This window comes from Peromyscus eremicus, chromosome 12, assembly GCF_949786415.1.
Source record: "Peromyscus eremicus chromosome 12, PerEre_H2_v1, whole genome shotgun sequence".
NCBI classification, from domain to species: Eukaryota; Metazoa; Chordata; class Mammalia; order Rodentia; family Cricetidae; genus Peromyscus; species Peromyscus eremicus.
In genome coordinates, this window is record NC_081428.1 from 48,392,274 (window position 1) to 48,536,452 (window position 144,179).

General features: G+C 39.5%; 1 protein-coding gene across 1 annotated transcript; it reads left to right on the plus strand.

Annotated features, from left to right (window-relative positions):
• Positions 1–2,894: 2,894 nt before the first annotated feature.
• On the plus strand, positions 2,895–113,741 carry Nectin3 (nectin cell adhesion molecule 3). Its single transcript, XM_059277123.1, has 9 exons — positions 2,895–3,094; positions 34,612–34,953; positions 38,986–39,282; positions 40,787–40,904; positions 44,400–44,551; positions 60,918–61,056; positions 63,309–63,393; positions 111,413–111,475; positions 112,293–113,741. Exons 1-9 carry the CDS (start codon positions 2,929–2,931, stop codon positions 112,467–112,469), a joined length of 1,539 nt encoding a protein of 512 aa, XP_059133106.1. The 5' UTR covers positions 2,895–2,928; the 3' UTR covers positions 112,470–113,741.
• Positions 113,742–144,179: the final 30,438 nt, after the last annotated feature.

Consider the following 144,179-nt stretch of genomic DNA (forward strand, 5'->3'; position numbering starts at 1 on the left):
TTGGGGGATATAAAGTTTTACTATGAAATGTAAAATCTTTGTGTGTGTGTGTGTGTGTGTGTGTGTCTAGTAATAATTTCCATCAGGAAAACTAGAGCTTGGTAAGGAGAATATAATCTCAGACTGGACATTTAGAAAGCAGAAAATCATATTGCCTAAGTGCATTTTTTACTTAAAAGGGTATCCTGAGGACTCAGTGGTGCCCATTGGAGGGCAAGAAGGCAGTTCTGGCAGAAATAGACCTGCACATGTCTGGCAGGGTTTGCAGAGCACTTAACCTCTGCCTAGGTTCCTCTAGCTGTCAAGTCGGGATAATAGTAATTGCCACCTTCCATGTGATATGAGCATGAGCTTTGACATCTCTGGCTGAAGATGCCACAGCAACACAAATTATTATTATTAGAACATAATGCATGTATTCACATAAAACACCAGCACAATGTTCTTTTTACTCATTATATCACATCTATAAGTACTGTTCTTCCACATTCTTGCTTCATTTTAGGTGAGAGAATATGGTCACAGCAAGCCACTGTTCACTGTCTCCATATATGGAGGAAATAGTTTAGAAGTTCCAGATCATCCTTTTGAGATATCCTCAACCTGTTAATTTCTTATGGTCTTTGCAGCGAATTGCACAATAGCCCCTGAATTAAGCCTTTGGCACCTTTAAAAATGTTAGCTAAATTACTTTTCCTGGAATCTGGAACCATCAGGGAAAGTCTGGGGAATGAAATTGGCTAACGATATTAAAATTTTGGTTGTTTAACATTTAACTGAATCGCAACAACGTGTTAAAGTGCTATCTAAACAGATAATTAGCTAGTAGTTGCAGCAGTGGGCTCGTCTAAATTTAGCAGTGAAATTAGATTTAGGGAATGTGAAAATAGGGAAGAAATGTTCTCAAGGGAAACAGTGGTGTCAGCACAGCTGAGGAATGTCACAATAGCTACATTTTGTCAATTATGAGCATCATCAGGGGAACTCCCCAGCAATGCGGGGCAAGGTTTATTCATAAGTGACCTTGAGGATAGGCGATAGAAAGCAAAGGCTGGGGCAGACAGATGGGAGGAGAAAGAAGGGGGAAGGGGTGGTGGTAATGAATAGAAGTAGTCCCAGTACTGGGAGACAGGACAGGAGACAGGTGAGGAGAAAGATGAGAGGGGAGAGAAAGAGAAGAAGACACACTGAGAGACCGACTGGGTAGGAGCTGTGTGGTCTTGGAGGTGAGTAAAACATCATAAATCAGTGTGTGAAGGTGGAGAGATCCCGGCGATTCAAAGTCTGAGCACAGCGTGCTCTTGGGCACAAGGCAAGCTTTAGTTTAGCTGCCACAGGCTCATCTCTGGGTGGCTGATCTTATTCTTATTAGAGCACATCTGTAGCTATCTGATGGAGACTGCAGGATCTACATAAAATTAATGGTGTCAGGCCTTAGGACGGTGTCCTCCTCTTCACTGCCCCCGCAGTAAGCCCAAACTGTCCATCCTCCCCCTTCCCCCTACAGAGCTACAGTGGCTGGGGCTTCAAGGTCAAGTCACTTTGGCTGTGTGTGGTGGACGGATGAGGAGAGCAGGCAGACAACCATTTGGGGTTGAGGGAGGGCTGTGATGAATCACAGACGCTCCTCTTAGGGGCAAATGTGTAATACTTCCCGAGGTCACTTTTCTGCGAAGAGCTCGAAGAGAAACAAGCAAGAAATAAAATCACACGTGCGAACATGCAAACGATCAAAGAAAAAAAAAAAAACACGACCGCACTCGAAGCCTTCGGATGGGAGAAATCCATGGCCTCCTGTTGCCGGTTGCCTAGCGCAGAAAGTGGACAACCCGTCGGCCCGAGAGAAGCAAAAGCTAAAGAGCAAACCTTCCGGGGGTGGGGTGGGCCTAGTGTCCTCCGCCAGCTCCGCTGACCCTTCCACCAAACCGCCCTCCCCAAGAAAGGAGCAGGCTAAATGCCTGGGCTAACGCAGGCCCGGGACAGCAGAGAGCCGGGATGCCCCGGGGGAGGAGGAAGGAGTGGAGAGAGAGAGTGTCTCCTTTCAGTCCCCGTGCCCGGGTGAAGAAGGGAGAGAGAAGGCTGGTCCAGCGGGCAGCATCCAGCTTCCCAAACAGGCACCTCCCGCTCCGGGCGCCGGAAAGAGAGCGGGCATCCGAATAACTGCCTTCCCCGCACACCCCCTGGTTCGTCCCCGGTCCCTTTGAGGGACCGCACCACTCGGGAGAAGAAGAGAGCCAGGACTGGGAGTCCCGAAAGCCCTGCGCCTGGGTGAGCCTCGGTGCGCCCCGGCGGCCCCGGCCCCCGCGAGGGGCGGAGTGGGCGAGACCATCTCAAGCGCCGCGAAGGGGGGAGACGAGGCGGGGCCGAGGGGCGGGGCCGCCTACCCTGGTCCAGATCGCGCTGCCTCGGGAGAAGCCCGGTTTTCCAAGTGGATGAAGTTTCGTTTTTTTTTTTTTTTTTTCTTTTTGCAAGGGGAGGAGCGTGAGGGGAGGAGGGTGGGTGGGAGGGGACTCGGCGAGCGGCTGGGCGTCCCGGCAGCGGGGCGGCGGGGAGAGCGGGCTCGTCCCGGCGGCCGGCGGTGAGGGTCGGCGGCTCCCCCCCCCCTCCCCGCAGGGCGGGGTGGTGCGTTCCGAGTTCCCAGGAGTTCGCGGCGGGCGGGGACCGCGGGGAGGGGAGTGGCGGCGGCGGCGGGCGGCGGGCGGCGGGCGGCTCCCGCTTCAAGCCTCGGCAGTGGCGTCGGCGACGACGGCGGAGTCGAGGCAGCCGCGAGCGCTCGGCCGAGTGGCGGCGGGCGGCGACGGCGCAGGAGCCGGGGGTTGAGGACACGCGCGCTGGCCCTTCCGCGCCGCGGCCGCCGCCGCCGCCGCCGCCACCCAGAGCCGAAGGCGCCGGGGCGCGGGCGAGCGGGTGGGCCGGGGCAGGGCGGGCATGGCGCGGACCCCGGGCCCGGCCCCGTTGTGTCCCGGAGGCGGCAAAGCACAACTTTCCTCGGCTTCTCCTCCCGCGGCCGGGCTGCTGCTGCTGCTGCCGGCCCCGACGCCGCCGCCGCTGCTGCTGCTGCTCATTCCCCTGCTGCTCTTCTCCCGGCTCTGTGGTAGGTGAAGCGGGTGGGCGCGGGGCAGGGGGAGACGGACGCGGCGGGCCGGGCGCGGGCCGCTCGTCCCGGCGGCGAGGCCAGGCGAGGCGAGGCGAGGCGAGGCGAGGCGAGGCGAGGCCAGGCGGTTGTGCCGGGCGGTTTGGCTGCGCGAGCGAGCGGCCGCCGCGGACTTTGCCTGGAAACTTTTCGCCGCGCCCCCGGGCGAGGCCCGGGAAAGGCAGGGAGAGCGAACGAGGGCGCCGGCCGCTGGCTTCCCGCGCCCCCCGAGGCCCGCGCGGGTCGTGGCGCTGGGCGCCTCCACCCCCCCCTACCCCCGCCGCCACCCGGGGCGGGCGGTGGAAGCTCGGGGCGCGCAGACCCGCGCTCCCCGGGAACCGTTACTTCCGAGCTGGTGCGCCCCGCCGAGGAAGCGGAGAGCGCGGACTTGTCTGGGCTGAGGTTAGGATGCCGGGATGCACGTTGCCGCCGCCTCCTTTCTCCCTGATGAAACTTGAGCTGCGAGTCCGGAAACCCTTCGGACACTAGCCCGGGAGCACTGTGAAGCCTTCGGGTCCACGCCTCCCGGCCTCCCGGAGAAGGCACCATCTTAAAACCCACCCTGCGGCAGCATCCCCCTCCAGCCACATTTGTACCCTGGCGACCTTTGGATCTTGGGGTTGAGCCCAAGACACACGCTGCCTTCCAGTTGTTGGACGTCCTTCGCGCTACCCCTGCTTATTTTAGAAAACCTTGTTCTCGGGGACCCAAGATTTACCTTGTAAACTCGTATTTAATCTGCTGTTCCCCCGGCTGTTGAAACAAGTAGCCCGGGTTTCTTCCGTGTGTCTTTTTTTTTTTTTTTTTACTCCAGGTTTAGGAGCTAATCTCTTTGTAAGTTCTGATCCTGGGATCTGAGACTAGTTTAGAGACCTACTTTTTAAGGATGGTGAATAAAAAATGGATAAATTCACTTTTCATGCAAGGGAAGTGGACGTGATAATCAGTGGATGGCACTGATTGGTGAAAGAAAGCCACCAGGTTTAGGAGATTAAGTGTCTGGGTTTATCAGAATACTGCAAGATGTCGTTCATTGAAGGATTGCTGATGGGAAAGGTGGAGGAATAAAACTTAGATTGCTCAGACACCGGTTCTCAGTGCATCATTAAATCCTACAGCTGATGTTCTACCAGTATTTATTAAAAAGGAGAGATAGTACCCATTTCCTTAGATACATACACATTTCTGTACTGTGATGCAGAGGAAAGAAAATCCTGTTATTGGTAGGTGAGTCAGGGTGGTTGGTTCTGAGGGAGACGAGATTATGTTGAGATTGAGTGCCACTTACAGACTGAGAATCTCAGTGCATTTCCAGTGCTGTAAGGCAAGTTTTCTGATCTACATGGAATGCAGTGTGATACATGGTATGCTATCTGATCCACAGTTTGCATAGCCCTACTTTCCAGATGTTTGGTTCTAAGCCACAGTTCTTAGCCCTGTTACCTCCTCTTATGTTAATGTGAGAGTCTAGATTAAATTTGTATGTTGTGTTATGAGCCGTTAAGGGGGGCTGTAGATGGTGCTTACGATTTCACTTCCAAGATACCTGGAAGTGGGAGGTGATATAAGCATTTTACTGTCAGGACTTCCTTGTGTAAGTACTGAAGGAGTATTGGTAGATCTAGAGGGCTTTTTGTCTACACAAAACCCAATGGGATTCTGAAACTATGTAAAAAGTTGATACCGAAAATAGAGTTCATGTTGGTAATTTCATAGTGGCAGTGGGTTGTTGATTAGTTTGGGAACAAACATTAGTTTTTTACCCAGAAGAAGGAAATAAGTTTTAAGGAGATCTTGTATAGTGTTCTACTGGAGAAGGATGATCAGTTGTTTTAGAGCCCAGTAAACTAAGCAGTGTAGGGAAGTGTCCTGTAATATAGAGGAGGTGTAAATTGGAGTTTTTAGTGTCAGCTCTGCTTGCTGCTGTGGACATAGACAATAGCTATGTTAGTTTGTGCCATTGATTTAAAGGGCTGACTTTTGGGGCTTGTGTTATAATACCCTAATTTGTGAGCCCCTATGACACTTAAAAAAACCAACCTCTATTTTAGAATACAGTCTTTGAATAGGGCACAGATGTCTTGACTTAGGGATGCTAATGAGTATAGAAACAGGATTTTCTTCATGTAAGCATCCCCCCTTCCACAACCTGTTGATCCGTGAATGATAGTAATACTGACATTCCATAGTGCTTACAAGGTTTGGCTCATACTTGCTCTTTGATTGAGTTGACTCAGTTTTAGAAGATTTTTAGACTTTCAAAAGATGACCCTACCTGATTGTTAATCAGAATGCTGTGCTTGTTTTATTGTTTTGCAGTTTTGTTTTTTCTTTTTATAAATTTGTTTTGATCAGTTGTTTACATTTGGCACTGCATTAACTGTTCTGGTTAGCATCATCATGTTAATTTGACTGTTGAAAATATCCCTCATCACTGGTAGACCTTATATTTATATATATATATACCTGAGGAGTTGCTATGTGTTTAGGCACTGTACACTATCTTATTTGAATTTGAAGAATTAAACTTTCTCTCTCCAGGGGTGGAGAGCCAGGGTCTCCTGTGTAGTTGAGATTGACCTCAATTCCTGAGCCGCCTCTTTTACCCTCCTAAATTCTGAGATTATAAGTATGCAAACCCATTTCTGATTTGAGAGCTGAATGTTTAAAATGAGAGTTTCAGAGGTGGAGAAACTGCCAGTTTTTTTAAAGTCCAAGACCTTTCTAATTATAAGGTCTAAGGGACCAAGTTTATATGATATTTGATTCAACAAGCCTAATTTCTTTAATTCTGAAATTCCGTATTCCTTTGTTATGATAATTACCAATTGATAAATTATGTACCTCCCTTTTTCTTCCTACATTTTTCCTGAGAGGTTGAGAATATTGGATTAGTAGGAAGGTGACATTGAAGAATTAGAAGATGGGAATTTTGACCCTTCTAGGGCCCTGTTTGTCTTTGGGATTCGGCCACAATGCCTCTGCCTTGAGACCAAGACTTTATCTTATGATAAATGTTTAGACGATGGTTGAAAACAAGCTATCATATAATGCAAATTTGTAAAAACACTTGGAATAGTTTTAGGTGCTTTGTAAACACTTGGGAACACACACTTGGCAGTGTCTTGTCCTCAATATGCTTGCAGGGTTCTGACAGACAGAGAGGAAGGAGATGATTACAGGACAGTTTAGTGTTTCTGTAGAATGGATGTGCTATCCCATGAGTTTCTTGGGATAGGAGAACATAATTCATTAGATAAACAGACATAAATGAGGAAAAAATTCACTCTGTGTAAGTGTGAATGGGTGTATGTTTATGGGTGTGTGCATATTTGTCTAACTTTAAAAATCCTTACTTTAAAAATAACTTAAAAATCAATTGAGTCAGATCTTCTTGAGATTAGACAGTTTAATGATATAAGAGTCTGTTTCTCTCTCTTTTTCTCACTCTCTCACTGCAATTTATGGTTTAATCACTAAAAAGTCAGTCTGGTTCGGAATGAAGACTGCCACTTAGTCAAAGTGAATCACTGGCAGGGTACTTATATCATCTTACTAATAGGGTTCTTAGGCTATTAAATGAAAGAATAAACTAAAACGCTTAGAGTACATGGGTGTGGTAGCTCCTGCGTGCAAACTTTTATTACAGTGTACATTATAAACTGTCGATCCTGGCGTAGGTGACTCTTAATCCTAAATAGTTGAGTTTTCTAGTTAATTGACACTTGCATGTTCATGACTGGGTAACATAATCAGTACTCCAGAAATATTTATTAGATATACTTTCTATAAAGAGTTAGCTATTTCAGCACATAGCCAAATTAAATGTGTGTTAGTTAGTGTGGAAACTACTTGAATCCTCTATCAGCGATGTTGAGTATGTTTTTAAGATTTGGGAGTTTTTCATAGAGTCACTTAGAAGATTAGTGATTATATTGAACACGTGGGACTGGAGAACGAAAGGGAGACAGAATTTGGACTCTACTTTTTCTCCATACCATCATGTTAGGGTTTTATGAGATTGTAAATATGAATTATTGGAACATCGACCAAATTTAGAAGCAAATGAAAGAAAAACTTGCTTCTATCTATAGCATCCGAAAGAGGCATAGCTGTAGAGTTGTCTGCTTGTGCTTTTATAATGTATATTTATTGGCATGCCTTGTTTATGTATGAGAATCTCTTTTTTGAAATGCTTGGGATCAGGCATGTTTCAGATTTAAGATAAGAAAATTCGATTTTATCTTAGATGTATGAATGATTTGCCTGCTTGTCTTCATGAATGCCACATGTGTGCCTGGAGCTCATGGAGGTCAGAAGAGGGTGTCAGATGCCCTGGCACTGGAGATAAAGATAGTTGTGGATTTTCCTGTGGGCGCTGAGGACTGATATTAACTACTTGAGAGTTGAGTATTGGGTTATACATACAGGTAACGTGGATAAATATCATCATGATAGGACTGAGGTTCTAAAAGTGGAATGTGCTCAAGTTTCATATATGCCTTATACACTTAGCTTTAAGGTAATTTTATATAATATTTTCAGTAATTTTGTACATAGTATGGGATTTTATACTTGAGGCATCATGTGCAAAGAATTTTCTTTTTCTTTTTTTTTTGAGCATTTTGAATTGTAGCATTTTGGTTAATGGATAGGCTCAACCCATTCACATATTTACACACACACACACACACACACACACACACACACTCTTGTAGCTTACTCTGGTATGCATCTTGGATCTGTATAGTTAGAGAGATAAAACTTTCCAGTTATCGTTAGTCATTAAAAACTAATTGAAGAGAAGCTAGCTATGATAGTCTTATTTAAAAAACAAAACAAAACAGTATTTTGACATTCTGTAATTTATTAAAAGTAGTAAGTGTATTTCTGTAAATTGTTGTGTTAACTATTAATGTCTTCATAAAAATTGACAGTAAGGGCTATATAATTTTCAACAGGAAAGACATTTAATTAATTACTGTTAGTATGTAAATTGGGATAAAATTAAATGACATTAAGACAATAATGGAATTTTAAACATTCTTTGTAGCAAGCATTCAGAAAGCACTTAACTATCCAAACACCTTTAATTTGTCATACTTTCAGTTTTTAAATATATCTTTGCTTAAAATCGCCTTTTAATTCTTAAATGCATAAACTTTCTTGAATTTCATTAAATTTGTGATTTTAATTTTTTAAAATTACTTATTTTCTTTGTTTTAGACGTAGTCTCACTGTGTAGCTGTGGCTAGCTTAGAACTCACTGTGTAGACCAGGTTGGCCTTGAACTCAAGAGAGCTCTAATGTATATTTGCCTCACAGGTGCTGGGATTGAAGGCATGTGTCACCACACCCAGCTTATGTACTTTTTCGTGTTTATGTGTAGTATGCATGTATGTGTATGCAGGAATATATGCAGATGGGTGTGTATATGGAGGCCAGAGATAGAGATTGGCAACCTTCGTCTGTTCTCTACGTTACTCATTGAGGTATCTCACTTGAACCCAGAACTGGGAGATAGGGCTGGTATGGCTAGCGGAGATCCCCTTGCCTTTTCCTCCCAAGGCTAGAATTAGAACCTCCCATTATTTATGTGGGTGTGGGGATCTGAACTCCAGTACTCTTTCTTACTTGGACATAAGCACTTTAACAACTGAGCCTTCTCCCAAGCCCTCTACAACTTTTTATTTTTAAATAGTAGATTCTGACAGTGTAGTCATTAATTTAGGTTTGTTGGGAAATTATTAAGGGTGGATTTGAAGTTTTTTCCTAAATGGCTCTCTTAGAGGCTGTCAACTTAAAATTTTAGTGAGTAGTGCCTCACATTTGTCTTGATTCATCTATGTTGCACTTTCTGTGGTTACCTTAGAAAGGATGATAATTTATGCTTATATTGTGAATACATATATTGTGTAAACACTTCATGTGTTTAAATGTCAGAGGTTATCCTTCTTGTAGACTTATTGATTGATTCTACTAACTGGGTAAGTAGGGAAGAGCTGTTGTATTGTGTAGGTCCTAAAATGGAATAAGAGACATGTATAAAACATACCAGCTTTATAATTGAATAGCTAAGAAATGGAAGTATAGCTTTGAATACTTTGTGATTCTGTAGGCTTAAAATATTTTATGCATGTGATTTTATAGACTAAAAAGATGACAGTTGTTTTTATAATGTTATTTGGTTTCCTTTAATAATGCTTAAGAAAAACATTTTAAATAGGTTGGCTATTTAGGTTCTTCCCAGAAGAAATGGAATTAAGGAGAGAAGGCCAGTGTGAATTGCTCTCCTCAGATGGCCAGGGTCAGCGAGAGTGGGGTGTATGGGTGGTTTCAAATCTGTTACCAGGGAGTCTTTCTAAATCCTACTGCACTAGGCTCCACTGTGGACACGAGGTCAGCAGTTTGCAGGAGGCTTGGAGAGCCTGGGATTCTGAGCTATTTCCAGAGATAGCTTCAGATTCTTCTCCCAGATGACTTCTACTTGTTGCAGCCATTTTGTTTACAACTTGACCAGATGTGAATACTTTCTGAAAGGAATACACTACCATCTTGTTCACTGTTTTGTACTCTTGTGTGCTTGTCATGCAGACACTCAAGTTTACTTCAAAAGTTTAGCAACAAGATCAAGTTTAGTTCTAAGTGAGCATGTGTACAATAGAATATAATAGGACCCACATAATTTTGTTTTCCTAATATTACATTAAAAGGCTTAAAAAGTAAACATGCCATGAGATAACCAGATACCGTTTCAGCATATAATTGATAGTAAAATTGTAGATATTTTGCTTTATGTTACAGCTTTTGAAGTCTTGTTGGCATTTTATGCTTACAGATTGTTTCAATTTGGATACCACACTTAATGCACTTAGTAGTTAGTTAGATGCAGTGTGACTGGTGACTACCACTTCAGACATTGAAGCACTAAACTATAAATTGTCTCTGAGGTAGGTTATGTGCTTTGGGTTTAGAATCATATTGTTCTACCAACTTACAGCCTAAAGTGCTTGCTGTAAGAATGGCTTTCCTCATTAAGGCCTCCTTCACCACTGCTTACATACAGTGAGAATATAAATCCATTTTCCAATGGTTTTATGTTTAGAATAGTGTTGATAGGAGTTTTTGATGGAACATTCGTCTTTGGAAGAAAATACCATGATGAATGTATTTGGGAATGGGAAAAGGTATATGCTATATAATTAATACCTGTCACACAAAAAGTCACAGTGTAATTATTATTAGTGGTCTAAGAAATTGTTTCATGAAGTATTCTACTTTAACTCTTTTGTGAAATGCTAATTATTATGTTGTAAAAGCTAAGCTATACAAAACATATTATGGGAGATAAGAAACTATTGAGATACATGTTAAATTTGAGGTACAAACTTTGTTAACTGGAATACTTTCCCATTGTGGTTTGTTTTGTTTTATGTGTTGATTTCTCATTGGTATTCCTATTTGAATTTGAAGAGGTTCAGAATTGACCTTTTGGAGAAATGTAAATTTTATTCAGTGATATTGTAAACAGCTGTGTATTATTTAGCTGGTGTGGATATAGCTTAAACAGCTTCTAGTGGAGGCATACCTTATGATGTGCCACGAAGTGGGTAAACTTACAATTGATAGCATGTTATCTTGTAGTAGAAATATACCAGAGCCACTGTTGAGAAGATATGGTAGTACCAAGTGAAAAATGTAAGAACAGGTTCATAGAGCTAGCTCTTCAACTCAGTAACTGAGAAAATTACAATTAAGAGTGAGCTACACTCTTCAGAGAAAATGTATTAATGAATGCAGTATTGGAAAACCGTGACAAGATCAACTTTATACATGAATTATTTCTGTGAATTGGGCATGATAGAAATGATTGTCTTTCAAAAATATTTTGGACCTTTGTTTTTGAAGACAATAAAATTTCTTAGGTATAGCTTGAGTTTAGTTAAAATTCATTTCATAATGGTCTTGTCATTGTGGATTCAGTTTGATTTAAATTAGAGATAATTGTTTATAGCTCTAAGTTTAACTGGTTTAGAAATCTGTTAGACCCTTTATTTAGAAAAATTGGTTTTTAAATACCTTTTACTTAATTGCTTTTGAAGAGATTATGACTTGGGGTGGGGTGGGGATAATGGACACGGAACACTTGAACCTTGGTTTAAGTATGCTACAACATCAGCAGCATTTTTTCACTGACTTGGAAATCTGCTTATATTAATAGCTGGCATAGCTACTCTTGAGTTTTTGCAATTCTTGTAAACCTTGAAAGAGATAAACAAATAACCAGCACAAGACTCTAGAAACATGTCAGTTATGCATTTGTATTCAATACCACTTTCCATATTAGCTTCCTCCTTCTTATAATCAATACTCAAATGGAATGAAGTTTCACATAGAAATGGCAGCAGACTGGCAGTTCTCTTACAAGTTCTCTTGTGTTTGTTGTATGTTAGTATAATGTCAAAGGTTTCACTTTTTGTTTAAGCTGCTGTGGACCCTATAGTTGACTAGTTTTGAAATTTAAAAGGTATATCAAGTCTAGGATTGGCAATAGTAATAAACACATCTTTCTTAGAAAAATAAGGCTGTCTGGTTAAACTATGTTTTTTTTCTATATTCAAGAAGATAGTTCAGAAGTAAAAATATATTATTTTCATAGTTTTAGTGAGAAAACTGGAAGTAATTAGTAATTATTGTACTTATTTTGAGGCCATGCATTGTTTATCAAATTTATTTATGTATGTATATACACAATACATGGATCTGGATGTATATGAAAACATTAACATAAATAATCTGCTAATTTTTTTATAACATTCTAAAAGTCTGTTGTCTTCCAGAGCTTTAATTTTGATGATGTATTTTAAGATGCAGGTTTTCTTTGAGGACACTTCTGTTGCTTTGCTGCCCTCTACCGTCATCTGGAGCAGTGGCTGTGTTTGTATTCATAGCTGTTTCCCTGGGACATAGTTAGAGAGAGTCCTTGTTGATTTGTTTCAAGAGTGGGTTGAATAATGCTTACTGTTTAAATATAATACGGCTTAGGTAATTATAACACTTGATCTTGTTATGCAAAAATTAAAGGGCTTAGAAATAGAAGCTGGAGGTAAATGCTGGTTACTATTAATCAAATCATGAGAGACCATAGAATTCATGCATGTGCTTTGGTAGATTCATGATAGCTACTCTTAGGCTTATAAACTCAGTGGTAAGACTGATACAAACTTCTTGCATATATATATATATATATATATATATATATATATATATATATATTCTACATCTGTAGAAACATACCAGGTATAGCTGAAAATATGATCAATAAGGCCTGAAAGAGACATAAGTAGAGTTCAGCTGGGTAAAACTGCTATTTCAAGTAGAGAAAGGACTTTTTCTCCCTTTCATTGAACATTGAGCATCCCTTTGTAATACTGGCCCTTACAGCATGCACAGTTTGTTGCTTTACTTTTTGCAGTGCCAGGGGTCAAACTTCAGGCGTTGAACATGCTAGGCAAATACTCTCCCACTGAGCTATATACCCTTCACCTGAGAAATAGGAAGTGTCAGGAGATCTTCATAGAAGGGAAGAGAGAGAGAAGGAGGAGAGGGGAGGAGGGAGGTGGGAGAGAGGAGAGAGAAGGGGATGGTGGGCGTTAGTTACTTTATACCTGTTTCAAAATCTGTAAAATTGACTAAATTATACTTCATTTACAAAATTGCTGTGAAAATCAAGTTCCACTCTAAATCTACAACAAAACCAGTGTAAAGTGTTGTGTGGCAGGACCGGGTGGTGCAGGTCTGCAATGTCAGCCACCCAGGAGGCTGAGACGAGGATTTCAATTGCAAGTTCAAGACCACCAGCCTAGCAGCCTAGTGAGACCTTGTCTCTAAGTAAAAAGTGAAAACAGATTTGAGCATATAGCTCAGTGGTTGAACAGATGTCTAGCTTGCATGAGACTTTTACTTCTGTCTCCAGCACCATAAAAATAAATGAAAGTTAAGTTTGTGGGATTATAGAAATAAGTTTTTTTTATTTTTATTTATTTATTTTTTTTTTACTGGTGATAGAGGCAGACTTGAAGAGGATCTAACATTTTTAGCTGAATTGTGAAGGAAACATTTACATTTCCCTTTATGAGGGAATCTAGTGAAATGGAAGATAGTACGTTGAAAAACTCACTGGCATGAGGATTCCAGAAGGAATCAGTATTACTGTGCCTTTCAGACATGAACTTTATGAAGGCAAGTGATTATTTTTCTTGGCTGAGATTAGCATGGTGTAGACAATTAGGAACTATGGTGGTTTGAATTAGAAATGTCGCCCATGGGCTCATGTATTTGAAAATTTGATCTCTGGTAGTTGTTGTTTAGGGAAGTTATGGCAACTCTAGGAGTTGAGGCCTTGCTGAAGGTAGTACACCACTTCCTGTTCCCTGTTCCTTCTTTCATTTATAGATGGAAATGTCATCAGTTGGCTTCCTGCTTCTGCTACTTACGCCATTCCTTCCCTGCCATTATGGATTCTTATACCCTGGAACCGTAAGCCCTAATAAATTAATTTCTTCCTTAAGCTGCTTTTAGTCAGTGCTTTTTCACAGCAACAGAAAAGTGACTAAGAAGGACATTGGTACCAGAGGAAGAGGAATGTTGTATGTTGGTACCAGAGGAAGAGAAATGTTGTATGAAGAACTTGACAACATGGTTTTTTGAAGGAACTTGGAAAACTTTGAAAGTTTGGACTAGCAAAGCTATTGAATGCTCTAAACAAAGCTCAAAGAGCTGTTGTTATAGGAACCTGCAAGACATTAGTGCTGGGAGTAATGTGGACAGGGGAGACCTAGCTTGTGAGGTTTCAGGGGAGGAACAAAGACTCTTGTTAGTAATTGAGTTACAGGTTATTTGTGTGATATTTTGGCAAATAATCTGGTTGCATTATGCCTTTGTCCTGAGAACTTGCCTGAAGCCAAATTAAAAAGTAACAAACTAATTTCTTTGGCAGAGAAGATTTGGGGATAGTTGATGTTTGATGTTGAGTCTGTGGCATGGTTATTACTCTTGGGCAAATCTATAATAAAAAAAACAGATGGGAAAAACAAGAATTGGTTTGAAGAAGAACAGAACACTGGGAAGTTTACGATTGCAGTAAAGTCATGTGCTGAAAAGGCAGTGCTGTAATTGTTAGGAGATTAGGGCCTTAAAGATAAATCTTCTCTGCATTGGAGTAAGAGGGAAGGTTTCCTGGGGGCAGGACCCTACTCAGCTAAGCCTCCAACTTGTAAAAAAGATCCAAGGGGTTTCTTGCTCCTAGAAAACCATTGCGTATGGAAACTTTTGTTCATCTTTACAGAAACTGCTGAAATGTTGTCCATGTGGGGCAGGGTCCATCCCAAGCTGGCATCAGAAGTTGGCAGTGTCATCTAAATCCTGCTGTTTTTAGAAACAAGAACCATAAAAGACTGAGAGAGTAGTGAATTCTTTCTCCAAAGTTTCAGAGAGCCATTGAGTCCCAAAATGTATGACGGGTTGATTTTCTTTGTGAAGATATGAAGGTGAAGCCTGGGTTGTGGTGGAAACCACATCTCCAAGATGTTGGAGATGCCAGAGAAGTGAGACATGGCAAGGAGAGCTTCATATAGGGAGTAAGCCATCCCAAGAGAAATATGCATGTTGCAGACAGCAAAGCTGGATGGGTAGAACCATCTAGGCTCTTGGATGCTGAAGCCCCAAATACTGGACATAAAAGTTAGAGAGATTTAGTGTTTGCCCTGTTAGGTCTTCAGGCATGTTTTGGTCCAGTTTTTCCTTACTATGCTTCTATCCTTCCTTTTTGAAACAATAATGTGTATCCTGTGCCATTGTGTGTTGAAAGTACATAATTTATTTTTGATTTAATGGAGTCATGGGTAAGAGATTGCCTTAAGTCTCAGAAGAGACTTTGGACATTGGATTATTGAACAGTATTGAGACTTAAAGACTTTGGGGACTGTTGCAGAATATTATTTCAAGGTGTGTTATTTTTGTTTATTCTCTGGAATGTTTATTTAATGATGCAAAGATGTGTTTGATTAAATAAAATTCGCCTGCGGTCAGGAGGCTGCGTCAGCAATTATCTGACAGGAAGTGGTAGGGAGGAGCCAGGTGAAGAAGCATTTATAGGAGGGGCGAGGAGAAGTATAAGGGCTTTTTGGAGGATGCGAGCAAGGAGAGGAGGTGAGCTAATTGACATTCAGCCTCTCTGAAGAGCAGAATTCCACCTTAGCCTTTGACTCTTGAGTTCTTTAGAGGGACAGAGGTTAAGTTCCCTTCTGGCCTAACCACGGCTGGTAGTGGTGGAGTTGAAGTTGCTGATTTGGACAGCTGTGGCTTAAAAGGCAGAAACAATTTAAATAAGGACAAGAGGAGATCTTTGAAGTTGGACTAAATGTATTGTGTATTATAATATGACTATGAGCCTGTCGGGGGACAGGGACTGAAAGTGGTAGTTTTTGGTGAGAAATATACCCCATCCCAACTCTTATTTGAACAATTGATCCCAAGTTATTGGTGCTGGTTGGGGAGGCTATGGAACCTTTAGGAGATAGATCCTTCCTTCCTTAGGGGTTGCCTCCTCTCACTTCCTGTTTCTTCTCTCCGCTTCCTGTTAATGGATGGAAATGTGATTAGCTAGTCCTGCTTCTGCTGCCATGTCATGCTTCCCTGGCATTCTGGACTCTCTGGAACTGTAAGCCTGTTCTTAAGTTGTTTTGATTAGACCGTTTTATCACAGCAGTAGAAAAATAAGGATTTTAAAGGAAAGTAGCTATAGACTCAATTGTGTGGTTGAGTGTACATTAGTAGACTCTATTAGTGCTATGTCAGTGCTGTGAGAGGCCAAAGTGGTCCTTGGGAAGCCAGGAGTCCAAGATAAAGGACAGTGTGTTAGGACTTGAATGAATCTGAGAAGTAGAAGTATTTTTATATCATTGTGACTCAGAGAAGAACTTGAATTTCCTCTGAAATGACTAGGAAATGACTAGTGATGGCATTGATCAATTAATTCATTAATTATTGTGCCTATGGAGTATATTCTTTCCATGTACTTGGAAATGACCTATAGGAGATAGGATGTGACGTTGAGAAGGTTAAGATTAAGATACTGTATTTGGTGAGCTGTCTGAGAGATAGTAGGGCACAGTAGAAGAAGAAAGAGATCAAGAGGAAAAGCAGAAAGGAAACCTAGAAAACGAGAGTGGCTCAGACTTTAAACGTCGAAGTTATTTTTATTGGGTAAACTGTAAGAGGGAGGAAGAGAAAAAGGATAATTTGGAGGGGCTACATCCTGTCATAACTAGGGCTTCTCTCAACGAGACAACAGTACCCATGGGTCAGTAAAGGGTGTGGAGGTAAGCCATTTTGGAAGCAGTTTCAGGCAACAGTGTTGTTTTATTGCATGTGAGCAATCACTTGTATACTGGAAGCCCATCAACTGTGATTAGCACATCACCTCAGATTGGATAGTGAGCACTACTATCACCAGGGTCTCTATGCAGAAAGAAGCACATTGAAGCTTCGAGACATGGAGAGTACAGACGCTTCAGCAGGCCAGCTCTGTTATACACACTACTTCAGAATTCAGTGTTCTGAATGAGGGGCTTGATGTGCCATGCCTCTTATTTAGAAGTACAGTGTGCCAGGAAGGCTGGCTGCCAGGTAATGCCTGCATTTTCTCCTACAGTTGGAGAAGAGGGTTCAGCTGGTAGAATGCTTGCTTAGCATACATGGGCATTGGGCAGTGTCCCCATCATCACAGAAGCAACATGTTGTGACTCACACCTGTAATCCTACCACTTGGAAGGGTGGAGACAGGAGGATCAGAAGCTCAGAGTCATTCTTTGAGGCCGGTCTGGAATACATGAGACCCTGACTTAATGGGGCAGAAAGGAAGGAAGGAGAAGGAAGGAAGAAGAAGGAAGGAAGGAAGGAAGGAAGAAAGGAGGAGGAGGAGGATGACGACGACGAGGAGGAGAGAAGAAAAGCTTTTAATAAGTATGCAAGTAGATTTACTAGTTAGGAAGAAACCATTGAAGCATCAAAAACTCTATTTTATTAGATTATTTGTGTTTGTCCATGTCTATGGCCATGGAGTACAGAAACAGGCATCAGATCCCCCTGAATATCCTGGATCAGGAATTACAAGTGGTTGTAAGCTGCTCAACGTGAGTGCTAGGAACCAAACTCAGGACCTTTCTAAGAGCAGTGAATGCTCTTAACCTCGGAGCTGTCTAAGTCCCAGAACAAGTGGTTGGGGAAAAATACCAAATACTAATGAATCATTTAGTAAGGGGCTAGTGAAGATATAGGCTAGGACCCACTCTTGGGAAAGATAAAATTGAGAGAAAAGATGAATCAGCTCATTAGAAACTGAATATATGTATGTCTCATTTATATGTTGACTTTTAATCCCCACTGTGACAGTGTTAGATGATGAGTTCTTCATATGATTGAGTTTGAACAGGGTGGAAGGGTAGGTAGCACAGCAAGAAAATAATAACAAGACGTGAAGATCTGTTAGCAGGACTGAATGAAGCTGGCACCCTAATCACAGACTTTCATCCCTCCAGTGTTTACGTGTTAAGTGTTTAAGGTTCAAGCCACCCAGTCTGGTATTGTCATAGCAGCCCAGGATAAAACATGAAGTTCTCAGTTAACAAGTGCCAGGAACTTGACTGGCTAAAGTAAATGATTGAAGGATATTAAGTAGTGCAGATACGGAAATGAAGAACAGAAGGAGGCTACTGGGGCATCTAGAAGAATATGCCAGATACCATTGTGGAGGCAGTCTGCCCAGGACTTTACTTGCTGCCTCTTAAAAACACTGAATTATTTTAGCTTTGCCTCTGACACCGACTTTGATGAAATTGAATGTTGGATTTGGTGGCACAGGCCTATAAAATAGTTATTAGGGAGGCTAAGGCAGGAGGATCATATATTTCAAGACCTTCTAGGATAACTTAGACTCTGAAAAAGTCCAAAAATGGTTTAGAGATAGGGCTGATTGTAGAGTACTTGGGTAATATGCACAAGGCTGTAGGTTCAGTTGCTAGAACCATCAAACCCCTGACCCCAGACCTTGATGTTTTTGCCATAGCTCAGAAAAGTACATTGCCTGTAGTTGTCCATGTATAGACAATGATAGAAGATCCTTTTCTCGTCCAGTTAATTTTTATGACTTCTAAATGTGGGGGAAAGACATGGGAGGTGCACACTGGCTATATAGCAAGGTTGAGGAAAAGAAAACAGGGAGAGGCTGGTCTTTAGGAGACCTTAGTAAAAACACCTTCTAAATTGAGGAAACTAAACCACAGGGAGAGAAGAAAGTTATAGGGAGGGTTTGATCTTTAATGCTTTTAGTGATATATTTTGAGGATAAATCAGTATGAGTGATAGCTGGAGGAAAGTGAAGTAAAACATAATGAAGAATAAATTATGAATCCGCTTTGAAGAAACAAATTGACAGAAGCTGAACTTGTACAGTGTAAATGATGGTATGGTAATAATAGTTTTATATTGGTGGATACAAATATTTGAGGACTGAGTTTCTCAGAGATTTTGGGTACCATGAAAAAAATACATTAGCTAGCTAATAAGGAATAAAATAGATTTATTGGAACTTACTGTATTTTTGAAGGAAGTAGGATATCGTGCCCAGATACTGCATACTTTTTGGCTATCATGTAACTGAATGTCTGACAGTTTAAGACAAATAATATAAGAAAAATAATATTTGACACTTAAGAAAGAGAGGAATTATATAGGGAAAGTAATATGATTTATTGTAAACAGTATGTTCTAGGTTAGAATTAGAATTATAATGATAGAAATAGAAGGGAAGGGTTTAAAATAAGAGATTATTAGAAGAAAAAAAATAATGTCTTGATGATCCCAGGATATGAAAAATGCAGAGAAATGAGTGGATTTGAATTTTTGTATTGTATAAGTAAGAGAGTAATATAATAATTGCTGAACGGGAGGTTGAAGTGAGAATCAGAAATTATATGGAAGGATTCATTAGCTTGCTATGGATGCCACAGTAAGCACTGCAAGCCAAGTTACTTAAACCACATACATGTATTCCCTTAGTTCTAGAATCTACAAGTCAAAAGTCACGTTCTAAGACAAAATAGACTCCTCCCTTGCAAACTAGTTCCTGTGGCCATTGTTAGTTTTGCTGTTTACAGCTTTGTCGCTGGAGTAACTGCCTCTGTCATCACACACCGCTCTCTGAACATACGGCCTAGGATTTTTGGACAAGAGTCTATTGTACTAAAGGCATACCCTACTTCAGTGGGACCACATCTTCAGTTACATGTTACTTACATGTGTGGATCATTCTATTTCCAAATAAGGTCACATTTACAGCATATCATTTTCTATGACAAAATTGAACCCATAATAAAAGCGTGATGATTTTTATTTTGGTAGTCCAAACTGGGATTTGGGGTTTGATTGAAGTCAAAGTGCCAGATAAATACAGTATTTTGAAGATACTTAGTGTGAGCTGGCTTGGACAAAATTCCACACAGATGAATGAAGTGTTAAAACTTACATATGTAAGCGTGCCGTTGGATGGATTATAATAGAGTTAATATATCCTTGAAACCACAACTCTGGCCAGGAAGTAAAGCATTGGCAGTATTCCAAAGGTTTCTCTAACTCTTTTTCAACCGTAAGTCTCCAGAGAATAACCACAATTCTGTTAACACTAAATTGCATCTAAACTTGCAAAATACTTTTATACTGATATGAGTGGGTTGGACCACATTATTATGTAGAACATTTTTTTAAAATCATTGCATATTATTCTTTGTCCTGACTGTTGCAAAATTTATTAGGGTTCTGATGTTACTTTGAGTTGTTTTCACTTTTAAGGCTTTTACTGCTATGAGCATCCATATCACCTGTCTTGGTAGTGGAATTTCTGAGCACTGTTAAGCATGATTTGCTTTGAAAAGGCTTATACTAGTTTATACTCTTACCAGTAGAGTATAAGTTTTCTTTATAATAGCAGATTTTTCCTTTAGCCATTCTAATTGTTGAGTAATATTAAAACATGAGTTTTATTTGTATTTCCCTGATGGCTGGGGTCTCAGGATTTCTCAGGATGGCTGGGGTCACAGTAAGCATGTGAATACTTACTTTGTGAAACATATGTTCATTTTCTTCTTGTTTTATTAGATTGGGTTGTCTTTTAGATTTGTAGGAGTCTTTTACATGTGCTGGATTTGAGTGCTCTATCTGCATGTACACTTTATGCCAGGAGAGGGCATCAGATCCCACTATAGATGGTTGTGAGTCACCATGTGGTTGCTGGGAATTGAACTCAGGACCTCTGGAAGAGCAGCCAGTGCTCTTAACTGCTGAGCCATCTCTCCAGCCCTGATACTTGTTTTCTTGAAAGGTATGTTAGAAAGTTTCTTAGGAATTTGGGATGCAGCATACTTTCATACTAAAGACTGATTTATTACAGCAAAACAGTACAAGCGTTATTAGCAATGAGTCATAGGGCAGCATGGGGAAAACCAGGTACAAGCTTCCAGAGTTCTTTCCTATAGTCCCAGAGGGTGCACTTAATTCTCCCAGGAAAAACTGTGATGGCAAATATGAACTGTCTAACCATTGTAGCTTGTTTCACCAGAGTTGATTCTTTCCTCAATAGATATCCAAATTCTGGTGTGCTTCCTTGCTCAATAGATGCCCAAATTCCAGGATCTGAAGGAAAGTGGGTTGGTGCACTGTAGGATCCAGCTAGTTTTATCTGAACCTCAAATAAATGTATTTACTAATTCTTCCTGGTGCTTAGTTAGTACTTGCTCTTGTGTTTTGAGTGGTTGCTTTTGTTTTTGTTTTTTAAATTTTGCTGAGGATTTGCTAGTTAGGTGGTGACATTGACATCTTTTAAGTGGTAAGATAAATTTTTGCATCCAGAGTGTTACTAGTATAATTTGGAGAATCTGTGTGTTCTTGAATACAGTTTAGTTTGGCTCAAAGTTATGTTTTTGAATTTTCACTTTCTTATTTACTAACACTTTAAATCTTTATTTATTTATGCAGGAAGTGTGTGTGTGTGTGTGTGTGTGTGTGTGTGTGTGTGTGTGTGTTTGGTATGTTTGTGTCCATCCATGTGCTATGGCAGGCGTATGTGGAGGTCAGAAGATAACTTTGTGGAGTTGGTTCCCTTCTCCAACATGTGGCCTCTGAAGTTCAGCTCAGGCCATTAGGCTTGGTGGCAAGTACTGTTACCCACTTGGACTCATCTTGCTGATCAGCATCAGTAGTTTTATGTCTCAGTTTTATATCTGAAAAGTATACCACTAAACTGTAAGCTCTGAGTATTTGGAGATTCTGCCCTTAATATTGAATGTTTTTGAGATTGTTCATTCATGTTAACTTGTATACAAAATTTTGTATTTAATCATTATAGAAATCTAATATTTATGAAATTTGAAAGTAGATTAGTGTCTTGAAAGCAGTAGTTCTTTATAGTGTTTGGTGCTTCTGAAATGAAAATTGCCTATTTATGGGCTCCTGCTTTCCTTTACCTATTGTACATTTAAGATCAGAAATACAGAACCAAAAGGAAAGGGTTAGAGTGAATTCCTAAGTGTGGTTTAAAAATAATTCATTTGGTTGAAAATTGCCTCCTGTTGTTCATTATGATCACTAAAATATTGTGAGTTACACATTTTGTTAGAAGTAAAACTTGAAATTTTTAACTCATTTCATTATTTAAAAATATAACAGTACTGAGACAAAATATCTTGACAAGCAATTTAAGGAAGGAAGGACTTATTTTGGCTCTGAGTCCCATCGTGGTAGGGAAGTCATGGCAGCAGGACCTCAAGGAAGCTCCATCACATTGCAGAGTGGGAAGCAGAGGAGATGATGGTGTTCTCAGCTAATGTTCTCCTTGCACAATGAGAGATCACAGCCCCTTTGATGGAATGGTACTACTGATGTTTAGGGTGGGTCTTCCCCTTTCAGCTAACCCAATTTGGATGATCCCTCATAGACATACCCATGGACTTGTTTCCATGGTGTTTCTATAGCCTGTCAAATTGACAGTAGCATTAACCATCTCAAATCAAAAGGACAGAGTCTTGGTAATTACTATGAAAATCCTTACACGTTTGCTTGTGGTGGAAGTAATGTTTACTCATGAAACACAATCCAACCCTTCTCCGCCATTGTGTTTTGAAAGTCATCAAAGTTTGGAAAGACTAGATATGTAATCCAGTTTCTCTTTGTGCAACTTTCCAATTTTTCTCATATATACTGTGCACAACACTATGAGGGTGGGAAAATGTCCTTTCAAATCTAGGAAGCTGCTTCCTGACTCTGTTTTTTTTTTTTTTTTTTTTTCCATAAACTGGCCATATGGAAAGAACACCTTACTACACTGTAAAATAAGTTAGATTATATAACATGGAAAATGTCCTTTTTGAGACAAACATTTACTTTTTAGAAACTGAGTTTTATTTAGGCATTTCATGACCTATTCCAAATTTTGTGAGAAATATTTATGCAGTAGGAAAATATAGAAATGTCCTCAGTGGTAAATGAAGAGTTTTCTGTAGTTCAGAGGCATAGGGTGAAATAATTTAGTAGTTCTAAATACATTTGGTAATTGCTTTTCAATTTTTCTGTGAAAGTGAAGTGAAAGCCTTAAGTGTTAGGTTATGACTAAAGATATTTTAACTCTGAAGGGTTTATTATATGGGAATGATAAGGCATTATACTTTTATTTTGCTAAATAATTTTAAATTTAGCATAGGAAGAAATGGATGTCATTATACTTTATTCATATACAACTCCCTTCCTATGGGGGACCCACCCCTCCCTACCTTTTCTCCCAGGATACTCTTGAGGAGTGAGGGATAAGAGATTTAGATAGAAATATATATGTGAGAGAGACAGATAGAAACACAGGATAGCCTCAGGAGGGCCTGCATCCTAGTCCACCAGCTCCTGTATCTTCTAAAGGGCTTTTTATAAGGATGCCAAGGGGTGGAGCAAAAGACGTCCCCTTAGCACAGCCAAGTGCAGACCCTTCCAAACACCTGGTAACCATGCATGTGGTCAATCCACCTCCTTATGCAGCCCTGCTGGGTAAAGCAAGCTCAGATCTCACTAGGAAACCTGTGAGCTCCCACAGATCCTTCCTCTTAATTTTTTAAAGAACCCCTCAGGCCCCTCAGCTCGACTTGGTCTGTCTTAGGTCATCCTTGATTATTCTTCCATTATGCTTTCCATCAAGGTCATCCTTGATTATTCTTCCATGATGCTTTTCATCAAGCATACTCTGGCTTAGGTTGGAAGCTATCAAGAAGAAAGTTGCCTGTCTCTGACCACCAGCCTCTGGCAGGAGGGGGTACATAGCTTAACTCAACTCTGACTCAGGAGCTTGCAAGTAGTTTGAACAGCCTAGTGATTGCTAGGTTGCCACACCTGCAGTAAAGGAGTAGATGATTACCAAGACTGGAATGTTCTTTTTTGAGTGGGTCTTAAGATGTCTGTAATAGTCTTAGCTGTGCCAAGCCCTTTTTTAAATCAATAAACTCTTGATGCAAACCACATCAGATAAACTGCATCAAACTTAGATTCCCTTAGCTTCACCGAACTCTGGTTCATTAATATTTACATAATTCTAGTATGAATATTATTATACATATTTACAACTAGCATGACTATTTACTATACATATTTACAATTTTTACAAACTTACATTCTGCAGGGCTACTTTATAAACCTTAGCAAACATCTGGAAGAGATCTCTTAAATGAATTATTATCACTATACATATTTACACTTTTTCCAAACTTACATTAAACATTTATACTTACATTCAACATTTACACTTTTTACAAACTTACATTCAACATATACTTACTTACAAACATATTCAAAAGAATACTATTTTACAAACTTTATATCTAGAAGAGATTTCTTAGAACTATTTATCAAACATATTCAAGAGGAAACTATAGAACTATTTTAAAGATCTCTTAACAAAATTAACTTACACTAGAAAGAATCTCTTAACAGAACTAACATAATTTCTTTCAACAAGATAGAGTACACAAATCATAAGTTACCATAGTAAAAAATTATAAGTGAACTCAACACTGCTTTATTTCTAAGTTCGGAGTTCATGGTAAGCTTTGATATGAGACTCCTGTGGGTACAATTTTTCCCCCTTCTTAAATTTTTAAAGCTGCTTTCTAAGATTACCATGAGTTCTTTTAATGATGACAATGCTTCCCTCTTGTATTTTTAAGCACAACACAATACCATAAAGTTTTTTCATACCTGAAGCAATTTCCCAGTGTGAGGACCGCTTTTCCTTGTTTTCTAAAATATTTTAAAGTTGACAATCAGTATTAGCACTTTTAATTATCTTCTGAGAGGCAAGCTGCTCACCTGTTCCTAATTCTAAAGAGGTAAGACTAAGTTTTCTGCATTTGGAGCTGGAAAAAAAAAAGTTTTAGGGCCCTATTGCCATTTTGAGCTGATACATTTCTACCTTTCTTTGTATCTTCCTGCAGTTACTAATAACATTGTGGACTAGGTTTCCCAATGTGCCTTTCCGTCCGCCACATTCCTATTTCTGTTTACATGGTTTGTTTTCATACTGAAAATCAAGAGCAAATGAATTTTTTTTTTTTTTTTTGCCACGGGAGGTTTCTGTTCTCCTTAAGCTTGCTTTAGGACACCTGCATTACCGTTTGACAGGTGTACCTTTCTAATCAGAATTTTTACCTGACACTGTTCCCAGACTGGGTCACATCTGTCTGCGTGCACTCAGACAGATGTTTTGGTACCTGAAGCAAAAACCCCTCAGTGCTTGCTCTTCCACCTTATCAGGTCAGTGAAAGAAAATGAAAGTACTTAAAAGCCTTTTCAGAGAGATTTTTAGGAACTCAAGCCCTGTCTCCCTCATTGCAGGGAGGATTTCAAAGCCTCCACTGCTTCCTCCATGCCAACAGCCCCTCACCGCCGCTGTTGCTGCTTCATTTGGGGCAAGCTGTCCCTGCTTCAGCTTTCTGCCTGCACTTTTCTGCTAGGCTCTAGCTGCAGGGAACTCTGGCTACTAGAGTTCCCTAGCTTGAAAGAGAAACAGGACTAGCAGAGAGGATTTTTTTTTTTTCCCCAGAGAGGATTTTCTATATTCCAAGAAGTTTTTTCTTTTTTCTTAGAGCAATTAGAGATGATTTTCCCATATGATAGATGTTGTTTTGAGGTGAGTTAAATTTTTGCCCTTACAGAAAGAGAAAAAATCTGAGAAAAGTCTGAAAAGCTCTTAGTTTTTTAGAGAGAGATTTTACTATGTTTTTCCCAGGTAAGCTTTCAGTTTTTGAGAGAAAAATTATTAAGTTTTCCCCAAAACTTCTGTTCTCTAAACTTTTGACTTCATGGCCAAATGAAGACTAATTCTTTATGATGTTTTCATACAGTGGCAGCATCAGCAGAGTGAAAGGTTTTATTTTATCCACATCTACCTCAGGGAAAATTCTTTCGTCTGCCTCTCAGGGCTTGATTCTAAGCTGTCTCCAGGCCAAAAGCTTCCATAGGAATCTTTTTCCACCCATTTTTTTCCTCATCTTTGATAGATTTTTCTGATTCTTCCCCAGGATTTTGTGTTTGTAACCCCATAGTTGGAAAATCAAGGACATGGTTTCTCTGTCTTGTTGCTTATCTTTTTTTCTTAAACTATATTCCTAACCCAATATTTCTATATTCTACCTTACTCTAAATTTCTTCCTGCACTATATTCCTATATTCTACTTAATTTTTATAGAAGGAAATTAAGAGACAGAGAGAAAGAAAGAAATCTAGATAGAAATACACGCTGCATCTTCACTTTTCAACTTCAGCATTCCACTGCCTAACGACTCTTGAGAATAAAATGCCATCCCCTTTATCAATTCCTTATTGGCATGCCTTACACCCGCAACACCCACTAACACCTCTTTTGCCAAGTCCCTGGGTCCCTGTTCCTGGTGCAATTTATGGGGGACCCGCCCCTGCCTTTTCCCCCAGGATACTCTTGAGGAGTGAGGATTAAGAGATTTAGATAGAAGGATAGAAAGGAGAGAAACAGAAACACAGGATAGCCTCGGGAGGGCCAGAATCCTTATCTTTTGCCCCCTTCTGTCTCTTCTAAGGGGCTTTTTATAGGGATGCCAAGGGGTGGAGCAAAAGACCTCCCCCTAGCACAGCCAAGTGTAGACCCTTCCAGTCACCTAGTAACTATGCATGTGGTCAGTCTATCCCCTTATGCAGCTCTGCTGGGTAAAGCAAGCTCAGATCTCACTAGGATACCTCTATGGGCTCCCATACTTCCTCAGCCATCCTCCCCTTCTGATTGGTCCTCTTCCTTTCTCTATTAGTCCCCTTCTCTTTCATGTCACAAGTATCCCATTGCTGTCTCATTTCTTCCTCTCCAGTCAGTCTCTAGTCTTCTTTAGACTTAACTGTGCGCACAAGCAAGGTTATAGGTGGGTTAGTTTATTTATGGGTCCTACTGTTTTACCCCACTGGTTTAAGTGTGTACATTTGTGCCACTGTCTTGCTATTTTTGTTACTGTGTGTCTTTGAGACAATCTGATGTTAGCTATTTTGATACCCCCAGAGATGCTCTTACTACTTAGGATTTCTTTGCCTATTTGGAGTCTTTTGTTTTTCCATGGGGATTTTAGGATTGTTTTTGTAGTTGTGTATAAAGACTGTCACTGGAATTTTAATAGAGATAGCATTGGAGATAGTTTTTGGTAACATAGACATTTTACAATATTAATTCTGCTAATCTATGAGCATGGAAGTCTTCCTTTAAGTACCTGTTTATTCAGTATTACGAAAATTTCATTGTAGAGATCCTTCATTCCTTTGTTAGGATTGTTCTAGGTATTTTATGTTTTTGGAAGCTGTCTTTAATTAGATCATTTGCCTTTGTAAGTAATTTGACCTTTTTCTCTTAAGAAATAGATGTTTTTGGACATTTTCAATACACTGTGTTATAGATGGTTCTTCTATGGTTATGTCTATTTGGGGTTCTAAGTATCTTGTAAGGGGTGTCAATTCTTTAGATTTGGGAAATTTTCTACTGTAATTTTATTTAATAGATTCTGTGTCTCTACTTTTTTTTTTATCAATATTTCTACTCCTGTTTACTTAAGTTTAGGCTCTTGCTAGGTCTGGTCTTGTGTATTTTCATTTGTAAATGACTGACTGATGTTGTCTTGACTTCATTTTTTTCTTAATCTTGCATGTTGATGATTTCCTTGTTTATTATTTGTTTTTTGTTCTCAGCATCTCATTGTCCTTGCTGAATTTTTCTTTCATGGTTTTAAATTTTTCCTTCACATTGATGATCTTTTAATCTCCTTTGTTAATTTTCATGATAAGGCTGTGAATTTATTTTTCCCTTCATCTACTGTAGTCTTCTGTGTGGTCATTAATACTTTTTTATTATTCTAATTTAATTTGTTCTCTGGCAGTTTCTTCTCTCTCTCTCTCTCTCTCTCTCTCTCTCTCTCTCTCTCTCTCTCTCTCTCACACACACACACACACACACACACACACACAGCAGTCCGATTACTCTTATTCCCCATTCCCCCACCTTTTTTTTTATCGCTCTCATCAAACCCATACTAGTTTCTTTCCCAGACTCATGTTTTGTTGTTATTGTTTTGTTAACTGAGTTTAACTAGAGCCATTATGTGTGATCATGGGCTAGAAACTATCCAAATATGTACACAACTGAAGATGATAGCTCCTTCTCCCGGCATCTATCAGTAACCAATATTTTAGCAATGAAGGGGATAGGGGCCTGTTTTTGCTTGAATGTTCACCGGCCAATTCTTGTGCGGGCCCAGAGGAGGTAGCCCTTTGTTGCTGTTGAGTTCATGATGACAAAGACTGTTACTGCCCAGAAGATGGCATTTTTCAGTCCTTCTCACTATCTTACATTCATTCCACCCTCTTTCCATTGCTGTTACCTAAACATTCAATGGAGTGATCCAAATTTTCTGTTTAGGGATGAGCACTCAGTTGCCACTTATTCCCAACACCTTTAGCAGCAATGAGTTTCACTGCCATTCACTGGAAAGAGACTAATAGTAGCATTTGACTATGGGTATAAAAACATGAGTTTTTAAAAGGCAGCTTGATGCTGTGCCAGTTTAGCTCAACAATAGCAGTCAGTTCCCACCAAGGATCTTTGACTTCCCATTCATGGGGTTTTTACCAGGTTTATAGTGCCATGCATGGATTTCCTTTTGGGGGGCATATGTCAAATCCAGAGGTGTTGGCTATTCCTAGGCATGCTACTGCTGCACAAGTAGGCTCATCCAGTTTGGGTAGTTGGTATTGCATTTGTAGGATCCATAGCCAGATAGGACCATTGGTGCCTCTTCTCTACCAGCAGCCTGTATAACATCTTGAACATTATAAAAGCTGCCAGAAAGAAGGGAGTATTCAATGCCGTTCCTGCTTAATTTTGTTGTATCTTACATCCAAGGTATTTTGTGTCATCAGAAATTGGATCTTATCATTGAATTCTGGTGGGAAATTGAGAGAAATGCCAAGTGCATTGTTTTGGGTGCACATAGGACCTTCCTACAGTTGTCACATGGAGGTATGCTACAGTTGGCACTGGAATTTTTTAGTATTAACCCACAGCTCCTAGGAACAATATTATCAAGCTATGCATTTTATCCTTCAAATGCTTTTGTTAAAATTGCATTTTTATAAACTGGGTTACAATGAACATGTGGAATCTGTTTTCTGAGAAGAGAAAGAAATAAGGCATAGAGTTGAATGAGTGGGGAGTTGGCATAGGGGAAACCCGATCAGAATATACTGTGTGAAGAAAAATTATTTTCCATAGAAAAAGGTAGCATTTACATGAACATCTCTAAAATGAAATGTTCATATAAGAATCTAATAAAGCTTTCATGTACATAACCTACATGCAGAAAACTACTAAAATCCTGATAAAAGCAAAAACTAAATAAATGAGGAGATTTCCTACGTTCATGGATAGAAAGACATGATATTGTCAAGATATTCATCTTTGCAAATTGACATACATATTCAATGCAATTCCAGTGCAACACTTCAAGTTTTATTGCAGGTATTGATTGACAAATGGGTTCCAAGTTTATATGGTTTTTTTTTTTTTTTGGTAGCTGTCCATTCTCAAGTTGAGGAAGTTCCTGCTTATTCTAAATTGAATGTTCCTCTTTCATTGCTGAGTGATATTTCACTCAGTAATATATCACAGTTTGTTTACTTGTTGATGAACAAGAGGGCTATTTCTCGTTTGGGGCTGTTTGGATTAAGTTGTTGTGTACATTTATGTGGAAGTTCTGGTGTGTGGACAGAAGCTATCTGATGCTTCCAGTGTGTTTATATAATTTTGTAGTCAGCCAGCATTTCGTGAGGGATTCAGTTTGTCCCCATTCTCTCCAGCATGTGGAGTTGTTGTTCTTTTCAATTTTGTAACAGTGGTGAGTATAGAGTGATCATCTTATTGTATCTCAACTTGCATTTTTCTATTGATGTTAAATATCACTCTGTGTACTTTGGTGCTATTTCTTTTCAGCTGCACCTTTAAAAGTATTGTCTTTTAAATTGTGGAGTAACTGTTGAGTATTCATCTATTTTGGTTCTCATCAGATATCCCTTTTAGATATCTGTATATTTGTAAAGATCTTCACTTAGTTGGTGGCTTGTCCAAGAGTGTCATAAGGAACAGAAATTTATTGGTGGTGTTCACTGAATATTCTTGTAGTGGCATAACGAAGAGATTATTGCCTAACCAAGATCACTTTTGTATTTCCATGTGACTTTTATAAACATCTTTTCCATTGCTCCTAAAATTTGAATAGGATTTTGATTGCATTGAGTGTACAGATCAATTTAGAAAGACATGTCTTACTCTTCAGTTTCTGACTCATGGATAGAGTCCATCTCTCTACTTCGGTCTCTATATTTCTCTTAACACTTGTTTTTAGTTTCAGGTGGTACAGTCCTCTTCACATTTCTGGTTAGATTTATCCCCATTTCTTTTTTGTTGCAACCACTGGCAGTAGTATTTAAAATGTTTATTTTATTTTTTTTTTACTTTTCATTGTTAGTTTGTAGAAATTCAGTCATTTATTTTATTCTATAGTCTTCATAAAGATGGCCGTGGCCCTTGTTAAACAGTCTCAGTGTTGCTTGTTTGTGATAGTAAAACTGCGCTGGTTGGTGTTGCTGGTTACAGGTGGAAATGTCACGGGCCACGGCAGACCCCAGTATTAGTTTTTAGAGCTTTATTAGGAGGGAAAAGGGGTAGAGAGAGCCAGGCCTGGGGGGGGGAGGGAGCAGAGCGGGAACAGAGAGCAGAGAGAAAACGGAGTGGCGGTCCATGTCTGGCTTTTTAAGGGCAAGTACTTAGTTGCCTGCATCCACTGATGACGTAAGATGGCCAGACCCCAATGAGTAAGAGCAGAATCCCAGCAGTTTGGGTAGATTTTTATCAGATTATCCATACAGATTGTGTGTGTGTGTGTGTGTGTGTGTGAGAAGTAGTTTTATTTCTTTCCAATGTGGATGCCTTTTATTTGTTTTTTTTTGTTCCATTGTTCTAGCTAGAACCTTCAGAACTATTTTGGTTGTAAAGGAAGACTGCCTTGACTCAGTTTAGGTTTTCTCTTCTGGTGTTGTGGGCTTGAAATCATTTCCATGTTGCAAATTAATGCCAGACACAATGCTCACTGTGTTTGTTGTCTCTCAGATGGAGCCTTGGTATCCTCAAAGGATTGGTTCTGGGACAGCTTACTTTTCCCAGGAGACTTCCAAATTCTAAGATACCCAAGTTTGAGATGCATATTTCCATATAATTGAAATTATTTTAATTGTATTTACTGCTAATACAATGTGTGCTATGTAAATAGTTATGATATTGTATTGCTTAGAGAAAATACCTTGTGCATGTTCAGTACAACCACATAAGTTAAGTACATAGCATTTGAGTGAGATAGAAGCGAACAGTGATTGGAGAATGAATTCTGAGGAGATAGTGAGAACCTGTGAAGTGGAGGAAGAACCATAGCAGAGTATCCCTCCATACCGTCATGGACTTAGCATAGTGCTTGGTGCACAGCAAGGTCAGTATTTGCTTTGGGGATCTTTAAGGAATTTTTTTTCCTCTCTGAATATTTCTATCCACAGATAATCCATAGATATACAAAAGGCCTATTAGACTTTAATGTTGACTACTCTCTGAAATGGTGGTTTCACACAGGAGGGTGAATCACGTTACTTTTTTGTGTATGAAAACACAAGTCTCTGGCTCTGTTTTAAAGGTATCCCAATCAGAGTTTTATGTTCATCGTAGTTGCTGAAACAGTAGTTACGTTATCAGTCCTCCTTTCGATGTGTTAGTGGCATTTAGAATATTTAGCACTCATCTTTGGTTGATACTTAAATTGGTCTACAGAGTGCTTGACTCTTTGTTCTCTCCATCCAGTCTTCTGTTATCTTTGCAGAATTCTCTTCTTTCACACCTTTCTGTGCTGTAGTGGACCACCAGTACTGGTCTTCATATCTCCTCTTTGTTCTTATTAACTTACAAATGATTTCATGTAGTCACATGTCTTCACAATCCTAGCTCTTTGTAAATTGATACTAGGAATTTGCATGAAATCTGTCAGTTTTTCCAGAACAGCATTTTGTTAGAGATCTAGCTGCTTTTCCAACATGTCCCTCTGGTTATGAAGTAGGCACCTCAAATACAAAAAGTCTAAAACTGTGCTTCAGAACTGTCTTTTCCTTGCTTTTCAAAGAATTACACTTGCTAGTCCTGTTTGATAGATGGATCTCTCATTCCACATGCGCTGACCAGAAGTCATGGAGTAATTTTACCTTATCTGCTGCTTTTACACTCTTGCTCATTTTATCTGCAGTGCTTTTCAGAATGTCGTTCATCCCACCTTCTATATTCACCTGATTAATAACTTGTGTGTTTGATGTTTGCTTTGTTTCCAATGAGAAAATTATGTCAGCTTTCAGTATTATTAGTCAAAGTATCTTTTCATTCATGGAATAATTCATCTGGGTATCATATATTTTTATGTGTAAAATGTAGAGCTTAATGTGTCATCATATGTGCATTTATTTACTGTAAGAGCAACTTTTTATTGAAAATAATTTTAGTACAATATATTCTGATTATGATTTCCCCTTCCCCATATCCTCCCCACTTCCCCACCCACCCAGATCCTTACCCTTTCTTTCCCTCATTAAGATACAAACAGACATCTTAAAACAAATAATAATAAAATGAAATTAGATAAAATAAAACAGACCAGAATAGGACAAAATAAACAAACCAAAAGAAAAAGAGCCAAAGAAAAAGCTCAGGAAACACATATAGACATAGAGACACATGTTCATTCACACAGGAATTCCATAGAAACACAAAACTGGAAACCATAATATCTATGAAAAGGACCTGTAAAGAAAAGTTAAAAAAATAAGAAAAAAAAAACTGTGACAAAGCATCATGAGACAAAGAGTTTTTAGAAATGCCATTGAATTTGTTCTGTGTTAGCCATGTACTGCGGGCCATGGGGCTTGGCGTTAAGAGTGGTTTGTTTCCCCAGTGAGACTCTGTTGGAGAAAACTAATTTTTTCATTTGTGAGTAGTTAACAGTTGGAGGTAGCTTCTGGGTTAGGGATGAGGGCCTGTCCACTTCCCTCTCAGTGTTGGAACCCCATCAGACCCAAACCTATGGAAATCCTGTGCGTGCTGCCACAGTCTCTGAGTTCATATGTGCATCGGTCATCTGTATTTAGAAGGGCTTTTTTCCTTGGTGTCCTCCATCTCCTCTGGCTCTTAGAATCGTTCCATCTTCTCTTCCTTAGGGTTCCCTGAGCACTGAGGGAAAGAAATTGATGGAGATCCATTTAGGACTGAGTATTCAAGGTGCCTTCCTCTCTATTCACTATTGTCCAGTAGTGGCTCTCTGTATTTGTTCCCATTTCCTGCAGGAGGAAGCTTCTCTGATGATGGCTGAGTGAGACCTTGGTCTATGAGTATAGTAGAATGTCGTTAGGAGTCATTTTATGGCTGTGTTCCTTAGCAGAACAGTATTATTTGATTTTTCCCTTAGTTTCTTGGCCACCCAAGCATTGCTGGGGAAGGGTTTCATCTCGTGGAGTAGGCCTTAAATCCAATCAGATATTGGCTGGCTAGTTCTACTGTTACACTTGTGCATCTTACAGACAGGACATCATTGTAGATTGAAGGATTTGTGGTTGGGTTGGTGTTTACCTCCCTTTGGTAGCATGCAGAGTCCCTTCCAGTGCCATGGACATTAGTTCATAGGGGTGAAGGCTCTAAGGTAAGTACCAGCTCTCCTTCTCTAGTGAATGAGTTGAGTAGCTCTTATCTTCAGCAGGGGAGCTATACTATTAGTTTGTGGAAAGGAACCAGTGGACTTAGTGGTAGCTTGGGTTGTTTGGCCAGCAACTTGATTAGATGTGACCATTCCCAGAACTGGAGGCTTCATTTGGTAATGAGAGACGTCCAGTTGGGGCTTGTCTCCCTGTTAACTAGCAGGTTACTTAGATCACCTTCAATTATGTAGATATTTTAGGAAACCACTGTATTAGACTTCCATGCTTCTCAAATGGCCCTTAGTTTTAGCTCTCCTTCCCTGTATTCGCTCCCTCACCCACCTCTTGCCTCCCTTTTCCATCTGATTGTCCTGTTCCTGTCCCCTAATAAAAATCAGTATTCACGAGACTTTTTTCATGAGTTTTCTTTAAAAAATACCTTAAAGCTTGGTAACTTTGAAATAACATCCACTCATCTTAGGTTCAGTGGGAAGGGGATCTAGACATGGTTCAATTGCACCCTGCTTTAGAATCTCACAGTGCTGCAGTCAAGGTGGCAGCTAGGTCTGAAATCTCATGTGAAGTCTGATGTGGGGAGAACCTGCTTCCAAGCTTACCTCCAGTGGACCCCCCTTTCTACTGAGCTCACTGTTGAATGATTTGACAGTCATTTGGAGTCTGACTTCCAGCTGAACCCAGATCCCAGCTCTTTTCAGTCTCTTACTGTTGGTGTGTGTTTGAGTGGGATGGGCAGGTGGAATATGTGTTTGTGTGTAGAGAAATGGACAGTGACTATATGTTAGCATACGTTTTCCATTATTATTATTATTATTATTATTATTATTATTATTATTATTATTTTTGGTTTTTCGAGACAGGGTTTCTCTGTGTAGCTTTGCGCCTTTCCTGGAACTCACTTGGTAGCCCAGTCTGGCCTCGAACTCACAGAGATCCGCCTGGCTCTGCCTCCCGAGTGCTGGGATTAAAGGCATGCGCCACCACCACCCGGCCATGTTTTCCATTATTAAAACTATATTGCGTGTGTTTCTTTACAGGTGCCTTAGCTGGATCAATTATCGTGGAGCCACATGTCACAGCAGTGTGGGGAAAGAATGTTTCATTGAAGTGTCTAATTGAAGTGAATGAAACTATAACACAGATTTCCTGGGAGAAGATACATGGCAAAAGTACACAGACTGTTGCAGTTCATCATCCTCAGTACGGGTTCTCTGTTCAAGGAGACTATCAGGGAAGGATCTTGTTTAAAAACTATTCACTTCATGATGCAACGATTACTCTGCATAACATAGGCTTCTCAGATTCTGGGAAATACATATGCAAAGCTGTTACATTCCCACTTGGAAATGCTCAGTCCTCTACAACTGTGACTGTGTTAGGTAGGTGCTTGAGTTGGGTTTGATTACTGTGATAAATAGCATATTAAAAATGTTTTCAAGAATATAAAATGAGGATATCTGTAAATGTGATTTAAATTGAAAACATTCGGATATACATTCTCAAATTCTGTCTTAAAGTTGTGTATTTCTAGGCTCTCTCAATGTAAGCAAAGTCTGTGTGTACCCGTCTGTAATGCTGCATAGTTTTAGCTCTTTTTATAATGGGTGGCACTTTAATTATAGTGACGATGTGATTTTAAGCTGGGCCTGGCGACTCACACCTGTCATTCCAGCTCTTGAGAGGTGAGGAGGATTATTGCCATAAAGTCCAGGTTAGCTGGGGCTACCGAATGAAATCCTTTTCTTAAAATCGGAACTCTTAAAACATTTTGTTACTTCCTTCAATATTAAAACCTTAGTTACATTTTTGTTAAGTTTTTCCTATTTTTTGTTTGCTTCTTTTTCTCTAATGACTTGCATTGGACCTCTTAGAGTCTTTTGCCACCTTGTATTTCAGTTTTTCACAATGATTTTTGTTTCTGCCATTGAAGAATTTTATGTCTATTTTAATCACATACTATTTTCCATAATAAACTTTATTTCTCTGTTTCCTCCCTGAGTTGTTAGAGTTTATGGTAAAACTTTGAATAAACCTGTTAGCATTGTAGTAGTTCCCTGAAGTGGAGTATAAAGCAATCTGGAAATGCAGATGAGTACTGTAGTAGTCATAGATCGAGGATGGAGGAGCAGCAACAATCTGTAACGGAAGTGGAGAGCGAGACACTGCTCAGCTCCTCCTGCAGAAAGCCTCATTGCTAAGATAGAGGAGCCAACACTTTCCCTAAGGCCAGGAAGATTCCCTTAGTAAGATACAGGGTGAATTGGTGGATACAGAAGTCAAACATTTTCTAAAAGGACTGGCTGGTAGTCTTTAAGTAATGGGTGGTTTGAGGTTGGCACATGGAAGGAAATTTAGGGAAACTTGCTACTGGGCTTGACAGAGAGCTAAGTCTGAGAGGTACTCAGAGCAAAGTTTCCTTAATACTCAGTTGTTGAATGTGAGAGCTAGAATTCTTTTTGTTGAGGATTCTGTCCTATTCTTCAGAGAATGCTTTGAAGATCCATGGACTCCCACCCATCAAATGCCAGTCACTTCCTCATTGTGATGAAAATCTCTCACCATGCAAGTGTCCTTTGGGAAAGTATAGGATAGAAGGAATTAAAATGGTTGGAAATGGACCACTGAAAAAGGAATTTGTCAGTTGAGCAAAGAATTTGTATGAAGTATAAGACATTTTAAATCTGGAGCATATGAAAATAACTTGAATGGAAAAATTGGTATTTCTGCTCTAAGTGTGAGCTTGTGCCCCTGCCTCATCTGCTCTCAAGCCTGTGGTGCTTGAAATTTAGTTTATAGGTCGACAGCCTTGGTCTCACTTGGAGGTGTGTTAGACACAGCATTTGAGGCCCATTTTGTAGTTTATTGAACAGTGTTCTCTAAGTTTAGCAAAGTCGTAAGGGGTCCAAGGAGACAAAGCAGGAAGATTGCTTAGCGCAGAGGGCATCTGTACAGAGAAGCCAACTGAAGTGATAAAACTACTTTACCTGGAAATTTTTACCAAGAAAAAATAACAAACAATATCATTCATAATTGGCTTTAGATATACATGTTCCTCAAGGAAAATAAATCTTTAATGATTCTATAATTTTTTCAGGCCAGCTTTTCAGCTGGGTGTTTGGAATCCCAGAGTATATAGTGAGGAGTATGACTGCATTAATACTGGGAAAAGATGAAGGTATAGAAATTAAGCTTGCTCTGAAAGCTGATTGATCCTGGAGAAACATTGTGATGGTCTGATGAGATTTGGGGCTGATGGAAGGGAGAGATGGCTTCTCAGCCTTTGGGCTAAGATAAGTGAAGCAAGAGGCAGTCTGAAGTGAAATTCTGTCCAGTATGGAGTGTCTTACCTAAAATTTGATTTGTATTTCAAAGATTTGCACTCTCAGTAGTAGTGAACTCAAATCGTGTTTGAAGCGTCGTAGACCTGGGACGAATTACTTAAGTAGGCTGAACTTGAGAAAATTCTGGCCTAGTTAGTTTATAGGGAGTTTGGCATAAAGAAAGATTTTTTTTTTCTTTTGAAGGGAATATCTTTAGTGTCAGAGTATTTCTCCATTAATAATTCAGATATAGGTCTGCCCTCTACTTGAGGACCACCAGTCTTACAAGTAAGGAAGGTCGATCTGATCTTCAACTCCCTGTACAAATAAGACAACAGAAATAAACTCATGTCTGGGGTATGGCTCAGTTGGTAGAGTGCCTAGCACATGTGAAGACTGAGTTTTAACCCTCCAACTCAACATAAATTGGCCTTGGGATGGGGTGGGTGATGGACGGACGGACAGAGACGACAAGACTATGGCCACACATTCTTGTAATTCCTGCATTCTGCAGGTGGAAGCAGACAAAAGAGAAGGTCAGTCACAGCAGGCTGCAGAGTGAGTTTGAGTTTGAACGTAGCCTGGGATGCACAAGACTGCCTTAAAAAACACCCAAATGGATCTACACAGACATAGGATGCTAGAATTACCAGAGACTTTTAAACAATATTGTTTGTTCCATTTGAGGAAATTCATCAATCTGTAAATTTATGGAAAAAACTAGAAATAAATAAAAATCACATAGTAGTTGGCCTCGGATAGGAGAAATAGGATATTTCTTGGTACATAGTCAACCATCAAAGTAATTAAAAACATAATACATTTGAATTAACTTTTTCAAAAAGGACTGGGGACATAACTCAATGACAGAACATGTGTCTAGCATCCACAGGGTCTTGGTTCAGTTCCTGAGCATCTCAAAAACAAAACACAGAACAGTAGAATGGCAAGTTTGAAACTGATAGAAAATAATCTGTGCTACGTATAATTTAGAAGAAACTATTTTTTAAGATTTATGTACAACCTCCACATACCAGTTTAAAAAAACAAAAAAAACCCTCGCCTCAATATACATTTGGCAGAAAAAGTTGAAAATGACCCTAAAACATGTGATACTATCTACCCTCATTCATAACTTGAGAAATTTAAACCTTAATGATACGTCATGTCATATGAGATTGGAATACTGAATCGTTTAATAAGATTAGCTGGTGAATATATGGATCCATATCTTGAAGATTGCAAGTTAATTGGCACCTCGAGTAAGTTTAGGTGAAACTGAAAATAAACATGATAGAAGCAGTTCTAGTATCTGGGACAAACCAGAGAAAGTTGTGTATAAAAATACCAAGATATGGATATGTACTCCAGGTACAGGTAAAGTAAGGCTGTCTGGTTTGGATTTGCCTTATTGATTCTAATGAGAAGATATTTAAAAATTCATTTACCAAGTTAGAGTTGTGGTTCCACATTAAAGTAGATAGGGTAAGACAAGAAGAGACTAGAAACTTGTGAGATGCTCAAAATCCTAGTTCAGATGGTGGGAGATACATGGATATTTGCTAGAAGTTTATTCATTATGTATATATTTTTTCTTTCCCTTTGTTTCCCAGAGGAAAGGTACAGAAGGTAATATTAATAGCCTTTAAAGTAAAATATAGAGCAAATAGGAAGATAGGTACAAATTAGAGATAGAGCAAAACTAGTAACTTATTTAAAGGTTATTTACTTTAAACTTTTTGCTTAGGATGTACATATAATGTACATACTTAAAGTATAAAACTTTATTTCAGAAGTAATGACTTTAATATCATAAGGGAAATTATGATTGACTCTTTTTAATTGGGTTATATTCCATTCATCTCAGAAGGTGAAGCTTTATCAGGGACAGCCATCTTTGTGATGATAATTTAAAATTTAACTTATTGTTCCAGGAATGCAGTTGATATTGGCATTACTTAAAAAATACTTGTGTGATTTTATTTGTGTTTGTCCCTAAGATTATGAACTGTTTCTAGATTTTGCTAGAACAAATTGTAAATACTTTATTAATTGAAGTACAACTTTTTTTTTTTTTTTTAATTTAAACAGTGGAACCTACGGTGAGCCTGATCAAAGGGCCAGATTCTTTAATTGATGGAGGAAATGAAACAGTAGCAGCCATTTGTATAGCAGCCACTGGCAAGCCAGTCGCACATATTGACTGGGAAGGTGATCTTGGTGAAATGGAATCTACCACAACCTCCTTTCCCAATGAAACAGCAACGATTGTCAGCCAGTACAAGCTGTTTCCCACGAGATTTGCTAGAGGAAGGCGAATTACTTGTGTCGTAAAACATCCAGCCTTAGAAAAGGACATCCGATACTCTTTCATACTAGACATACAGTGTAAGTACACGCCAGGGTCTGCTTACTCGATGTACGTAAGGGTGTGCCAACATCTACTTGCAGCTTAAGCTGCACACCATATTTTCTCCTGTTGTCAGAGTTCTTCATCAAATTGCCTTTGGTTTGAGTACTGAGTATGCAGATACTCCTATAGCAGAAATGCTCAACTTAAACGTGTTTAATTGTGTCCTTTTGAGACTTTAAAGTACGCTAGCCTTAAGGAAGCTGTGGAAACTTGTACCTCAGGTGTGCACTACTTAAAAGATAAACAACTGCGTTGTGAGCTGCTGACCCTGCCCTGGGTCTTACTGTTTTCAATAAGAATCTTTTACTTGGATGGTGGTGGCACACACCTTTAATCACAGCACTCCATAGACAGAGGCAGGAGGATCTCTGGGTTCCAGGACAGCCTGGTCTACAGAGCAAGTTCCAGGACAGCCAGGGTTAGCTACACAGAGAATCCCTGTCTTGAAAAACAAAATAAAGTGTTTTTTACTTTCCAGATACATTTCAGCTAGTTTGAAAATCTGTCTTCAGTATTGTTCCAAAGTGTTCTTACTGATAATATCATACAATTTTTATGTAGTTGAGATATTTTAAAGCTGTCATTTGGGATAGTAAAAAATATATACAAGAATCAAATCTGCCTACTTTGTACTTAAAAGTTTTGAGGAGTTCTCACGTGTGTTTATATTTTCATGTGTACCTACATTTCACTTTTCAGCAGTTTCTGGTTTTGATGCATTGTGATTTGTTTGGAATTTTAAATTTTTGAGTAAAAATAGTAGTAGCTTTTCTTTCAGCAAGGGTGACTAACATTAGGTGGATTGAAGATAATACTAGCAAGTGTTTAAGTCTGCTGTCATTGCCATATATGCAGATTGAAGTCATCTGTATTGGGGTTTTGAAGTTGTGCTTAGGAGTTTAGATTACACTACTCATTACACTTGAATAAAATTGATTATGCTATGCATATGGTAAAGACCATTTGGCTTCAGTGAATACATAGTTTGTTTTATCACTGTTGAAGCCGTAGATATTTATTGTGCTTGTATATATTCTTGAAAGTGTGTGCCACAGCTCTACATGTGCACTGAATATTACCTAATTATGATGTATGAATCTTATTTCTCTTAGATTAAACACCCTTTTCAAGACAGGTATATAAGGTATTTGGTACTAAGGTAGTACCTAAATGCCAGTCTCCTTATTTAAGTACAATAATGTAATTGTTTTGTTTGAGTCTACAGTGGGACTTATGAAGTCTTACATTTAGCATCCCTGCTAAATAAAGCCATGGGAGGTTTTGTTTATGTGGTATCTGAATTCCATTCATCCATTCATTCATTATCTTTGTTAACTACTGTTTACTGAATATTGTCTGCCTGGGTGATTATTTTAAAAGTAAGGAAAAAAAATTATCCCTTGCATTGATGTTTTTTCATTGTGTAGTGTTTTCACTCCTAACAAAGGATGATTGTGTCTGCATTCATTGAATTTATAGATGCTCCTGAAGTTTCAGTTACAGGATATGATGGAAATTGGTTTGTGGGAAGAAAAGGTGTTAACCTCAAGTGCAATGCTGATGCCAATCCTCCGCCCTTCAAGTCCGTGTGGAGCAGGTAAAAAGAGTTAAATCCACAGTGGCTGATTGTTTAAAGGAGAAAGGTATTCTTCAATGCATTAAGATTGATTTTAATCAGGACAGTACATAATTAATAGTTGTGAAGAAATTAAACAAAAGTTTTCTCAGTATTTTTCTACACTCTTGCTGTCTCTTACCATCCTGTCCTCGAATTTCTGATCCTTACTGGCAACAGTGTTAGAGAGTTTAGCTTTTTTCTTTTTCCCCTGTAATTGCTATCATAGGTCTGATGAAAGCTAGCCAGCAGAGAGTAAGCTTCCAGCACAGTGTCAGCTGGATGTCTCTGTACCCTGCAGTTAGGGTGTGTGATATCTTAGGCAATAGTGTCTTACCTAATTCTGGTAGACAGCCAAGAGAAATGGCAAGAGGTTATATTGTTTGGGGCCTCTAGTGCCTAGCTAACTAGGAGCTTATAAAGAGGCAACTCAGATCTAGCACTGGGATTGTTGTTTAATGATCTATGACTTTTAGGAGCATCACTCTCCAAATCTTGAAGAAGGTCTCTCTTCTACTCTCACTCTTGTTTTTGGCCTACATTTAAATTAGCGAGGCTCCATATGGCCTTTTCATGTATACTTCATAGAAATGACCCCTTCCTGTCATTAAGATTACCCCCTTCCTGTTGCCTCCCTACCTCCCCTACCCCTAACCTTCTTTAACTTTCCATCTCCAGTATTCCTTCTGTCCACTTATGTCCATATCAGCATGTTCTGCTACATCCCTGTTAAGGCCCACCCAACCCAAGTGGCCCTTTCTGACTTCCTGAGATTCTGCAAGTACTCCAAATTGAACACAAATCTAAAGTTTCAGTGCTAGGGTCTATATGTGAGACAGAGCATGGAGTGCTTTGGTTCTGGACCTCACTCCTAACTTTTTCTAGTTCCATTTACTTGTAAGTCTTATTTTCTTTACAACTGAATAAAATTAATTGTATCTATCTGCTACATTTTTATTATCCATTCATCAGTTGATGAACATCTGAGCTGATTCCATGTCTTAGCTGTTGTAAAGAGAGCAGCATTAAACATTGTTGAACAGAAGTCTCTATAGTAGGATATAGAGTCCTTTGAGTATATCCCTAGCGGTGGTATATCTGGGTGATAAGATAGTTCTAGTTCTAGCCTTTGAAGAACTGATTTCCATAGTGGCTTCCTTGCTTTACACTCCCACTAACAGTCACTAAATGCTCTTCTTTGCTTTGCCTACGTCCTTGACAGCATACGTTGTCTATTGCTTTCTTTTACATTTTATTAATTTTTATGTGTATGTGCTTGCATAAGTATCTCATGTTCATATAGGAGCACATGGAGGCCAGTAAAAGGCATTACAATCTTGTAATTAGATCTGTAATTAGACAGTTATGACAGGCTAGATGGGTGCTAGGAACCTAGCAAAAGTCTTCTGCAAGAGCCACAAGTACTCTTAACTGCTGAGCCATTTCTCGGGCCTTCATTAGATTTCTTGATGATATAGCCATTCCAGTGGGTAAAATAGACTTTCAAGGTAGCTTTAGTTTCCCTGATGACTAACGTCTAACTTTTACAAATGTTTATTATTAGCCATTTGTATTTTTTCCTTTGAGAATTATGTTTAGATTGTTAGTTTCATCTCTGTTGCTATGACAAAACACTCTGACCAAAAGTAAATTAGGGGAGGAAATGGTTTATTCCCCACTGAGGAAAGTTGGGGCAGGAATTGAAGCAGAAAACTAACTTTCATGTACAGCCCAGGACCATCTACCTAAGGATGGTGGTGCCCACAGTGGGCTGAGCCTTCCTATATCCATTAACACTTAATTAAATGCAAAATCATTTCCCCAGTCATGCCCATAGACCCACTCTGATCTATCAGAGTAGTGTAGCTAGAGTTTTCCTGCCTGGCCCACAGTCAGGACAAATCTCTCTCACCTGCCAGTCCCACAGCCCCTCAGACCTGACCAAGTAAACACAGAGACTTATATTGGTTACAAACTGTATGGCCGTGGCAGGCTTCTTGCTAACTGTTCCTACAGCTCAAATTAATCCATTTCCATTAATCTATACCTTGCCACATGGCTCGTGGCTTACCGGCATCTTCACATGCTGTTTGTCATCATGGCGGCTGGCAGTGTCTCTCTCAGCCTTCCACTTCCCAGCTTTATTCTCCTTCTTGTCCTGCCTATCCTTTCTGCCTAGCCACTGGCCAATCAGTGATTTATTTATTGACCAATCAGCAACACGCTTGACATACAGACCATCCCACAGCAGAGTAGTCCTTCAATTGTGATTCGCTTCTTATGTGACTCAAAGCTTTATCAGACTGACAGTGAAAGCAAACTAGGACTTAACTCCATAGCCTATTTTTAGATGAGAGTCTTTTCTTGATGTTTGTTTTAATTTCTTGTGTGTGTATTGTGTATATTAACTTTGCAGATATGTAGCTGGCAAAAACTTTTCTTTCATTGTATGGGCTTTTCTTTGCTGTACACAAGCTATTTAATTTCATGAGGTCCAATTCAATTCGTCAGTTGTTGGCTTTGTTTTCTAAGAGACTCAAGTTCTGTTTAAGAAGCCTTTGCCTATGACTTGTAGCCCATCACCTTCCTTTTTCCTCTAACAATTTCAGAGTTAATGGTTTTCTGCTGCGGTCTTTCATCTACTTAGAGTTGGTTTGTATCAGGAGAGATCTACTAATGTATTTTCCCTCTGCAGTAAATGGTGTTGAATACAGAGCCCCATGACTGCTCAAGATGCTGAGACCAAGTGATTATACCCTGAATAGGACATTTATAGCACCCCATCAAAGGCTCGGGGAATATTTTGAAGAGTGGGTGGGAAATAAAAAGCAGGAAGATGAGGAGAAGAGCTGTGAAGTATTGTCTTCTGTGCCTGACAAAATGAGTGCAGGCTGTGGCAGCCTGTACTGACCCTGCACATGACCAGTCAATGATTTATCAAGAAGGGACTTACAGGCGCCAATCCCTGCTTACTGAACTATTGGCTGTCCTGCATTCTGGGGAAAGGGATGAAATGTGCTGTCTTCAGTTAGGTCCCCACAGATGAGCCCACTAGGCTCCAGTAGATCGTCACACCAATAGCTTTGGTTAAACTCATTGTGCCACAAAAAGACATGAATGGAAAAAGCAACTCTTGAGGGTGGGGCAGAAGGGGTTTGGAGCTTCAGATATGGTAGAGGATGACAGTCATCAGAATGTAGTATATATGTAATTGGTGAAATTGTGGAAGAAATTTAATAAAGGCTGTGAAAATCTTCCCTCTCATTATGTTGACCTATCTAACATACACAGATTAATTTCTTGAAGAAATGGGTGTACTTATTGTACTTGGATAGTTCATCTTTATTGAATTGAAATTTATGTGTGCTTATAACTAATTATATCCAAAAGATAGAGAGTTTTATTGGCATCTTAAATAGTTGTTAGTGTTTGCTAATTTAAACTATTTAAAATAATGTCATGCTTTTAAACATCTAGGTTGGATGGACAGTGGCCTGATGGTTTATTGGCTTCTGATAATACTCTTCATTTTGTCCATCCACTGACTTTCAATTATTCTGGCGTTTATGTCTGTAAAGTGACAAATTCCCTTGGTCAAAGAAGTGATCAAAAGATCATCTACATTTCAGGTAAGCTACTGCCGCCTTTCAAGATGAGTTAAAGTAGTATTATCATAATAATTATAATGTAATACTGTGTAGTAATTTATACTCCTAACAGCTTAGCCATTGATAGTTTTAAAAATAATACAAGGGATATGGTAAAGTAATAGCATCTAAAATATGTATATAAAGTGGTAGTTCTTTAAACAAATATCAAATGAGTATGTAACAAGTTCTGCATATTTCTTTGACTGGTAGCATGCCTTTCTATTGTTTGGTATTTAAATAATGAACAGTGTTGCATATTTCTTTGACTGGTAGCATGCCTTTCTAAATTCTTTGGTGTTTAAATACTGAACAGTGTTTTTGTTTTTTGTTTTTCGTTTTCTTCATTTGCTGCTCTGCATGTAATTGTTGAAAAAATAAAATGGGATATTAACTTTGTTAATTTGGCTTCAGAAATAACATTGCTTGCCATTGGAGATAAGACGGCCATTTTAGGTTAAGGAGAGGTGAAGTAAGAATGCTACTGTAAGTGTTGTAATGAAGTCAAATTTGGTATTTTTGGTCAGTTTTTATGCCCTGAAAATATTGATTTTTTTCATATACTGTTTCACTATGAAAGTTTTGTTAATTTCGTTCAGCATAAATTTGAACATTCACAAAATATAAGAACAGAATCCACATTTTTTTATTAATAGCTATAAATTACCCATGAGGTACTAATGTAGGAAAAATACATTAAATATTTGAGTAATTCTTAATGATTACTCAAATGAAGGATATAGCAGTCTTCACATCTAACACATGGAAAATGAGGATGGTCAAAAAGAGGACTTTGAAAAGGTTTGTATTATAGAATGGATAGTTATGGTGCTCAGTCTCTTCAAAGGTATGAATAAGTTACAGATTTTAGAAAGCATTATCTTTGTGTTTTCAGTGATGTGTGACCCTGTGCTTGTCCCCAGTGTCACTGCAGGCTAGTGGTGTGCTTATGTTGATGCTCACCTGTCCTCAGGACAATCAGTAGATGAGTGCCTAGCACACAGCAGAGCTCCTGTTTTTTGTATTATGCTTGCAAAGAACATAAAGCTATGTACAGCCACATACAGCTCTTTAGTAACAACACTTCAATGGGAAGTTGATTGAAGTATATGTCACTTTTTTCCCCTTAAAGAACAAGTCATAGTCAGTGTATATTTAAATTACATTAAAAACTTAAATTTTAGTTTCCTGAAGAGTATTGAATTTACCATTTGTTGCTTTTCCACAGCTTCCTATGGGGTATTTGATCTTAGCTCCAAATGTTACTATTGTATCTTTATGAATCAGGTTCACGTTGGTCTTTTACAGATGTTTACTGAGTCCATTGGTGACCAAACCTAGACTTCTTGGATTCCGGGGTTATTATTTCTTTCTTTCAGTATTCTTCACCTTTGTTTCAGTTGCCTATGCAGAGTCATTAAATATATGCAGAAATTGAGCAGGCATTTACAACTCACCAGGTTCAAACCAAGGTCTGTCCTGACTTTTCTTTTGCCCCTTGATCCAAACCTGTTTCTCTTGTCGGTCCCTCCTTTCAGTTGCTTGTGAGTTCTGTCATATTCACTCAGGATACAGCCCTTCTTAGCAACCTCCTTTCCTCTTTCTCCTTTGCGCCACTCAGTCCGACAACAAACCTGTATCAGCTCTCCTCCGCAGTATGAAGTATTATCCACGCTACACCTCTTCTGCTGTTGCTGCTGTGATCAGAACGACGAGAGCTTTTCTCCTCTAAGCTGTTAATCTCCCTCTTTGGACCTGTCCCCCTTCAGTCTGTAATCAGATAAGCAGCCAGTCATCCTTTTAAAGAGTGCATTAGATTATGTCACTCCTCCTTAAGTCTTCCTGGAACTTTACTTACCTATGGTCAAAACCAGATCTTCACAGCAAATACCGGCTCTGTGTGCGCTCTTTAACATCATGTCTGTGTTCCTTGTTCCGTGGTTCATCCACACTGGCCTCCTTTCTCATTGAACGTAATAGAAAATTGCATTTTCTATTCCTGTAGCCTGGAGTAGCTCTCCATAGGTGTCGTATAGCTCTTCCCTCAGTTGTTTTTCCAAACTGTCATGTTTTCCAACAAAATCTCTCTTCTTTCTATGATTCTCCGTACCCTTTTACTGCCTCCTCTCCTCTACTTATCCTTCTCTTTGGTGCTTGTCAATATGGCATACTCTTTATTTTTATTCATATGCTTATCTATTTTTATCTCCACTAGAAGTTAACTCTTAAGAGGGCAGGGATGTGTATCCATTTTAATCATGGCTATATTGCTGTCATGTCCAATAATCTATCACATACAATAGGTTTTTCAGTACATTTTTGTTGCATGAGTGAAAAATAGATTTAAGAAAGAAATAAACTTATTTTCTTTGTTTGGGGAACTGATGAAAATCCTTGTTTAAAATTAAAAATCTAATAAGTGTTATAAACTGGGAGAAAACTTTAAGTAAATATAAAAAGTCAGTTTAATTACCTCAAACAACTGCTGAAGAACACAAGATAACATTGTGTGAGGTAGTGTTTCTCAAGTAATCAAGAATTAGAGTTTACCTTTCTATGCAGAGTCTATGGCACCGTTTTCTGTGCCAAGCATATTACCTTCTCTGTTGCTGCTTGTGCTGTGTTAAGCAACCTAGATGTGCTGGTGCTTTTACAGAGGCGTTTTCTCATCAATCTGCTGGGTTTTTATCAGGGTAAGAGGCTGTATTTGACACAGTAAGATTTCATCTCACTGTTAAATGAACTTTTAAAAATATATAATCTTACGTCAAGAGTCAAAATTTTGCTTAGAAAAATAGAATTGGCAACTCTGAAATTGTGAAATTGTTTTTAATATCTTTATGTTTTCTCACATGAATGGCCATCAGGCTTTGGACAGAAGCTGTGGGCTCATGTTTGCAGTATTCAGCTTAGGTAGTTGCACTGTATTCTAGCACAGTGTCACTGTCATGGCTCTCAGGTGGCTCTGAGTCCAAGACTAGCTAAGTGCTGGAAATTTATTTTTCTGCTTTGCTGTTTGCTTGTACTTTCCCATAACTGATTTATTACTTCTCTGAAAGTAGAAGGGCAAATTAAGACATTTCACATCATCACCTCATGCCCTTCATTCTTACTCCTCTGTAAAGTTGAATTTCATATTATTGATTTTAGGATCCAGGCATAAATTTAAGAATCTACAAATGACATTTTCTGACTTTAAGATATGTTTTTTTTTTAAATTTAAACAACCTACATATAGTATAAAGAAATGAAAGTCAATATATGTAATTTTTAACACAATTATCAGTAAACTGAATTGTACCTTATGGCTGCAAGGACATTCCTGAATGTACTATATGCTGTACTGTTTGGCAGAACTAATTAATTAGTTGGTGAAACAGACTTAAAAGGCTTTTCTTTTGGGAGCAATTACAGAGTCAACTGAAATTCTTTTTATCTATCTCAGAATCAACTGAAATTCTTTATATCTATCATCTTCTCATATGTCAAACATTTAGCAAAGAACCTAAAAATGGCTGATTGAAACAATAAAGAATTTTGATGTGATTTTTTACATCACTATCAATAAGTAGCTGTTGATGATTATTAGAACCTTTGACTTCATGCATGAAATATGATTCAGTCTAGATTAAAATAAAAAAGATAGGTCTGCTATACATTGCCATATGCCCATTGCTTAGAATGTGCAATGAAGTGTTAACTCCCTGGACTCCTGACGTTATGGCTGTTATCTTTAATACTGGTTAAGGAGAATAGTGAATGCAAAATTTCCTAGGGCCACTAATAAGGCTACTGAAGTTTTAAGTATTTTTGTTAGATTTTTCTGAAATCTTTGTTTTGTTAAATATGAGAAAAAAGAACAGACAGCTATTGGTGTACATTTAAAGAACTTTATAAGTTGAAATAAAAATGTCAAATTTTTATCAATATATTGTAACACCATTGAGTTTCGTATTTTCTACCTGGTTGGAGCTCAGGTGTATGCATTGCTTAAGATAAACTAGGGCATGAGGAGCTGTCATAAGCCTTGAAGTCTCCATGTATACAGATGGATACAGATGTGTAAGTTTTAAATAATTAATGTAAGCAATTTGTATTTTTATTTTGATGTGCTGGTACATTCTCTTTTGCAGTCATTACGTAGGTACCATTCAGTAGCTCGGCTGGCCGATACTCCCCTAAACAGATAACTTGTCTCAGGAAGGAGTGTAGGTGTTTGTCTTATTTCTCTAGTCCTCAACTCATCGAAGCTGGATCATAGGAAGCTTTACTGCTTTACACCAAACAGAATCCTTCAGTTTCACAATTGCTTCTTTCAGAATGAACTTGCTCAGCTCGAGAAGACTCTTATAATTGTCCTAGCTTCACATACATATAGCACTTGATAGCATCCAGCAGTAGCTTACAGCCATAGGAAAAAGACGTCTATGATATTTGGTGATTTTTTTTTTAAATTACTGTACTTGCTAAATTTTTACTACATTCTATACATATGGCATTCCGTGATGAAACCTGTTTCAGTAAGTATATTTCTTTAGCTTGTGATGTTAGAATAACTTACCCCATGTAGATTTAGTATTTTTCTAACAATCATTTTAAAAAGCTGTTAGACCCACTCACATAAAAATTAATTTTAGGAGATTACCATTTGGGTCATTTATTTTTATATATGAAAAAAAACTCCACATTTTAAAACTCATCTTCTCTTTAAACTCTAGAACTTTATATAACATGACCTACAGATACTACTTAATGGACAATTAACAATCTTTAATTTTTATTATTTATGTTTAGTTGCTTTTTAATATTAATGGCTACTCTGTAATATGTCAATAAATGGTCCATTTGCATCTAATATTTAAATTTTATTAGAATGTTCTCTCTAAAATATTAGCTATTCTCTTTTGACAGTCTCTCTTAAAACAATGGCATGGAATTATGCAAATGTAGTTGAAATTCCTTCATTTTACAAATGTTCATATATACTACCTATTGATTATTTGAGGCGATTACTACATTAATTTTTATTTTATGTCTGTTAGTCTCATTTGATAATAGCTCATTTGATTGACACAGTTTTAAATATATGCTTTTTGATTTTTAAAATTACCAAATAATTTTACTATTATATATCTTTACTATTATATATCTTTCATAAGAAAAATATTTTTGAGAGAATTATTAAACCAACAACTTATATAGTATGCTCATTTAACAAGATTCTATGGTTTTTCATTCTTTTAAAAGATAAGTTCTGATCTTACACATTAAGTAAAGATGTATATTAAGAAAACATTTCATTTTTATTGTCATTTTATTTCCTTTTGCTATTGGCTAAGAAGATACATTTGAATACTTGATTTAATTGAATTTTTGTCTGATTGTTCTTAAGCCGTCCATGTATAGATCACTTAAGTAATACTCTACATTGAAACAATAACCCATCCTTAGAGCACGGTATTACTCAGCTGTGGATTGAATGACCTTGTACTCACACTATTGGTTTCATTCTTCTCATCTCATTGGTAACTGACTAAGAGTCAGTTCTTTTGGTTTGCTTTGTTTTGTTTTATTTTTTAATATTTGTAAGTAACACTACTTTCTAATCTTAAATTAAGAATGAAAAACTATTGTTAGTGTGAATATGTATTCATTAACTGTTCTGCCTTTTCAACTGCTACTGAATCAGACTCATTGACATTCTCTGCCTTTCTGTGTCTTGTCTATCTTACTGTTTCCATTAGATCCTCCTACCACCACCACCCTTCAGCCTACAGCTCAGTGGCATCCCTCAACTGCCGACATCGAGGATCTAGCAACAGAACCTAAAAAATTGCCTTTTCCATTGTCAACTTTGGCAACAATTAAGGATGACACAATTGGCACCATCATTGCTAGTGTAGTGGGTGGGGCTCTCTTCATAGTGCTTGTGAGTGTTTTGGCTGGAATATTCTGCTATAGGAGACGACGGACGTTTCGTGGAGACTACTTTGCCAAAAACTACATTCCACCATCAGACATGCAAAAAGAATCGCAAATCGATGTTCTTCAACAAGATGAGCTTGATGCTTACCCAGACAGTGTAAAGAAAGAGAACAAAAATCCAGTGAACAATCTAATACGTAAAGACTACTTAGAAGAGCCTGAAAAAACTCAGTGGAATAATGTAGAAACTCTCACTAGGTTTGAAAGACCAATGGATTATTACGAAGATCTAAAAATGGGAATGAAGTTCGTCAGTGATGAGCACTACGATGACAATGAAGATGATTTAGTTTCCCATGTAGATGGGTCCGTAATTTCCAGGAGGGAGTGGTATGTTTAACAGCCACTAATGTGACTTCACTCTGTACAATGTCTCATTCATACTAGTTGATCATTTTCAGATTGTTCATACTTTTTCTTGAGGAAGAATAAGCTTTTTCAAGTTGATTTCAAGCTTACTTTTTATATTCTGATCTGACAAATGAAAATGTAAAATCTGGGTTCAATGTATCTGAGCTGCTTTACAATTTTTTTCACTGCTGTACTACTGTCTCAAGATTTAAATTCTAATGCAGAGTACTTTATTGGTCTGAGGCACACAGGTAAGAAGAAATGTCAACGTTAAATGTATGACTTTTTGGTACAAAAATTAAAAACAGAAAAAAAAATGAAACTACCTTGGCATTGTGTATTAAATGTTTACCTAAGACTATAATCTCAAGTATAGTGTTTGTGTAACATAATACCTCTCAAAACTGATCACCACTATGTGTACTCCATCAAAATTGACAGTAAATCTAATTCAGAAATGCTTATATATTTTTAGTATACTAAAATTATTCATCCTGATGGAGTATCTTTCATTTTCAAACATTATTTTCTAAGTTTCTATATAGATAGAATCTTTACCTCTGCATTTTAATGAGCCTTGCCATAATTTCTGTAGAGTGGCTTTTCAAAGATATTTTGTTGCACTAAAACCGTGGCCATAAACTCAGTGAATATGATGTGTGGAAGAGCATAATTAGCTGATCAATATTTTTGTCCAAAATACATGCAAGAATAATAAAATATATGCCTCCTAACATAATAATTATTAATTTTTTTCCATCTCTGGAAGAACGTTCTTGTTTTGTGAACATGGTTTTGGTATATGAAGCATTGACCTTATTTTAATGCTTTATTTGCTAAGTGTGTGAATAGTGATGAAAATAAGGTACACAGCTAAGTTCAGAGAGGATATTTGAGTATATGCGTGTGCCAGAGTTAGACAGGAGCTGTTTCAGCCAGAAATACAAAGAATTTTCTAGATCATCTTGTTTTAGTTATTTAATGTTGGTGTTTTTCAAACGGGTAATGTAAAAAACAATTAAAATAAACTTTGAAGCTTGAGATTTAATTAGAGAAATTGAATTCCAAAGCCAGTTGTTGATAACACTTGCTGATGAATATTGGCAATCCATCTCTTTTTCCTTCATGTCCTCCTAAATGTATGTATATGTTTCAAGCTTTTTTGTTTTCATTTTTTGTTTTTGTTTTTTTCAAATTAAAACTGGAAACATATCATGAGATTTTTTTGGGTTTTTTTGTTCATTTGTTTCACATAGCTCATTAACTATATTCTTTCCAGTATCATGTAACTTCTGAGAGATGTTATATAAAACTTCAAATGTTAATCTTCTTTGTATGGTAAATTAGTTCTGTAGTAGAGTTCTAAAAATTGTGATAATGGCAACTGTTTTAAGGCCCAACGAATGTTTTTCTAATGATTGATTAGGAAAAAGGACTGTGTAGAACAAGTGTCCTGCCAGGACAGTGAAGATGTTATTAAATGAATCATAACAGATAAATTATTTTTAATAAAAAGTAAATTAGGTGCTCCACCTACTCCCAATCATCATTCATTCATATGTATATGTGAATTTTATATATATAATAGAATGTCATTCTATATGTTTCATATAGAAGACAGATTGTGGCATACTGCTAAAATATCACAAGTAGCAAAAGCTTTATTCTGAATGACTAGATACCTTTTTCTTTAGCACTGTTGTGGAAATTAGAGGCTCTTCCCTAACATGTATTTTAAGGCAATAATATCAGATTGAAAGTACAGTTAGTTCACCAATCTCTCTTTGAAAATATGTTTTTAATATATTTAATCACTTAATAGACAAACAGTAAGACATATTACTTCCAAGTCATTGGAAGTACACAGTTCATTAGTAATAATACACTGTGACAAAACTAACTGTATTTTCATTTAAGTAAGAGTAGTGATATGAGCCACAAGAAAGATAGGCCTAAAATTTCTTTCCATGAAAGATAAGAATTTATTGCTCCTTTGATCGAAAATTTTATTTTGAGATGTAAGGTTTTGATATGCTGTATGATTCCAAGCAGAATGATCACATTTAGGATTCTATATAAATTTCAACTTGAATATATAACCTAAAAAATATTAGTACTTAAGAACTGTGTTTCTAAAGTACAGATAACCTACTGATGGTAAACTTCCTTTCCCGTTGTGTCTATTATGTGGCTAATATTAGGGATTTTGTTTGGTTTTGTGGGCAAAAGGCAATCTGGAAATCTGTGGAGTATTTAATATAGTCTGTATCCATAATCTGGATAATTTGGCGTCCTGGGGGCTTGGCAGGTTCTAGGAATCTTACACTGGTGCTTAAGGCTTTTTGGAAGCATTGCACTGTTCATAAAGCTTTATGTATGTACACTGTACATAGGGAAGTTGTCTGTGAACATGAGTATTCACATGAATACCAGTGATGTGCACAACTGATTGTCAGGTATATAAAAATCGTATCTCCTTGGAAATTTTGAAAGATTATTTTTACCCTATAGAGACCATGTTTACTTTTGTTACTTTGATGTGTTTTGAACTGTTTTTACATTTTTATATTTACTTCATGGTTTCTTTTCTACTTGTTAAAATATTTCAATAATACAAATTTTTTTCCTGTAAGTTTTATTAAAATATGAAAGTTTCCATAAGCTAGAAGTTAACTATAAACTAGTATTTGACTGTATTTGAACATTTAGTATTTAACCATGTGCCTAATAAGAGACATGTGTGGCTGTGCCCATTCTCTGCCACACATACACACATACACACAGACACACACACACATACACACACACACACACACACACACACACACAAGCATGCACGCACGCACACGCACGCACAGCTATAGATAAAGAAATTGTTAAGATTTTTTTAGTAGTAACTACTGCTCTGATAGTCATCCATGTGTGAAAAAGTTCTAGGAAGAAGCTGTAGCTACATGTCTTACATTAAGGGATTATAGGAATTAGAATGAGTGGAAATTTTGACAAAAATGTAGCCATTTCATATGCAAAAATATTTGATGTGATTTTGATGGACTGTTAAAGTATATAAGTATAATAGGTTATTTATACATGGAAGTAGTCAACATAAAATATGAGAAACGAAAGAATGACACACAGTGAATTTTTAATCTTACAGGGTCTAGAATATAAATAGATTTTCCCCTCCCTACTTGTTAATTGGAAATGACCTGTCAAAAAAGAGTGAGAAGTATTTCTCAGCTTTTTTTGACATTCTGGGTTTGGGTTCCATTTTCCAGTTTTTTGTTTTTAACCAATAATTTATTCATTTTTTATTCTCTCCCTCCCCTCCCTCCTTCCCTCCTTGCCTCCCTTCCTCTCTCTCCCTCCTTCCCTCTCTCCTTCTTTCTTTCATCAAGTTACTTTTTTTTAGGTGTTAGCTCTCATAGCCATGTAGTCAATCATGAAATAAAGTTTAAAAAAAGCGTTTTCAGTGGTATATTTCTAAAGTGAGATGAAATTCTGTATTTTCTTCGTCTTCATATTTGCTACTGTGCCTGTTTTTATGTTCATGTATGTATAACCCATTTTCATTTCAATTAACAATTAAAATGTAATTAATAATCATAAGAATTAGGATCTACTTCATTTGTCCTCCCAGACAACTAATAATCAGGTTAAAGATAGAGTTAAGTCAACTCTAACAGTGCCTATACGTGGATATGTTAGCCACATTGACAGTTTGCTTTTACCATGTATTCAGTAGCTGTTTTGTGTATTTGTCATCAGTGATACTCAGAAATACTGAAAAAGTTCATCTGCACCAAAACACGTGCAACCTGTTTGTCTCACCTTTTCTTAAATGCTCCTTACAACTGTTACACAGAATTTACAAATTATAAGGCATTTTAAATGATTTGAAGATAAATTGTATTTCGGAGGATATATACAGATTATGTTTACCTAGTAGTTTGCTAGGGATTTGAACATCACTGTATTTTGTCATCTTTGGGTTCCTGGAACCCTTGTGTATAGATACCCAGTTTGTTTTCATTTTGAGATCAGCTCATTTTAAAAGATGCTTAGCTTGTCTTTTAGTGGTGTTTACTTACTGCTTATGAATTGTTTTGAGTAGAAATCACACTTTATAATCAATTTCCTGCTTACAATTTATTATTTTTAATAATGGTATATATTTTTCTAAACTATTTTTGAACAAGCAGCCATTTCTTAAAAGTGACATACACTTTGGATTGTTTTGTTCACCCATGGTATACCAATAAAAACTGATTGATGCTAGCATCTCTAGAATAGTGTCAACAGTATCCCAACTTCTAAAGTTTTAAACATGTCTCTGTTTACATGTCTGTTTTCTTCTGTTAGTATATGTCCACATCTTTAAGATGAGTAGTGAAAGTAAGGCTACTGTTACAAAAGGTCGTGCTGTATATGTCTATGTAGGGGTCATTTATTGAAGCCTGGCAGTAGTTATTTCTGTTTGACTTTGGAAGAGTAAGGCTTCTTTGTGGGGAGAAAGTACATGTCACTGTTGTAGATGCACACTCTGACAACAGCAGTGACGACATCAGAATGGTAACATCACAGCAGAAACAATCCATAATGCTTGAGAACAATCCAAAGACTCATTTTTTGCACGCATATTATTTCTATATAGATACATCCGTACAGAAATTATTCCATTTCAGTTAACAGAAGTGTCTCAGGGAAAACCTACTTGTGGAGAATTTTTTTTCTTTTCAATCCACCTACTCCAGTTCCTACTGGTTCACTGTCACTAATGTGGAATTTAAGCCCATCGCCCCTCCTGCTGTGAACTCAATGACAGTGGATCAGAGTTCTAAAGATAAAGATTCTAAAAACCGGCCATTATCTTTTAAAAAACTTCTCATAGTATCTTTATTATACCAAAAATGAATATCTCTATAATTTCAAGCAGTAAGTATTCACATTTTAGTCATGTTTTAGCAGTTTTAATCAGGACCCAAGTATGATCTGTATATTGTAATTTTAGAAATACCTTCTTGTGTGTTCTGGCCCAAAAGGCAGAAGTTTCTTCCATCCTTCCCTTCGTTTGTTTTCTGAAAATGGCTTTTTCCTACAGTTTCCCTGTGTAGATTGTCTCATTGCATCCCGAATGCATCCTCTGCATTTTTATAAGTTGTGAGGTCTAGAGCCTTGCTTCACTCAAGTTTCATTGTGTGAGCAAGGTTACTTCATAGGAAATGATGCATTCTTCCACCAGGAGGTTCATAATACTTGCTTTTCTGCTTGGACACTAGCAACCATTTGGTCCTCAATGCTGAGACACATTAAAGAGGCCCTACACATGTCCAGATATATTAACCGTGCATTTACCTTGTGGTGTGCCTGATACATGAATAATCCTGTCCATGCTTCCCCTTTATTGAAAACTTCCTTTTCCCCCTTTCCACATTGCGAGGCCAGTCCATATAAGTGTATCTCAAATGATAGATTTATGATGCTTCAACACAATTAACAAATGCCAACCATGGTCCTTTCTGTCATCTTGTATGTTTACATTTTATTATTTTTGGCTGTCTTTTGTAGATCAGTGAAAACTCTTGATTGTAACATGAGCTAAAAAAATGAGTGTGTATTCCAAGTATATTTGTGCTACTAGAGCAACTCAGTTGTATGTATTTTAAAGTAGTCCGAAATGGACATTTTAACTCTGACAAAATACTTTTCAATGCTCGTGTCATTGTCACTATTTGGGATGCATAATGTGCTTCATTTTTAAAGTTAACCTCTTTTCTCACAAACTGATATTTAAAAATAATTAAATGTGCTTCATTTTAAAAATCTTGGTTTTTAGACTTTTTGATTCAATAATTTAAAAAGATCTTATTCATTCTATGGTACATATCTTTTGATACTTGGCTTAATGTGGGGTGCTCTCAAAGACAACTTGATTCACATGGAATGGGAGAGCATTGTTGAGAACGTGAAAGATTTTTGTCACAACTACTGCATTTGAGAGCTTATCTTTATGTACAAGGTGTTTATTTTTCAGTGTCTTGCCAGTTGCAGTAAATTCACATACTTTGTGCTTTCGACCCTCTGTAGGTTTATTGTGAGTGTAATTGGTACGGAGAAAATCTAAGTATTTTAATTGGTCTCTTGGTACACCTGAATTATTTTAGCTGATTTATCACAGCTCACTTAGGTTGTCATGGTTTTACTTTCATACTATAACTAATGGGGAAGTTTATGTATTGAGTAAGATGTTGGCACTGCTTTTCTCTGAGTTACGTGATACCTTCATTTTGCCACAGCTTTTGCAGGATAGCATATACTGGGCATAATGCTTCCCTAGTGTATATCACAGATGAGCTTTGGTAATGTCATTTGGTTAGGTGCTCACCTGACACTTGGGATACATTAGTGTTAAAGATGAATACTGAGTCAGCCGGCTGAACTCCCGTGTGTCGTACGTGTTGATTATACTGAGAAGGTACGTAAGCAAAGGCCTTGGAGAAGTTCCTCAGTTCACATTGGTTGTGGAACTGTTACACTCCATCCTCCTATGTGCAGCCCTAAGTGGCGAGTGAGCAACTGACACTCGGATCATCTAAGGCTGGCAGTGCCAATTCATATAGTTCATGCTCGCTGCCATTTGCTTTTGTTTTTAATCTCTGTTGCTTGTTTTTGCTTTTCCTTGGAGGAGGTAACTGTTAATAATTGAGTATAACTCCTCATTCTAGACAAGCTCTACCAATGAATCATTAAATGTCTTTTAAATATTAGTTCTGTTTCTATACTTGATTAGACTGCATATTTTATGAATTTGTAACCTCATCTTGAGACTGTTTCTCCTTTGTCAGGACCAGTATGATGTCTGATTCACCCTTGTGTTCCTAGATCTAAGTGCTTGGCACTTAGATACCTTGTAATTTATTGAATGAACAGCTGAATATGACCTGAGCTAAAAATGGTACTTAGGGAAAAAATGGTGAGATAAACTTTGCATAGATAAAAGCTTAACTGTCGTGTTGAAAACATAAAAGCTGTTGAAAATGAACACTGGAAGGCTGACAGTATACCTCAAAAGTAGATCACATGCTTGTCATGTGCGAGGTGTGGATCCTCACACTGAAAACTGAAGGGTTATTTATGGAAAAAATGGTAATAACAGTTCTGTATAGTATGAGAGTAAATATAAGATTAATAATACAAACAAAACTACTTGTATTTGATAGCTATAATATTTGCTATGTGCATGTTTTCCAGAAAGTTTAGTATGTATTGGTTGGTTGGTTGCTAACTGGTTTTTGAACATTTTTCTTAGAAGATGTACACTTGGTATCTGTAAATAATTACAGATGATACATTTTTGATGTATGGGAGATTGTCATTTTTCTTTTTTGTGTGGGAGGGTGAGTTTCCAGTGAATGTGAGGTAATGTAACTGCAGTAGCAGCAATCTGTTGTTCTTAGAGATTCATATACCATCTTTTCATGGTAAAATGTTAACACTTATTTTCTGTCACTTTAAACCTTGTAGAACATGGCATGTTTCTTAAGTCACTGGCTTAGGTTTAAAAATGCCAAGTTTCACTTCTGCACTTGTGTGGTATGGAGAGTTGATGTAGTGTCAGTGTGTTTATCTGAGACTACGGTATTATTGTTGGATCAAATTCTCAAATTTCCATCAAAATACTTAAATGCAAAAGATTTTACATCTTCCTTTGTATTTCATTCTGACACTCAAAAATTTATATCTTTAATGCCTTGGACTATCCTTAACTATCCTGTGTCCTTTTCTTTAATTAGTAGAAGAATCAGGACAGGAAATGTGAAACATACATATGCATTTAGCATCAACTTACCTATGTGAAGTGAACCTATTGTGATGATCTGTGGGTTGAAAATTTTACTTTGCACTCACACTCAAGAGTAACCTGAGCTTTTGAAAAACAGTTTGGAAGTACTACTGTTCTATCCTGTGAACATCATTATAAATTAAAACACAGAAATTTAAATTCTGTGTACTTGGGCAAAATGGGACATTTTACCCTTATCAGATGAGAGATTCAATTAAAGACATTTAAAAGAGCTCGTGTGTAATAAATAGCAAATTTGATAATTGGGACTTTTATTTCTGCCACTGCCTTTAGGTGGTTGACCTTGGTTAGTCAAGTCCTTAAAATGGATTTCAGTTGGCCGATCATTAAAGACAGAGTGGACTCATCTCATCTACCTTGTAGTTTGGTGGAAAATAGAATATATATTCTGAAGAAGTGAGTGATTAGGTTGAATGATTCCAAATCCCAGGTTTACAAGCACTAAATTCTCTTGACTGCGCTGACAGATGAGAGAGCCGATAATTAGACTGATAAACCGAAGCTGATAATCTCAGTTGTGTGAAAATTGAAAGTTGTAGTTTGAGCATAATTGCATGCTATGCCCACTCTGTCTAGATTGTATTCATTGATTGACAGTTTATTCAAATGGATGACTTGCACTGAAGGGTAAGAGTTGGAGTTTAAAATGAAGCTAATGAAATGACCCACTAATAAACTGTCTTGTTAGTTTGTTAAAGAAAACTTTAGAAGGTAAAAACCTTTCAACCATGTAAAACCCCACGAGCACAAAACTTGTCTTGAACTCGTAGACATACGTCTGCCTCTGCCTCCCAAGTGTTACGATTAAAAATACATGCCACCATGCCCAGCCACAAGCCACATTTTAATAAAAATACTTTGATAGGTAAAAAATATTTTAAACATTCTGTAGTGCTTCAATTTCATTTCAGGTAGCCATGTCCGGTCTGAAAACTAATTACAAGGATTTAAGACATATGACTAAACCATTTTAATGAAAACAGCTTTTGGTTTCCCATAGGGAGCAAAAGGGCAAGGCTGTGTTAGCTGTGGCATTTCTCACTGTCTGCCTTATTGGTTAGAAGAGTAAAAAAAATATCACGTTCAGGGGGTGAGAGTGTAGTTTGTTCGGTGGAGTATACATACACAAAACTGGCTTGGTTCCCCAGTAGCTCTTAAACTGGGCATCATGGCAAATGCCTATAACCCCCACTTACAAGGCCCCACAGTTAGAATCATGAGTTCGTGGTGACCCTTTGCTACACAGCAAGTGCCAGAATAGCTGGGGATACATGGCACCTTGTCTCAAAAAAAAAAAAAAAAAAAGGTATGAGCAAACAAGTTACTTAACAAAATTGGGCTGCTGGATTTCATATGGCTAGAATGAAAACATTTAGTAATGATAATTACTTAATCCATTTGAATTGCAGTGGTTCCAGTTTTTGTGTTTATGAATGATAGTGTCTTTTAAAATTTGTGTGAGAATGTTGCTATATTAGCTCCTTAACAAAATGTGTCCTTTAGTCTGAGAAATGAATTAGTATTCAGAACTTGTATACTGATGTATAAGTGTGTATTGAAATGTAGCCTTTAGCTATGTAGAAAAGAACTGCTATTGCTGACATGTCTGTTTTTTAAATATTCTATTTTAAAACATTTTTAAAAGTTTTTAAAGTATGCTCTATAACTTTTTATACTATATCTGTAGTATGCTTTTTTGTTTTTTTTTGTTGTTGTTTTTTAGTCCTTGAATATTATTACATTATTTAATAGTGTTTATCTTTCATTTTAATAGAGTAAAATGGTAAGTGTATGTATTACTAGTCAACTAATTTTTTTATCACCTGTTTGAATGAGAACTTAAAATTATCTTTGTCTTTTTATTTATCTTCTCTTTAGACATTATTTGACTGTAGAAAATAGATTTATTCAATAATGACTGATTAGAGATATTCTTTCCAAAATTTGAGTAAAGCAAAGTTGGTAGTCTTAAGGAAAATAGAATTGTATTAACATAATTCTTCTAAAATGGATGGATTAAATTTGAGGTCCTCTAAACTAATTGTTGGGTAAATACTTCAAATAGCCATTGAGCACTGTAGAAGTTAAAGCATGCAACTCGTAAGAACTCTTTCAAGTTGTTTGAAAAGTCTGATTTTTTATTAACAGACATCCCACTTAAGCAGACCTCATCCATAGCAGTGGCTGGAGCTGTGATTGGAGCTGTCTTGGCGCTCTTCATCATTGCTGTCTTTGTGACTGTGCTGCTAACACCGCGGAAGAAGAGACCATCATATCTTGACAAAGTGTAGGTAACGGTTTTGCTTGTGTTCAGCTGTGAACATCCTTTTTCCACTAGCCTTAGTGTCCACCTTTATGTTACTTACATTCAGTGTTCAACAGGTGGAAATAAGGATAGTGTTGGACCTTTGTTAGTTAACTGGGATTTCATCAGAACATCTTAAACTGCATCCTAGTAAATGAGAATCTTCACAAGGTTGCTGAAAGCAAAGATGTTAGGCAGCTCCTTATCCACAGGCATTAGACATCTTTCCAAATGCATCATATTGATAGCTTATGTTGTCCAACCTGAATAGAATTCAGGCCTTTACTAAGTACTGGTTTCAGTATTAGAGACTTCTTAGGCTTAATTGATTATATGTCTGTCTTATATATAGATATAACTAAACTACCAAGAATTATATTTTAAGACTCTCATTTTAAAGCTTTTTTCTTAAGAAAATAAATGTTTTGTTTCATTTAATTATAAAATAAACATCTTTTCATTTAAGCAATAATTTTTTCCTAATCACCGAGATTGAATTATAAGAGAAGTATTGTACCTGTATGATACTTTCCATATTTCACATGGTTGTGTTGGGAACAGAGTAAGATGATTGGATTTTGAGAACTGAGTAGCGGAGCTTCCTGTGGCCTGAGGGCATGAGGCTGGTATTCAAATGATACATTCTTATGTTTCTTTGGAGTGCTTTGGGGTAGGGCTCCACTCCTTCCACCTGACACAGTCACTGACTGGTCTCTCTGGACCCTGTCATAATGTCGTCACCACTGTCACCATGCGCAGCTCACTGCTCCCATCAGCTTTGGCTTTCTTCCTTAATTGGAGCTATAAATTTGTTTCTATTTTCATTAGAGAAAAGTTACTGCTTGTGAATAAAAGATGGACAAATGCTGCTTTAATTTGATAATTGTAAGATGGGAGTTCTTTTATAATAAACTTTTTATGTACTTACTGAATTATTTTCAGAAGAAAATACCACTTTATGCCCATATTGAGAAATGAGTAGATCATGCACATTTATTATTTTAGCATCTAAAGATGTCATTTATTTTATCTTTTAATATAGATAACTTTTTATTTCATTTGCTAATCAAAAGTACTGAAAATACATCTTTAGTCTTTAAATCATTGAAAACTATATATGTGTATATATGAGAGATTAATTTCTATAATACAACTATAGACTCATAAATGTGTTTTTAAATATCTAACTGACATTTAAAATATGTGTGAATATTAGGAAATTTTAAGGATGAGGTCATCAAAAATACATTCTTTAAGGAAATCTTGGATCCTTCAGATAGCATGATTTATAATGAATTGTAGCTGAAAAAAATCTTAATTTATGAGATAAATGTTCTAAAAATGAATAAACTCCTTTTAAAAGATTTATTGATTTTTGATTTATGTGCATGCTTGTTTTGTTTGCATGTATGTCTCTGTACCATGTGCATCCCTGATGTCCATAGAGGTCAGACAAGGTATCAAATTTCCTGGAACTAGAGTTTCAGATGATTGTGAGCGCCGTGTGGGTCCTGGAAACTTAACCTGGGACCTCTGGGAGAACAAGCACTCTAAACTGCTGAGCAGTCTCTCTAATCCCAAGGCAGCCCTTTTGAAAATACATCTTGGAAAGCTGTTACAAACTATAATGTGAGCTTTTGTCAATCTTCTGAGTCACTCCTATGACCATTCGGAGAAACATAATAATACACACATTGGGGCTGGAGAGATTGGCTTAGCGACTTAAGAGTGCATGCTGCTCCAGCAGAGGTTCCGAGTTTGGTTCCCAGCACCCACATCTGGAAGTTCACAACCACCTGTACCTTTGGCTGAATGGATCTGACCTCTCTTCTGGTCTCTGGGCATCCACATACATGTGACAGACATATGCACATATACATAAATCAAATCTTTTAAAAATACTGTCTTTAAAATGTTTGTCAGCATAATCAAAGGTGAGAATATACCAAACTTGAGAAGAAGGATCATGCACAAGATACTTGTTTAATAATAATTTTCAGTGTTTCTATTTGAATTGCTTCTTTAATGTAAGTTAGTTTGGTGTTAAGTATTAGAAGTAGTGATGACTTTTTATTTCCTGACGGATTAACAGAATATAACTTAATTAAACATGTAGAGTAGAATAATTATGCATTATTATAGTATGAAGAAACTATCTTTCAGATTTGTGAGAACCTTGTTTTCTTTGTTTTTCCTCCTGGAACCCCCCACACTGTTTACTGTTTTGAACACAGAATCGACCTTCCACCTACACAGAAGCCACCCCCTGTGTATGAAGAACGAGTTCCTCCTCTGCCTCAGAAAGGCCTTCTGTGTCAGGTAAGTGTTTGTGAAGACATCTAACATCACCCGAACTGTCTCCTAAAAGTCTGCCTAGCTGTTGTGGTGCACATCTGCAACCCCTGCACTGGAAAGGCAGGAGCAGGAGGACCAGAAGTTTAAAGTCATCCTTGGCTACACAGTGAGTTCGAGGCCAGCCTGGGCTACAGGAAACCCCATTGCAAAAATTGAAGTGAATAAACATTTTAAAAAAATCTATTCCATTTGTTTTATTTTTTTAAAACATTGTCATTATCTATTTTGTAATGACACATAATTCTTAACATGTTCAAGTATTATTCTGAAATATATGAGTGATCAGTCAGACTTTGTGTACGAGTTAGTAGGAAAAGTGATAAAGTGATGGCTAGTGTGAGAAGGGAAGTCAGTACTGCACTGGCCTTCCACTAGAAGCTGCGCCTAGAGACTGGTTGTGAATGCAGTTGTATTGATTGATTACAAAAACAGGCATTTTTATGTGAACAGAAAGTAGAGGCCTTGCGTTTCTTTGGGAGATTGTTGTGGACATCTGCTCTTCTCTGAGCACCGCATTTTACTCGTTTCTTTTCAGTATGTGGTATCCAGAGTTGGTTCTGAGAATTTTGTTTAGGATATTATTATTATTATTATTATTATTATTATTATTATTATTATTATTATTTAGAACAAGCTTAATTGAATATAATTGAAGTGTGGTCAGGAAAATTAGTTTGTATGTAATTTATTCTTTATATTTTCAAGATGTGTATAGAAGCTTAACTTAGAAAAAGTTATTTGGTTCAAATCATATGCATTGGGTTTTAGTTATGAAAGTATAACTGTTACACATGTATTATAAGACACTGCATAAAAACAAAAGGAAGGTGTTATATCTTGCATGACTCGAGCTGACAGAGAAGCAGAGGGCTTCCAGGATGGCTCAGCTTGGGAGGTACAAAATAAATTACTCAGATAATAATTATAGCAATTTGATTGTAGTAAGTTTAGTAACAGGAGTAATTCTGGGCAGAAATGAAGAATGACATTGAAAAGTAGTCAAGAACTTTTGTCAAAGGAAGCTTGATGGGAAAATACCTTGTAAACAGATGAGCATTGTTGGCCCTTAAGAAGTAAGCAACCAATTAGTGTTATGATTTTTTTTTCTCATTCAAATCAAGAAGTGAAAAGTATTAGTCACCAATGTTTTCTTCTAAATATAAAACCAATTCTATAGGCCAGGCGGTGGTGGCACACACCTTTAATCCCACCACTTGGGTAGGCAGAGCCAAGCAGATCTCTGAGTTCGAAACCAGCCTGGTCTACAGAGCGAGATCCAGGACAGGCACTAAAACTATACAAAGAAACCCTGTCTTGAAAAAAACAAACAAACAAACAAAAAATCTATAAAATATAGGAGAATCAGAACTTGAGTTGGACATGAAATTGATCATATTTTTCATTCTTTAAAAAATGCATTTAGAAATAGAGTTAAAGCTTTAGTAAGATAATTTATTATGACTCTCCCATTATACTATCATACAGTAATTATATGGGTATTTGTTTTGAGTTTATCTTATATCAAAATGCAAAGCATATAACTGTTTCTTGGTTACTAAGGAGTCTGTGCCTCAAAAGATAACTTATCGACTTTAAATTCATTAATTTCTACTTGAAATCATTACTTAGCTCTAACAACCAGGTCTGATGACACAGTTCTCATGTTCCCAGAAGGTCAGCCGGGCTTTAAGGAAGAGCCTGTTGTCAACATTAAACACCACTCTCGCCTCAAAGGTGATAAGAGACAGTTTATTCTCAAGCCAATTTCCACAGCCCGGGAACAGGGTAGCCTCAAATGACATGCTCTAGTGTAGACACAAGATGTAGAACAAAAGAAAGTCTTAAATTGAGGTTCATTTTCAAATACATTGGTGGAAACATAAAGTAGGCAGGCTATACCAGACATCCCTAATGTAGCTGCCACATGCTATGTGATGGTGTTCATACCTATTGAGTTGGTGGAAGCTGGTGACCTGTTTGTTATGTTAATACATTCTAAGAACTTGGACCAGATGAACACAAGAATGCAGGAATGTTAGGTCTAATACAGAAGTGGTAGTGAATGTCTGTTAAGGGGACTAAAGATAGCCTGTGGTAAGTTGGCTTTCGATCTGCAGCGTTCCAACAATCAAATTCTGATCCATCATCAGTCAGTGTTGTTGAATCTTTATAATGAGTATGACTCTTTCTCTGAGAGTTTCAGTTTGTGTTGGCCTTTTTATTGGTGGTTTTCCTTGAGAAACTATAGAAAGAGGTGATTTCTCCCACATGTGCTAGTTCACAGTGATGAGCAATTCCTTTGGTGGTATTGTCTGCGTTAATCCCTGAGAGCTTTCACCCCGATACAAGGTATTCAGTAGAATGAAGCCTGCTATTGTGAAGAGACACTTTTCTAGAGTGAGAGCTGTTTTCCTACAGAGAAGCTGTCCAAAGTGGCATTACACATTTTCAGGAAATCAGAAGCGATGTTTTGTCTGAAGGCAGAGGGCTCTTAAATCCACCAGTGTGTCCTCTTCATAGATGAACACCTGCCAAAGTGATCTTTATTTATGAAACATACAAGGTTGCAACACTAAACTGTATCTTACCATTTTATGATGGTTTATTTTCCTTGTATTTTTCATACATAAGTATACTCATTGTATAAAATATAAAATACAATCTTACAGAAATTTAGAAGATCAACTGTGCAAATCTTTTTTTCATTCCACTATCCTCAAAGATCCCAGTCCCTTTCCCTAGACAACAGTGCTGTTGAAGATTTAAACTTCTCACCACACTTCTCTCCATGACTTTACTTCATACATGTTCCTATTTTATCTGTGAATGGTTATTTTTAAAATATAGGTGGGGCTTGTTTGAAAATTTTTTGTTTTATTTACTATGTCTTCCCTGATAATGTATTTTTCAGAATGGGCAGTACAGTTACCTTTATCAAGATCCTCTGGGTTATTAAATGAGTATTCACAAACAGTTTCAGTTACTTTGGATTGCACTCTTTGGATTGTTAACAGTTGACATGCCCCTGCCAACTAGGTGCGTTTTAATGGCATTCAAGTCTAAGTTCTGTTTACGTATCTCTGTCCCACTCTGGACAACTGTCAAAATATTCCATTTCATTGATACATAAAATTCATCCAATGAGATCTTTATTTTGTTGCAGAATTGTAGTGGAAATATTTGATGCATTTTGTTGTGCTTGTGTATTTATTATGTGATTTATGCCAAGAAGTAGAATCTGTATATTTTTTACAGAAGGTGTCATAGTATTAGCCACAGTATCAACATATATTCTTACAGATGGCATACAATACCTGTTTCTTTCTCCATCCTGTAGTATGAGGTGTTCTGTGGATGGTATAACTAAACAATCCGTGGATTCTTGGCTGAAGTGGGCCCTGCGTACCAGTTACGGAGCTGCCTGTTTGCATTGTTTCCCCCAATTTTTTAGTTGTGTTTTGAGCTTTGATTGTTCTTTATTTAGGAATTCTGATGTAAATGTAGTCATTTGTCTTACATCATTTCCTAATTTTTAACTTCATGGTGTCATGTAGGGTACTAAAATTTTTAAGCAATCAGTTCCATTTCTTGTGTTTTGAGGAAGTAGTTTTAGTCTGAAACTGTTTCCATTCTGTCTCTTATGGCCATTATTTTTTTTTACTCTTATAAATCTCTAATGGTTTTATGTTTTACTTTAAAACTGAGATTTTGTGTGTGTGATTTCAAGTAGTGACCTGTTTAACCAGTGAGATCACCAGTTGTTCAAATTTCTGAGGTCTAATTACATTATATTTTTGTGTTCTCTTACTAAACCATAAGTTGGTGATATGATTTACTATTCACTGGAACAAATTCCTTTAGTAATTTTTCCTTGCCAAGATATTCTTGTTTTTTTTTTTTCTTTCGACTTTATGAGTGACTTCTCAGATTTCATAAAACTATATATATTGAACTTAAGGATTGCTTCAATGCATACTGACAACCGTGGTAATACTGATATGAGAAATCATGTAGGCTTTCACTTTGGTGTTTCTTTATGTATTGGGATAAAATTTCTTCTTTGGAGCACATGTTTTCTCTTTAGGTTTATTGTACACAGGATAGGCATTTTGATCGCCAGTGGTGCTCCGTGCCCCTGCCTCTACTTCTTGGCTTCTTCTAGGGGCTTGTTACTGACGTGTACAAAGACTCACACTAAAACCACCTAGGGCTTTTGCTATTGCTCCTTGTTAGTATACATTACATAGAAAACTGTCATCTGTCAGATGACTTTAGTAACTGCAAAACTTTTAATAGTATTGAAAATAATGTATGAATGGTACTTCTATTTTAAAACTATACAGAACAGTTTTTGAGATTCAGTGGTGTGTGTGTGTGTGTGTGTGTGTGTGTGTGTGTGTGTGTGTGTGTGTGTGTCTGGTGTCTGTGTAGTATATTTGGTGCATGTGTATAAGTGTTCTATACTTTCAGGAAACAGAATATGGAGTTTACTGATGAGTCTTCAGATTCTGTACAGCAAATAACCTTAATAAACTAGATATACAGTTTGGGTGTAGTACTGCAGATGTTTTCTACTTACCTCAAAAGACTATTGAAATAGGCCTCCCTTTTCCAACTTATCTGTGTGCTGTGGATTTTCCTTCATGCTGCTCAACTAAAGAGCATATTAAACAGAGTAAGCACTGTAGCTAATAGTAGTATCTAGTTTTCTTCTTGGTTTTGTTGTCTTTTTTTGGCCTGGATATTTTTTTCTTTTTCTTTGCTAATGAATATGTATGTATGTAGATGTTTTAATCTGTGAAGGTGCACATGCAGTAGAAGCCCAAGGTTAATGTGGGCAATCTTCTTTCACTGATGGCTCTTCTACCTTATTCTTTGAGGCAAGGATTCTTAGTCAAGCTCAGAGCTCTCTGATTTGGCTGGCTTCACTAGCCAGCTTGTGCCAGACTCAAATTACAGTTGAGCCTTCACAACTACCTAGCATTTATGTGGCTGCCGAGTTTTGTGAGTTGCCACTTTGCTGAAATTGTTGGTTGTTTTTTTAGAAGTTTTCTGGTGGAATCTTGGGTATCATTTATATGTACTATCACATTCATCTGCAACTATGGATGATTTGTATCCTTTTAATTTTCTTCTCTTCTCTTATCGCTCTGGCTAGTGTTTCCAGTGCTGTGTTGAAAAGGAGTAGGGATGGTGGGCAGCCTGGGCTCATTCCTCATTATAATGAGATTGCTTCAGTTTTTCACCATTTAAGATAATGGAATTTTCATATGTGGCCTTTATTACGTTGAGGTATGTTCCCTCCAGTCCAACTCCCTGTAAGACATTTATTATGAAAACATGTTGGATTTTGTTAAAGGCTTTCCTGTATCTATTGAGATGATCATGTGAGTTTTGTCTTTAAGTCTATCTATGTGGTTTAATTACATTTATTGAACCAATCATCATGGAATATCAAGGATAAAGCCACCGTTTTCATAGTGCATGTTCTTCTTGATATGTGCCTATATTTGGTTTGATAGTATTTTATCGAATATTTTTGCATCTATGAACAATATCAGAGATACTGGCTGTAGTTTTATTTTTTATGTGTCTTTACCTGCTTTGGGTGTTAGAGTAAGACTGGTTTCATAGAATGAGTTTTGGTGTGATCCTTCTAATTCCAATTTTTTTGTTTTTGAATAGTTTAAGAAGTATTGGGTGTAGTTCTTTGAAAGTATAGTAGATTTCTGCTGTGATTGTTACTGTTTAAATCCCCTCTTTTGTTTGAGTCTGTTTAGGTGGTTTATCTCTTTTTCGTTTAACTTTGGTAGTTTAGATAAATCAAGAAGTTCATCCATTTCCTTTAGCTTTTCCAACATAATGGAGGACAGGTTTTTAACGTATTCCCTTGGAATATTCCGAATTACTCTGGTATCTGTGTGATAGTTGTCTGTTCATTCCTGATTCTAGTAATTTGGGGTCCTCTCTTTCTTTTGACTAATTGGCCCTAGAATCTGTTGATCTTGTTTATCTTCTCAGAGAAACAGCTCTTAGATTCAAGATTCACTGATTCTTTGTGTTGTTTTCTTTGTTTCTATTTCATTAATTTCTCCTTTGATTTTTATTATTTCTTGCCTTCCACTGGGTTTGTTTTTTGTTGTTGTTGTTGTTTTTCTAAATACTTGACTTGTGTCATTAAGTTATATATTTGAGCTCTTTCTGGTTTTGGTTGTTGTTGTGTTGTGTGTGTCTTGTTGTGTTCTCACAGAATATATCCTGAATACTGTTTCCCTTCCCTCTATTCCTCCCAGTTCCTCTTCACCTCCCATCTGGATCCACTCCCTTTCTACACTTAGTGCTATAAATGTTCCTGTTAGGGCTGCTTTTAATGTGTCCCAGAGTTTTATTTTCATTTAGTTCCAGGAACATTTGTATTTTTTCTTCTTTGACCCATTCATCAATCTGTAATGAGTTGTTTTTTTTCTTTTTTTAAATTTTATTTTATAATTTAATTTAATTTTACATATCAGCCACGGATTCCCTTGTTCTCCCCCTCCTGCCTCCCCACCTCCCCCCCCCATTCCCATCTCCTCCAGGGCAAAGAGTCCCCTGGGGATTGAGATCAACCTGGTAGATTCAGTCCAGGCAGGTCCAGTCCCCTCCTCCCACACTGAGCCAAGTGTCCCTGTATAAGCCCCAGGTTCCAAACAGCCAGTTCATGTACTGAGGACAGGTCCTGGTCCCACTGCCTGGATGTCTCCCAAACAGATCAAGCTAATCAACTGTCTCACTTATCTAGAGGGCTTGATCCAGTTGGGGCTCCATAGCTCAGGGGTTAGAGCAATGGTCTTGTAATGAGTTGTTTAATCTCTGAATTTATACACTTACTCTATTTTTGTTTGCTGTTGATTTTAAGTTCTATTGCATAATATTTGGATAGTATACATGGGATTATTATTTTAGAAAGGCTTCCATGTGCTATTGAGTAGAATGCATGCTAGTTGGTGTTTAGGTAGAACATTCTATTTGTAAGGTCCATTTGGTGTTAGATGTCACTTAATTCTAAGGTTTCTCTGTTTACCCTTTGTCCAGAAGACCAATGTACTGGAGAGTTTTGGTGTTGAAAGCATCTACTATTATGGGATTTGTTTTAATCTGGGTCTTTAATTCCATTTGTGTGCTTCTTATGAAATGGAGTTTAGTGCTGTAACATTTTCTCTATTAATCCCTTGATTAGAATGACAAGCCCTTCTCTGTCTCTTCTGACTAGTTTCAATTTGGCATCTGTTTTCTCAGATGTTAGGAATTGCAGCACCTGGTTGCCTCCTGATCCTATTTTCTGGGAATACTTTTTCCATCCTTTCATTTTAAGGTGGTGTCTGCCTTTAAAGCAAAGATGGGTTTCTTGTGAACAGTAGAAAGGTGGGTTTTTGTTTCTTAATCAGTTTAGCTACCCTATGTCTTTTGAGTAGAGACTTGAGACCCCGGATAATTAAGGTTATTATTGAAAGATATATGCAAATTGGAGTCATTTCGTTCATTTTTTGCTGTTTATGTTCTCAGTTGTGCTCTGTATTTCATTAATTATAACAGTTTATTTTCTTTCTAGAGTCTCTTGGCTGTGCTTATTCCTCTCTTCAATTTCAAACATTGATTCCGGTATTCTGTTTAGCATTTGTTTCTGAATATACATGTTTTCAGGCTGTTTGGATCATGGAAAGGTTTTCTTCTTCTCTTGCAACTATGTTAGATAGTTTTTCTGCATACAGTAGTCTAGATTGGTTGTCATAGTTCTTTAGAACTTGAGGTAGTGCATTGCACCAGGCATTTCTGGCTTTCAGAGTTTCCATTGAAAACCAGCTGGTATTCTGATGGGGTTTTCTTTATATGTGACTTGAGTTTTTTCCCTTGAAGCTCTCAATACTCTTTCTTCATTCTGTGTAATTAGTGTATTATCTATACATGTCATGGTATGTTTCTTTTCTAATCTTAACTAGTTGGTGTTCTGTGTGCTTTTTATGATAGTATGTGTGTGTCTTTATTTAGTTTAGGGAAAGTTCTCATCTGTATGATCTTGGTAAAGATCAGATCTATTTCATTGACCTGGAATTCATCTCTCTTACCTATTACTATAGTTTGAGGATTTGGTCTTTTGTAGTGACTCACATTTCTTACATAGTCATTTCCTATGTTTTAATTGTTTTCATATTCTTTGCTTATTTGATCTAGATCTCTGCTTTACCTTCTGCTTAACTCATTCTCTTTATAAGGCTTTTCCACGCATTTTCTCATTAGCATATTGAGTTTTAAAACTGTCTTCATTTCAGCTTGTATTCTCTTAGTGAATTCAGTTTTCAAATCCTGAATGAACTTTGTCATTTTATTCATCTGTGTGGTTTTCTTTTCTTGGATACCACTTAAGCATTTATTATCCTCTTGGAGTTCAGCAAAGCATTTATCTTCTTTAAATTTCTTTAATTCTATGATAAACTTTATGATTGTTTTTTTAAAATCTTTGTCCTTCTCTACAGTTCTCATTGGAGACCACATCTGTAGGACTAGTGGGATTGATGGGAGACCTGCTCTCATGGCTATTTAGGTTTTTGATTTTACTATTTGTCCTAGCCATGTGGACTTCCTTTCTTTGGTTGCATGTCTGGTGTGAGAATTTGTCCTGCTCTAGAGTGTACCAGTGCAGGAGCTATGTGACTAGAGTTAGGCCAGGTAAAGCTGGTGGGTGAGCTGTTTAATAGGACCAGTCAAAGATGGCTCCCAAACCTTGGGTCTCAAGCTTGGCCTCCAGGTGCATAGATGGCAAAGGACAGCAGGAAGGGTGGAAAAGAAAAGGAGCATGTCACTAGTCAAAGGGGGCTCACAAGCAAAGCAGGCTCAAAGCCATGTCTGTGGGTATGGAGAGGGCAACAGTAGGGTGAAGAATGGGAAAGGGAAGACATGACTGACCAGTCACAGGCAGCTCACAGATAGACCAGAAGACATGCCTGACCAGTCACAGGCAGCTCACAGATAGACCGGAAGACATGACTGACAGTCACAGGCAGCTCACAGAGAGACCAGAAGACATGCCTGACAGTCACAGGCAGCTCACAGATAGACCAGAAGACATGCCTGACAGTCACAGGCAGCTCACAGATAGACCAGAAGACATGACTGACAGTCACAGGCAGCTCACAGATAGACCAGAAGACATGACTGACAGTCACAGGCAGCTCACAGAGAGACCTGGTTCTTAGATGCAGGATGGACGTAGGCATATGGGCGTGGAGTTGTGGGGAAAGAATCAAGGGAGAAATTGGAAAGGGAAGAAGCCACTTACCCTGCAAAGGTGGCTCACAAACAGAAAGGATTGCAGGCAGATCTAGGGCCAGGCTTATGTATGCAGATGCCAAAAGGCAAGGGAGCAAAGAGTATTCTAATTTGACATAAATAACTTGCATTATTTATGATTTAAACTGATGATTTGATGTATGCATGGTTTGTGAAACAACTAAATCAAGATAGTTAATGAATGCACTTTGATATAAAATTTTGATAAAAATTTTTGAATAATTAAAAGCATCAAACCCTTCCTTACATTCTCTCTACTTCTTCACTATTCTATGATAGCTCTGTGAAATATATATATATATACATACACACATATATAAGTATATATATATATAGGTATACATATCAGTATATATGTATATATGTGTGTGTGTGCGCGCGCGCGTGTGCGCGTGCGTCTATATATATATCAGTACCTAATATCTGTATAGCTCATGTTGTATACCAGTGTATTATATACTGGATATAGTAGGAAATGTTTTCTGCTTTACTAATCCTGATTTACTAGAAATAGCATGCATATATATATATATATATATATATATATAAAATAATTGTAGCTTCAGTATTTTCAGTGATAGCATCTTTTCAAGTGTTTTAAATGCTGTTTTTCCTACAGACTGTCACTTTTTCATCTTTATTCATTTGATAAGATTATTGTGAGCATTTATGCATTCTGTAGCAGCTATGAATGGCATTTATCTTAACCTTAACATGAACACTATATACCCTACTTCTTCATATCAAAATTCATAGTAAGGAAACTTCAGTAAGATGAGTGTTCTTGGGGCTGGAGAGATGGTTCAGTGGTTATGGGCACATATTGCTCTTACAAAGAGCCGAGGTCTTGTTCCCACCACCCGCATGTCAGCTCCTACCCATCTGTAACTCCAGTTCCAGAGAATCTGATGCCATCTTCGGGCCTCTGCAGGAATGGAGAATGCACATGCTATATAACACACACACACACACACACACACACACACACACACACACACACAAGTGCCCGTGCGCTGGCAAACACTCATAAAATACATAAAAATAAATCTTTTTCAAATGGTCTTCCCTAGGAAGAACCCTCAATGGGTTATCTAATATCAATGCCCTGAAATTATATACATAAAAGTAACATCTACAGACAGAGCAGGTTGTATTTATATCTTTAGGAATATATGTATACACACACATCTGTAACAATTAAAAGAGGCATGAATTAGAGAGGGGTTACATGGGGCAAGATGGGAGAGGAAAAAGGGAAAGTTGAGAAATGATGAACAAAGAGCGAATCCACTTCATAAGGCATGGCTGTGGGGATGCGCAAGGTAATATGTGCAGCATGCTGAAAGCCCAGTGTACTTGTATCTGCATGGGTAAGTCTTTCCTTACTTTGGAAAAGACATCTTCAAGATCTTTTTTGTAAAATACTAAAGACCAAAGCAATGAAATTACTTGAGTAAAAGTGAAAGTACTGTCTCTTTGACTCATTTAGATTTGGGGTATTTCTTTTGGAAATTTTTGATGCTTTATTTTAATTTTATTAGTGCTTGAAATTAAAATAATATCTATTTTATATTTATAACATCTTGTTTTTCTAATTAATCATTATATGTCATAGAATTCTTTCATTTTTGCTTCCTTTTTTAAGTTTTTTTCTTTTCAAGATTTCATGTAATTATATCTTTTCTCCCTTCCCTTTCCTCCTTCTAACCCTCCCAATGATCTATATTTCAGCCTGAATCTTTAGTGTTTGTGTCTCCTTATCGAATTCTATTCTCCAGTCCTGGGTTGTCGTATCATTGCAGTCAGCAATGTTTTCTTTGTGTTTTCTTGGGCTTCGGGGAGGCATTTATTCTCCTTAAACTCTTCTTAATTTCACTGAGCTGTTTCTTTTTGTCTTCTTGAAACTACTTGAATTCTTTTTAAAGTTCATGATTATTCTTTTAAATTCTCCATACTGGGATTCATGTAGGAAATTCTCATTGGCAAACATTTCTTCAGGAGCTTTATTTAATTAACAAATAAATAAGCACCAAGGATAAACCCTTTCTTCCTTTTGCTGAAATACCATTATTTATATACAGCTGGTACAAAATAAAATGAACATATTAGAAGTGCAAATATAATCATGTTTTCCATATGCTCGCATATGAGCAAGCATCCCCACAATCTGTAAAGTGCACATAGTCATCATGTCCAAAGGATTCCTAGTGTGCTTTTATCTTCCCTGTGGTACTGACCAGCTCACTTTCCACATTCCACTCATCTCTCTGCTTTCTGTCAGTTTATGCAGCAGTCTTCCCTAATTCTTGCCAAGAAAGATCCATCCCAAGACTTCTTGGGTTCATGAAAGTGCAGATAGTACCAAACCGTACCTACCTTTTTTTTTTAATACATAGAAAGATACCAATGATAGTATAAATTAGGTATAGTAATAAATTAAAAGAATAAATAATAATAAAATAGAATAGTTCTAGCAATATTAGTACTTAAAGTTATGTGAATGCAGTCCTTCATGGAAGAGTTAACACACTTACGTTGTCAGATCACACAGATGTGTATCTGAATCTCCAGAAAGTGGAACTAAGTACATCCTTATAGTATGCCTTCCTTTTTATCTTGAGTCTTTCATGATAGTTTTGAGATTCACTCCTGTTATGTCCATCAGTGTATATCTCTTAGATATTATTTCTTGTATATATACAATATTTTGTACGTTTACCTGTTGTTAAATGTTCTCCTTGAGTCCGTTTGGAGCTTGTAGTAGACAAGAGTTTCAGGGAGCCTTATAATGCATACCTTTGTGTAATGACTAAGTCGTGGAGTAAGCATATTTTTAATTGTTTAAGGAAATGCAAAACTGTCATCTTGTGCTTTTATCATTTCTGTTTCTGTGAACAGTATATGAGTTGCTCCATGTACTTACCAATTTTTTTTATTATTTTAAATGTAATTCTTTATTGATTCTTTGGAAATTTCACATCATGCACCCCAACCCTGCTCCCCTCCCAGTCCCTCCATATCTGTCCCTCACCCTTGCAATATGCCCCCCCAAAATTAATTAAAACAAAACAAAAGGCCCACCCCACTCCTCCATCATTCCAGTACCTCTTCATTCATCCTGGAGGCATCGGGAGCTGTATATCACGCAGTATACCCCTTTTGTCCAATCAGCACACCCCCCACAAAATGTTCATTGCAGTGAGTCATTGGTCTGGTTTCTGGTATGCCATCATCACTGGGCCCTCATGGAGACTCCTCCCAGATCCTGTTGTTGCCCCCAGTCATGGAGATCCTACGGTTATCTTTCCAGCAGGTCATAGACGGGGCAGCTGTTAGGGTGGGCCAGCCCAAGGCTCAGGATGTGGGTCTGGGTGGTAGCTGAGCTGCTCAGTTTGGGCCATTGGGACCACCCCCTCAGGTGAGGGACAGAGTCAGTTCTCCCAGGCCTATGTTGAAGGGTAGGGCCATCTCTTCCAAGTGCTGGGGTCAGCTCTCCCATGGGAGGGCAGGGCCCGCTGTCCTAGGGCCAGTGAGTCCCAGGACTGGCTCAGCATGACCCTTGGATTTCACGAGGCATGCTTTCTATGTCCACCAGTGATAGCATAGCCGGTGACATCAGCCCAGACCCTGGCTGCTGTTAGGCCGTGGACCAATAATTCTTATGGTCAGTCTGTTAAGTATTTAGGGGGTGGTTATATTTTTGTCTTGGTTTTAATTTGCATTTTTTGCAGTTACTATATAGAATATTTTCATGTACTGAAGTGTCTGTTTATCTTCTATGGTAAAGTACATGTTTAAATATGTGCTGTTTTTATTGGATTACTTTCCTTTTTTTAAAAAAATCTCTTCACCGACACATACACACACTTTCTCTCCCCCTTTCCGTTCTCCTCCTCCTTCTTTCTCCTTCCCTGTTTTGGATTGCATTGTTATTGTTGAGTTTGAACGGTCTTCATCAATTTTGCATATAAATCCATTCTTAACAATTTGTAAATACTTTCTCTCATTCTCTTAATAGTAACTTTTAAAGAGCAAAAGTTCCCTTGAGTTGAAGGTGTGGAGCACCTATTTTGTTATTTAGGTTTTACTTCATTAAAACTATTTGGTTAATCATTTTATGATATGCCATTGTACTTAAATTTTCCTTTGTGAACAATCTCACCAGTTAGGAAATTCAGCAAATTAACTCAAAGATAGTGGTTTTTTTTTTTTTTAAGTCATCAAAAATCCTTAGTGTCTGCTATTCTCAGGAATTATTAAGTATTATACTTACTTCTTGCCTGAGCACTATAGACATTAGAAGGATTTCTCCTCCTCGGTAGTATTTTGTGGCTCATGGCACAGAAGTGCACCTTACCTTTTACTTGTTTCATCCATTTGTCTGTCAGGTACAGAATTATCACAAGTGGTAATATAGTAAAAATTGAGAAGGAAATAAGTCCATGACACCATTTTAGAGCTGTGATGTTAACTTTAGAATTACATAGGATCCATGAAGCTAATTACAGTCAAGACCATATTAGTCATTTTAACCTGCTGTCAGTGTGGAAATACTCCAAGAAAGTTTATTTCAGACTTACTGTCTATGCATAAACCACAGTTAATCTAGGGGGCCTGGAGTGGTGGTTTCTAGGCAAAGATTCAACATTCACTGATTTTTTAGTATTTTATTAATGTGGATGCATTCACAAATACTGTTAGTATCAGCACATTAAATATGTGGCTTTTCAGGAGATGAGTCAGTTTGGTTTTGGTGCTGGGGTTTGAACCCAGGGACCCTGTGTATACTGAGCACATACTTTAGCACTAGGTACAGGAGTTGAAATCTGACTACTCACTTCTGTCTCTTCCTGCCTTCTAACTGGATTGCTTCTGGGTGGAAAGTTAGTTGGTACTATTTTAAGAAAGAAAAATAAATGTTGGGCTATGTAATGATTCCTTCAGAAATATATCTAACACTGGTTGAATTATACTTTTTTGTAATTAGTGATTGAAAAGAACTGGCTTTATCTAGCCACCAGTATCCAATATCAGAATGAAGCAGATAATTAAAAGCAAATCATTAGATATCAGCTTTTTAAGTCTGTTCTGAACAACTCAAAGAGAACGTCCAATTCACTATTTCTTAAGATTCTATAGTCTAACTCCATGCGGTTCTGTCTACATTATAAACCCCCAGCCTCCTTCTTTTATTGGAATTTTAGCACAGAGTTAAAGGAATGGATTTTTTAAAGCTACATAACTACTTGTACTCATATATTTGGATCTTTTCTTGTTCTCTGTCTTCTTATTTGGCTCTACAAGAGGAAACTGGGCTATTACTTCATTTGTAGCATTTCTTCATATCTAATAAACTGCCCTATACCAAGATTATTCTAAAGTCACTGCCTTACGATAATAGTGAATTGTTCGTGAAGTCAGTTACCCAGTCCAGCTGAACGTAATAGAGATTTGGGATGGAGGAAGGGATGCTTGGAAATCTGTTGACTCTGTCACTTTGTTCTTCTCCATGTGTAATTGATTTTTAAGCAATTAGGAAATTGTATAGCATATGGTTTGTGAACAAGGAGAGGTAACTTTTGGAATAGGTGCCAGTTTCTAGGTCGTGCCAAGTTCAAAGCTTTTACCATTGTCCACTCATAATAAGCAGAAATTGACCTTGGCTAGTAAAAAATTGCTAGTAATTTTTTCTTTTTAAATTGGGGATGTTTTGAGACAGACTCTCATACATCCCAGGCTGGTCTGGAAGTTGCTGTATGCCTGATGAAGACCCTGACCTTCTGATCTTCCTGCCTTCATCTTCAAAGTGCTGGGGTTACAGTTGTGCACCACAGCACCTGGTTTTACGTATCTAAGGGAGAGTCTAAGTATAGTATCCAGCCTAAGGCCTGTACAGACAAGGCAAGCATTCTATCAATAGGCCACATCCCAGCCTCCTAAAAATGTTCTAAAACACCACATAAGTAAAGATTTGAAGAATTAACCCAGATGCAATTCCAAAACTTTAGAAACAAAAAGGAATAAAAAGAAACTTTTAATGGCTCAATGCTACTTGGGAACTCTTATAGAAAGGTATTATCTGAACCAATAATTTACTAAGACTGTGGTTTTAACTTTTAAGGAATTAAATTTAGACTATTTTTGCTTGAAATACAGTCAGAGCATTAAACTTGTGTGGTTTACGTTAGACCTGTGTTAAGTTCACACTGCCATTAGGGAGCTATAAGTCTTAATTAGAGGTGACTTGATTGACTCCTGAGGAAGTAGCAGAGAAACTTATGAAGGTAAATATGGAAGCTAAGTAAGGTGAGATTTCCTCCTGGATTTCAAAAGACCTAATACTTTTCCTTATCAGAGTACTCATGATCCTTTTTAAATGGAGCAATTTTATTTCATGTTCAGAAGTGGCTGAACACAGATATGGGCTGTTTTTATTTGATTTGTTACTTACTGTGTGTGTGTGTGTGTGTGTGTGTGTGTGTGTGTGTGTGTGTGTACATGCAAGTTCATAGATGTGTTCTGATCTGTATGTGGAGGTCAGAGAACAGCATGGAGGAGTCAGCTCCCTCTTCCTACCACATAGATCTCAGAGATCAAACTCAGGTCCCCAGACTTGGCAACAAGCACCTCTTCCCACTGGACCTTTCTACTGGCCCTAAACTGGGCTGTTTTAGATATTCAGAACGGAGTGATTAACTTTGGGGGATATTTGTTTTTTTGTTTTTTAAAAGATAGACTTCATATAAATGAAATTTCATACATTATCAGTTCTATTTCGAATGTGGTCATTTAGACTTGGTTTACTGTAGACAAGTTGTTGTCCTGAGGTTCTTTTGACTGACAGCGACAAGCTGTTCTCTGATCTCTGCAGACACACTATGACACTGTCGTGCCCCATCCCAATAAATAAATGTTAAAAAATGCCAGCAGTTAAAACATAGGCCATAATTGTCAACAGTGCCATAGTTAGAAATAAGTATTAAAGGTGTCAGTCAGCACCTGGAAGGGATTGAATCAAGGACTCACAGTTGTGCTTAGAATCCTGACATGCAATTTAAGACATAGGGTTTTGCAGATCTTCCAAATACTTTAAACATGTGTGTCCCACCTGTGAGTGACAGACTGTGTGCATGCTAGGATGACTCTGGATGCCACTCAACATGTTTGTAGATAATAGCATCCTGTCTGAATGTCAAAACATGAAGCCTCAAGTCCTCTATCCTACCAGCTAAGCTATGGAACGGAGCAAGCAGATACAGAGACCCACAGCGAAACATTAGGGAGAACTTGGGGAATCGTAGGAAGAGGAGGAGGAAGGATTGTAGGAGCCGGAGGGGTCCCCACAAGAACATGGCTCACAGAATCAACTAACTAGGGCTCACAAGGGCTCATAGAAACTGAGATCAATCAGGGAGCCTGTGTGCATCTGACCTATGTCCTTTGCTTATGTCATGGTTATATAGCTTGGTGTTCTTGTGGGACTCCTAACAGTGGGAGTGGGGTTTATCTCTGACTCTTGACTGCTTTGGGGACCCTTTTCCTTCTTCTGGGTTGCTTTGTTGAACCTTGATATGAAGGTATGTCCCTAGCCTTATTATGCCATATTTGGTTGATATCCCTGGAAGGCTTGCTCTTTTCTGAAGGGGAAAAGGAAAATGGAAGAAGAATGATCTGGGGGAGGGAGGGACAACTGTAGTCAGGATGTAATATGAGAGAAGAATAAATAAGTTAATTTAAAAAATGAAGCCATCTCTGGCTTGCTTAGTGCAACATAAATGCTTATAAATAGCTATTTTTCTGTAGTGTTTGGAACAATAAGAAATCAATGTGTACATTGAAGCATTTATTTAAAAAAATTGTATTGTTGAAATTCTTTTAACATTTTCAGCCACAGTTGATTGAATATGTGAATGTGGAGCCTGAAGATAAAGGAAACTAGCTATACTAAATTAATTTCAATGTACATACTGGCCGAGAAATCTTTAAAACACAAAAATATAAGAAAAATTTAAAGATAATTGAATAGCTAAAAAAAACTAGGCAACGTGTGTTTCGGGTACAGTGGTCATGACCAGTTTATCTGTGGGTAAACTGTCCTTAGTTATTCATCTACAGACACTAAATTGTTCTGTTTTATTATATAGGTCTGAGGGTCTTCCTCCTAGACCTCTTGGCAGTCTGTCAGATGAGTTTCCATAGCTGCTAAGCTAACATGCTACAAATTTCGTGCTCAGAAGCATGGTGGTAGATGTGGTTATCACACCAGGTCCCAGCGATATGTTTCTCATCACTGATTACATTTGATATGACATGGGTCCAAGTTAATGTCATTGGTAAACCAAGAGTCTCACATACAGTGGTTTACTTGACTTAACTAGCACTTGCTGGACTGCAAATGTGTTCTGAGCCAGCAATTGGCCTATCAGTGAGTCAATTTTTCTTTTAAATCTTGTTTGAAGAATGAATTAGGCCGCGAGTAACTTACATGTTTCTGTGGCCAGGCAGATTAAAGGATTAATTTTTTTTAAATTACATTTTTATTACTTATGATGGGTCATAGGCCATGGCCAACTTGAATGAGTTAGTTCTCACTACCATCTGGGGATCAAACTCGGGTCAGGTGTGATGGCATGTGCTCTCACAGAGCCATCTTGCTGGCCCTAAAAAGATTAAAATCTTGTAATTCAGACTAACATCACTTTATCATTGATGAGTTAATACAACCCAGTACCTGGAGGTGGGAAAAGTTATCTGGAGTGATTCTTTAGTTTAAGTCATTGGTGTTACTTTACAAATACTTTTCAAAACCATTGGATGAGTTAAGTATTTTAAAGTGTCACAACTCACTGTTGTTCTTTTTGTGTGATTAACAAATATGTATGTAACACATTTACATCAGGATCGTCTCCTTTGATGATTTCCATGGCAACCAAACAGTAACTTTGAGTTTCTATCAAATCATTTATCCCAACTTCTGTAACTTTCTGAGAAACCCAGCTTGGGTCTTCAGCATTTCTAAAAATGGCATTCTTACTTCTCTATCTTTTTCTACAGAGCCAAACTCTGACAGTGACTTCATATTCCCTTCATTTGTTGAGTATAATTGCTGCATTGTTTCATAACACAGGGCTAAGACCTGAAGGTAAAGACCCAGGAAGAGAGATTCCATGAGCATTTGCTTTACAGAAGAATTTCTAATGATTAGGTCTGTTTGAAAAAGGGGCGAATGGATCCCATAAGAAGTGGTGGTGTTAATGTTTGTAACCCTAGTTGTGGGTAAAAGAAGCCACTTCTATTTTGAGAATAAAATATTCTCACTTATTTTTACTAATGTATATAGATGTATTGCCTTAAATTAAGTATATCACATGCATGCAGAGGTGAGAAGATGGTGGTGGATGCCCTGGGTCTGGAGTTACAGACAGTTGTTAGCCTTCATGTGGTTGCTAGGAGCCAAAATCAAGTCCTATGGAAAAGAAGCCAGTGCTCTTAACTGCCAAGCCAACTCTGTAACCCTTCTTAACTTGCCTCTGAATCTTGTTTTCCCCTGTGAGGAAATAATACAGATTTTCTCATATACCTGAATAACCAAATTAAGTTATAAGGACAAAAGGTTAATTTTGTTTCACTGTTGTGGAGATTCAGTCATTGATTGGTGGTAGTCCCCATGTCATTCTCCTGAAGTGGAGAGGGAAGTAGAAGAGAACCTCTTTTCTCATGGACAGGAAGCAAAGGAGAAAGGGAAAGGTCCCACAATTCCATGTCACACCTCCAGTTAGCTAACTTCCTCCCACTAGGCTACCACCTCCCCATTGTGCCATCCTAGGGACCAATCCTGATGCGTGGGCTTTCAGGGACATTCACAATGCAAGCAGTTAGCTCATGAGTTGCCAAGTGCACTCTTAGCAATGGCAGCACTCTACATGTTTTTATTATGTTTAATTTTAAGAGCTGCTGCTGATTCCAAATATCACTAGGTCTTCCTGTATAACTCGAACAGATGTTACTTCAGAGAGGTGGTGGTGGTTGTTTTTCCTACCCTTTTCAAGAACAAAAGAAATTTCCTCTTAAAATGCAGTGTATGCATTGGTTTATGATTGGTTACTTTTCTACTTCTGTGAAAACCCACCATGACCAGGGGAAGTTACAGAAGAAAGAGTTTATTGGGAACTTGCTTGACATTTCAGAAGATAAGAGTCAGTGACCATCATAATAGGGAGTATGGCATCAGGCAGGCATGGTGCTGGAGCAGCAGCTGAGAGCTTATATCTGATCCACAAGCACTAGGCAGAGGGGAAGGGAGGAGGGAGAGTGCTAACTGAAATGGTGTGGGCTTTTGAAATCTCAGACCCCACCCTCAGTGACAAAACTCCTCCAACAAGGCCACACCTCCTTATCCTTCTCAAACAGTTCCATGAACTGGAGACCAAGTATTCAAACATGTGAGCCTATGGGACCTGTCTCATTCAAAACAGTACAATTTACAAGTTTGATTCTGTTCATATAGATAACAAAAGCTAAAAATGCACATTAAATATCTTGAACATAGCTTTAACAACAATGAGTATTATATAAAATACAAAATCTGCTAGATGTAGAATATTTCTTACAGTAAATGTAGAAGGATGTGGATAGGTAAAAGTTTTCAAAATAAAATACTTAGCATTGTGGCAGTTCCTGTTTTAAGTTTAGAAGCATTTTACAATGACCCCAACTTCAGATGTTTAATGGGCACTAGTTTTGTAGGCTGTCATTCTTATTAAAAGAAATGGCATGTAAAAAAAAAAAAAGTTTGCTTGAAACTTATTTAGAAAAATGATTCAAAATATTAGCTTTATTTGTATGTAGAAGCTGAGACATCATAAGCTACATTCCAGAAAAGGTAGCTACAAGGTTGAATATGCCTGCTGTGGTTCCCTTTTACTGAGATATGATTGAATGTATGGTATGTGTTTACATACGACAAGCTAATTAATTGTACTAGAACACAAAAACAAGAACTATAAAAAGCATTAAGTTGGGCTTACAATCAAAAATTAGTATTTTAAAGGGCACCCTTAAGAAAACAAAAATAGCTGGGCCATGGTGGCACATGTCTTTAATCACAGCACTCAGGAGGTGGAGGCAGGCGAATCTCTGAGTTCGAGATCAGCCTGATCTACAGAGCTAGTTTCAGGACAGCTAAGGCTGTTACACAGAGAAACCCTGTCTCAAAACTCCCCTTCCCACCAAAAAAAAAAAAAAAAAAAAAAAAGGTAAACCGAAGGTTAGGAAGAATATTATAATGTATCAGACAAAAAAATCAGAATTACACATATATAAAAAGAATTATATATGAAGTCATACAACTCAATAAGAGAAAGACAGGATGACTCCATTTTTAAGAAATGGAAAGACAGGGCTGGAGAGATGGCTCAGTGGTTAATAGCACTGACTGTTCTTCCAGAGGACCTGGGTTCAGTTTCCAGCACCCACATGGCAGCTTCAACTGTCCGGTCCCAGGGAATTTGATACCTTCACACCAATGCACAAATTAAAATTAAATAAATTTTAAAAAAGAAATTGAAAGACTTATGTAGCTATTTTTATCAGAGAAAAAAATGTGTTGGTAGCATATAGTAAAGGCTGATACATTCAGCATCATTAATCACTAGAGACATATAAATAAATCGAAGTGAAAAGCCACCCAATTGAAATGGATGTCTGTGTCACTGCCGGTTAGATTGGCTAAGGCTAAAATGATTGACTGAACTAGGAGTTACTGTCACAATAATGACTCCTGATGTACCTTGTATAAGTTTACTCTTCATTTCGTTTCTATAAAGCAGTTTGTACTTGATCTCCTCTGTTATTATTAACCAAGTACATGCATTATTCTTATTTTCTATTCTATCTCAGAGAATTGCATATAATTGGAAGTCCATCTGTCATTGTTCTTAGGGCATGGAGGGGCTAATCTTCATTGTCAGCTTAGGTAGATTTAGACTGATCTAGAAGACTTACCTCTTAATGTGTCTGTGAGGCATTTTCAGGAAGATTTAACTGAGTATAAAAGCTTCCTCTGGATGGGTTGTGGCACCATCCCATGGGTTGGGCTCCCAGACAGAATAAAAACGCTGAGCACCAGCATCCTCGTCTCTGTGGACTTGGTGTCACCTCATGCTCCTGGTTCCCCAGCACGATGGACTTGATCTCCTTCAAACTATATGCCCAAGTAAATGCTCCCTTCTCTGGTTGCCGTTGTCAGACGGAGAAGAAAGTAACTAATACGGGCTTTCCTTGCCCCTTCTCCCATTATGGTTCTTACATCAGAGATCTAGAATGGTCAAGGCTTGGGACTCCACAAAGTGACTCTGTTCTCTACTGCTGAATAAACCTGTTCCTTGTGATAGTTTCCTATAATTATTGGCAATTCACTTTTTTGTTTTTAATGTGATAGGATTGTTAGTGGATTTGCCAAAGGAAAGACTTAGAGCATATGGCCAATCTGAAACATGCACTAGAGTGAGATACCATTTGAGATCTCATAACCCAGTCTTTTTTCTCTAGGTAAAAATTCCTCTAACACTGCCCCACCTCAAAAGCTAGTCCCCATGCCTTTATTAAAACACAAAATAATACTTTGCCTCCCAAGACATTCTATTCTGTTACCCATCTCAAAAATTTTGGACTGAAGAGATGCACTGTCTGCTTTTCCAGTACCAACATGGTGCTTCACAAGTATCAGTAACTCAACTTCCAAGGGATCTGACACCCTCTTTTGGCTACCATGAGCACGAGGCACCCTCATAATACACATACATACATGCAGGCAAAACACCAGTGCATATAAAATAAAGTTGCTAGAAAATTAGACATCTAGTTTTCTTTCCATTTTTTCTTTTGAGACATGGTCTATGGTAGCCTAAGGATGACTTTGAACTTGTGATCCTCCTGCCTCCACCTTCCAAGTGCTGGCTTATAGCCTTGCACCACCACATTTAGATTTTGGTGTTGGGGACCAAACTTGAGGCTTCCTGCATGCTAGACAAGCACTCTACCAACTGAGCTACATTCTCAGCCCCTCCCAATGTCATGAGTCACTGTTGTAATTGTTATAAGTGTTATTATTATCTTGGCATTTTAAGCTATAATTATTAAGAGTGTGTGTATATGTTTGAATCCATATGCTACTACTGCATACCTTAAATGCTTACAATACCCCTTCAGGAATTGTTTATATCTCTCAGAATATTTAATGTCCTCTTACTGACTTTTACCATTTTTTTGTGGGGGAGGGGTTGAGACATGGTTTCTCTGTGGTGTTTTGGTGCCTGTCCTGGATCTCGTTTTGTAGACCAGGCTGGCCTCGAACTCAGAGATCTACCTGGCTCTGCCTCCCGAGTATTGGGATTAAAGGCGTGCACCACCACTGCCCGGCCCCTTTTACCATTTTTTTAAACCAACCTGAATGTTCCTTTTTGCCCATTTCTTATATAATGTAACGTATCTTCCTTCTGTGGACTATCTATCAAAATACAGTTTAGTATGTGGCATATTTTGTTTAGAACAAAATAGAAAACATTGGGGTGGTAAATTCTAAAATAATTTCGTTGTATTTCTCTTTCCTAATCCCTGTACATCTAACTAAATGATCTACTTCAGGGTGTGTGTGTGTGTGTGTGTGTGTGTGTGTGTGTATGTCCTTGCCTGTGTGTGCATGTATGCATGTGGGATATAGCCAGCTACAATCCTTATTTCATCCCTTTTTAATCAAAGCACTTTCTATGCCATCATACTTTATTAACTTAATTATCTTTTCTCCTTCAAATATAACCTTTATTTTAGAGTAGTGTTTCAACATGTTGCCAACTTTTCATTTACAATCAGTATTCTGAATTTCTTAATTATTTTAGTGTGTTTTGCTGGGATGAGAAACAGTGAAACCAACTCAAAGCAGAAAACAGGAGATGATGTGACGTAGCGGGTTAGTTATCAAAAATGGGATCTGTGCTATCCTCTTCAAGCTAAAGACAGTCTCCTGTGACCCCCTAACCGTCTGTTACATGACAGCAACAGAGAGCCAAGGGACTCCCTTAAAACCAGCTTGGATGCTTTATACGTGTGTGTGTGTGTGTGTGTGTGTGTGTGTGTGTGTGTGTGTCTGTGTGTGTGTCTGTGTGTGTGTGGTAATTAACGTGGCTACTTTGCATAAGTATCACCTCTAGTGCACAATGGGAGACTCTAGTTATGGAATCACAAATTAATGATAATTAAAGTATTTTTCTAGAACAGTATTTCGGAAATTGCTTGGTTTTAGTTGCAGCCAAATGTGTTAAATAAAATGAAAGTTTCCTCTGAGATGAAATTACACACATAAAATGTATATAATATAATTAAATATATTTACTGGTTTATTTTTATATAGACTTAAATAATTGTTATAAAACTTAAGTGATCCCATTTCATTTACTACAATAGCCAGTTCTTAGCTATCTATAATGAGAAGACAGTAAAATACAGATAATTGAATTCTACCAGTAGTTCAGAAACCAGTAACCTGAACCCACCCTCCAAAGGAGCTCTCCTGAGCTACTGCACATGGCTCCTGCAGCACTAGGTAAGCTTGGTTATTCCAAAGGAGCCAACAGTTTCTGATTTGGGGAGCTTATAGAAGACAAGCATTTATTGCTGTGCCCAGGGTCTGCTGCAGTTCTTGGCAGTGACCCAAGGCAGCTTTCTCTGTTGACTAGCTAGGTTACAACAGTGCATGCCTCTGCAGCCACTGGGGCCAGCCCAAGAGCTGTGGGGGAGCTTTGCCCTGTGATTCAATACAGCTTTAGGTACATTCCTTCTTACATGCTTGAGTGGTTCATACCCATCACATGACTTCAAGAGCATGAGAGAATGTCATCAGAATTCCCAGAAAGAGACGGGACCTACATATCAGCAAAGAATGCCTATCTTCCAGGCTCCTTTTCTGATCCTTGTCCATTGTCTTACGACATGGTCCATGAAGAACAAAAAGAGCAGCCCACCAGCAAGTTGTCTGCAAACTAAAGTCACAGCAAGTTATCTGCCCATTTTCTTTGTAGAGATTTTAGAAGGATCTCATTGGACTGGAATTGGGGCACTGCAGCTGCTTTCCCGAACTGGAACTGAGAGAATCAGCTTTCTGACGTTATGCCTGTGTTCCTGGAGATTTCTGAGTTGGTTATTTTCAGGTTTTTCGTGGCTTATTCAAGAAGCGCACACATTGCAGATTGGCAAGTACAGTACAGTTTATTAAAAAGCCAAGTGATAGTCCAGGTCAGACATACCACAAACGAGCTATGCGCTCAAAGGCATCACCAGTTGTTATTAGGGGCTTCCTTTTAAAGGATTTAGAAGCAAGAAGAGTTGGTTGCTAAGGGGTATATGTGGATGAATCTGATTGGCTGGCTTGATTATGTGAGGCTTTGTGTACTGAACATGTCCCTTCTCATGATGCATCTAATCTTAATCATATGCATGCCCGATTATGCATAAGCATAAGATGGTTAGAACGAGACTTCTCCTTAAAAGTTCATTCACTCAGAGGACAGTTTGCCTTATTGTGCTTGTATCCAAAACTAGTTCAGACCAGATCAGTTCCCTGCCTCCAGTATCCTGATCTGTTCTGGATACATCTGAATAGAAACTGTCCACCAAGAGGGGAGTTACAAAGGCTGTCAGGAAGTAGTAACGTATTCCATCATTTAAAGTGGGATGTATCTGCGGTTTGTTGCAACTGTGTTCCCTGGGTTGCTAGCTCTGTTGTTTAGAGAGGTGTGGGCATAGCCTAAACCAAGTAAAGTCCCAGGTTGCTGAGCTATTATTATGATTGCCTACCTTGCTGCTTTTTGGTACCTACCTGATGTTTATCTGATCTAAGACCCTTTGATCCCATCTAGATTAATATCTGCCTTAAGAGACATCATGTTCTTTATTTGGCATGGGAATGATGGAAGGGGGAAGTAGTGAAGATGGGTTGCTGATAAAAAGTACAAAGTATTAGTTATTCCTCTACTACCCTTCCCTCCATCAGTCCTACATGACTACACTCATGCACATACTGGCTTCATTAGTGGGCTCAGTGTGTTTTCTTTTCTTTTTTTAAAGAACACTTGAAGTTATGGAATAACTTGGAATCGTAGTGTTGGTGATAAGGGAGAAATTGGAGGAGAGGGAATGGGGTGGGGGTGAGAAATAGACCTGATCAAAGCACATTATGTATTTATGTGAATTCTCAAACAATAAAAAAGTTAAAGTTAAAAGCTTTTCTCAAATTGCTTTATTGTAAGCAGTATTGTATACTGAGCATTACGTAGATAGCAGGTGCTGTGTTTATATGCTGTCTCATTTTATCCTTGCCGTCAGTCACTCAGGTCAGAATGACTGTCTTCCTATCCGTAAGGAAGTTGAGACTCTGAGGATGGTTAGAGAAAACTACTCAACAATGGATGTTAAAGCATGCCATGGACAGGTTTATGTAGAACTACCAGAATGGGAAGTCCCTCTACAGCAGGAAATACAGGGGAGAAAATTAGCACAAATATGAATGCAATAGGGTGAGGGAGAAGCATAGGGAAGAATAAGCTGCGGTCAGTGGGTGGAAAATCACTGCGAGAAAACAAGGGTAAGGAAGATCCTAACAAAACTGACCCAAGAGGATGCTTGCTGAAGTCAGGCCTGGGTGATGGATCAAACACGGCCTGGTGGAGAGGGAGAAGACCTAAGGTCTCAAAGTTAACACATTAGAGCAATGGTTCTCAATCTTCCTAATGCTGCGACCCTTTAGTACAGTTCTCATGTTATGGTGACCCCCAACCATACAATTATTTTGTTGCAACTTCATAACTGTAATTTTGATACTGTTATTAATCATAATATAAACATTTTTCGGACATAGAAGTTTGCCAAAGGAGTCATGACCCACAGGTTGATGGTTCTCATCACTGCCATTAGTGGGTGAGAAATTTTGCCTGACTGTCTTAGCAAGGATGGAGGAAGTGGATTCTATAGGACATGCACAGAGGAACCTAAGATAAGGTTCTGAAAGCAGGCTGAAGTTCAGTCAAGCTTGATGTCTCGGGTCAGTTTTCCCAAGGTCATAGATAGTTCCTGAGCTTGAGGTTTTCTTTTCCTAACTACCTGCCAACTGAGGGAGCATATGTTAATCCTAATTATAGCATCCGCTTATGTCGCAACCTAAAATGAAAGGCATTCTTCTAAGTGCTTTAAATGTATTAACTCATAATCCTCATAACCGCCATGTGTGGCACAGACCATTGTGTTCAGATGAGTGAGCTCCTAGAGTTACACCATCTTGTCAGTGTCAGCCACCTGGGTAGTGGGGGTAGAACCCAGGCCAGAGCCCACGCTCTAACCACTGGCTTGGGAGTCAAGGAGTATGGATTTAGATTCATGGTTTAGTCTCCCACAGGTGAACCCTGAGCAAAAGGCTTTTTTTTTTTTTAATTTTTATTTTGCAATACAATTCAGTTCTACATATCAGCCACAGATTCCCTTGTTCTCCCCCCTCCAGCCCCCCTCACCTTCCCCCCAGCCCGCCCCCCATTCCAATCTCCTCCAGGGCAAAGCCTTCCCCACAGACTGAGATCAACCTGGTGGACTCAGTCCAGGTAGGTCCAGTCCCCTCCTCCCATGCCGAGCCAAGGGACCCTGCATAGGCCCCAGGTTTCAAACAGCCAACTCATGCAATGAGCACAGGACCTGGTCCCACTGCCTGGATGCCTCCCAAACAGACCTACTCTGGTGATGGGATGGCCAAACACCCTAATTGTCGTGCTAGAAACCTCATCCAACTACTGAGGGATCTGGATGCAGAGATCCATGACTAGGCCCCAGGTGGATCTCTGGGAGTCCAATTAGCGAGAATGAGGAGGGTTTATATGAGAGAGAATTGTTGAGACCAAGGTCGGATAAAGCACAGAGACAAATAGCCAAACAAACGGAAACACATGAAATATGAGCAAAAGGCTTTTACCTCTCAGAAGCTCCACTTGCTCGTAGAAGAAGAGAGGATGTTTGTTTCTAGATAATTCCTGAGGGCATTTCTAGGCAAGTCCTGGGGTTCTTGCACTGGTATTTTAGAATTGCCAAGATGAAAAGGTCAGGGTGAGCATGCACCTTCTGATTTGTCAGCTGAGGACACTTTGAACCTCTGCAGCTATACATCCTGCACCTTCTGAGTTTGTGCCCAGAAGACATTCACCTGCTATAATTTAATGCATGTCCTTTCCCAGTGTATCACGTGCCTAGCTTCTTTGTGGGACACAGCTCCATGCACTGTGTGTGTGTGTGTTGGCATTGAAAGCTCTTGTACAGGGATATCATATGACCCTATTGTTCAAGTGGATGGACCCTCATAAGGGAAAAAAAAAACTCTTAAAAACCACTGACATGTTTGCATGTGGACATATGCATTTAGTGCATGTGTCTGTGCATGTCTATGACATTTGTAGCAATAACACTAAAATGTAAAAGGCATGGGGTTTTGTTTTGTTTTGTTTTGACAACAATTCACCTGGTCATCCACTTTGCCTTGGTAAAGGTCCGTTATACAAATTTGTAGTGAAGTACTTAAGGTGACTTCTTTTTTATAATATTACACAAAATAAGGAAACCTGTAGGCATTTTTCTGGATTTAGTCATTTAATGTTTAGTGCTGTCTCTTCCTTTGAACTGAATACAGGTCAACTATAATATTTAAAAGTAGAGAAACTGATGAAGCTGGAGAGAAGTTTTAGCACCCACATCCATAATCTTCCAGCTGCCTGTAACTCCAGTTCTGGGACATCTGATGGCTTCTCCTGACCTCGAGGCATGCTTACACATAGTGCACATAAATACAAACATGCATACAGACACACATGATGCACATACATACATGCACACATACATACATACATACACCTGAATACTCATGTACTTGAAATAAAGAAAAATGAGACCAAGATACTGAGGATTATTGTTATAGGCCTATTCTTCTGGTTACATGGCCATATTTTATGAGCTTCTCTATGCATTGTACTTTAGATGCTTTAAATCCTAAATCCCTGTGTAGCAGCTGCTTCTTGCCATGATCTCCTTTCTCCCTTTCCACACTCCCTTGCTCTTACACCTCCTGCTTAGCACATGGAGCTGCTCATGTTAAACATTGTGCAGGCCCCTTGTTATTGTGATGCAGAATCCTCAATGTCGCTAAGTTAAATACATGGAGATATCATGCACATGTTTAAATTTTGGATTAGGAAGACTAGAAATAAAAATAAAATCCTTTTCTCTAATGTTTACACAGTAAAAGAGTCTAAAGTTAGCCTGGATTGTATTCGGCACGAAAGATATTTGGACTACTTGGCTTCATTCTTAATAGTCCCATAATATTCATTAGAAAATACTCCACCCACAAATTATCAGGTAGATACTGTTTCCTTTTCTCCTGTCCTATTGTTCTGCCCTGCTATGTACTGAGTGGCAGCTTCGTGTTTTCTGTGAATTCCAGGGTGAAATTCTATACCACTCTTTGAATCCTTGTATTATGTTCTCAAACTCCCCAAAGCAGGGTTTTAGCAAACCACTCCAAGCTATTTTGAGAGAAAGGTGATAATTTTTGTAGCTTTCAAAGCCTGTCACATTGAATATTATTTCTTCTTCCTCTACTCCAAACAGCTTGCATACAGATGCCATCCATATTCTTTTGGAGGAGCGGAAGAGGGAAAGACTGATCAGAGCAAACTATGATGCCCTTAGTACACAGGTAGAGTGGGTTCTCTTTGTGTTACCAGCTCTGGGTCTCTTAGGAAAGAGAGACCCGTCACTCTTCTTTGGTCCAAGCTGCTTCATCTCCATTAACAAGGAAGGTCGATTTCTGGACCTGTGTCTACCCCTCCTCTTCATATGAGGAGGCTTGTCATGTGTTAACACTTAGGCCCCTTTCTATTCTGATATGTTTCAGGCTGTGGGCAGCTGGGTCATTCTTTCACTTGTAATCATACTGATCTTTTTCATCAGGATTTTTCTACGAGGCCCGTAAAGCCTTGTTCCTTTCTTTCAGAGCCTGGCAGCCTTAGACCTTCTACCCCTCCTTCTTAACCTCATAGTTATTTCAGTGTCTGTAACATAACCCAGGGATTTCACACCTTTGTCCCCTCCTCAAAACCAGTCATTTCCCCAGCAGCCAGGCCCCACAGAACAGGCCCTCTTCCAGCTGACCTGGCATTTCTCCTCCTCCCTCTGCACCTTTGTGTTCCTGGATGGAACTTGACCCTGCTTACTCTGAAGTTCATTTGTAGTAATGTCTCTGTTATGCACACTGATATCCTTCGACACACAGATGCACACTTTGGCCCTGCAAACCTTTATTTAATAGAATAAAAAGTTTGCATTTGTCAGTACTTTTTCACATGCCTTTGGCCTCCAGCACTCCCCGTGTGAACCCCTCTCTCCCACCAGTGGGTCCTTGCTAATACTGGTCAGCTTCCTCCTGGGATTAACTTATATCATGTTAAGAGAAGTAAGCCAGAAACAGAAGGACAAATACTACAGGTTTAAAATCTCATAAGTAGAATCTAAAACAGTGGGTCTATTACAGGTAGTTGAAAGGAAGGTACCAAAATAAAGTTTGGTAAGAAGAATGAGTTCTAGTCACCTGCAGAATGACAGAGGAATTACAGTTTTTATATACATATATATATATATATATATATATATAAAGTATTACATGTCTCAAAATAACTATAAAATTGAATAGTTTGAAGATTTCAATACAAAGGAAGACTGATTACCCTGATTTGATTGTTGCATATACATGTTTATAGTTATCAATTATATCTGGCCCTAATAGTTTCTGTTATTAAGGGCTTGCAGTGTTCAGAGTACTATGATAAATGAGGAAAAGAAAGAACAGAACACTGGTATATGGCTTCCTTCCAAAGTGACTTTCTTTGTTAACTATTTAAAAAGAAGACCCACATGAATCAGATTAATAAATTCCTGGTGATTGCAGGCCCATGAGGTCTTTTCAACACTCTTAGTAGAGTGTTACAATGTGAGGCTTTGTAGGCAACTAACTATGAATTTCCAAGCTACTTCCCTTTCATGGCTTTTCACAGATAACAAAGCCAACATTTATATCCTATTTCAAGCCAGATTTTCCAAACACCCCAACATTTGTCTTTTGTACTATTTGCATGGGGCTGAGGCACAGGCTATTTCTGCTTCAGGGTGCCTATATTATCAAATGAGGTCTCCCCGGTGTGGCCAGTACTAACCAGACTCATCTGCTGGCTTGGGCTATGCCAGCTTGTGCAGGAAGTGGGGTGCACTAAATTGCCGAGTGAGTATTCCACTAAGCATTTTTGAGTTGCTGTTCAGAAGTACATTTAGTCCTCTGTTAAATAATGGAAATGCTTATGTCCTAACAGAATGATTGAGTCCTCTCCTCCCAAGTAATGGACTGTCATCTTGCAATGGCATTTACTAGTCTCAGACTAAGTAGATGATCTTATTTGCAGTGCAGCCTATTTTAGGAGCCAATAGTAAAATACTCCGACTCTGTTTGGTCATATGAATTATGTATGCATGAAGAGAAAAGGCTTTTAGCTGTCATTTATTCTTGGCATGCAGGATTTCTTGCCTCAGCAATAATAACATCTAATAAAGTAGTGCCGCTATGTAACAAGTATGAATGCTGTAGGGCATGCCGAAGATAAGAAGAATGCTTGACTCCCTCCTATTGTTACTAGGCAGCATATGTCCCCCAGAAGAATTCCTCCCCTTGGTGTTCACCTGATTGACTTTTCTCCTGAACCACCAGTGTAGATGTTCTCATGCCAGTCACTCTGCTGTCTGCTTGTACTTGTCTCATGCTCATGAGCTAACCTCCAGCACAGGGTTCCTTTCAATGGGAGGAACCGTGAGGAAGCGGCATCTGGTCTCAGTGTACTACCTGTTGACTCAGATCCATGGGTGTGCTCACTTAGATAGTCAATTGAAGATGAGGCTCAGGACGGCTCATATTAATGAATTAATGATCTCTGGAGGGGAATTGCTGTCCTTATTTTAGGTGAGAGAATTTTACCGCTCTGTATAGAGCCATCTCTGACATAGCTTGAGGCATATGCTTCATCAAGAATATGATTAGCATATGAGGAAAACTACAAAGCAACTCTGAGCATCAATCTTACAGCATTCTGATGTAACTACGTGGTATGTATTGATTGTGAGAACTAGTCTCTAGCATGCATACCCTCTTTGTTCCCTAGAAATGGTTATGATGCATGGGTGGAGGGGCATTTTAGAATTGCATGTGGGTGACTAGTTTGCTTGTAAATAATTTTCTATTTTTCTCATCTGTCCACTTTAATTAGATACTTGCTTTGCATACATATTGCAACTTAAGTAAACTTTTGCTATCTTGTGTATTTTAATGCAAGGATTGAGACTATAACCCAAGATAAGAAATTTCATTAAAATATGTCTTATCAAATTTCACTTTAAAAGTTAAAATCCAGAGTGTCTACTCAGCAGAAGTTGTGCATTTATTTACCCTTGAAAAGTAGGAGTACAACTTTCCTTCTGGATGAGATATTTGTAGCAACAAAGCTCCTAGAGTCCTGTGATAACTTCAGAAAAGTCCTATGCCACCGCATGTGATGCTGTCCCTACTCTTCTATCTCGAAAAGAAGCCTAATGACTTAAGCCTGTGTTTGATAATATTACCATGAGGTCATTTCTTCCTTTACTGTTTCATTAAAATCGGTAATATCCTGAGTTAGAGAATTAAAGTTATTGAACTTTAAGACAATAACTATATCTCTTCGTAGTATAAGCAAACAATCCAAAAGAGAGAGAAAATGCACTCCAGTTATTTTGAAGCATTAGCCTACAGTAGATAACCACTCTGTATTTACCCTGGGATGAGTCTCATGATTGCTCATGAAAAGCCTTTGTCTGTGTCTTCCTTCCAGAAGCCGTAGCCCAAGTAGGTGTTGTGACATCACTAGTGCCATAGCTTCTATCCAGTCAGATAAAGATGAACCAGAAGAAGTGGGAAACTGGCAAGGACTGAGCATTTCGGATCTCTCCTTGGATTGTCTGCCATCTCCCCTTTCATGTTCTGGTTTTTGCAGTCAACTTAGGAAAACTAGGTATTCTTGAGACAGGCAGTTTCATAAGATGGTTGAAGACACAGATTTTGATATTACATACACCAAAATGAATCTAAATCTTAACTCTACAAATGTGGACATTGCTTGGTCATTCTAAGCCTCAATTTCTTCATATGTAACATGGGAACAATGATGATACTGACTACGATAATAAGAATATTTACGGGCCGGGCGGTGGTGGCGCACGCCTTTAATCCCAGCACTCGGGAGGCAGAGCCAGGCAGATCTCTGTGAGTTTGAGGCCAGCCTGGGCTACCAAGTGAGTCCCAGGAAAGGCGCAAAGCTACACAGAGAAACCCTGTCTCGAAAAACCAAAACAAAAAACAAACAAACAAACAAAAAAAAAACAAAAAGAATATGTACGTCTAGATTTTCTTTGCCAAGGCCTATCTGATCATAATTGTTGGCATAGGTTTGTTTTCAGGAAAATACTCATTAAATGTGTATGGAACTTTGATTTGAAACCTTGAGTCTTGAATTGCATTGGAGAGGGCCAGAGTAAAGAAAGAATCTTTTGCATTTCTTATAAATTACCTGTGTACATATACCATAGCCAAGACTGGTGATGTCTCTTTTACCAGGCGCATTACTGAGCCAGCCTTTGTGTTCTCCTTCTCTCCTGGTTTTTACTTTAGTAATACTCCAAAATACCGAGGATTGAGAACGTGTTTTTATGGAGTTTCTTCCCTTTTATATCCCCTGTTCTTTGCAGAAAGTAATTCAGAACTTAAGGTTTCTAGTACTAGCTGTCATTTAGTGTCCCGGTCATCTCTGGGGATCCCTTACTACGCGTGGGACACAGAACAGATCCTGTGTGTCAGAAGCAGCTCTTCAAGGTTTTATTGAGCCCTGTTCCATGTCAGAACCCTGTAGAGCTTGAGAGAGCCTCTGCCAGCCTCTTACAAAACTATGAAGAGTGCTGATAGATGAGAACTCTTGCAAAGTATGTAGTGGTAAACCTAAACTACTCGACATTTGGAAAGAAGGGCTATATGCAAAGAAATCTCAAGTATGTGAGAGCCCGGTCCACACAGACTTTACACAGGTAATGTGTGTAATGTGGGATGGCGGTGAGCATGATTGACTGCAGATACCAAAGAACCAAAAAATAATTTTAATAAGATAAGGGGAAAAGTCCAAACTTAGCAATACAACAACTCTCCAAGCATTCAGAAAATACTCCATAAACTTTTCAGAAGCCCTACATCTCTAAAATACCTCTGTAATTATAAGAAATGACATGGAAAGTTGAAAATAAAAGTTGGATATTGAGTGGTCCCTGAGCTTGCTGGTTAATTAAATGATAAGTCCTATCAGTAATATCTCTGGTCTTGATTCCAGTCTGTCTTAACAAAGGACAATTTATCATCTGCCATAGGCCTGTTACTATCATTCATGAGCACTGGCTGTCAGTTGATGCCATCCAGTCCTAAGGTGCTGAGGGTCTATTGGAATATGAAGAGACAGTCTGTGATAAGTTCCCATTTGGGTAATTGTCATGAAAGCGTAACGATTACCTACCTTGTAGAACAGGTACCGGATTAATGTGAATGCTGCTTAATTAGAACCCCATCTTTATGGATATCGCTCTTGCAGGATGATCAGCTTCTCAAGTAACAACTAAAGGCAGGGAAAGGGAACCTTTGGCCAGCAGTTTTCTTTGAGACTTTTGTTGGCTTGAGGCAGGGCCTCCCTGTAATGTACAGGCTGGCCTTGATTCCTCAGTTCAAATCATTCTCCTGCCTCAGTTTCCCAAGTAGCTGAGATTATAGATATTCTTCACACCCAGCTAGGTTTTGTTTTCTTTCAGAGAGGAACTTAAGGCAGGAGAATATCATGTTTTGAAGAGTCTGTACATTATGAATTATGTATGATAGCTAGTCTTTATGTATTTCTCTATTAGCATAGAGAAACCATCTGCAAAGATTAGCAACTCAGTCATTAAAACACAAATGCACATTCAGTTATATTAACAGAAAAGTTTCTGCATCAGAGACAAGGTTATGACTGAGAATTTGCTTTATTGTGGCAGATGCCAGAATAACTTCCCAGTCTACTTCATCTCTTCACTTGAGTTCCTCCTAAATGGGTAACTATGATAAAATAGAATACAGATTTAAAACATCAGCTTCATTGAAGTAAAACTTATGTAACAATGCTGCATTTTAGGTATAAACTTTGATAAACATTGCCAGATACATGCATTCTATAGCCCCTTCCCCAGCCAAGACCTTTTCAGTGACCTGAAACATTTCTCACATAATGTTCATCCTCACCACCACCTTTCACACATGTACCTTCTATCTCCAGCAAGCACTGATGTGCTTGCTCTTGCAGTACATTAGGTCTGTCTTTTGTCAAGACCCACACATGAAAGGAGTCAGTGTGCTCTTTTATATTCAATACTCTTGGTCAACATGATGTTTTGAGATTCATTCATATTGAATGAATATATATCTCATTGCTGAGTAGTGCATGTGTGTGTGTGTGCGCGTGTGCGTGCATGTGTGTGTGTATGTATATGTATATATATATATATATATTCACAAACTTTTAAATTCACATAATTGTTGAGGACTGCTTTGGTTTCAAGTCTGAGAGTTGAAAGTTTGAGAATAAACTGTGGATAAAATCCATTAGCCGATTTTCTTATGTTGTCTGATTTTCTTATGTTGTCTTTGGAACCCAAGTGATGCCAATTTCACAAGAGGATTCAGCGTGTCTTCTTTCTCCCCATTTGCTGAAGGAGTTCAGACTTGTGTTAGCTGTCCTTATGTAAAGAATTTCTTTTGTATCTTGAAGACATTAGTCATTTCATCTAGGTTGTTGAAATACTAGCATCAAATTGTTTATAACAGTGGTTCTCCCTTCTTACTGCTGTGACCTTTTAATACAGTTCCTCATATTGTGGTGACCTTCAACCATAAAATTATTTCTTTGCTACTTCATAACTGTAATTTTGATACTGTTATGAACCATAATATCAATATCTGATACATAGGATGAATGATACATGCAACCCCTTTGGGGTTTGCCATTCACAGGTTGAGAATTGCTTATTTATAACATTTTATCCTATTAATTTATGTGGGATGAGTACAGAAATGCCAATTGTTTTCATTTTCAAATGTCTTTATGTTTGCTGGGGTTTTGTTTGGTTGTTTTTTTTTTTCAGAGAGTTTCTAATTTTTCTAATTTTTCAAAGAGGCAGTTTATGGTTTCATAAATTCTCTGTTTGTTCATTCTTACTGATTTCCCATTATTGCTGCTTCATTCCTTCTTCCCTTAGGTTTAATTTGATCTTTTGTTGTTGTTATTGTTCCTTAAAGAAAGACTTTAGATGATTAAGATGTTTTTCTACGAATTGTCTAGTATAAGCACTTGAAGTGGAAATGTTTTAGTATGAACACTTAAAGTACAAGCAGTTCTGTGTTTGAAATTCCACACAGTTTGACAGTGTTATTACATTCAGTTCAGAATATCAGGCTGGGAACTGGCTCAGTTGGTAACTTTACAAGTGCAAAGACTTACCTTTGATTCCCAGATTCTGATGAAAAATGTTAAATATGGTGGTATGCCCTTGTAATCCCAGTGCTGGGGAGGGGGAGACAGGTGGATCCTGAGGCTCCCTGGCCAGCCACGCTGACCTGATAGATGAGCTTCAGGCCAGTTAGCAACTTTGTCAAAAAGAATGTGGACAGTGTCTCTGAGGATGATACTCAAGGTTGTCTTCCAGCCTCCAAATATTCACCTCAGCAAATAAATGTGTAAACACACACACACACACACACACACACACACACACACACACACACACACACCACATACAAACGGGGTGGGGTTGCAGTGTTTTCTAGTCTCCTTATTGTTTTCTTCTTTAATCAATGAATTATTTAGAAGTATGGTTTTTGTCCTTGTAGTTTTATTTGGTTTGGTTTTTTGTTTTGTTTCTTCGAGACAGGGTTTCTCTGTGTAGCACTGGCTGTCCTGGAACTCAATTTGTAGACCAGGCTGGCCTCGCACTCACAGAGATCCGCTTGCATCTGCCTCTCAAGTGCTGGGATTAAAGGCATGACCACCACAACTTGTGGGAGTCTGTCAGAGTCCAGTCCAGTTCTGACCTCTCACCTTTCAAAGCGTTCTTGGGTAGAGGAGAGAGGAATGAGGAAATATTAGGTAGAAAGAGATGATAAGAATCAGAGACACAGAATAGCTTCAGGAGGGCCCTGGGTCAATACCCAGTCACCCAGAGCTTTATTCAAAAGGACTTTTTATAATATGCCAAGGGGAGAGGCAAAAAACTTCCCCCTTGCAAGATCAAAGCACACCATACAGCCAAGTGCCCTTCCAAACACCTGGTAAACATGCCCCTGGCCAAATAATCTCATTATGCAGCCCTGCTGGGTAAAGCAACTTTGTTAGGTCTTACTAGGAAGCCCTTGTGGGCCACCACAACACCTGGCTAGAAGTATGTTTTTAAATCTATAAACATTGTGAAATTGTTCAAGTATTTCATTATTCACCTCCCGTCAGTTCTTTAGTGATATGTGCATACATATCTCCAGTGAGAATTAATGGCTGTAAAAATGACTATAGAATCTTAGTTCCTCCATGTTGAGACTTGAAGCCCCGACAGATGATGTGTCTTACAACACTGATGTAAATGTCATTGTGTGTGGTGGATTGTAGTCCTCTACAGACGTCACTTAGGTCAAGGTGGTTGCTAGAGTTGGTCAAGTCTTTTAGACACATACAGATGTTCAGTTGATAGGAGTGCTTGTTCCAGCTGTGTATTCGAGTGTGTCTGTGTCTCCTTTTAGCTCTGTCAGCTATTCATGGATTTTGTAATTCTATTGGGTACACAGACACTGAGGATTGATTGCTTTGCTGTCTCCTCTTTATACCATGGGCCTTTTTATTATTACCTGACAGTTTCATACATGTATATAATAAATTTCAGTCCTTTTCACCCCCACTCCTTTTTTGGTGCTGAAACACTTCTTCTCAACAAGCCTCCCTCCTGCTTCCATGTCTCTCTTAATGTATGTGTGACTCAGAGTTTAAACAGGGTTGCCCACATGAATGTGGGTGGGAGGGCTTTCACTGAAGCACAAGTAAATTCATCAGTGACTAACCACTGAAGAAAGTGACCCCCCATCCTCCAGCCACTCTTACACGTCAATAGTCCCACAGTGGTCGGTCCTCATGAGTCCTCCTACTCTTGCTCTCTACTGGCCTGCTTTCACAGTGCCAGAGGGTTCACTCCACAGGAAGGAACTCGTGCCTGCCTGGTACTGTAAACCTGGCTGAACCTGTGGCTGGGGAGGTCCTAGGCCTAAGGGAGAACCTACCTCTACTGGAAGTGAGGCCTCATGAGTCTTCCCCACTTACATATGAAATGTGGAGGGGCCCAGTCTTGGGGCTGGTAGTCAAAGCTATAGTAAGTTAATGCGTATCGGTCATGGCCTTCCCAGAAGACACTTTTGCAGCAGTCTTCCCCAAACTCTGGCTCTTGGATTCTTTCTGCCCCCTTTTCCGTGATGTTCCCCGAGCCTTGGGAATGGGGGCAGAGGTGACACAGATGTTCCCTTTGGTGCTGAGCACTGCACAGTCACTATTTCTCTGCACGTTGACTAGCTGTGAGGCTCTGTATTAACCACTGTACACTGCAAAAAGAAGCTTCTCTGAAGAAGGCTGAGAGCTGTACTCATCTATGAATAAGAAGTGTTTAGAAGGCAGGTTGATACTATGTCCATTTAGCAAAGCAGTAGAAGGCTCTCTCCTGTGCCTGTGACCTCCCAAGCCACAGGCTCTTAACCGGGTTTACAGAACCAGACATGAGTTCCCTCCTGTAGAGTGAATCTTCCAACACCATGAAAGCAAGCCAGTAGAAGAAGGTAAGCTTCCAGGTCAGTTCCAGCTTGATTTTTCCATGTTCTGTGACCAACATATGTAGAGTCTTCAGCAACAGGGTCTTACGATCCAGTTTTAATGTACAACCAACAGAAATGGCAGTAGCTCATTTTGAGGCTCGGGGCCTCTCTGACTAACAACCTGTACCGCTGGCACTCAGCTTCTTGTTTAATAAACACTGGCCTCCGAGAGAAGCAGCATTTATTTCCCTGAAACACTGATCTTTCCTGCATCTGTGAAAGTTCTCCTTTATTTCTAGTAATTTTCCTTCTCCTGAAATCATTTGGACTGATATTAGTATGGCCACTCAGCTTTTAAATGTTTCTAATGCTTTTCTAACGGCTTGTGTTTTCATGGTATGGCTTTTCCTTCCTTTTGTTTTGTGAGGGGGAGAGGGGAAAGGGTTGAAGCAAGGTCTCAACTTGTACCCAAGGCTGGCCTTGAATTTGTAGCAATCCTACCTCAGCTTTTCAAATGCTAGGATTGCAGGTGGGAGGCCACACACACTGCTTCCTTCTGCTTTTCATCTCTTTGTATCTCAGATGAATTTTATATAAGTAATGTGCAGGTGGATGAGTGCGCTCATTCTAAAAATTCTTGCCTTTTATCATTATGTGTATGCCGTTCTGACTCCCACAGTTAGGTTTAACTTGGCCATCTTATTTGTTCTGTTGATTCTTTACCCCTCATCATTTCCCTGCCTTCTCCCAACTAGATGAGTCATTTGGTATTAACTTCTCTGTTGAATTATTAGTTATACTTTTAATTTTTACTATTTTTGTGATTTCTCAAGCATTCAGCAAGCTCATTTTTTAACTTACTCTCCTAGTTAGGGTTTCTCTTCCTGTGATAAACACCATGACTAAAAGCGTCTTGGGGAGGAAAGGGTGTAGTTCAGCTTACAGTTCTCAGGGCACACTCCATCACTGAGGGAAGGTGGGGCAGGAAGTCAAGGCAGGAACCTGGAGACAGAAACTGAAGCAGAGTCCATGGAGGAATGCTGCTTACTGGTTTGGTCCTCATGGCTTGCTCAACCAACTTTCTTATTGCACCCAGGACTACCACTGGCTCTGCCCGCAGTGGACTGGACCTTCTCACACCAATCACTAATTAAGAAAATACCCCACAGGCTTGCCTATACGCCAGTCTTATGGTGGCATTTTCTCAAATATGGTTCCGTCTTTTTAGATAACACTAGATTGTGTCAAGTTGACAAAAAAAGAGGACCCCTTCCATGCTCTACTTAACATTTACTTCTGCCTCTCTGTTCCCTTAATTTGGTTTGTTTTTCGTGTGTTATAAACTTGATAATCCATTCTTACTGTGCTTTTCTTAAACCATAATATATTTTTTTAATGTTAAAGTTATGATTGGAGTCAGTTTTCTTGGACCTGGAGAATCCTTCTGTAACACTCTAACAATACAGATGTTCTGAGCACAAAATGTCTCAGCCTTCCTTTGTCTGGAAATGTCCTCATGTCACTGTCTTTATTTAACATTTCTCTAGGGATCACAAATGATATTCAGCTTAATTGTTTTCATCACATGCATTAAAACTGTATTTACATTGTCTTTTGTCCCCCATATTTTCCATTATTGCTGATAAAAAGCAACAGATACTTCTTGCCTTTTTTTGCATATCTTACATCTCATTTTTTTCTTCTAGCTGTATCTTTGATTATGTCTTTAATATTGAGTTTTAGCAGTTTGATTTTGAAATAGGTTTGGGTGGCATTACATATTTTAATTCTTCTTAGAATGCATTGACCTTTCAGAAATACAGATTTGTATTTTTCACCAAAACTCAAAAATTCTGCTAATTCTCATTCCACTCTGTTGTTTGCATTGATAGTTTTACATGTATGTATATATTCACTTTTCTTGAACCATGTCTAATCTGCTGTGAGGACATCCAGAGAGACTTACCGTTTTAGGTTGTAATTTTTTTCTTTTTTTTCCTTTTTAGCTGTTGAAGCTCTCTTTGATTCTTTTTTATCATTATTATTACTCACATTTTCTTACTTTAAGCATATTTATAATAGCCATTTTTTTTTTATTTTTGAGATAGGTTTCACTGGCTACCATGGAACTAATACTCTTCTCGCTCTGACATCTCAGGTGCTGGAATTATAAGTGTGTGCCACCATGTCTGGCTTATGATGGATATGTTAAAGTGTTGGCCAGCAAACTGTACTCTATCTATCATTTCCAGCTTATTTCTGTTGATTTACTTTCTCTACTTTATTTATGGTCATTAGATATTAATTAGGCCCTGGACATTGTAAATGTGACATCAGTTTACTTAATTTTAATATTATTCCTTAGTAAGAATTGGGTTAGTTTGTAGCAGTGTTAACTTAAAAATCATCGTCATCCTCCAGAAGCCTAGGTTCAGTTTTGGGGGTTGTTCTAGAGGCCTGTCCTTACCCCTAGGGATGACTGGTCTTGTCTCTGCGGTGTTCTGGGTATGTGTTCCATATCTGCCAAGGCTTCCTCTGCTGCAGTGTAATCCTCACTGTATGGAGAGAGTGGAAACTTAGTGCAGCTCTAGAGGCGGCTTTTGAGAGGTGATTAGGGTTAGATGAGACCATTAAAAGGATCCCCATAACTAAGTCCTTTACAGGTGGCTTTATAGGATGAGGGAAACCAGACATGCCCATGTGTGCACTCCTTGTCTCTTCCCTGGGTTACCTCAGGACTCTGCCAGCAAGAAGTCCAACATTGGATACAGCCCCTCACTCACACTCACAGGACAGCGAGCCAAAGTAAATCTCTTCTCTTGAGGTAGTAACCAAAAATGAAGTGATTCAGTATCATGTTGAGGGGGCACTTTCCTACTTCAGCTGGTTGGAAATTTAGCATCTTTCAGTTTTAATCAGGCTCTGGAAGTGGTTACAATTATAGTTTCCTACTAATATCTCCTTCTCTGGTATTCATTCATTGTCTATTCCACGCATGCTCACACTAGAATTGAGCCAAATGAACTCCCTTCCTGTGCCAGTAGCTGAACTTTTTCTAGCTGAGTCTCATTTTCAGTTCCCTTCTCCAGATTCTAGACACTTCATCTTACCTAAAAGTGGAACTCTTCCATGTGAGTTCAGCAAGACACCGTGATCATCTTCAATAGTCTCTCCTGAAGCTGACAGAAAATTCCATGGCTATTAAAGGATCATCGCGTGTGTGCTTGCTTGCTTTCTGGGATTTCAGCTCTGTGCAACACAATTCTCCAGTGTTTGAAACTCTCGTTCCGTGGACTTGATGTCCAGTGTTTGAAACTTGTGTTCTGTGGACTTCATACCATAAACCATCATAACTGGAGACTCACGCTTCAGACTATAGAAAAAGTATTAGGACAAGCTATATCAATAGAGTTGAAGTCCTTTGCACTGTCTTGACATAAAGAGAGGAAACAAGATGCTAGCAGACATGTGGCAACCTGTGGAGAGCAAGCCAGAAGAGTTCTGGAGCAAGCATCCAGCTCAGAAAAAAATAGCTAGGTTTTCTGTGCCCCCAGAATTGTCTGTTTTGGGGAAGTCCAGTGAAAAGTAAATTTACAGTATATCATAGGTATTAACCTGGAACTGATCAGAGAAGAAAAAGGAGGCATGGTTTCTGTGGTCAGCAGTGAACTTGAGGGATAACAGAAAACTCCAGGACTGAAAAGGAGAGAACACTATAAAATATGTCATCTTGAAAGACATAGAGGGCAGTAGATAGCAATTTGTTCTATTTGTCTAAAAGACAACAAGATTTCATACAAAATCAATATAATTAAGTCATATGTTCATTACTCATGATTTCTTCATATAATCTATACTCTTTCATAAAAGATTATGAGTGTGCATTAAAATATGTAGTTATGTCTGATGTGCTATTAGTGGAGGTAGAAAGTTACCCAGGGATGTGACAGAAGCTGAACAAATGCTGGCACTGGAAAGGCAGCTGTGGAGGACAGAAGAGCTACCCACTAAGGGTGAATCTGCCTGTCTTCACTTGCAGCCTTGGGAACTGGATGATCTTTCAGGAGGAAGGGCCAAGTCCATGGTATCTCATTCAGCTGAGGTTTTTGAAATGTTATGTCTGAAAATTTTAAGGACATTGAATTTGCCTTTCTCTTTTAAGGTGGGAGAAACTTAAACAGATTATAAGTTGAATAGAAGAGTCAATGAAATGATGATTTGGAGATGAAGTATCCCTCAGAAAGGCTCATGTGCTCAAAGCTCAGTCACCGGATAGTAGACCCAGTTGTTAGGGGACCAGTGGATTATTAGGCCAATTAATTAATTGATTGATTGATTAATTAATTCTTTCACTGGTAGCATCATAACTTGATAGCAGTATTGAGTCATGCTAGAAAGTAGAAGATGGGGCTGATTGGAGAAAATGTGTCGCTGGGGCTGAGCTCCTTTTTGGCTGCCATGGTGTAAGAATCCTGCTCTGACACACACTCACAAAAGCATAATATTCTGCCTTGTGCAAGTCCAAACCAACCGATCCAGGCAACCATGGACTGCACTATAAGCCAAAATCAATCTCTCCTCCTTTCAAGCTGTTGCTGTCAGGTATTTGTCACGGCAGAGAAAAGCTGAAGGAAATGGGTAGCAAGAGAAGCAAGCATGCTGCAGAGCCTAGATCTGAAAGTGGGCCAGAAGTTCTCACAGGCATGGGAATTTCTTCTGGAATGGAAAGAAAGACCCGAAAGCAAGATGAGGATATGTTTAGCTTCAAGGTAACTAAAATGATGGGTCGGGCAGAAACCAGAACACTGATCTAGGTGTCCAGTCCTCAGAAGACTGATGTGATCATAGCCAATGGGATGGTAGCAGCGGCAGTTCTGGATTCTCTCAGAAAATCCCTGGAAAGGTAGGTGGCAGTGGCTAGCAGCTAGAGAGAGCATGATAGGAAAAGGCTTGAAAAGACAGGAGTATGTTTTTGTAAAGACACTGTTGGGACTGGAGAGGTAGCTCAATGAGAGCACTGTGGAGGCCACAAAGATCCTAGTGAGAGCTGAGCTTGCTTTACCCAGCAGAGCGGCATCGGAGGATGACTTGACCATGTGCATGGTTACCAGGTGTTTGAAAAGGTCTGCACATGGCTGTGCTAGGGGGAGGTCTTTTGTTCCATCCCTTGGCATTCCTTTTTTTAAAAAGCCCTTTAGAAGAGACAGAAGGGGCCAGTGGATAAGGATCTAGGCTCTCCCAAGCTATCCTGTGTTTCTGTCTGTTTCTCTCCCCTCTATTCTTCTATCTAAATATTTCTCACTTCTCCCTCCTCAAGAGTATCTTGGGGTAAAAGTGGGAGAGGGTATCCCACAGAGCACTGAGGACATGGGTTTAATGCCCAGCACCCACATAGTGGCTCACAACTGTCTTGATTGGCCCAGCACAGGGGGTTTGGGTGACAATGAAACTATTCTCTATGTGATGGTAGGATGACACAGCCATAGCATTAGACTCTTGTTAGCAACCAAATAAGGTGCACTGCCAAGAGTCAATTCAAATATAAGTTTTGAACTTCCGAAAATGAGAGTGTGTACAAGAGTCACCATTTGTGACAAATGAGCCTCAGTGAGGCTGGAAGTTACTCTGAAGGTGGGGTTTATATGTGCATATGAAGGGGACAGGAGAGGTATATGGAAACTGTACTTCCCACTCAACTTTTAGATAAGCATAACACTGACCCATGAAAATCAGTTTGTTAATTTAAGAGCTAAATTGGTGTATTCAGCATTGCAGACTTATGGGTCCTTGAGGTATAGTGATTTGATGATGAACATTTCAAATGTGGGTTGATAGAGTTGAGGCACTTCGTTTCTTGTTCAGGTCTGTGTTGTCAAGGGTTTGGCTAATTTCCTATCTCCTAGCATAGGAAAAGGGAGCAGTTCTGTACTAATCGTAAAGCAAGTGGTTCTTGGACATCTTTGTATTGAAGCAAGTAGATTTTAGCTTCTGCAGTTCCCTAGCCCTGGCAAGTATAATGTGGATATTGTTGCTTATGATCCCCTGTCTTTGGCTTCCAGGAAGTCATTCCTATGTTGCATTGACACAGAGGAGAGGCTTACAAGCAGGTTGGGAAGATGGAGGTGATAATGTGTTTTCTGGCCATGTTAAAGTTACTATCTGGAATTTTGTAGAGTAAATTGGAACAGCATGTCTTCACAGCACATCTCTCCTTAAACCCTTGCAGCCATATTGTGTTCCTAGAATGTGCCTGTCCTTCAGGGTGGATGGTGGTTCTTCATTCCAGACTGTCCCCAGTAGAAGGAGCAGGGAAGAATGTGTTGGTGGGCATCTTCCTTCAGGGTTAGCAGAGTTGTAATAAAGATTTCCTTACTCTCTTTTCTTTTCTCATTTTCCCATGATTAGGCTCTTTTAAAAGAGCAACAACCTCCAAACATTGCTGGTTGCCCTTCCTTTGGTAGATTCTATACCCTTCTAGAAGATGGAACAGCTTCGTCCATCACTTAAGTTCCTTTTTCCTTCTCTGACAGTATTAGATGTAGAAATTGACTCAGACTATTAGACAGGTGGGACTGCTTAAGAAGACCATGTAGGCAGACTATGGGAGGACTTTGCCAGAGGTTCATGATGTTGATAAAAGGCACAGTAGATTGTGATGCCTTTTACTGACTTTTTTTCTAAAGATAAACACAAATAGGTTTAGGTTTTGTTATAACATAGAAGATACTGGAGGAAGAACAAATGAAGTTATAAATAAGATGTCTTTTATAAAGACAAGTGATTTAGAAGATCTATGCCTGCCTTTTCTGTGCATCTGTTATCTTCTCTGTCTTATCAAGTTATACTTTGTTCTGAGTGACACAGAACAATTTTTTTAATATTTGTATAAAATGGATAAAAAACAAGCACAGGCATCCTCTAAAAAGCAAAGAAGCTAAAGAAAATACTAATTTTACTTTAAGGTATTAGTTTTCAAGTCTGTTCTCCTTGGACCATGAACAAGAAAAGAATTTGTGAGGCCTAGCAAAAGTGAGCATTGAGGTGGTGATTCTAGGTACCATGATGAGTACCTAGGGATGAGTAAGAGGCTTGCCTTTGCTGGGACATGGCCTCTGGGACCTGCCAACTTGTGTGGTACTGGAAGGGCACACACTTCTGACCCTAGCTTTCCCTAAGCCAGCACTCTGTCCTCTTTTAGGGTAGAAGCCAATGACATTACTGGATGGGATAGTAGGTGAGACCCCGGGCTCTAGGAGAGGAGAATGATATCCAAGAGCCAACTAAAGCCAAGCACCAGAAGGCAGGATGCGAGGACCTGGGGTTCCTCATCCATAAGCATGCTGCTTTGCCTTCTTGAGCCACTTACAAGATATAAATTCATTGTAAAATTAAGAAATCAAATATGACAACTGCAGAGTATTGAATTCCAAGGACTCTGCATGACTGACCACAGGTCCATTAAGCTGACCTACCTGTGGTTTGTAACCAGTATGTATTGTATTGTTAATGTCAGCTGTTAATGTCATCATCATGTTGCAGATGGCATTAAGGGGGTGTGGATTATCACAGATAATTTATAATATGGATAACCTTGACACAGGAGACCAAGACCAATGAGAGTTTAGATTCCAACCAGGTAATTAACTATTGACTTGTTATTACAGAAGATAGGCTGTAATATAGGGATGAACGAAGACTGTCTGATCTGTTTGAGATGCAATAAAAACAAGCCATAAATTAGGAAGCACATGACTAACAGATACTCACTTAGTTCTGGGGCTTGAGAAGTCCAAAATTAGTGCACCAGCACATCTCGTATCTAGGGAAAGTCCTCTTCCTGATATGGCCATCTCACTGTAACCTCATAGTTTAGAAGAGAACTCTGTAGCCTCTTCAGCACATAAGGCAACACTAACCCTATTCATGGGAGCCCTACCCCCATGTCCTTATCCCTTCCAAAGTCCCACCTCCTGATACCATCACATTACAGATTAGGTTTCAACAAATGGATTTTGTTGGAGTTGAAAATTACAAATGTTCAAGATTATAAAATAAGGCAAACTATGATGTGAGGCCTAAGAGATGTGCAGAGAAGAACAGTGGAGAAAGTAGAAGTGAAAGGATTGACTGTGGCAGAAAAAGGTTTCATGGAAGAAAAGAGTGATTTTAGTCAAGCCACCATATATGTAGAGGATTTCAACTATCAGAGCTTAAGGAGCAAACCTTCCAGACCAAAGAGACAGCAGGAGCAAAGACATGTTGGTAGATGTGCCACACAGGACATCAATCTTCCTCCCATTGTATTTGCAGAACATCTCATGCAGGTATGGCACCTGAAACAGGACATAAGCCTCAAAAACTTAGAATCTGACAAAATTATGCTTGAGTAGCAGTCTACTAACCATCTGTGAGATGAGACACCAAGCTGAACCCTGGATTAAGTCACATGTAGGGTAACACTGATAGAAAAACACAGTTTCTGCTTCAAAAGGAGTAAGAGATGGTTGATTCTGGAGTCAAATATGAGTGATCATGGCCTGATCATGAGGGAACACTGTGTTCTAATGTGGAGGCAGTAACATGAGATTCTATTGGTTATAGAAGGAAGTTGTAAATCAAAGTATTTACCAGATGCATGGGTAGGTGTCATATGTATGTGGTTTTAGATGCTACTTGATGACAGTCCTTAGCCCTTGGGTTAGGGGAAGCTAGTGGTCTGCTAAGAATACATTTTAAAGGTTTTGATAGTTTCCAGGATGTTAAGTCAGTAGGGGTGAGCACTGAATGGCTTCCAAAGTGACTAAAAGTAGAGGAAGATAATTTGACTTTGGTCTAAAACAGTTTAACTCTCCTGGTCATAAAGTTAAGTCATTGGCTTTATAGTATCTTTAACACAAGTGTGGTGATCTCCTTGACCCCAGCTTCAGTTCCCAATGGAGACCAGCTTTATAGAATTACTTATAAGGGTTAGATAAGAAAATGCTTACAAGACTCCTTCCAGCACTCAAGGTCTCCCATAGGAGGCTGCTATTATATGCTCTGATGGCTGCCTCCACCTGAGGGTGTTACAGGGCTTTACAAATGCTGTGACACTTGAATGGGGGCCTAACGTAGCAGGCAGAGGGGGCTGAGAAAGATCTTTTGCAGCTGAGGTTACATTCAAAGTGATGAATCCCTTTATAACCCACGAGGAAGGAAGCAGGAAGAAAAGAATGGCCACATGGATGGCCACAGATAAAAGCTTATTGCCAGTTCAGCCCACTCTTACCTGATCAAAATACCAGTCTGTTCCACTGGAGAAAGACAGAAGAGCTATAGTGCTAAAACTCTCAAGTCATATAGTCAATTTGCTCAAGCTCTTGTGCATCAGATGCTCTGGATAGTTTCTCTCTGAAGAAGCCAGGAGCCAGAGGAGAAGGGGTGAGGAGAAAGGGAGTATGTAGCTGTTGTTTTTTCCATCCTCCTGGAGGATATTTTGCTTCATTGGTAGACGTTTAGCAAGACCTGGTTGGCTCCTTGAACACAGGAGTCGCCCAGGTATTGGTTGATGGTTGATATACTTTACATTGTATATCTTTTACTGTCTTCCAGACTGAACACTTGCCTTTGCAGACTCAGTTCAAAGAGAAAGGCGCTGGTGGTCTTCAGTCCTCTGTAAGTAACGCTCATGTTGTATCCCCCCAGGTACATTTGAAAGTCTCGTCGGATATCCATAAAAGTTCATTTTAGCCATTGCTCCCTGTTTACATGTCTATACATGACTTGATAAAGTCCTTGAACTTGCTTACCCTTGCAAATAATGTAAAGAACACTTCTGAGTAATCCCAGAAGCATTTCAGTCATCTGAAACCAATGCCCAGGAAGAAGGAGCCATGTCAGAAATGCCAGAGAACATCAGAGGGAGTTCATTCCACAGTAAGTGTCAGCTGTGGCTCAAGGTCAAGTAAGAAGGAAGGTCGAGAGGAGAGGCTGTCTGGGGCAGCGTTTTTAAGTCTCCCTTTGATCAAGCATATGGTCAAATGCTAGTTCATTTTGCTGTGTCTGTTCCCTAATCCCCCAATGCTGAATCTTGATGTTTATTTTTGTTTTGTTTGATTTAATTCTCTGACTATCTCATACATTCCTTCTGAACTTGGAACCCTTTTTGAGATGTTCCTGAAGTTCACAACCATGCCCTTCTTTAGCTGACCTTGATGGGTACCAATTCCAAATTTCAAAACCTAAAACAGCTCACAGCCCCATTAGTTGGAATTTATAGTTAAAAGTCACCACTCCTCTTACTCGGGTATGGTTGGCACCAAATGACTGGAACATGGTGAGTTGTTGAACTTTGCCTTGCTATCTAGTTCCTTGTGGGGTCGTGAACTAGGGACATGAACTTTAATGAATTTAACTTTTGCTTGTTTTTGCCAGTGTGCTAGAAGAATGTAAACAGTTTCTCTGCTAATATAAGCAATGTTTGAATTTTTAGAATGGACTAAATAGCAGGAGATTTGACTATGAAGATGAGAACACAGTACAAGAGGATGGAGCTCAGGAGATGTACCCCCTCTACAACCAGATGTGTTACCAAGACCGAAGCCCCCACAAACATCACTCAAGCAACCCCGAGAGACTCTACATCAACCCACGAGAACATTATGTGTGATTTTCCTCTTGTTGTAATGGGTGTTCTAACAAATGTTTATTCTTAGACTTGAGAGAGAAACTGAGGCATCTAAACAGTTTCAGGCTGAGTGAGTCGGAACTCTTGATGAATGACTCTGAGCTAATAGTGGTTTTCTTAACTTCATTAAGGGTTTCTTAACCGCCAGCTGTGTTTGTGAACTTGCCTGTAGCTTTGCATCTCTGTAACTCTAGTGTTTAACTACTAACACTTGGCCTACAATGGCGTGTTCTTTTGAAATCACGGCATCTGCCTGTGATGACTGCAGGGAAAGGCCCCAGCTGCTGGCCGCCACTCTGCTCGGGTCTCAGGCAGTGCTCGGCTGTAATTTAAACAGGTGGGAAACCGAGCTCCAAATCCAGCTCACTAATTATTAAGCTGGGATTTCGATTTCCCTAGCATCTCAGTACGATTACAATAGCTGTGTCCAGAGGCCGAGGGAAGAGGCGGGCTCTCCTCTCTCCAAACAATATAACAAAAGCAGTGAGAGCCTCCAAGCCTCTGGGTGCTGGTGAAGCAGTATTAGTGCTAAGTGTCCTTCCTGGCCATGGGCCCCAGGGGCTCCACAGGGCCCTCTGCCTTCTGTCCCCTCGTGACTAGCTGTGCTACAGAGTCTTCTCCCTTGTCCTTGGAGCTGCGCCTGTTTTCCCACCTACTAATCCTAAAATCCCTGCGGAAATGGGCTACAGTCCTGTTAGTCTCGCTCTTTTCCTCTGACCTGACAAGCTCACCTTTCCCACCAGTCTCCCTCCACACAGGCTTCAGCTAGCTCCTCCTCTGCACTCTTTCCTTTTCTTCCATGTCTTATCTACCTCAAGAAACAAACAGAAAGCCTGCTGAAGGTCACCCTGCAATAACTCCCACTCTTAAAAGCCAGGTGGAAAACTGAAAAACTGTTTTTGTAAAGCTACTTCAATATGACGTGTTTGCTAAATCTGCATGTTCTCTATTCCTCCTCCCCACATCACCTGGTGAACAAGCCTCTAGAGATCATACAAAGTGAATAAGACAGTAGCCTCTCTGCCTAGGTAAATGGCTACACCGCGATGCTGTTATACCTGTTCATGTCTGCCCGGAGTCCTGTCGTCTCCCTCTGCCAGCTGTCTATCACTGAGACTGACAGTGGTCACAGAAAGAAACGTAAAGGCCAAAGGATCATGGGCACATCTTAAGGATAATGTCGCTTTACTGTGTATCCTGGATGATCAGAGCATGTCACAGGCATTAAAAAATAAAATACTATGTACGTGTTAATATTAAGAAAGACTGGTATCAACATCAAAATAAATAGTATACATTTCCATCCTAAACTACAAGAGGAAATGAGAACATTAGTAGATTTATAGTGAAATGCCAAAGATACTTTATTCATGCCACACTCGGCCTTGGTTCTCCATAGCTTTTTGTTGTTTTTCAGGCTTTGTGAGATAAGCCATAACAGTGCTTCTGCTCTAGTAATATACACACCAACCCACTGCCCATTGTCAGCAGTTCTAGGAGTAAGAATACTCAAATTCCATCTTAAATCTTTGTTTAGGATTAGTGCTTTTAGTGGTCACGGCTCCAAAGCACCTAGAGTTCCACTGGTCTTCTCTGCTCCATCACTGTGCTACTCTGGGTTTAGTTTACTGCCTTTATAGCAGAGATTATGGTCAGCTTCATCGCTCAGAACACCATTAGGAAGTCAGTGTAACTACAGCTACAGGGTTCCTTGTGACTGTCCTCCAGTAGTCAGATGGTGTAGTACTAAGAGTTTTCTTTGGCAGTGAAGCATTTCATTAGCCCTGTTAGCCCATTAGATTGTAGAGCACCCCTCCTTTAGAAGGCTTTAAATATCTTAACACTAAGGAGAGTTGCTAGAGTCCTGCTGGGTGGCAGGTCACAGAGTTGTCTTCACAAAAGCACACAGTGGACCCAGGGGGAGGGAGCGATGTCCTCCTTTGTGCCAGAGAAAATGATGTGGAAGCCTTTTGTCCTCTGCTTAGCACCCTCCCGGGAGGAACCCACTGTCTACCTTTCAACGATTCTTAGGATTGTTAGGAAAAAGTTATTTTAGGGTGTGGGTATTCTCATGCAGCCAGCCAGTTCACTGTCATCTGTGCCTTTCTGTCAGCTAAGGAATTTCCTAGACAAACTGCTATATTTGATAGTTGTTGGCCCCAGACAGGGGTCACATAAGCTTCATAATAGTTTATTCTAGTGTCTCCTGCCTGTTCTCTATTTAAAAAGAAAAATAAAAAAGAAAAGAAAGCCAAATACTGAACAGGTTTAAAGGGGGTTGATTAACCAGTCCCCTCAACCAAAAAAATGCCATCTAAAATTAGTCTGCTGATCCCTGAATTTGGAGCCTAGACTACTTGATGGTGCCGTTTAAATTTGGAAGTTAGACTCTAAAGGTCAGTACGTGAGGTTGAGGGACATAGTCACAGCTGGCCATGCTCTCCCTGTTTTGTTAAAGTTCACTGAGAAGTAAATTCGTATGGCATTTTTCCATGCACTGCTTCCACTCTGCATTCCAAGGAGGCAGGGGTACATGCTCACCCTCACCACAGCCTCCATCACCTATTTTACCTGCTGGCATTGTGGCTACAGTAGCAGATCACCAGATTCTTTGCATCTCACTACAGTTGAGCGTCTGGACTGGCTAGGATCAGCCTGACTTAACAAAATAAAAATGCAAACAAACAGCCGTGGTTCGTTACATCTTCTGTGAGAGTTCCCCTTATGCCTGGTGTTTTGTATGCTCTAAATTTGAAGACATCTCTGTGCTCTAAGGAGTATATGAAACCCTTACCTGTGCTAGACATCTATAACAGGTACACAAGTACACACACACACACACACACACACATATGACTGAAGAAATGCCCAGTAAGTGACCAGGTTCTCATCATTATTATTATTATTTTCTATGTCCTGTTCACTCATAGAAACAGGACCAAGCCCTTTACCCCGAGTTATCTTTTGTAGAAGTCTAAATTTCACAAAAGATGATCTGTTATTGCTCATCTTTTCTTGCATTCACTTGCCTCCTGGTGCTATCCTTATTATACTCTTAGGGCCTACCTTGGAATTAGAGAATCCCCTGTTGTTTTAAGAATCAATAGGATGGGTCTATACCCAGCTTTCCCCCTAGCTGTAAAAACTTAGGAAAATAAACTGTGTAGGGTATCAGCTGTTCCCATCCATAAAACAGACCTTCCCTGTCAACCTCTCAGAACTGTGCTAAGAATTAAACTAGGGAACAGCGGATGAGAAATTGTAAGGTCTCTGAGAAGCACCTATACTCTACTGTTGCATTTTGAACTTCAGTGCCCAGTGCCTTTGCCCGTATTTAGAGTACTGGAATGTCCTGGGGAGAGTCATTCAGCAGTGTGGAAATTGCAGTTTGGTCTAGTTTGAATATAACCAATTGCAAGTTCAAACATTCCCTTTATTATAATAAACATGTATCCCATAAAATGTTTCATATCTGGGCCATTGAAGTAGATCCTTGGGCAAAGGCACTTGCCATGCAAGCCTGCAGACCTGAGTTTAATCCTTGGAGCTCACTTGGAAGGAGAAGGAGAGAGAAGGGCCCCAGCATGGTCCTCTTACCACCGCTTGAGCTCACACACCTCCTGCACATGCAATAATAAGAAATATTTTTAAATGTTTCCCTGTCAAGCTTTAGGTAGGATTGGAAATACATATTATAATTCACGATTGCTTTTGTTTTTTCAAATAACTATGACTGGGTAGCTTTACTGGGTGTATGGTATAGACTGGGTTCTAGGGCCAGCACTTTACATGAATTATCTCACTGGATAGAATCCTACCCCTGTTATGTTCTCTTTCAAGAGCTCCCATGGGAACAGAAAGGCTTATATTCTTATACCACGCAGTTGTAGGCTATGCAGATCATCAGTCAGCTGTTACTTCTTTTAAACCTGCTTTGATTTGGGGGGAAATATAGCTGTCTTGGTTTTCTTTTTAAAGCAGAAGTATAGGAGCCTACCTGGAATGAAACGATAAGAAATGTTAAAGTAGAAAGGAAGCACGTGTGCTCACCTTTTACCTCTGAATATTCAGTACTATTCTGTTCACTAGGTTAACCTCCATTAGGTTAAGCTACCAAGGCCAAACCAAGTCAGATAGAGCCGCCTACACCAGTTGACTTGGTTTTGCAGGGCACAAACTTCTAACATTCTTCCCTGGACTTCATTTGACATGCTTCTTGCTGTTTGTCTCTGTTAATCAAGGTCCAACTCCCAGGGTGGGAACACGCACACCAAGGACAGCTGGAAGTGAGCCAGAGAAGGGTGGAAAGGGTGAAAGGTCAAGATGCCAGGGTCACCACCTGTGCCTCTCAGCTTTGTTTTTCTTGTCCTGGTGCTCGAACAACAAGGCCCTTCCTTCATCCTTGGGTCATTTGAGGACTCTAAAAGAACTCGGGACTTTTATCCCCATTAAACCAAAACCTAATGTTTGCAAATCTCGTCAACTCTAGAATGCAGCTGCAGTAATCTTACAGCTGAAGAATACATGGATTTCTTCCATTCAAGAATATTATAATCTGGCCTTTGCCAGCTGTTAGGCTGTTTTGGTAGCCTTTAGTAGACAGATGTGTAAGGGCTGCATGCCTCTGCCAGGTTGGACTGCAAATAAAGCATATGGTAACAGCCTCCGAAGTGACCAGAGCTGCTGGCAGCCCCTGGGAGATGTGTGCTCCTGATTAGGATGCAGCAGATATTACCAGCTACCCTTAGAGCCATATTCAAACTGATGGGCATGTCTCAAAATAATTTTAAAAATTAAATGCAATGTAACAGAATTTGGCAAGATTTTTTTCAGGTTTTCATGCCATCAAACTAGGGTGGGATAGGGCTATTTGCTATCTGAAGTGAGGAATCTGCTGGAGACTTGTGCTGACATTTATCCATGGTAATAATTTTAGGATAGACTGTCAGCGCCATGCAGATTGATAGAAAAAAAGCAAAGTATCTGTGACTCAATTGACAGCCCTCTTGTGCTTCAGTTCCACAGTAGGTCTGTCACAGTGGCCACTAGCAAATGATACATAGGAGACAGGTCGCTTGGATGTGAAGAGAGTTGCTCTCGTTCTTAAAATTAATATCAAGTTCTAATTACTAGCCCAAACCATCGTGAGTAAACAAAGGAGGCTTTCTGAGATAGTTCAGTCTTCTCCCACTCTAAGGGTGGCAGGCCACACAGTTGCCCCTTTATGGGTTTTGCCCAGAGTATTTCTAGGATCAGATCTCAGAGGCGCAACATGAGGCCTGGTTTTGTGACCTGCACTGGATCGACTTGATTTCCATATTGTGGAATTTGGCTGTAAAAGGTGATGAGGAGAGCCTGAGGGAAATCCTCCCAGGAATCCAGAACATCGGATTTGCTACAGTGACTTAGAACTGAGCCCTGTCCTACCACAGATGTGTCTGACAGCCATGAAGAGATGGCTTATTTCACTTCCTCAGAGGTTAATTTCCCTTAATGACACACAGTAGATCTCTGAAGCCCAGCGCTACACACAGTTTTCCAAGTGAATGGACACCATTGTTTGGTTTTTCAATACCCTTTCCAGGAACAGGCGGGATTTTTAAATCCACCCTAGTGTATTGATCAAACTAAATTCAACTCCTCTCTGAATTCTTAGGGGTAGCCCCCTATTCACTATATTTTAACTCGATGCAGCAGAAGTTTGTTCTGCATGCACTAGTTTACTGCAGTCCACACTATGGCTGTTACACCTCTGTACTCTCATGACACATAACTCTAGGGTTCCCTAGAACTGAGCGCTTCAGTAACCAAACCAATGTCCATCGTCTTTGGTTTCATTGTATGCTTGAAATCCCAAATCCTCTGTGAAAGTGTAAGTAGCTGATATTGCTAATAGTTCCCCAGATTACCCCACTTGTCCATCTGTAAGAGTTGCTGTTAGCCCTTTACCTTCTGTTTCTGCCTCTAAGCCAATGCTGTACAACATACCATCTCCATCCTGTTGGTGCTCCCTGTGGTCCTCCCCTCTCAACATCCCTACAACTCCGCTTGTCCCTTCAAGTCTGCGCGCTCTACCTCACGGGTTGTACCCGTGGTAAGGGGGACTAAGATGTCCAAGGGCTGTCTTCAAGGGAGATCCTTCTTTCAAGGTGATTTTACAAAAGCCTCCAAGCTTAGAAGTGAGAAACCCTCTGGCTATTATATTTTTCTATTCTTGTTTTGCTATTTTTACCTCTGCAAAGTGATCTCTGTCTGAAAAGAGGCTTTACCCTGGTTTTCGCCTTCTCCCTGGTAACCCCTTCACCCTGAAATCTCTACTTTGTGCTCTCAACTTCTTACTCTGATCCAAAACTAAGGCTCTCGATGGAAACCCCAACTCTTATACTGCTATTAAAAATAATAATAATAATAATAATAATAATAATAATGCCTTCTGCAGAGAAATCTCTCGTTTTTCCTACGGGAAGCCAGTGAGACCTCACTCTGGCTCCATCTGGGTCTCACAGCAAGCCTTGCTTTGTCATGTGGAAACTGAGGCTAATCCAGTTGTTTCCAGTACCTGGGGATTGATTCCTGGCTAATAAATGGTGGAAGCATCTTACACATGCATTCTTGTGCTTCATTAATGGATCATAGGTAGTCTAGACAGCCTTCAAGTGGGAGTGAGTCTAGCTGGATTTGGAATCCCTTTACCCCCACTGTTGGCAAAAGAAACATACCTTGCTGTCTTTTTATAGTAGAAATCCATTGCTTGTTTTTTTTAAATTATTTTCATTTTGTTGTGTACAAAGGATTTTATGCTATGTATTCCTGCTTGTGAGAAAAGACCCAAGTTTAAGCATTAGAACTGAAGCAGTTAACAGTGTAGTTTTGTGAAGAAAATTCTAGCTCAGTTGTTATGAAATACAAAAAGAATTACCAGCTTAGACTTTGATATTATATTTTAAATAGTAGGTGTTAATGTGGTGGTTTTTAGACAGTTGGTAAGTTTCCAGAAATTGTCTTTTATTTTTGCAGTTTTGGACTATATGGCTTTTTAGATATTATAAATAAAGTTTTTTATCATTTAAGTTTTTTTATTTCTGTTATCTAAATCTATTACTAAAATGCATATGAAATCACCAACCTAATTATATGACCATGGAATGTACAAACTGCAAACAGTCTGAAACATTTCTATGCTTGAGGCCTTCCTGGAAAATTTTAAAAGTAGTAACAAGAGTGATGTGTGCTTCAAACAGCATAAAAAGTGGATGTTATTACTGTTGTAGCTCCTTATAAAAAACACATGATATTTTATAGATTTATTTTTAATTATGTGTATGTATGTAGTATGGTTATGTGAATGTGAGTGCAGGTACCCTGGGGGCTACGAGGCATCAGCTGCCCCTGGACCTGGACTTCTAGACAATTGTGAGCAGCCCTGATGTGAGTGCTAGGATCCAAACTCAGTTTTTCTGCAAGAGTGCTTTTAACCACTGAGCCACCCTTCCAGGCCCCATAATACTTTTTAAATGAAGCTACAGTTACTCCAGTTAGCAAGTAGTTTATCATTCCTTGACTCTTTTAATCACTAAAATTACGTTCTTTTTAGTAAATTCTATCAGTACCGTTGTAAGTGATCATCAAATGGTGCTATTTATCAAAAGCAAATGAACAAAGTGGACAGCTATGGTGGATTCCAGAATTTTCCTTACTAGTTTCTGAAATCTCAAAATCTAGAAACCACATTTTAAAAATAACGTTTTACTGAGATCCACAACTCATCCTTATAAAAAGTATTAAATTTCATAGGCTTTAGTATATTTACAGGATTGTGAACCCATTATTACCACAATAAATTTTCAGTTTTGTACATGGTCTCCAAAGTAAACCTATGCACATTATCATTTCCTTCTAAGAAGCCCCTGACTTGGTCCCTGGAAAGCCACATTCTCCTGTCTCTGTTAGTTGCTTGTTCTGGGCATTGCAGATATTTAGCATTATGCAATAGGTGGTCCTTGGTGACCCGTATCTTTCATTAGCCTCATTCTTCCAAAGATAATCTTGTTGCTTCATGCATTTCTCTCATTCCCAAAACTGGCTCACTGTAACAGATTGAACCCATTAATATGGGACATTTGGGACATTGCCTTTAGGAAATAATTATGCATTATGGATGATACTGCTGTGGACATGTATGTACAGTTCCCATGTGGAATGGGTTGGCTTCTCTTGCACACATACCTAGAAATGGCCCTACAGGGCATGTGACCGCTGTGGTTCAATCTCTTGGCTTTTCTAAAGCTGCTACACTATTCTCACCATCATAATTATTTTCAGTCTTGGTGATTATGGCAACCCTAGTGTGTTTGTTGCTGGGCTTTACCTGCTGTCTTGTGATGTTACTTATTTACTACAACTCTTTAAGGAAGAAAAAATCCATTCCTGTCTCATAAGCCATATGAAAAAGGCTACAACTATATGCTACCCAGTTAGATTTCTCACTGAGGATAGACTTAGGGGACAAATGCATTGAAACAAACATTCCAAACACTCTTTGTATGCTGAAGAACACAGAGGAAAGCATGAGCCATTGACAGACATGGGAGATTAAAGAAAATACATAAAATAGATAAGTCACTTCACCACATACCAGGCACATGGTATACACCTGTAGTCCCATCACATGGGCCGTAGAGGCAGAAGTATCAGGATTTCAAAGGTATACTCAGCTTCATATCAACCTCAAGGCCAGCCTTGGCTACACAAGACATTGGCTTAAAAAAAAAAAAAAAAAAGACTTACTTGGAGGAAAGAGAAAAAAATCTCCACTGGGCTATGTGCATTGCCAAATCCCTCCTGTATGTACTGTAACTGCAGCCTGTTTTAAGTTCCCAAGGTGATGCTACTGAACCTGTTTAGAAAGAATGTACCATTAGCTCTGAAAGCTGGAATCGGCTGCTTCCCACAAATCCCTGATGTCAGCCCCCTCTTCATAATCCATGGTAGCCAGTAAATACAACTAATATCTACACAGCTAGTCCAGATCTTCTGCAAATGCCCAAAGAAAAGGGAAATGTTTGTCCCTTTCATTGTATCCTTAGACCATCACAACCTTTTACTGTTTCTCAGTCAGTCCTTGTTACCCTAGAGTCATAGCCAGGTAGCCACAGACTTTTTTAAAATCACACAAACATTTATAGTCCTCAAAATGTAAAAACAGACACAAAGCTGCTTCAGAATAAACTCAAACATTCTCTGACACCACACCCCAGAAAAATTCCCTGGGAGTACCTTTAGCTGGAGGTTACAGAAGTGGAAGATGGTCATGCAAACCTAGATACAGACGTGTGCCACACACGTGGATCACTTGTGCAAGTTTCAAACCAAGAGTAAACGATAACAAAAATCCAAACGACTTGTCTCAGTGGTTAGATAATGCTTGCAATGCATGATCAGATGTTTGCGCCTCTCTGTTTCTTCCCTCCAGAGGTTCCAACAGAAGCCTCCATTTTAGCCTCAAGTTTAGATTTCTGTTTTCACCAAAATACAAGGGGTCGGGGAAGAGAGAGATTCCCTTCTATACCTTCTGAAATTGCTGCAGATAGCTCTGGAAAAATTAGATAGAGAAGCACCCAGAAAATAAGCAGTTCATAACTCGCACTTTCAATAGCCCTCTGCAAATCTGGTCTAATGTTTCCCACTTGGCATTGCTTTGTGTAGTGTATTTAAATACATCCATGCATTCTCGTCCATGGTCTCCTGGGCTCCTGTCTTCTCTAAATACTTTCCTTCCTGCTGGAGGTAAGGGCTAGAGTTCAGTGAGGGTTTCCCCTCTTTGCCCATGCATATGTCTGCTCCAATCGAAGCAAAGAAAGCAACAAGTTTGCTGAGCAGAAATTCTACTGTAATGTCCCTACCTTGCATGGGCTGGCACGGATGGTCTTCTTAACTGCAGAGAGGCCTGTGGATATTGACAGCTCCCCAAGATCGGGACTTGAGCGTACTGTGACTAATTGTGAGCTGTGCGAAGCAGCTCTGTGATTTTCCCTGGCTAAAGGAAAAGCAGAGTCTTTACTAACATGCAAAAGATGTCCTGACACAGATGTCCCCCGCTGTGATCCAACAGACTTCCAGGATTTTCCTGGAATGGCCCTTTATTCCAAAATCAGCCTGGTTATCCCTATAGGAACCTCTCTGACTGGGTACCACTACAGTGAGTTCAACACCCAGCATCTGTGCCCTTTCAGGTCTTGAGACAGTAATATAAAGATGGGGACTTCGGGATAATGGCCTCCATACTTCAACCCATCCTCCTCACATTTCAGCCTATCCTGTGTTCTGCAGTTAGATGTGAGAAACGGTGCCACTGTCCCCCTTCTCTGCTGTGAATACACTCACTTCAGCCACCGGTTTCTAAAAGGGCAGTGTGAGGTGGTCAGGAGAGCAAGGCAGGGCTGCTTTGCTGTGTGGAGAAAATTCCGGGACAGGAGAACAAAATACCACTCATCAAAGGCCAGGTGGGAAGCAGCTGGACTACAGCTAACCAGAGTGGGTGGTGTTCAGTGGGAGTGGTATGTGTGAGGAGGAAAAGGCAGGGTCTCTTAAGCCAGCTCCAGGAGAACTTCTCTACTCAGAATATGCAGGTTGGGTTCGAAGAGAGCAAACAATGTAAAAGGATTTTTCATTTTCTTCACTATAAAAGAAGCCTTATGTGTGACTCAATGTTGTGACACGTGTAGGACCAGGGCAGAGAGCCACATGCTCTCTCCATACTCAAGTTATGGTGTTGGCTGAAGGCTTACAAAAAAAGGTAAATATTGGGCATCTGTAGCTGTGGACCTTAAGAGACGAAGTAGGATTGGGTAGGGGAAGAAGCAAACTAACCTACTTCATGAATCACTGCCGTAGCTGCGACATGCACAGCTTATCACAGCTGGGCCGAATAGCCCAGTGTGTGTCTGTCTCAATCAGCTGATGGATGTAGGTCACTCTGGAAGGCAAAGCGTCTGTCTACAACTAAGAAAGCCCTGGCAAGGCTGGCAGCTGCCTTTGCCAGCCTTCCCTTAAGGAGAAGTCCTGTGGTCTGTCAGGTCTGCCTTAGTACACTCTTAACACTGGCATTCTTTTTGGAGATCTACTCAAGGGCACCTCCTCCATGGTTTTGGGGGGACCATACTTCTGCAGCTGGCTTTGGGGCTAAGACTGATAGGCAATGTCTCCATTTTTACTTATTATTTTAGATTCACCTTATTCTCAGTGGTTGAGTAGATTTAGTATTTGGCCAAGAGCCCAATGCTGTTTCTCACCCCTGAGCATCCTGAGCCCCTGATCACCATGTCTGTCTAAGGTGAAAATTACTTTATATCAGTATCAAGGGACACCAGGTAGAAACTGGGGGTACACATGCTCCTTTCCACACTGGGTGACAGCATCCTGAGCCCCCCTACAGATTAGGACAACTTCACTCTATCAAGTTGGTGATACCACTCCTTTCTAGTGGAACTTTCATTGTCTCTGATGAAAGTGTCTGTCACCTTGGGAGATTACCCAAGGAGCTCAGATCTCAGAAACAAATAAAGATATAAGATTTCTCAGTGAATCAGAGTGATGGTAAGTGGGCACACTCCTGGTCCTACACCTTGATTTCATTCCCATGATATCTTTCTATTACAAATATAGTCTCATGTAAAGATCTTTAACTCACTATGCATGTTCTTTCCTGGAGGAAAGCACCTGTCTCTATAGATTAGAGCTTTTGTGTCTGTGCTGGCACACCAGTCTCCCCATCAATTGAAAGTCACAGTGATCCCTGTCAGGCAATTTCTAAATACCACCTTATATTAAATATCCAGTGAATCTCATACTTTGGGCCTACTTTCCTTTCCTTCGCTACAAAAGAACCTCTATGTGTGATTCAATGTTCTGACGTGTGTGGAACCATGCCAGAGTGCCACGTGCTTTCTCCATACTCAAGTTGTGGTGTTGGCTGAAGGCTTACAAAAAGGAAAGGTTAAATCCATACACAGGACGTGTCCATTTACTTAAGATAAATCTGTCTGTCCCAAGATAGACAGTACCAAGTACTGTGTGTCTCCAAAAAGCTAGTTGAATCTCTTAAGCCAGGCTGGGGACTCAGACTTGTTCTGGCAGATTGGCTGTTGGATGGCAAGAGTATTTTGGAAGTAGTGCTGAAAGTGAGAGTACACATCGCCTCCTGCGTGGCCATCCCTTTCATGTGCCTATCCAAGGCTTAAATGGCTAATGACCACCAGGTGTGCTCTCCTCCTGTTAAAGCATTCCATCCAAGTGATTGTAATATGCTTCGTGAATTAGGTGGGTTCTTGCTAGTGGGCGTTTCCTGATAAAATATCCTCAACTTTGGGCTCATTCACATATACCCATCCCAGACTCCCTTGTCTTAAATGTTCCGTTTTTCCACTTTCATATCTCTGATGAACTGGTTGGCCATTCACTATTTCCAATGAGTCCTGCCCCTCTCTTGCTCAAGTACAATTGCACCACTGTTTGTATATTTAAACACATACACCTCCTGAAGCTGTGCCCTTTGGGAAAAAAAATTTTTTTTTTGCCATCCCCACCTCTTTCAAAGCATTCCTGAGTAAGCCTGCAATGCTGCTGTCCTCTGTTTGGGCTCACATTCACTCCCTATCCTAGTCTATTTATGCTGTTACAACGCACCTGAGACTGGGTAAGTTCAAGAGCAGTCATTTATTTCTCAGACGTTCTGGAGACTATAGTCAAGGACTAAAGGGCTAGCACCTAGCCAGTGCCTTCTTGTTGCACCATCTTGTAGAAGAAAGCAAAGGGTTAAGAGAGCTAGAAGGGGCTAAATCCAATTTTTATGTTAACACTAGTCCACCTACTCACCTTGCCAAGTCCCACCTCTTCATACTATTACATTGACCATTAAATTTCAGTGTGAGGTATGGAGGGACACCCGAAAGTTATGGGCTGTGTGGAGTGTGAACTGTGTGCCTTCGAGTCCTGCTTCTGCTTGATCGAAATGGCCCACCTCATCTGAAGATGGCCTGCTGCTGGGCTGCCAGTTGGTGAGTTGAGAGGACTCCGCATGTAATGAGAATTCCCAGGTGTTCTTTCCTGGAGGAAAGCACCTGTCTCTATAGATTAGAGCTTTTGTGTCTAAGCTGGCACACCAATCTCCCCATCACCCATGCCGGGTGTCCCATGATGAGACATGTCACCTCCGCCAGAGCCATGTAGCAAGTTAGGAATAGCTTTTTTTTTTAAGTCATAATTGTCGGACGGAATAGTCCTACACTTCTCCTGGCCTTCAGTGCCCATGCTATGATTTTCACACTGGAAACCTGCTGTAAGGTTCACAAAGCATTTTTCCTACAATGGGGTCAGCCTGGATGTGCTACAGACCCTTTTGCTGCCAGGAGTCTCACTCAAATATAAAAGCTTTCTTGTGCATCCAAATTTGCACCACAGCTGGATCTCCAGGTGTGGAAACTCATGTCTGGAGAACATGAAGGGAAGGTCCAGACCTTTTATTTCATTTCTTCTTGGTAAAAGATGCAGATAAAAAGTGAAAAAAAAAAAAAGATGTCTAGCTACTTTCAACTAGAGTTTTAAACAATTTACTGACATATTTAAAATAAACTTAGAATTTATTTTTCTCCTTTTTTGTTTTTTGTTTTGAAACATGGTCTCTCTATGTAGATCTGGCTGTCCTTGAACTCACTATGTTGCATTTTATCTTTAATCTTTTGGGGTAATGTCATTAGTTTTTGCTCATGGGGGCCCACTACCCGGCTCCCAAATAAATTCACACACACAGGTTTATTATTACTTATGAATGCCCAGCCTTAGCTTGGCTTAGTTCCTTGCCAGCTTTTCTTAACTTACCCCATCTATCTTTTGCCTCTAGGCTTTTCCTTCTCTATTCCTGTATACCTTTCTTTGTTTCTTACTCTGTGGCTTGTTGTGTAACTGGGTGGCTGGCCCCTGGAGTCCTCCTCGTTCTCTGGCTCCTCTCCTCTTTCTTCTCCTCCCAGATTTCTTCCTCTATATATTCTCTCTGCCTGCCAACCCCACCTATCTTTTTGCCTGCCTTGCTATTGGCCGTTCAGCTTTTTATTAGACCATCAGGTGTTTTAGACAGGCACAGTAACACAGCTTCATAGAATTAAACAAAAGCAACACACCTTAAAATAATATTCTACTACATCACTATGTATACCAGGCTGGCCTTAAATTCACAGAGATGGGCCTGCTTCTGCCTTCTGAATGCTGGGATTAGAGGCATGCACCACTACCCCAGGCTGAGCTTGGAATTTCACTTCTTAGACTTATTATTATAGAATTTATCTCTGGAATCCATATTACTGGACAAGGCCTATAGCCTGCCAGCCATTTCTTGCTTGGACAGCTCCATAAGCATAATACTAGAGATGTATTGGATAAATGAGATTCTCTGTGGTATGTTCAGACTCCAAATATCTTTGGACTACATTTTGACACTCACGTGTGTGTGTGTGTGTGTGTGTGTGTGTGTGTGTGTGTGTGTGTTCCAAAGACTGTAAATATATATTGAAACTTATCCCACATGAATTTGGATTGTCTGACATTTTCTAAACAGGAAAGAATATAATACAATGCATTTCCAAATCAATAGTCACATATACCACCACAGACTTGCAACCTAATTACCCAGATGTGAAAGAGGTGCCATCTTCAACAGTGGCTACAGTTGAAACCACAAGGTGGTTGAGTGTGAATCCTATTAGCTCTGGAAAATGTGTGAAAATCAATGAAGTCTTCCTCATGCCTGGTCATTGAGCAACTCCATTTGGCAAAGCCAAACCCGGTCCTGCTGGTTCCTTACTGGCATCAGCCAGCGTGTATTAGCAGGACTCACAGCTTCTTTGTAGTAGAGTTCTGTTACTTTTCTATCAAGCCCAGTATGTCCCTACTGATTATCCTTTAATACTTCCTATAGACCTAGAAGCTGAAGTGAAAGATGGGAGTTGTGTCTTAAAAGAGAGTGATTTCAAGTTTTCAGACAAGAAAGAACTATGAGCTCTAACTAGGAAGAGATGGGTCCCTGCTGCAGGCTTGGGGATATTGTAGAGTGGACAGTGTACCTGCTTTGTTATCAGGGCTGTAGTTCTGAAATGTTAACATCTCAGGAAGCCCCTAGATGCAAGTCAAGAAACTACAGGATTCAAGAGATTTGGGTTTTTCAGATGTGTTTTCCCAGGATTCCATTTTTTTTAACCAGATTAGAAGAATATGTCTTCCTCAGATACACATTTAGTCAGAAAGTTGGTGATAGATTTTGCACTGAGCTTGAGTTTCAGTTCTTTTCCATCCTCCTGAAGTAACATGTCAGAGCCTGTTTGTGACAGAGCACAGAAATCCTCTGCTTTTCATTCCTGGCTTGCAGTTGTCTAGATTCTACACAATTGCTCATCTTCAGGATACCAGTAGGGGTTCTCAGCAATACTCACACGGTTCCACTGTCATCATTGCTGTTTCTCCCTCACTCTCATAGACCACCCCTACCCTCCCAAACCCCCCCCCCCCCCCGCCCCGGCTAGTGCCTTCTCTTCCGTGGCTGTAGCATTTCATGTCAACCATTAGACCATCACCATCACGTAGTGCCAGTAGGTGCCTGGTCCCATCAATTGTTTTGGTGGTAGGGGACAGAGATAAGTTTTCCTCTAGTACAGGCTGGCCTGCAATTCCCTACACAGCCCAAGCTGTCCGTGGATTTCCAACAATTGTCTTACACAGCCTCCCAAGTGCTGGAATCACAGGCATGAGCTACCATGCCCACCTCTCCATGTTTGATCTTGTATGAGTTGGGTCCTCATTGCTCATCAGGTTCCAGGGATTTAACTCCACCATTCCATGAGAGTAGCTGCTTTCTAGGGACATTCCTAAACAAACTTGCAAAATAGGTTCTATAAAAAAACATGTGGTATAGGATTTAGAGTGGTGTCTACCAGGGATGAATATCTGTGGGAAAAGGGAGTTAAAAAAAAGTCACAAAGTATATGGTCCATCCTGCTATCCCATGTTGGGCTGACATGGCTGGGCTTTCTTAACTCTGCTTTTCTCAGTTACTGGATATACACTGCCCTGAGAAGGTCATATCCTTGGGAGAAGAGGCCCTCTGCACTGGGTCAGCCATGGAGGAAACTGGTCCTGTCTTGAAGAGGGGAGTGGGAGTGTGTTTTCTCATCTTCCACAACCAGAGAGGAACTGGAGGAATCTGGAGTTGCTTGTGTTCTTGTCAGTGATTATCAATTGTTCTCCAAGCTGAAAATGTTCTGTAAATGGCAAAACAATACTTATGCTTTCTCTGTGTGTGTGTTTTTTCCCCACTCAGTGGGTAGAGACCTCATATATATTTCTTCATCTCAAGGGAAATTTGCTCTGTTCCTTTCTGGAGTTTTCCCTGGAATTTAAATCTGTTGTTCTGAGAATAGTTTGAATAGGAGGGAATTCTGTCCAAGCTAAAGAAGACGCTCCAGAATGAACATGTCTAAAAGAAATACAGACAGATATGCAGAGGGGAGAGAGAGAGAGAGAGAGAGAGAGAGAGAGAGAGAGAGAGAGAGAGAGAGAGAGAGAGAGAGACCCAGAGTCCAAGAAGGTAAATATAGAAGGTGCAAAATATTTTGTATCTCCAGCCCCGAAGCTGCTCAGTGGTGGGCATGTGCAGACACGGGTCCTGGCCTGTCTGAGGAATATGATAGCACCTTGGTACTTTGTGAGACCTTGCACCTTTGACACAACTGTAAAATTAAAAAGGTAAGCAGAAGACAACTGCAAGAAGAGCTGTGGGTGTCTGGCTCACCTGGAAGAAGCCTGGCAAGACTTTAGAAGAAGCTGATGGGAAGAAAACAATAAGGCACCGGTGTCATATATAAGTGTACGGGCCAATATCTAAGTGTATTCTACCCATTTCTTGTATGAAAAGGAACCCATCATGCACCTCCCTCCTTCCCCACTCCAGTACCCTGAGGCTGATGCTTCCTTCTGTGTCTCCAGGCCACCTGGACCCCTTATCTCCAGATGGATGCAGACAGTAGGGTAAGCATTTTCTGCAAAGCTTCCTTCCTGCACCTGGTTGTCCAGCTGAGGTCTTGAGCAGGCACACCCTCTTCCACACCCATCCTGTTTGCTCTTTCTTTTGTGAATCTGATCTTATTTCTTGTCCCAAGCATGTTATTTATAGCATCACTTTAGGAAAAATAACCCACCCTATTACTGTTTTTGTTTAATCCACAGTCTTCCTTCTCACATTCATTTGCTTTTCCTTCACATCACCTACGTATTGCATTCCTTCATATCACTTGCATATTCGTTTGTATGCACTTACATTGCTCTTTGGGGTTTCTGCTTGTAAAGCAATGGTTTGCAGTACTTCTCCTAGAAATCTCAAAATGCCACTTTCAAAATGAGCTCTTAAAGGACTGTAACATACGGATGTCAAAATTCTGACTAAATTAAAACAATCCCCTTGCAGTGATTATCAAACAAAAATAGAAATAGAAAAATGCACATTTCTCAATGTCATTGGAAATAAATAGGAAAAGGATGTTGAGGTCTATTCATGTAGAGGGCTATTTAATGAGTCTGGTTTATGTTTACTTAGTTCCAAGATGATTCTCCTTCATAAAACCATGACTTCATCAGTTGGTGTTTAAAGCATGTTAAGTGTCTGTTGAGGGCTTTGCTGAGAGGCCTTTATTTTCCTCAGTTCATCCTCCTGATCATCCAAAGGCCCCAGGGTGTTTAGCAGTCTCTCTGTGGTTTTACCCTTTTCTTTATTCTTACAACTTCTATCCACTTGTTATCATTAGTTCTTCCCATATTTCTGTGACATTGATTCACTCATGCATTCATTGAAGGAATACAGTAAACTTTCTTCAAAGCTCTGTTAGAGACTCTTGAGAACATATAAATGAACAGGAAAAACAAAAGTTCCCACCTCATGGGACAGTTGGAGAGAAAAAGAGAAAGAACAATTTAAAATATTTGTATTAATATGTTAGAATAATAATGTATGAACACCAAGGGAAGGAAGAAAGAAAGAAAGCAGAAAGTGTTAATGGGTAGAAGGGCGACCCAAAAAAGCCAGTTATGGCTTGAATATGAAATGTCTTCTGAAGGCTTGTGGTTTGAATGCTTAGTTCTGAACTTGTGGTACAATTTTGAAGTCTATGGAACCTTTAGAACAGTGATTCTCAACCTTCTTAATGTTGCAACCCTTTAATACAGTGACTCATGTTGTGGTGACCCCCAACCATAAAACTGTTTTCTTTACTATTTCATAACTGTAATTTTGCTACTCTCATGAATTGTAATGTAAATATCTGATATGCAGGATATGTAATATGCAACCCCTGTGAAAAGGCTGACCCAAGGGTTTAGAATCACTGCTTTAATTCAAGTTGTGGTGACCCCCAACCATAAAATTGTTATTGTTGCTACTTTATAACTACAATTTTGCTGCTGTTATGAATCACAATGTAAATATCTGATATGCTGATAGGCTTAAGGGAAAGGGGTCTAGCCCCACAGGTTGAGAACCACTTATGTAGACTGTAGGGACTGGCTGTGGTTGGTTGAAGTAGACCACTGGGTGGGCCTTTGAAGGTGATGCTCACTTCTGCTTTCACTGTGCTGCTCTACTTCCTGATCTGCAGTCATGATGTAAACAAACATGCTACCATGGTCAGAGCCCCTCTGCGCTGCCTTGCATGGATGTTTCCCATGCCCAGGATGGAGCGTACTGACCGAAATGCTGAGTCAGTGTAAACCCCTCCTCACTTAATTTGCTTCCGCCAGATGTTCCGTTACGAGGAGAAGAAAAGTAGTTATTACAGAAAATCGGTGTCAGAGGATTGGGATCATTGCTAATATAAACCTGACCATGTAGTCCTCAGGTTTCTAGAACTGGTTTATAGGGGGGAATATGGAAGAGTTCAGAGCTACAGGCTAGAGAAGCCTCAAGAATGCTGTTTGTGGAGCTTATTATTGTGCTGGGAATCCAAAAGACCAAACTCCAATAGAAATTCAGCCAGTAAATATTGCAATCAAAACATTTCAGCTGGTAGCAATGACTCTCTTAGACATTGGGTGGTAAGCCATTCATATCACATTTGTTCCATATCCTGAAAATTTTAGGGATGCTTAATGTATTGGTTTGGTAGAGGAAATTTCAGAGTTGCATAATGCGCAGCCTCTGACACGGTTGTAGCTGGCTGATTCCAACATGTTTATAATGAGAATTCAGAGAAAATAGCTGAGCAGAATGACATGAAAAGTGGATGCTTTAAAAACATTTATTTATTTTAGTGTGTGAGTGTGTGTGTGTGGGGGGGAGATATGGCTGTGTCATGTGGGTGTGTGTATACCACAGCATGCATGTGGAGGTCAGAGGACGACTTAGAGAAGTCAGTTCTCGCCTCCTCCCACGTGGGTTCTGGGAATCAAACTCAAGTCAGCAGCCTCAGAAGCAAGCACCCTTACCAGCTGAGTCATCTCACTGGCCTAAAATATGCAGTTTGGTGAGTAAAGGCGCTTTAAAAGTCTTTAAAGTATTAACAAGTTAACTACTGTTGACGAAACCATGCTAGTTGCTAAAGACATTCCCATTACTATAAACTTTCCACTGGGGTAACGGGAAATGTGCCTAGAAGGCAAGACCCTGAAAATACAAAGCTACAGGGAAAATGTTCCTTTAAAAAGATTGTATATAAGAAGGTAGAGCCACAGGAGATTTTTCTGCTCCCAAATGACTGTTTATGGACATGTTTTTCTGGATTCAGCCACCCATGCCCTCAAAAGATTCTGTAGCCAAGAGAGCCTGACCACATCTCAGGCAACAGAACTTCCATATTATGCTTATTCTGTAAGTATGAAGAATGCAAGAGTTATAAGGTCATGAATGCTTGCACCTGGGTTCCAGAAGAAGCCAGTAAGGTCAAGCAATGTATCACAGGCTCCCATTTACTGCAGAGAAGCTGTAAGAATTCAATGCTTGAAGTGACTAAGTTGAAGCCTAAGCTACTGTTGAGACACAAGGATGCTGAAGAGGCCAGGAATGTGGCATCTCACCAAGGAAATCTTCAGGTGCCAAATGGAGAGGATCTAAAAGAGAGGGAATGTGTGCTACAAAAGGCAAGGCTTTAAGGACCGGGTTACCCCAACCTAAACTTGTTGGATCTCACATCGCACTACTTCATGGGGCTTGGATGCCAGATAAAGAACTGTGGAACTTAATATTGGCCCTGGTCCACTGTAAATGACCTGGTCCAGTCTTTCCTTTCCATAGCTTCATTCCTCCCTTTGGAATGGGAATGCTTACTCTGGAATTATGCATGGGAGTTATTTAGCTTATTGTGTTGTTATTTTATAGGCTCATAGCTAGTAATGTGCCTTGAGCCTCAGAAGAGAGTCTGGGCTTTTGAACAATCCTGAGCCTTTAGACCAAGGGAACTTCTGAAGTTAGACTGGATGCATTTGTCTTTATGAGCTAGCCACTGACCTTTGGGAGCCATGGGTTTGGAATGCCATGGTTTGACTCTGAAATGTTCCCCACGGGCTCACATTTTTACTATTTGGCCAGCAGCTTGTCTTGTGACTTTCAAGCTTCCTGGGCTTTCAGGAGATAAGGCGTGGGTGGCTGACGTAGTTGACTAGGAGTGGTCCTGCTGCCAACTGTACTCTCTGCTCCTTGGTCTGTGGTTGGGAGGTGAACAAGTCACTGTATTGTGCTTTGCTGTCATGGGAGTTGCTCCATGTTGCCTTCTGAACTAGAATGAACCATACCGTCCGAAAACCTTGAGACAAAATAAACCCTGCTCTCTTGCATTGATTCCATCAGGTCTTGCCACATCAGTGAGAAAAGAATAGTAAGCCTCATTGAGAAAATAAAGCTTTTTTTTTTAAAAAAAATTTTATTTTGCAATACAATTAAGTTCTACATACAGGCACAGATTCCCTTGTTCTCCCCCCTCCCGCCCCCCATTCCAATCTCCTCCAGGGCAAAGCCTTCCCCACAGACTGAGATCAACCTGGTGGACTCAGTCCAGGTAGGTCCAGTCCCCTCCTCCCAGGCCGAGCCAAGCGACCCTGCATAGGCCCCAGGTTTCAAACAGCCGACTCATGCAATGAGCACAGGACCCAGTGCCACTGCCTGGATGCCTCCCAAACAGATCAGGCCAATTGTCGTGCTAGAAACCTCATCCAACTACTGAGGGATCTGGATGCAGAGATCCATGACTAGGCCCCAGGTGGATCTCTGGGAGTCCAATTAGCGAGAATGAGGAGGGTTTATATGAGAGAGAATTGTTGAGACCAAGGTCGGATAAAGCACAGAGACAAATAGCCAAACAAACGGAAACACATGAAATATGAACCAATGGCTGAGGGGTCACCAACTGGATCAGGCCCTCTGAGTGGGTGAGACAGTTGAAAATAAAGCTTTTAAGAAGACCTAAAAACAAAAAAAAGGGTCATACATTAAGGGGAAGAATTATCTAATCACAGAATCGAGTGTATAGGTCAGCAATCCTGTGTCAAGACTATACTAATGACATTTAAGGAGCAGCCACGAGTGAGGAATAAAGCTGTTAAAAATGATGTCTGAGAAGGAATTTAAAGCAGGCTCTGGAGAGACATTGCTTTGGGGACACTGGATGAACTCATGCTTCTTCTTGGTGAACCATGTGAGGGTTCTCAAAAGGGTGATGGTACAATTACGATATTACCAGTTCTTTCTATCTGTCCTGTAGAAATTGGAGAAAGGGAGCCACAGACAGCAGTGGAGTATCCAGTAAGGGACATAATTCAGTCATTTAGCTGAGAACTTATAGATCACAGTGACAGCAGATAAAGTGACAGGATTATTTTAGAGGCACACTGCCCATGCTCTGATCCTGTTTGTGTTCTTTGTGACTGGTCAAAAGCTCCTCTCCTTATTCTATTCTCTTACTCAAGAATTTGTACTCACTCCCTGCTCACTAAACTATGTCCTGTTTTTTTTCCAGCCCTCTAACCCTTTGAAGCTGGTGTTATTCCCTCATGCTCTGTCCTCTCTTGTATCCCAGCCCAAGATGTCTATTCTAGCCATTTATGGGGCCATCTTCCTTGCTGCTCACACAGTGCGCCCCCAATTCCCCAGCAAGAGTCCATGCTCTCCTCCCTGTCTGGCCTTCCCGTCCTTACAGCTTGGCACTATGCTCTACCTCCCTGATGCCTTTCTTCTTCTTCTTCTTCTTCTTCTTCTTCTTCTTCTTCTTCTTCTTCTTCTTCTTCTTCTTCTTCTTCTTCTTCTTCTTCTTCTTCTTCTTCTCCTTCTTCTCCTCCTTCTTCTTCTTCTTCTTCTTCTTCTTCTTCTTCTTCTTCTTCTTCTTCTTCTTCCTCCTCCTCCTCCTCCTCCTCCTCCTCCTCCTCCTCCTCCTCCTCCTTCTTCTTCTTCACCTTCAAAGTTTGCACCCCTATCCCCTGCTTGTCCCTCAAAGCCTGTACCTCATCCGCTGACAGGTTAGCTTACACTACTTTGCATTGCTTTCTAATTTACAGTTCACTGCCTTACCAAGTCCATAACTTCCACCATGACAGAGACTGAAGAAAGTGTACTTTTGTAACTTGTATCCCTCCAGCACAGATGAGGCAGACAATGAGTGTCTATCAAGCATTTGCTGGACTGGCAGAGTCTAACATAGGCGCTTAAAATTAGCTTCGGAGAAGAAAGGCGAGCAGAATATAATGGCACTCATGCATGAAGATGCCATGATAAAACCCACTATTTTGTATACTCAGATAAAAAATAATAAGTTAGTCTTTGCATGATGACCTGGCCAGCTGTCTTGACCAGGTCAAAGACTTGTTGGCCAATATGATGGTGCTAACCACCACCTGAAACTCCTTATTCATGATCCTAACTGCCATTCCTAGAATATATTTTCTGAAGGGGCCACAAGCATGTGTGTCTGCTTCCCGGAACTGTACCTCACGTATAAAATCTATCCTCCCCAGCATACAAAATTCCCTCTTTTCTCTCACCCCTTCCACCCTCCCTCCCTCCCTCTCTGCACTCCTCTCCTCCCCCTACACTTTGGGGCTTATTTATAATCATCACTTTTAAGGACAGATCTCGTCCAGACTTGCTGAGCTGCATGTTTATGCAGACTCCAGGTTTTTCTTTCCAGCTGTGGACATTTTTGGCAAGCTCTCTATTACCCACTAATTGAAACGACTGCTTGGTTCTCTCAGTCTCTTATTAAAGACAGATTAAGGAAATCACTTCAGTGCCTCAGCCATCTTAAAGTCATCTTTAGTCTCATGCTCTTGATTTCCTAGCAGCCTTAAAAAGAAAAGAAAAAAATGTGTCCCTACTAACCTTTCCCCTGCTGCCCGGCCCCACTTGATGGTATCGAAAGACATTTAAATTTGCCTACTCATTTCATTTCCTCCCTGAGTGGATGAAGTTTTGTGCTCATTCCCTGATGGGCCTCTTGGAATGCTTTCCCCCCCTTTATCTATATGTCTTTTACAGTTGGTCGCTTGAAGTTTTGGGCTCTAAATGATCTTGAGTAGGAAGAAGGAAATGGAATGCTGTGGATTCCATTCACGGATAGTGTCCCTCAAATCAGCCTTCTTGTCTGCTCTCATGATTTTCTTGGCTCCTTACTACCCCAGGGGTAGTCAGTATCATGGATTAGCTGTCATACACTCACCTGTGGGCAGGTTAAGCGAATAGTCACAATCTTTTCCAGAAGAATATACGTCATTGGTGGAGAGGACAGGTGTCAGGGGTCTGAAGAATATTACTTTCCAGTATATTCACTCTGCAAGTGAATTCCAGTCACTGGCTTTATGTTTAGATGCCTTGGGCTTAAGGCCTCATTTAATAACTTGCTCTGGTCTTCAGTATATTCCAAGTTTTCCTTGACCTTGTGTATTAATCTCCTGGTCCACAGCTAAGAGTTCAGGGCCACCTTCTTCATTTAGAGACCCTGATCTAGCCTCATGTGTGAGCAGCAGTGTGCTTAGCTCTTTGTGCCCAATTAAGGGCCAAAGACAACTGGCAAAGATCACTCTAGGAACTTCTCAGTGCCAAATAGAGTCTTGGATAAGTGTTGCCATCCTGTCCACTGGATGACTTACTCTGCCTTCCTACTTGAATATCTGCCCACACTGGCTTCTTGATAGGATGCCTCTCCCACAGTACATCTGACCTCTTTCTTTTCTAACAAGCATCTCATTCTAGGAGACACCATTCTAGGAGAGCTCTTAGTTTTCTTCCTATTTCAGTCTCCCTTTAAGCTTTCTTCTCATTCAGAACATCCTCAGTAAGCCAAAACATTATAGTGTTTCTCTCAAATTCATCCATATCTCCTAAGATTCCGTTCCATCTGTCAGTGCCTTCTCAGTGTCCCAAGCCCCTCTGCCCAAGACACACTTCTGACCTGTGCCAGCTTCCTGCCCTGATAGTTGGTCTTGATAACACCCCTTAGTCCTTCCCTGTTTACAGCCAGGGCTCTGGTCTGTTGATTCTGCAAAGGCCACCCTCAAGGCTTCTTATATTTCTCCTGAAGTTTGCATCCGTTTTCATTGCCACAACATGGCACTGTTCATGAGAGTTAAAAAAGGCCGTGTTGATGTCCATGGTTTATATTGCCACCAGAGCCCATGCTTAGGTCTGTGGCTTTTGCTGACCCCAGAGGGTGTGTGGATGTCTGTAGCCGAGCCCTTTCTCTATCCCACCAGCCAGTTCCCAATTAATGACACAGAGACCTCTTGTTAATTATGAAATCTCGGCTTTTAGCTTATACTTGTCCCACTAGCACTTATAACTTAATTTAACCTGTTTCTATTAATCTACATTTTTGCCTTGGGGCCTTTTATCTTTGTTTCATTCTTTTTTTTCTTTATTAAGAAATTTTCTACTCACTCCTCATGCTATCCACAGACCCCCCCTCCTCCCTCCTCCCACCCCCCAGCCCTCTTTCCCAAGCCACCCCACATCCCCACATCCCCCAAATCGAGGTCTCCCATGGGGAGCTCACTGAGCCTAGGCAGGTCCAAGCCCCTTCTTACTGCACCAAGGCTGTGAAAGGTATCACACCACAGGCACTGGATTCCCAGAAGCCTGCCCATGGAATCCAATTGATGAGAGAGAGGAGAGATACTGCAGGCGAGGGACGTCGAGATCATGATGGAAGAATGTGCAGAGATGACGGACCACACTAGTGGAAACCCATGAACTGTGTACTGGTGGCTGTGGAGCCCCCATGGGACTGGACTAGGCCCTCTGGACACGAAAGATGGTTGTTTCATGTCCTGCTTTCCTGCTTCCTTCATGTCTGGCCCCTGGTATCTCCTTGGCATGTCCTTCTCTCCCTCTATCTTCATATCTGTCGAGCCTAGAGTCTTCCTCCTACTTACTCTCTCTCTGTCCAGAAGTCCCACCTATACCTCCTGCCTACCTATTGGCTGTTCAACTTTTTATTAGACCAATCAGGTACCTGAGGAAGGCAGGGCAAAACAGTAACACATCTTTATGATTAAACAAATGCAACACATCTTTACATGTCAAACTAATATTCCTCAACATAAACAAATGCAACACATCTTTACATGTCAAACTAATATTCCTCAACATAAACAAATGCAACACATCTTTACACAGTTAAGCTAATATTCCACAACAGATGTCTGTGGTCGGTGCTCCAGCTGACTGTATAGGACAAGGAAGTTCCTTCTGCAGTGGTTTTGATGACTGCAGACTCATAGTTGAGAAAGAGAGACACAGAAAGCTTCTGTGACAACCTCCACCCCCACTCCCAAAAGAAGCAATAGCCTAGACAGGAAGCCAAATTGTGATAAGGATGCTGAAGTGTAGCTGACCACAACTAATGACTTCTGGCAGGGACGCAGGTAGGGAAGGACTCAGTTTTAAGGGGCTGGCCACTGGGAATGTGGCCATGCTCCAATGGGTATATGAGCAATACAAATTGGACTTGATTTTTTTTTCTTCTTTCTTGTGGGAGGGGGTCACAACGGTAGGCAGGCAGTCCTGGAAGGACTGGGAAGTGAGTGTGATCAGGGTCATTATGTAACTTCCCAAATAATCAATATAAATATTATGGTGGAAAAAAACGAATAAATAAAAAATAAGAAAGACCCTCTGGAGATGATTAGAAGATGCCATATTCTTCTTAGTCATTGTCTTTTCTGTTTTAGAAAAAAATTAAACATTAGCAACTATGAGCCTTCAAACAGCAATGAAATGATCATTTTAATGCTTATAGTAATAAATCATTTTAAGTTTTAATATTCAGCTTTGGAAACAAGGTAATGAAGTAGTTCATATTCTGTTCCTAGGACTAGGAAATAAGTGCATAACATGGTTTGGTGCTAATTTTTAAGTTTTGAGAATTCCGTATATGCATATGATACCTTTTGTTCATATCCTCCCCTCGTTCCTCCTCCAACTGTCTGTGACTGCCCTTCATATCCCTTCTCAAATTCATGTCTTCTTCATTTTTTTAAAAAAAATAACCCATGGAGTCCAATTAATGCTGCCCATATGACATGGGCAACCTACCACAGACTAAACTCCTGAAGAAAATTGACTCTCCATCCCCACAGGCCTTCAGTTGACTCTAGTTCCTCAGTTAGTGCCTCTTGAGCTTCTCCTGGTCTATGCTGGAATTTTGGTTGGCTTATCTTATGCTGGTCCTGTGAAGGTAACCACAGCGCTGTACGTTTATGAACGTCACAGCCCTGGCAGACTTAGAAAACACATGTTGGCAGCAGTCCTCTCTGATGTACGGTTCTTGGACTCTTTCCAACCCATCTTCCATCATTTCCCCTGAGCATTCAGTGCTGAGCACCCATAGTCACTCTGCACTTGGACCAGTTTTGAAGCGCTGTTAACCACTGTCTGCTACAAGAGGAAGCTTCTTTGAAGAGAGCTGTAAGCTATACTAATCTATAGATCTAAAGTATTCATTAGACAATTTGATACTGCCCATGTATATTTAACAAAAAATAGTGACAATTCCTCCCTGAGGGCCTAAGACCTCCCAGGTACATATTCTCAACCAGGTTCAAAGGAGGTTCATTCACTATAACCCAGTAATGTTCCATTTAATAATATGCTTTATGGATACAGTAAAATAATCAAACAAGGACTCATATATGAAGATATTTATTTAACTATTATACACTGCCCTTCTGTATTGTGGGGGATTGGTTCCCCAAGAACTGTGGATACCAAACTCCTCCAGATATTCAAGCCCTGGCAGTAAAATGTCCTCTATTTACATTTGCATAATACAGTCACATCTTTCCATATGCTTACTAACATCTCTGAATTATTTTAAATCTAACACAGTATAAATGCTGGGTCAATAGTTATTATGCTGCAGTATCTACAGAATGATGACAAGAAAACAATGTCCATATATGTTCTACACAAATACGTTTTCCCCAAATGTTTTTTGCTCTGCAATTGGTTGAATTTGTGGTGTGAAGACCATAAGTGAGGAAGGCCAGCTATATTTAAAACAGCAAACACTGGGAGACAAAATGTCACCAATAGAAGAAAAGCTAATGTATAAATGTATAATAATAACTTATGCTGTGTCACATCAGGGAGCTGTTAAAATATTTTAAAAAAATATTTTAATGTGGGAAAATAATGCCTTGTTAAGTGGAAACAGTAAAATTCAAAATATTGTATTCTGTGATGTTATGTCACTGGGTCATGGTGTGAACATGTGTTCTCTCTGTGTGTGTTTTATAAATAAGGACAGGATAAAACAATTAAAACATTAACAACACTAACTGCATTATGGGCCTAGAATAGGTTTTAATTGTACTTTGTTCCTGTGTTTTTTCAGATTTTCCATGGTAAGCATATATTGCGTTTATAGTCTCAAAAATGTCATTAAAAACTTGAACATAGCTAGACTGGAGTTTAGTGTAAGTGTTTTTTCAGCTGCTGGATCTGTTGGGGGATGGGAAGAGAGGGAGAATTAAACAGAGCAGCATCTCTGGCGTTCACATAGCTTTCCTACTATATTGCTCCCGCTCTTGGGAGAGAGCACCTTCCGGCTTCCCAGTGTGTATGCATCAGTCTTATTTTCTCATGCTCAACCATAATATTGTAAGTTGTCTTTGTTAAGATTAAAAAAAACAAAAAAACAAAAAAAACAAAAAAACTAGGGCAGCCAGTGCTCCTCCTCCAGTTCCGGTGACTCCTGTCAGAGTTCCACAGGTGCGTGACCAGTGAGGCCCACTGAGCATGCCTCCTGAGAAGAGGGTACAAGGAAGCAGAGTGAGGTGCCGCAGAGTGAGGTGCCTCTCTTGGGAGGGATGGCAAAGAACGCTAGATGCTTGTAGGAAGTTTCAAAGCAATTGTGAACGCTGAGAACATGGAGTGTCTTCAGACTGTTTCGAGATCATTTTACATGCTTTGAGTAACTGCCTAGAGACGTTGCCCTGAAGCCTTTTGTGCGAAGGAGAGAATGATGGCTGAATGTGGGAATTAGGCAGGCAAGGAAGAACGAGGCAAACCTCAGATGCCTTCCTGGGCTGGGCCACATGTGGTTTTGGTTCTCAGAGCCTCGGTGCAGCTGTACAGTGAGCCATTGGCGCTGGATACTGCCTGCCAACCCCTTCATACTGCCTGCCAACCCCTTCCAAGTAACCCTCCCCGTTGAAGGCCTGTGGACAGCTTTCCCACTCCTTTCCAATCTTCCCTGGGCTCCTTGTGGGCAAGGGATGCTCAGGCCTGGCTCTCCAATGATGACTTCTCTTCCCTTCTCATCAGGATCGAGTGCCCCAGCCCCGACTTGAGCATTCCTGACTGTTAAGACTGTATTTTCCTAACCTCAAACCAGAACATGTGGGAGAAAGACACTTTCTCCCAATTTGTCTCAAAAAAAAAAAAAATCCTTGCAGTATAAAAATTAGATCATATTTAGATATATTTAGTAAGGGAAAAGCTGTGTTAAGTCAAGCTTCTGCGGTACATCTGGTTTGATGGTCACCACACTTAGGCTGAGTATCCCGGTGATGTCCTGAAGCTTCAGCTAGGCCTTCCTGGGATTCCCCTGCAACCCACTCTGGTGATTCCAACTTAAACTTGGCAGCTGTTCTTGCCTGGCAGATGTTCTTCCCTTTGCAGCTCGTTCCCGAGGGGGACCTTGCACATAATCGCTTAGCCACTTACGAGCCGACGGCTCAGCAGCTTCCCAGCTCCAAGCCTCCTCCCAAGGGTGCCGCGGCTCCTCGAAATCTCGGCTCTTCAAAGACTCCGTGCATTTGATGAGCACTTAAAATGTACGACCTGTCCTCCCCTGGTTTCCAGTGGAAGTTTCGTATTTTCAAAAGGTCAACCAAAGACAAGGACGGTTTATCTCAAATTAAATACTGCTTGTGTGGCCAAGTATTTAAATAGTCATTTCCAATGAAGGAGTTGAGCGGGTGAGCAGAGACTGAAGAGCTTCGAGGGTCTTGTCACAGCCTAAAATGCTCTCAGTTGGTATGAAGTCCACCTTAACCTCTGAGATCTCAGACTGAGGTCCATCTCTGTTGGCCATGAATATCACTAAAGTTCAAATACCTTGAGGATGTTCTGGTGTAATCCCAAATCTTAAACAGTATGAGAATGCAGACATTTTTCCTTAGAGATAAAGGTGTCTCAGACTGTTCTTACAAAGTAACTTGTTATCATGGGCACCTATAGTGTGTCCAGTTTTTGACACTGTGAGTCAGCATTGACATTGTCACCTTCAAAGTTCACACTTGAGATCTGTATAATTGAGTTTAAAAGTAACTAAATAATAATTAAATCAAAATAAAATCCCCTAATAGTTATGGTAAGTTTACAAGCTTGTGTGTGGCTGCCTTCATAGCTATCATAGGTGAGGTGAGTGAAGACCTGAAGGCTGAGGATTGGACAGCCTGCAAGAAGAAAAAGTGTGTGTGTGTGTGTGTGTGTGTGTGTGTGTCTGTGTGTGTGTCTGTGTGTGTTTACCTCATGCTGTTTTTGAGCTGGCTGTAGACGAATTTCTAAACAGTCTTAATAAATAAAAAACTCAGAGCCAGATATAGGGGTGAAAGCCTTAGAGAGATCATGGAAATAGGGAAAGCCATGGCTAACCTCACCTCACAAACTCCACAGCTTCCAAATGCCATGACTTTCTATATGCCTTGCTGTTCTGCCATCTGATTTGCTCTCTCCATTCAGCTATATCACTTCCTCTTCCTACCCAGCTTTGTTACTTCCTGTCTGTCTGTACAGACCTCCAGACCTCCATGGTTAACTAGTTTTGGAATTTAAGGTGTGTGCCATCACACCTGGCTCTGTTTCCAATGTGGTCTTGAACACACAGAGAACCTGTCTGCCAAGTGATAGGATTAAAGGCATGTGCTACCCTTGCCTGACTTCTTTGTTTACTTAAAATGGCTTATTATTTCCTCTGATCTCCAGGCAAGCTTTATTTATTAAAGCACAAATAAATATCACCACATTTCAGCACAAATAAAATATCACCACAGCTGGCCAAGAAAGAACAGGGCTGTCACCTCTAATTCAAAGTTGGATGATGGCATGAACTGGCTAACATGAAGAATTTGTGCCTCCAGCCTAAAAAGGCTCAGGAAGCTGTGCGTCTAAACCACAGAGCACTGAGCCCAGTGTGCGGAAATGGCAGAGCCACCTTCCCGTCTGCTATCCGCGGCGGGGGTGGGGTGGGGGCGTGGGGGGGGGTGTTAAGAAGTGTTTTCTTAATGTCGTCAAATGTTCTGTCTAATAAAATGGAAACTCAAAAGAAAGATTGGTGTTTTCAAATCTACTGTGACAGGTGGCTTTAGAGTATCCAATGAATTCATCATTAAACATGCAGTAGTAAGAATATCCTCACTTGGTTCCATTTTCCAGGAAGATCTAGATAAACGTGCTTCTTTTCTGCTCATCATCTCCAGAAGTGAAAAAAGATTGCTCCACATAATTTTAATGAAAGAAGACCCTCTAGAGAACAAGAATGACCTTAGCAGAAAAAAGAATTACTATATTTCAGACAACCCATGGAACTTCTGTGCCTGTGCTATATAACAGTTTCCTTGGAGATAAAACATTCCTAGAGAAAAGTTTGTTAAGTTCAGGAAGCAAGCAACTCTAGAGTTTCAGGAAGTCCCTGAAACTTACAAGATTCACCAGGCCCTTCTCTCCCCAAATTGTATATACATGCCACGAGGACTGCTGGAAGACTATCAGAGAAGCAGAGTCACCTGGATGAGGCTCATCCCACATAAGCTTCCTAGAAAAGATACCCTCCAGCCTGTTTGGCTGCTAACAAGTTGTGCTGTGAGCTCCAGGTTTCCAGCTTTCCTGAACAAACATCCATGCTGGAGTAGGCTTTTAGTGATGTGATGATACTGCTGCTTCTGTGACCCCTCTGTCATACTCTTTTAAATAACTCCAATAAAACGTATTGGAGTTAACCAACTAGTTAACCTAGTTGGACTTTCGCAGTGTCCTTACTTTTGGTCTGTCATTGCTTCCCTGTCTGGTGTTGGGTAGATGTTTATGTCTCTCACACAACAGCCTGCTCCTCTTTCTTAGGAGGGACTCACCAAGCCCACTGTGTCCCTCACCTAAAACAGCTACTAAAAGAACCTGAT

What these genes read in the sequence shown, in the direction of transcription:
- Nectin3 (XM_059277123.1), top strand. Translation starts at nt 2,929, where the DNA reads ATGGCGCGGACCCCGGGCCCGGCCCCGTTGTGTCCCGGAGGCGGCAAA. An exon ending in AAAGATCATCTACATTTCAG is followed by an intron (nt 44,552 to 60,917) that starts GTAAGCTACTGC and finishes TTTTATTAACAG; the next exon opens with ACATCCCACTTAAGCAGACC. An exon ending in AGAAAGGCCTTCTGTGTCAG is followed by an intron (nt 63,394 to 111,412) that starts GTAAGTGTTTGT and finishes ACTGTCTTCCAG; the next exon opens with ACTGAACACTTGCCTTTGCA.